At 41.9% G+C, this 113941-nt stretch overlaps 3 protein-coding genes across 6 annotated transcripts; 2 read left to right on the top strand and 1 right to left on the bottom strand.

Moving 5' to 3' along the window:
• The first annotated feature begins 975 nt into the window (after positions 1–975).
• Positions 976–4238, top strand: fam8a1a (family with sequence similarity 8 member A1a). Its single transcript, XM_046418460.1, has 5 exons — positions 976–1698; positions 2056–2176; positions 2446–2569; positions 3373–3512; positions 3840–4238. The coding sequence occupies exons 1-5, from the start codon at positions 1278–1280 to the stop codon at positions 3982–3984; spliced, it is 951 nt and encodes a 316-aa protein (XP_046274416.1). The 5' UTR covers positions 976–1277; the 3' UTR covers positions 3985–4238.
• Positions 4239–9880: 5642 nt separating this feature from the next.
• atxn1a (ataxin 1a) lies at positions 9881–98013 on the top strand. Of its 4 annotated transcripts, XM_046418347.1 has the most exons (6): positions 9881–10050; positions 20082–20210; positions 43297–43484; positions 73632–73751; positions 92569–94923; positions 97324–98013. In XM_046418347.1, the coding sequence occupies exons 5-6, from the start codon at positions 93067–93069 to the stop codon at positions 97927–97929; spliced, it is 2463 nt and encodes an 820-aa protein (XP_046274303.1). In that variant the 5' UTR covers positions 9881–10050; positions 20082–20210; positions 43297–43484; positions 73632–73751; positions 92569–93066; the 3' UTR covers positions 97930–98013. The 4 variants fall into 4 exon arrangements, with proteins under 4 accessions (XP_046274303.1, XP_046274304.1, XP_046274305.1 ...); XM_046418348.1 differs by lacking the exon at positions 73632–73751; XM_046418349.1 differs by lacking the exons at positions 9881–10050; positions 20082–20210 and adding an exon at positions 43135–43195.
• Positions 98014–106334: 8321 nt separating this feature from the next.
• gmpr (guanosine monophosphate reductase) lies at positions 106335–113532 on the bottom strand. The gene is made up of 9 exons (XM_046418351.1): positions 113205–113532; positions 110357–110476; positions 109872–109955; positions 109577–109750; positions 109418–109499; positions 108720–108826; positions 108140–108182; positions 107853–108012; positions 106335–107238 (listed from the first exon to the last, which is right to left on the bottom strand). Exons 1-9 carry the CDS (start codon positions 113289–113291, stop codon positions 107058–107060), a joined length of 1038 nt encoding a protein of 345 aa, XP_046274307.1. The 5' UTR covers positions 113292–113532; the 3' UTR covers positions 106335–107057.
• Between the last annotated feature and the right edge of the window lie 409 nt (positions 113533–113941).

Genomic DNA, 113941 nt, shown 5'->3' with positions numbered 1-113941 from the left:
CAGTCAGCAAATACAACCCCCTAACCCCCTCTAACCCCTTTAGTAATCAGAGAGGTGGGGGGACTAAAATGAGAGAAAGACTTAGATGAAGAAAGAAACAGAGAAGTAAAAGAATAGGTGGGATGGAGGAGAGAGTGGGAGACGTGAGTGAGCAACTCCTGCATGATTGGTGTCCTAAGCAGAGAGGGACATGACGAAAAAGAGTCAGACAATGTGTGTGCAAAACATAATAGTTCATCAGCTGACTGGTCAGCCGCTTCCACAGCAGCTTTAACATATTTTGAGTTTTTGAACCCGACGGCCTTTGTGACAGCCTGCTAGTTTGTCACTGAACTCAGATGTTAAGCATCCTGAAATGTGGCTGAAGGCCAAAACTCACACGTCTCACCACTTTATGGTTAAAACTGCATGTGGATGTGTATAAAAATATATTATGCATGTTGCCTAAAGCAAACAAGATACAATATGAAATACAACTAGAATGTTTTTTGTTTTGTTTTTTTTTTGCATGCATGAGATTAATATTATAATACTTTCTATGGTACGATATGCATCAACTGGCCTCTGCTGCTCTCTTGTGGTGCAGCTGTAAGATTGTGTTCTTTGAGAAGGGACAAAGATGGACATTTCTCTCCGTGCTGTGGTATAGTCATGTGTCCACATTGGTTTGTCATATATATTTGAGACTGAGCACAGAGTTATTCGCTTCAACTTTTAAAAGGAAAATGCTTGGTGCCTAATACTTAAATCCTTAGTTATTGAACTTATAAGCTTCATTTTAAAAGAAAGATATAAAGTTATTTAATTGATTCATTTATTTTAACTAATAATGCAGTAAATGGTTTTTGCTATTACGTGCTACACTGAGAAAGTTAATTTTTCTGCCTGATTACGGAGATGTTGAATAGCAGAAAAAAAATACAGGAAGCTCCTTTAAATAGCTCATACCATTAATGACAGCGGGGGTGACCGGTATTAACTAGTTCCACAACACGGTGGAATTTTGCTGGTATCCGCGACGCATATGAGGTAGACATTGTTTTTCTGGAGGACACTTTATTATTTAATTTGAATTACGGATGTAACACAACGACACCAATCTGGAGAGTAACGCCTAACGTCGAGGGGTCCCGGAAATCCCTGTATTTACAAACCCACTGAGCTTAGCTGGCGCTGCTGTAACCCACGGAGAGCTAATGAACGGAGCAAAGGAAATATTAAAGACGTTTGAAAAGATTATCACGTCAAATTAGGCAAGACTGGGGACCGGGTCAGACATGTTTCCGACGACGACGGCGAGTGATAACGGTCGTGACGGCCCTGGGAGTGACGCAAAACCGCCTCATACCACCGCAACAGCGGAATATTGCATAAAGTTGCAGCAGTGGATGTGGCAGTATTACTGGGGGTATGCCAGCTGGCAGAGCTGGTTGGCACTGTCAGCCTTCCCGCCACCATGCAGCTTCCCTCCGCCGGGGTCCAGCGTTCAGACACCGGGTACACCCGTCTCGACCTCCGGTGGAGGGCAGCAGGCTTTTGACACGGCAAACTGGTACAGCTACCCCTATCCCCTCACTTTCCCAGCATCCTCCCCTCATCCGGGTGGTGCCCAGACCGAGCAGAGCTCAGCCGCCACCACGACCCCAGCTACCGATGCCCGGCCTGCCCGGCAGCTGAATGGGAATCCACCTCAGGCAGGTACGGCTCAGTTTGACAGTGGGCTTTTGTTATGATAGCAGTTCATGGCCTGCCTCATCCTTAACCAAAATGCCCTCCAAAGTAACGTGTGGGCTTTGCTTTGTATAAGCTCAGTCATGTGTCTTCTGGTGGGAAGCAGGCTTAAGTAAACGGCCCATTGGAAACAAGCTTATAAGCTTAGAGGTCTCTCTCAGTGCTGTTTACCTCTGGCAGGTCTCAGCAGACCTACAGCAGCTAATCAGTGACCCAGTGTGACATGTTTTACATTCAACACACAATGCAGGAATGCGTGATATAATATACACATAAATTTGTTTGTAGTCTCGGCACATCTGTGTTTTCGTCTGCCTCACACAGGGCGGGAGTACACCATCCCCTCTCCTCTGCAGAGGTTCCTGGCTGAGACCGTAGACTTCTTCATTCTGTTCTGTGTGAAGGCTACCATCGTGCTGTGGATCATGCATCTGAGTGGCATGAAGTGAGTGACGCCGTTGGGATCTTTTGTACTGAACAGATCATAAAACAAGAAAGCGTATAAACAAAGCCTAAACTGAGCGTTAAGATTTTTGAAATGAACCATTTGAAAAGCACTCTGTTTCCAGTACAGCCTGACCAGGCTGTGGTGTGGCTGATGGTCAGTTATGCAAAAATACATTTGCATGATTTTGCGTCATTGCTTCAATGCCAAGCTATTTCACCATTCCCCAGATCCGTCCTCACACCGGCATACTCTTTTCCTCTTTAAAGGGACATTGCCAAATTTATCACCCACTTCATTGTGGAGGAGATCGATGAGAATACATCCATGGAGGACCTACAGAAGATGATGGCTGTAGCTCTGGTCTACAGGGTGCTTGTGTGCGTCTATGAGGTGAGTCATATTTTTAGTGATATGGATGTAATATGCTGTGGGGTTTTTTTAATTGAAAATTGCTTCATTGACACATTTAGTTCCATCCTTTAAGTCCACAGTCAGGAAGTATGAAAACATCATAACTCTTTATTGCCATTTTTAATTGAGTATTAGACATATTACACTTCATCATATTTTATAGTGACTGTTTTGGTAATTAAAGCTACCAGCAGATTTTCCCCAGCTGAACAGAAAGGCCCAACTCAAATGACTTTAACATGAAATTTGTATTCATTGTTAAAGGAAAATACTACTAGTTAAAATATTCAAAGCATTCCCCAATTTGTCCTTTCCCACTCTATACCTGATGTGCCACGTAGCCTTATTTAATGAGAAGCTCTTCTACAACACGACACTCATTTCCCACAGAGGACAGTGATGCAACATTACATTCATAGTTGCCTGAGATTAAGTCATGTATCATGGCTCCTGTTCGACGTATGCGTCGGTGGTATGTTCTCCCAGGTGGGAAGCAGCACTGGGACATTCAGACTCCTCTGCTCACACTAATGCCATCTGCCGTGTTTCCTTCCCTATGGGCTTTTGACCTTGTTTGTCTGACTTGAAAATTAATTTCTTTCCTCTTTACTCCAGTAAACAGTGTGGTATCATTTGCAATCTCTTCCCTTACCTGTTGTGCAGTAGATGTTATTAGCATGAATGGCCGGGAGCCCACAGGGGTTTTAAAAAAATGTGCGTCTCACATTAGGAAACAAATCATTTGCATAAAGTGATTCACTTCATGCATTTTGTCCAATCAGACGATCTGTATCTGGGGTGCTGGTGGTGCCACACCGGGAAAGTTCTTGCTTGGCCTGCGGGTGGTGACGTGTGACACATCCACTCTGGTCCGACCCAACCGGGTCCTTGTAGTCCCAGCATCCAATGTTTCCCTCTCTGCGTAAGTGATCACATACTACGTGAATGACTTTTTGATTGGGAAGAAGTAACATAGCATCAGTTTTAACGAGCTCATAGGCTGTTTTCAGATGAGTGTGCTGTGAGTGTAACATTTAGCAGGATGCACTTTCCTTGATGATATTGTAAAATATCTTGCTTGGTCTAGCTCTTTAAAATGATCATTTGATCATCCAAGTTGGGCTCTACTGTGGTGTCTGTATGACAAACCGATGCCTCGAACAGTCTCTAGTACCTGCAGAGAATCTGTGTGGGATTTCTCAGTCTAACATCATGTTTTGTTTAATCTCTTTTGTCTTAAATTTCACAGCTCTACGGTTCGGGCTCTCAATAAGAACTTCTCCATCGCCTTCCTCTTTCCCGTCTTCATCACCCTCCTCTTCTTCCAGCACAACAGGACTGTGTATGACATTGTGGCAGGGACCATTGTTGTCCAGCGCAGAGGGGCCAGGTAGCCTCTCCTCCAGCAGAAGACTCTCGTATACTTGGCAGGATCATGTGCGTCCTGAAGATTCGAATCAGTCACAGATGAACTAACGCTGAAACAAGCATTTACCATCTCCTCATTGGATCAAACAAGGACTCAAACTGCACTTTAAAAATTGGATGCTTTCAGGATTATGTATGGTACGTTTGAATTAAAAGTTCACATCTTTTGATTTTATTTTTTTTTTAACCACTGGATTAAATAAGCTGTCTGAAGACCTTCTGAAGTATTGTGATTTTTGATAATCGCAAAATATGTTGGGTTCTGTTTCTTGGGATGTGACAAGACTTTTCGCTCATATGATGTGAATCTCAATTTGTGTGCTTTGTCATAATATATTGTTTATTTATTTTTACAAATCTAAAGCCTCTTTGTGAAGGATTGGAAAACTTCTAACGTTGGCGACCCCCTGTGGCCAGAATAGACCCTAAGATGCCTTCTAGTTTTGTCATAATCACATAACGTTTCTAAACATGGAGCTGTTATAGCAGGGTTATTTGTTCATTGTTCTCTTCTTCACCAATAATGATGGATGACATGTTTGGTTTGCTAATGATTTACTTTGTAACACTGCAGTTCTTTCTTAGCAGTTAGACTGAAAAAACAAAAATAACGCCAGGTTTATTTGTGTCCATTCTGTGCCCCTAAGAAATATTGTTTTGCTATCTTTCTGTCACAGTGGAACGTGACACTCACTTTTCTTTCCTGTGTATGAGGTTCAAACACCAGACATCATGTTTGTCACTGTTTGTATTTTCTGTCTTCAGATTTGTAATTCATTTGAATCAGGGCAACTGCATCGAAGAACTACTGATTGTCTAAACTGCTTTACTGAATGCCACTGCTCATGTCAGATTTCCAATTAAGCACACTGTAAAACTTTTCCGGTATTAAAGATTACAATTGATTTATTTACATAATGTAAATGCATGTTTAGCAGTCCATATTAACCCTTTAAATACTTATTGCTAAAAAATATGGTCAAATATTTCAATAACAGTTTAAGGCAAATCATCAGAATTGTTGGAGAGGAACATGCTGCCTATTTGACAAATTTAAGGCAGTTTTAGAGTTTGGATAGCAAAAAGGGTTGATTTAGGTTGATACCAATGCATTTCAGAATACATTAAGAAAACAATTTTCTTTGTCTCATGGCTCTGAAGATAGAGCTACTGTGCCATATAAATACAGGATTATAGGGATTAGTTTTTGCCTAAAGACCCGTAAAGGACATTACACGCACTGGTACAACAGGCACGTGATGTGCACCTTAATGTGAGTACATGACTACCTTTAAACTTGAGTTCAGACCAACTTTCAACTTTAAAGATTGACAAGTCATCCAAACTCCTCCATCAGGATGTCATTAAATCTCCAGTAGAAATAATGCGTGCTGTTCATGTTGACTTCATGGTTTGTACATCTTTCATATACAATCCAAGATTACAGTTTTGCCTTTTTTTCATGTTGAAAAGAGAATTTCATATTGATAAATACAAAGGACTTTTGGGAAGGCACTTTTTTTAGCATGAGTTGCCATAATATTTGTTGCCACATGGGGGCAACAGAGATCAGCACATACTGTGGCCCAGATACACAAAATAGAAACAGACTGTAGTTATTGGATGCTCACATTATTTTCAAAGATGTCTCTTTGTGGAGTGGTAAAATGGACAGTCTGTGTTTTCATAACTGATAAATGATCATCAACAACATGCTGACTTGCAAAAACATACTTCTGCAGTACCTGCCTTCCTGTCCTTTGCTGCCTCACAGTTCCTGCCCTTTAGTGTCTTGTCAGGTATAATGTGAACACACTGTACCCACACACAGCTGACTGATTTCTCTTTCTCTCTTTTATTCATAATCAAATCAAGTTTATTCTCGCATATATAGTACAGTATAAAGTATAGTGAGATGAAATCTCATAAAAAGTAGTAGAAGTGGGCAGCCACTGTGTATTTTGGGGCTGGGACAGTTCACTGCTATATTCAACACAGTACATAGTACATATATACATATGTATATATATATGTAGTAAGTTTCTGGATCTTTCTCAACCCAGGATCCTCTTGCTGCGAGGCTACATTGCTAATCACTGAGCACAAGCTGCTACAGCGTCAAAGGACTTTTTGTACCGTGGGCCTTATTGATCACTACAGTGACGGTACAGTCATCTGGGTGGGCCTGGGGACAATACCCCGGGCCCCACTAGTCAGTCATAACTCAGCAAGCAGAGACAGTTCCTTTAGGTAACACAAGCTAACTTCAATCCAACTACGTTTTTGATTTCCAGTGCCAAAGTGCTGTGGAGCTGAATTTTTATGAGCTGTGTTCATGTAAGATTAGCCAGGGGCATATTTTGTCTTACAGTCCCAGTAGGAAGACACAACGTTCATTCAGCTCTCCTCAGAATGGTAGGTTTTTAAATAGCAACCATTAATCCTTATGAATTAGTAATTATCACCAGTCTCTTGCCAACTTTCTCACTCCGGCAAGAACATACATGAAGCAAAAGACACAAATCAAAGCCACCAATCAAGTATTTCTTTAGTCATTTAATTTAGTTCTCTTGAATTGTTGCTGCTGTCACGGCAGCTGTTGTTTATCTTGTTGCCTTCATCATCACATTTCCGTTGCGTTTCTCATTTTTCTAATTCCTTCCAAACTCTGCTCTCAGGGGATCAGTAGATCATCTTGGCACCCGCACCCACATGTGTGGTCTGATGGCAACAAGGAGTGGCAGAACATTATGTAAATGCAGTGTCTGAATTATAAATGTTTAACAGCTTCCACAAATTTTGAGCTTGTAGAACTTAGATATGACTTAAAAAAAAATAGAAATAAAGTCCTTAAATGGCTTTGAGGCAGTGAGAAAATTAGCCCTCTGTTGTATAATCTCTGCGCGCAGAAAAAAAAAAAAAATCATCCAAACATTTTGTCAGCCATTGTGCATGATTTCAAAAGTTCATCGCAGCATTTTGTCCTTCAGTAGCAAGTTTTTATGCTGAGAGTCATGAGTTGTTCTCAGTGCCAGGGAACTGAGAGAGGCTTAGCAATAATTACGCCTCGAGTGGCTCTAATACAAATTTCACAGGGAGACAGAGGGGAGAGAGAAACCAACAGAAAGTGTGAGACACAGAAAGGGATTAACAGAGAGAGACAAAAGCCCAAGAGGAAGGAAAAGATTGGAAAAAGGGGAGCCCAAAATGGCAAGAGAAGTGCAGGAAAAGGGAGAAAGAGAGAAAGAATAAGCGGGAGTAAGTATGAGAGGCTGAGGGACACCATGCTAGAAAATTCTTTCTGATCTTTGAGCTGTGGGACCAGAGGCGATGGAATACCCCGCAGAACTCTATTAAAATTCATCCAGCCTCGCTAAAGCTCTCAGTTATTATACAAGAGATGCCTTGCACAGCTCAGCTTTCTCTGTTTGCTCTCTGTTGGCATACACACAGTACATGGACACGCACACTAAAGACAAACAGACGCACACACACACACACACACCCATCCAAACACGCTGGCAGACACAAAGAGAAACTTGAGTACAATGCTTTTGAACTTACAGCAGTATGCATACTGTAACATGTGACTTTAGCAACAACAGTTTCATGGGAATTGGAGCACTGAACGTATGTTAGCTTGGGTAAGTTTTCCAGTGGATACCAGTCAGTCTAATTTGATGTCTTTTTTATATAAAAGTTAAAGCTGCACTAACTGATTTGAAGATAAGATAATATAAGATCATTTTTATTGTCATCGCAAAGTTCGCAAAAAAGACAAATTTGATATGACACCACATTCTTAAACATGCTACAAACCCAAACGACATGAGCATAATGCACCCAGTCAAAGAGCGGCTGCGTCCTTGCCTGCCGCCATCTTTAGTTTCTGGCCACTTGAGGGCAGCAGAGAGAGACTGTAAACGCAACACTGACATATTATCATCTTATGAAGCTGATACAGCTGATGATTGCTTCTTTACACGTTCAGCAGTCACAGAGAAACGTTATCATTCACCTGGAGTTACATCTCTAGCCTTCAAAGCAGCTAAAGTCCAACATTCCAGTTTCCAGTCAAACAAACACACAGAAACACGTCTGTGACTCACCTTTTACAACCCTGTCACACTGGACTTTCCGTCTGACTCAGTAGATTGATATTTCATGAGTTTTTTATTTTTTTTTTTATGGAGAGAAGCTCCACCTCAGATATCTCACAGAAACTCCCTCACGGCCTTTGGATGCTCTCTCAGACCACGCAGGGTTAAAAAGCCTGCTGTGGAGCAGCAACAATGCGACTCTGTGCTCGAGCCAGTGGGTTTTGTGGTTTTTTTGTGTCTTGAGCTGTTGCACATTACTTGTGTGTCGCTGATGAAACTTAGTGTGTAAATTTATGAGGCGGATCCTTATTTACTCGGTTTTCTTATGTCTACTCAAGCGTCAGAGCGGCAGGCTGGTCTGAGCCACACTCTGACTTGCAGATAAAACTGGACAGTGAGAGAGAGTGTGTAAATGAGGAATGCATGTGGGGGAAGGAGAGGAGAGGAAGATGGACTTGGGAAGGTAAAAGGAGAGGAGAGGAAATATAACAGAGCTAATAGTAATAGGAGGGGATGATTTATAAGTCCAGTCCCAAGATAGAAGGAGATGAGTTATATACAAATCTTGTTCCATGCACATGCAGTCCAGCTTGTTGAGTGATTATGCAGAAAGTTTGAAGTTAATAACTTTTGTGGTATTTCTATTTTGGGTAATTGAAAATTGAAAGTCAGCACTGTCTGAGTAAATGGACAAGATTCAGCCTCCACTGCAGTCAGTCATCTCGGTGTCAAGGGAGACCAGTCTCAGCTCGGAGAAGGTGGCACCCTCAGACTACTGCCACCCACCCAAGATGGAGGAGGGACTCAGGGGTTGCCATTTTGATGATGTGATGATGAGATCGGCGCCTTTTGTGTAACCTCTGTCTGGAGGTCCAAGATGCCAACCAAGTGACCTAGTGTGTAAGTAAAAGAGGGGACTTTCTTAAAAAATAAATGCACTGGGTTTTCTAAAATTGATTCCTTCTACCTTAGGCCATGAACGCATTAATCACTGGTATGAGCAAATAGGACACAACTGTAACCTCCTCTGGGATGTGAATATTGTATTACACTCCATTATCAGACAGTCCAAACTCAGCCGTTCTCTGTATTACCCAGCAGAGGGAGTTCCCTTTGAATTCGCTCTCTGTCTCCTCGCTCCCCAGAGCAGGCTGTTCATTGGTTCTCAATAGCCTCAGTGTCGGAGGCAGCCCAGCCAATCGGCAAGCTCCTGGGTCACAAACATCTGAAGTAGTAATAATGTGGAATGTGCTGGCTCGGCATGAGCTGTCAACTAGAGCATGTAGTACTATACTATATGGGGATAGAGGGAGGAGACGAGTAGAGCGAAGCAGGAAGTGGTAAGCACTCAATGACAGAGCAGTAGTCTTGTTGTGCAGTGTGTGTGTGTGTGTGTGTGTGTGTGTGCGTACGTGTGTACAAAGTATTACTGTCAGCTGTTCTGTGTTGCCTAACATCCATGATGTGCCCCACCCTCTGTGCCTGTCCCTCCTGTGAATTTACACACATTACTGTATCTTCTTTATTCTTTCTTTTTAACGTCTGCCCCTACACACTTGTGAACAGCATATTATACTAAACATTTGTCCTTATATACCTGTATGTATATATGTACTGCCTGAGAACATACTGTACGTTTTCATCCAAAGTAGGAAGTAAAGTTCAAATAAGGCGTTACAGTGTGTGTGTGTGTGTGTGTGTGTTTGAGACGGAGTACATACTGAACATACAGTACTGGGTTGTGCTCACACACCAGACTGACTGTGAAGGGCGTTTGTGTTCTCTGTGTGGCTGTGTTGATGCACGGCAGCAGGTTACATGCTTCACACAGAAGTTTCAGGCTCCAGGCACCGACAGCCAGCAGTGACACAGGATTAGTGCCTCCTCAGTGGAGGCCTTGGCAGATCCACCACCTGGTTCCCCCTGGTGGAGGTATGTACTGTATGCCAGTGAGTCTCACAGGCTCACAGATCTAAAATAATCTTCGAGAAGCTGCTGGTGTAGGTGCTTTATGCCCATATGTGTAGATGTGTGTGTGCCTGTGGTGGGGTTGGATAACGATATGATACATACTTTGCAGAAATGATTTTCATGCAAAAATATTTCAAAAGCGTTCAAACTAATCAACTGCACTGAACTTCACTGCATTACTACCTGGTTTTGGGTTATGTGATCATAGAATAAGTGCATAGAAGCGAATCCAAACAGAAAGTGAAAAGAATGAACGGTGAATTGTGGCTGACTTGTTATTTTATCCAGCTGCAACCAGTAACCATCTAATGTCACTGCAACATGGTGTGAAAAACAACATTTTGGTTTGATTCTGTCATAAAGTGTATACACATGTGTTGAAATAACCACAAATGGCCCACTTCATGTACAGTAATATACAGTACAAGTTTGTGTGTGTGTTTGTGTGTAACAATGTGATGGGCCATAATCTGGTCTGCTGACTGACAGCGTATGTTATTGCACAGTAAGCTATTGGAGGTCTGGTATTAATAGAATGGAGAGCAAATACACTCTTGACTACTCAGTTGTGTGCTAAATCGTATTTATCTTATCATCTTGTTCAACAGGTAACATGATTAAAATCTGACAAAGGAAGGTGAAGGATAGCAGCTGGCGATAAAACCAGCTACCAAAAAGCTGCTAATAGTGATTGTGAAACATAAAAGTTTTTAGGTTTTTTGGGTTGTCCTTGATGAAAGAGTTGTTTCAGTGTGTGTCTGAACATTTCTAAATGACCTCTACTCTTTAGCAATGATAGCTGCTTTTACCAGCCAATTTCTACCAGACACTTCTTTCTTAGCTCCCAGTGCTTAACAAATGTTCTGTTATATTTTGCAATTTCCTTTTTGCCCTTTGCACAGCAGTCTATCCTTTCCTGCATGCTATAGTAACTCCTCTTAACGACCGGCTTCCCGTCCTCTCTCAGAGTTTAGGCTTTTGTTGTTCCTTTATTTCTTGTCACACGTCATTCAGGACACAGAAAGTAGACTTCTCAATCCATAGCCATAACCAGCTGTTGCACAAGAAGGATGTTGACTATGCGGCCAAATGTGACTTTGTCCCAGTTGCGTACATGTGATAATTTAGTCATAAGAACTTAACATGGACACTCACTGCCAAAGATATTTGGCAGTATTTGGAAACCCCTCTGTTTCTACTACAAGTGAGTCATGTAGCATGCCTCAGCACACTCAAACACACACGCACACACGCACGCACACACGCACGCGCACACACACACACAGAGAAAAGGTAATCATCAGCTGCAATACATGACTCAAATGTTCACGCTATGTAGAAAGCCAGTGAGTGCTAGTTTCCGTGAAACGATGGCAGCATTTACAGGACAAAGTAAGGCCTGTATTTTGTACTTTCAGCTTTAATCAAATAAAGCTTGAAACCACTAACTGAAACCAGATAATGACCCCGAGATGTGTTAGACAATTCCAGCTAGTATACTTTTAAGAGTCTGAGTAGTGAAAAAAGCTGAGAACGAAGCAGATGAACTGATCTATAAATAAAGATTAACGTTACTTTGAAGAGAAAAAGAGAGCAGAACAACACTGCCAAAGTGGCTAATAATTCAATTTTCTGAATCAGTTTATTCTTATATGTCTTTGAAACCTTTGCATATATCAATATTAATCTACAAATGTCATGTGAGTTTAATAATTGACTCAGTATCTTTGTTAGAGAACATAATTTATACTTTATTTATTCGTTCCTCCAGGGACAAATCAACAATCAAGCAAACAAATTAACTGTGGGAAAATGTAAATGTTTCTATTAGATGTAAGATGAGCCTCTGGTTAATTGTTATGTTAGAGTAGCTTTAGCCACTAATGAGTGCAGGTTTTACCTTACAGATCTCAATTTGTAGCAGAGCCTGACACAAAGATTTATGTTGCGTGCAAATAATTACCACCCCGTAAATGTAGCTACTTGTGTCCATTTTTCATTCAAATTAACCAGTAAGTGCACACATTTACAACCTTGGGAAACGATTACCACACCAAAAGTAAGTTGAAACACTTTCCCACATTTACTGTAAAACACTCCCCCATGCACAGATAGCACATAAGCACACATAATCTCACGCAAACATGGAGGTTCACTGTCATCAAGCATAAACAAACACTCAGAACACGCACAGCAGCTTCATACAGAGACTCTCCCTCACTGAGAGAGCTCCACTTATGACAACGACTTCGCACGAGGAGAGACACTGTGATAAAGATTAGTTAGTGATGTTGCTGAGTTTGTACTCACAAAATGTTATCGGCCCTCTTGTGGCCCGGCGTCTGAGGAAGCAGCGTGTGTTGATGAGACAGCAACTTTATTGATTGGAGTTTTTAAAAAGGCCTTTGAAACTGAGCGTCTAGACGATCCGGCCTGGCAGATGCACTTGAAGAACACAGCAGTCAGATAACTTTTATGGTAGACTGAAAGGGTGCGGGAGATTACATTGGAGATAAAATAGCAGCTTTCAACAAGTTTACATTGCAGTCAGATACTTCACTAGCAAAGCACATTGTCAAGTCTTAGTAGTGAATTGGACCACCATTACAAGGTACAAAGTGAATGTAGCTATACTGATACAGCTGCCTTGTTGCCTCAACTCAGATATCTTCACTTTCTTAAAAGCAACACAGCAATAATAACATAAGTACAGGACTTGACTGGATTCTCTATATGAATTATACTCTGTCCTTTAGATTGACAGATGTGTGTGATGCTACATTATGTCTCTCATAACATTAAATAAACTAAGCTAAGCCAAAGTTCTGATCCTCAGATTGATCTTATCAGAAACAGTGAAAGCCTATTTGTTCTCCAAGTATCACTCTGGGGAAAAGTCCAGCCCTCAAGCGTACCAACGTATATCTCTGAAAGAGGTGTGAAGAGGCAAAATTAACCTCAACATGCAGGGGAATGAAGAAGTGATGTGAGAAGAAAGACAACAACAGAGAGAGAGGAAGGTGGCAGGAGGGCTTTGGAGGGTGAGAGGCAGCGGAAGGTGCTAATGATGGCGGTCAGAGAGTGAAGCCACAGAAGCAGTATCGATCGATGTCTACGACGCATTGTAATCAATGCTTGTGGTAAGACAGGACATATGCACCAGTCTGCTGTCCCCCAACTCCACTTGTCCTCTAACAACATGTGCAATAATGTGGGCTCTAACCTTTGTTTTCATTATCGCTGAATCTACTGAGTATTTGTCTTTGAATTAGATTTTGTGAGGAAGCTGACTCTCGACGAGAGGCAGGGCACACTCTGGACCGGTCGCCAGTCAATCACAGGACTGACACACGAAAACAGACAATCACACACACTCACACCTAGGGACAATTTAGAGTAGCCGGTTAACCTAACGTGCATGTTTTTGGCACTGTGGGAGGAAGCCGGGGGAACCTGGAGAAAACCCACGCAGGCACAGAGAGAACAAGCAAACTTTGAACAGAAGGGCCCAGATCAGGACTTGAACCTGGAACCCTCTTGCTTTGAGGCAACAGTACTAACCACAGCGCCACCATGCTGTCCACATGCTTATTATATTTGGAAGAAATGGGACAAACCCTGTTTAATGCTGGACTACAATAAAGGGGATTTTTGCAATGCACACTCATGCACACTTTCAAAGAGGTCAAAAGGACATCATGCTCTACCTTCCTTTCTTTCCTCCTTTACTTCTGTCTCTGTCACTCTCCCTCTCCCTTGGACTGCATAAAATGTCCCCTCAAACTTGCACTCTATTCCTCTAACACAGAAAGGAAAATCAGGTGTCCGGACAGACAGGCATGCTTGTAAGGCGAGGTCTACAGTTTTGTTGGCTGCCTTTTTCAAGCTCATCCATTATCCAGCTGACTCCTCTCTGACCTCTGCATTGGTGGCTGTGTACTATAAAAGCCTGTCCTGATATCACTCACCACTGTTCGTGTGTTTGGTGTGTATATGCTAGGGTGTTTGTGTGTGTACAGAAGTGTGTTAGAGAGCCTCCCCTTCCTGGTCAATAATTAAAGTTGCTGGTTTGTAGGAGTATAGTGGTTTGGTCATAACAGACATTTTTTCTGCCCTTATTATGCCAGAAAAGATGGCTGAGGAACCATCCTCATTTATGATACATGAGAGGCTGGTATTTTTGCTTTTTTGGGAGGGTGAATGTTGGCACACAGGCATCACATTTAATGAAAAGCTGACACCTTATGCAGCAAAAACTACAATAGGGGTAAAAAGCAGAGTTAAACATTACAACCAAAATGACTTGCAGTTTAAACAGGGAGGGCAAAAGGTAAAACAACAGTTCAGACTAATAAGTAGGAAAACATTCAGTGTCTGCTGCAATATCTCAGTCTCATCTACAAAGGCAGCAGTCTAATAATAAGTTTTTGGTCCAGAACTAAGAGCCAATTATTTTTTCATACAGAGGGAACTTGGCTGTTGGCGCATACACACACACACACACACACACACACACACACACAAACACACACAGCCTTCTTTGCTCTGTGCCTGTGTTTCCACCTCTTTCTTTATGTTTTTGTCAAAAGCAAAAATTAACATTCAGATGTCAGATTGCTCTGTGTGCAAGACCAGAAATACTGGGTGTCTGCCGATGTGTGTGTTTTAACCAAGAAAAGAGACAGAGAGTGTGAGGTTGTGTTGGACTGACACACAGTTCTTTATGTCTGAGTATATACACCTTTATACCATGCACATCTTTGTCTGAGAAATCTAAGTATGTGTTTCCTAATTCCAATTAGTTCTGGACTTTTACCACAGATCACATTAAGGCACTCCAGATTACTTTCCAAAATCTGCCTGCCCAAGACAGCCTGATTCAATTGGCTGCTGTTAATACACAGATTAGAGAACTCTCTTTGCATCCTAATCCTCCTCGCTTCGTTCTCCCTTGTCGTGGAATAGGGAAGGTGTGTGAGAACAGGTTAGTCGACAGCAGGCATTCATTGTAGGATTACACAAGGGCAACTTTAAGCCTGTGTAATTTGGTTGTCAGAGAGGTGGTATGAAAATGATGGTATATAGGTGAACCTGTGATTGTTACATGCTGATCCCCGCGGGTCAATAAAGCATTTCTGATTCTGATTCTAATTCTGCTTAAAATGCCGTGGAAGCTGGATTTGACTTTTTTCATGTTTACAATTCAGTTAAGTTATCATATGTGGCTGGTAATATTATTACTACAGCATGTAATATGGAAAAAAGGGAAGAAAGAAATTGGAAGTGACTGAGTGTAAGAATGAGGTCCAATTTGGTGGTTCTTCTATCTTTATTATGAAGTGGAAGCACAGACAAAAAAAGAATTTAGTTTTGAACTAAATTACACACGCACACAGAATTAGATTACAGTGCATACAGAAATGTTTTTGTTTGTTGGCAGGCAGAATATAGGCTATACAGTATAATCTAGCAATTCCCAACTAAGTGTAGCCTACTTGCCCAAGGGGATCTGTGGTACTGAGTCAGCTAACAGTTGGAAATGTGCAAAAATCAGCAAACTTAACATTTAAAATAACAGTATAAACTAATAGTAAGGGGTTAACTGTTGAATAAATAGCTAAAAGTAGTGGCCAAGTAGATAACTAGTTAGATAACTAGCTAGCTGGGCATTGATGGATAAATGGTTAAAATAGATAACTAACTGGTGGTGATGATAAATGATTAAATAATGAATGGAAAAACAGACCTAGTTAGTTGAAGTAAAGTATAAAGAGTAAATGGCTAAAAGTATTTAATAATGCTTAAAATAGCTGAGATTAATGGAAAAATAACATTGAAGTAGAAGAAGAGTTGAAATCACCAACTCTATAGGTGGGTGTTAGTTGGGATATAGTTAGCTAGTAGTTAGCTTATAGTTAGAAGGTCTAATGCGTAAATAGTTGAACTAGATGGCCAAAAATCATGGATGAAAACGTTTGCTAAAGCTAATGGATAAATGGATACTTTATTAATTACAAAATTTTAGTATTTCAGAGGTAATCATCTTGATTGTTTAAAAGTAGAGCAGTAGATACATGTTTGTTAAGTGGATATAAAAGAAAAATATGCCCATTATGAAACACCTAATTTAGTGTTTGATTTGGTGCTGTCTGGTCTCTGGCCCTGAAACTGGTAAACAATACCACATCTGAGCAAAAGGGGGAGCAGTAAGTGGCTGTAAAACACACCACCCCCCCTGTGCACAGACAGAACCTCAGCAGACATTGTAGCCTTGAAATCTGAAGTGACAGCTTCTTTCAAAGCACACAGGATGAGCGTTCAACTTCCACTGAAAAAGTCTTTATTGGATTTTGTGAAGAGTTGACAGGCCTATTCCGTGGCCTGCTCTTTCTCCTGCTTATGTTTTCATACCGACTGAACAGGTAAAAGGTAAAATTCACACATAATTGCCCTAAGAGTTGGGGTGCTTAGTGTGCACTGTGTTATGAGGTGGGCACTTCAGACACCAGCCTGCTCTGTTACTCTGCTGTGCAACAAAGCAGAGATGCCCATAACCATTAAAATCGTTGAAAATCCCTTAAGAGATGCTTCCAAAGACTAGTGATGATTAATAATTCATCTGCCTTAGTGTGTGTTTTAGGTTCAGCGTGTTACTTATTCATATCCCAGGTGAAGTGTCAAATCCCTTGTTTGTGTATACTTATCAGTTAAGTGGATGCATCTTAGTTGAATGTCCTTGGCTGAATAGAGTTCTCTCTTGGTTTCTCCAGGCAGGTTAAAACTGATAAAAACTTACTAAAACTTTTGTATTAGCTTTTGTCTTTTTGACAGTGATATATTTCATAATAGGTTGGACAGCAATATATTTTGCCATATCCTGTTTCCAACATTTAACTTGGCACTCTTTCTTCAAAAGAGAGCTTTTTGATAGCTGAGTTTGAAAAAAAAAAAAAAGAATTGGCATTTAAGATATGAGTCACTTAATCTCATAAAAATAGCCATACAGGTATGCAGGTTTGAACAGCCTCTTTTTCTCAGGGCTCTTACCGTACAGGCCACACCTGGTACACGCTATTATGCCTGAGTGTATACTGTTCACACCTCCGACAAAGAACACAGATACATCTCTAGGGAGTAACTCAAGCCCCGAAGAATTTACTCCTCTGGGAGTAGTTCTTTATTATTCCTCAAGCACGCCATGGCTCTGCACCACATATGCAAATAGTATATGTTCTCATTGTACTGTAAATGGTGCATATCATGCAACTTGGAAAATGCAACTGCCTATCTGACTTCTCCTGCGTATGTTGGCCCTTTTCCGTTCCTTTCCATAAGCAGAGACATTACTGTAATCACCCCACTGTAATAATGAGTAGGTGTATACCTGTAAGTACACGCAGAGACAACAGAGAGAGTAAAAACTGGAACGAGTGCATGCTTGTGTGTATGCCAGTGAGTGTATGCATGCACTTCATGAGCTGGCAAGGCACAACCCTATTATTAAAGTGAAAAGTTTGAATTGAGCGTGACACTACAGGAGCCACAACAGGGAGTTTGCATTTGAGGCAGCACTGTATGTAGTCTGCACAATAAATGGCTGCGAATTCAAACTCTTCATTCCTGTCTCTATTCAAATATCACAGTCCGTTCACCACCAGACGCCGGCTCTTCATTTCTATGCATCCAGGCCGTGAATGTAATGCTAGCCTCCTGGCATACAGGGCAGCCTACCGCGCTGTCTCTTTGTTTGGTATACATGTGACAAGGGCACAATAGAGTGCCGGACAATAGGCCACTTATTGAGTGACTGGCAGGGAGTGGGATACATCCCAGATCGTCTGTCACCCTGTCTTGTGCACCCTCAGTCTCTCAGTCAGTGTCAGGTTGCACTCTCCTGTGACGAAGACGCAAAGGCGCTTGCTGCCATATTGGGAATCTGGGAGAGGTCACAGAGGTCAAAATGATAAAAAAAACAAATACATTGAAAATAGAAGGGAGAGTTTAACTGAATATTTACATACCTTTTTTTAAAATGCTAACTTAATCAGCTGACTTTCATACTTTCAATTCATGTATCTTGGTTGATTTCATCTTTGGCTGATTTTGTAGTTTTCCTGAAACTTGATTCATACAGCAATAACTCACCAGGTCAAGGAAAAAGTTCAACCTCCCAAGTTTTTTTAAAAAAAATTATCAGATGTGTGACTGAGTCATAGACAGCCAATTGAATTAAGCAGCCTAAAGTGAATTAGCAAAAACTGAATCATCTCATGAGTAAATAAACGTCATCGTGTTTTCTAGCATTACTCCATTACTGTGCATATGTTACGTGTGAGTGTTTGTGTGTGTGTGTGTTTCTGTATGTGAAAACAGTTGCTATGTAGCTAAGATTTTTCACCTTGTCACTGTCAGCTGGCTATCAGTCATTGCCTTCAGCTGAGCTGATTCTTGCTGAGATCTCGAGCTCTCTACAGCAAATGCCTACCACGACCTTCTGGCCCGCTGACAGCAGCTCTCTAGGAAAAGTTATTTACAATCAAATGTAAACATGGTTTGGTATGCACACCATGTGATATCAGACATAGGACTGAACTCGTGGAATAAACAAGAGCCACCAATGTTGCAAACAATATGTTGTCAAGTACATCTCGATTACTCATTGTGTTAATTCTGATGTCATAGAGGCAGCTTTGATTTTCAAAAATTGCGACATAATTGTGATATTGCAGAATCTCTACACATTTTGTGATGCGTTTTTATGTGCAATGTTTTAGCTCAAGGCCTGATTGACCCTTATGATAGAATTCTAATTATTATGTTTATAGTATTGAGTTTAAATGGATGTTCTGAGTACACCATTGCCACTGCAACCCAATCTCGATTAATCAGAATAAAATGGATGCTTTAGGAAGAAGTAGGCCATTCAGATAATCCTTGAATATAAAAAGTATTAATTGCAAGTAAAAGTGCTGTATTGAAAAATGTACTTAAGCTTAATAAAAAAATAATACAAAAGTATAATAAGCATACTGCTGGGGGGCGTGGATGGTTCTCTGTTATTTCTACTTTATGCATCCCTGTTGGATGTTTTGATGAATAGCAATGAATCACATTGTATAAAGGGATCTCGTGTTTTGTGTGCAAAATAATTTTATATGTGCAAATTAACAACGACAGCTGTCATCAGTGGTGGACTGAAAACTGACCTCTGAAATGTACTGGAAAAAGCAGCAGAAAATAGAAATGCTGTAGTAAGTAAACTGTTTGAGCTTATGTTAGGTAGCTGAAATGTTCATGAACACTGGAGGAAAAGTTCTGCTGACTAATGCGACTTGCTTTTTTTTTCTGCATAAGGCTCAGTTAAGAAAAGCTGTAAGTAATATTGGATTCAAACCACTCTGTCTCTCTCTCTCTCACACACACACACACACCTCTGGAACTTCCTTTGCTATGAATTCATAGAGATAGAAACAGAAATAGAAACAGAAAGGCTTTACTGTCATTGTACTGTGCAAAATACAACCCCTCCGCCCATTCACACACACACACACACACACACACACCCACCCACACACTAACATCTCACGGATCTTCACACACGCTTCCAATCACTGGACTTCAGCAATAAGTAGGTGTATGAATAAATAGATTTTAAGAAAGTGCCTCTAGAGATAAACTCCAGTAAGTATTGCACAGAGTGAAATGGCATAATACAAACACCGTTGGACCAATTCGGGCCAGTGTATTGTGCATCCTCACGCCCTGGTGCTGTCAGTGAACTTCCCTTGTAATTCTGTCGCTGTGTGCTCTGACTGCGCCTCTCATGTTTTTGCATGAGTAACTTACAAAATGCTCCATTTTTGAACTTCTCCCTCTCTCTCCCTCTCTCTCTCTCTCTGTGTCTCTGTCTCGCTCCCCCTGTCTGCCTGCCTGCCTGTCTCTCTCTCTCTCTCTCTCTCTCTCTCTCTCTCTCTCTCTGACGGTGGGGGCAGAGAGCTATTAGCTGTGCGCTGCGAACATCATTAGGAGGGGAGACGCTTTCCACCGTTAGCGCCGGAGCAGAGCAGGGGAGCCCTGGCGACAAGGAGAGACACAAACTCAGCAGCCCGTTACACCCAACAGTAAGTCACACGAAACTGTTCATTCAGTACTCGTTTCACCAACCTGTCAATGCTTTCACCGTGCCACTTTTCTCCTCTGGAGCTGTGGAGAGAAAATGGCTGGAAGAACTGGGCAGGGTGGCGCTGACGCTCTTGGTTTACTTCAAAGCCTTAGAAAATGTTTACCTCGCCCTCTGACCTATTTTTTAAGTGAGCAAACAGCACGGGGTCGTGCCGGGTTTGGGTGTGTGTACTTGTCATTTCGGGACGCAAATGCAAAGTTGTGTTTAAGTGGGGCGAAAGAGAGCGGAGGTTTGGCTGAATTGTGACCGAGCGAGGAGCGCGTCCGCCGGGCGAGCTGGTGTCGGACAGGCGCTGCACTTCCAATAACTGCGCCACTCGACCTCGGCACAAACATTTGCTCTTTGCAGATAATTTCTTAGCTCTTAACACTGAGATACGCAGTTTATTTTCATGGCTTCCAGTCGTATGTGTCATCTTCTGAACTCTTTTCTTACTGACAAGGACTGTCAAAGGCAAGCGTTACATTTTAATCTACGTTTTATCATCGCGGAAGTGTTTTCTCTCCACGAAAAGAGACGGAGAACAACTAAGCACAGTGCACATAATTTGTCCAGTGTTTGCGAAGACGTCATTACGCTTATTTTGCATGTTCTGACCGTTTATTTAAAATTGTTGCCTATGTGTTATATGTTACTACTCTGTTTTACATCGCCAGCTGGTTGTAAAGGACACAGGGTTTGTGATTGCTGGACTACCCGTGATGTCATTCATCCTAGCTTGGACCATTATATAACGGGACTGTAGGGAAGCCTGTGATAGCAGGGCTATTTTTACTCTGTTTACACCTCGGAGTCGCACTCAGGCTAGGCTATGCGTCCCAGGTGGTAGCCTATGGTTTCACTCGCATTATGCATTTAATACGGCATCCAAATGAGAACAAGTGGATGGACAAAACTGATCTGATAAAGATAAAGAAGCTGCAGTCTCCACCAGCTTTCTTATGGTGTTTGTGTAGTTATTTTCAATTTGGCCAGATTTACTTGTTGATTATGTGTCTTCTCACGTGTGTCTTCTGTGTCTGTTTGTCCGTAACCTATTGTGTTGCCTTCCCTTTGAATGAGGGCTACTACTGTACAAACAGCTCATCAAAAGCTATACTCACAATTATGACGGCACGTGATAGCGATATAAATGAATATATTAACATCATTAGCTCACTATTGCGTACAACAAACAGTGCACATGGAAATGATTCAGACTTGGCAGTTGCTGCATACATATTTCTTTTTCTCACTGATTGCTGATAGATGCTATCTGTTTAGATATCAAATGAAACTTCAAGTTGCTGTTTATTTGTTGTTTTTTGAGTCACTTGCCCTCATCCTGTTAAAAAAAATGCTTTGATCAGCTTCAATATTGCTTTTATGTTTAGGTTTTGAAAATCGTTCTGATGCATACCTTTGCTTTATTCTGTAAGCAGAATACAAGGCTGTATAAGTATAAGTACTACAATATCACATAAGATATTTTTATTTATCCTAGATCTGTTTACCAGAAGTTAGATTTAGTTCACACTTCCTACTGAAATTGAGGATCTGAGTTGTAGTAGTCAAAGAAGTCTGTGATCTTTTGTAATATTTGGTGGTCATAGATTTGGCTGAAATACCCACATTGACTTATATAGCCTCCTTAATGGTTAAATTGATATACTGCAAGAGCTGAGCAAAAATATAAATTTCATTTAGAGCACAGCAATGAATGATCTTTCATGTTTAATGGTACACAGTAGCTCAGATCACAGAACCATTTAAGTCTAATGATATGAATTGCCTTTTCACAAATTCATAACTACAAAAAAATCACATACGATACTTGCTTTCTACTTTCATCCTCACTATTTGCATTGTCTGATCTAATTATAGTTTATACTTTGTATGGTATAGTGTAGACTTTGTTGTGTACTATTACATTCTGCAGTGCTGTAACAGGGATTCATGGAGTCTTGTTAATGCTGTAGCACAGTTTGAAGGTGACAAAAAGAAATGATGGCTGAACCCTGGTCTCCTATGCAAATTTCCTGTATTTGATCTCATCACTTACTTACTTGTACTAACATAGTTAGGCACGTAACTGTTGTAAAACCTAACCGTGTAGTTTTGGTGCCTAAACCAAACCAAACTGTGACCGTTTCCCAAAGTTAACTGTGCAATATACCTAACATCACCTACATGAGCTCCATTCTTACTGTGCTGTCAGGTATCGTGTTGACGGCAACAGACGTACCTTCTTCATCTTCTTCTCTGTGTTGTAGAGGCAGCCGGTTGGAGAATGGAGAGAGACAGTAACCAACTGGTTAAATGGAAATTTATAGCTGAGCATCAACTCTGTAACAGGGGTTGACTTTGGAAAGACAGAAAAAGCGAAGGGGGCCCAATATTAATCCCTGTGGAACCCCATGTGGTGATCAGCCTTAATTTAGACAAACTGTTCTGTTTAAGAGAACAACTGAAAGTGTACAGCACTGGTTGATTTTATCAGACACCATATTAAAAGCTGCATTTAGGCAGAGAAGAGCTGGGATGGAGCGTGGGTTGGCTGCATGGTGAATTTGAACGGGGCAAGTTCTGGTGCTGTGATAGTTATTGCCTTACAAATGCGAATTAAGCTGGGTGGAAAGAGCAAGATTTTAAAAAAAAAGTTAAACTCAGTCATTCCAGCACTAAGTCTGTCAGGGTGGAAGTTGACAGCTAAAGCCTGCAAGTCTTAAGGGTGGTTAATGCATGACCAGTGCAGAGGTGTAAATACAAAAGGTGGAGAGTGAAGATAGACATGCTTCTACACGATAGGTGAACCGAGGGTATAGTAGGAGGGAGGTAAGGATTAACCAGGTGCTGTTGAGCTTGTCCAAAATTGACATGAGGAAATTCTGAAATGTGTTTTTAGGTATTTAGAGAACAGTAGAGGGAGTACTTGTAGTGGTCACCATGTGGTGTTCAAGGATTTTCAGACTGGAGCGGAAAAGGTTTTAATTCATCCTGTAGGAGAAGTAGGTTCAGTATTCTTCAGGCTTGCTAAAGCCAAGGCATTGCCTCAGTTACAATGGTGAATGTGCAGGCAACTATAGTGCACTGTTGTGTGGATGCCACTGTAATTCAGGCGTGCTGTTCCACCCATGTGACACACACACACACACACACACACACACATACATACTTACCACTGCCACCATAGCCTTTGATTCCAGCTGCCACTCACTTTCAAATGGTAATGAGAGGCAATTAGGAGCCAATGTGTCCTAATCACAAGCCATTTAACTGAGCTTGGCTCATTTGTCAGAGTCATATGTGCACACTGACCCCACACACAAATACACACATCTACTACATCATGCGTTTCGAGTCTTGTATTGTCTCTGGAATTTGCTGCCTGGATAAGAGAAAAGAGGAAATTCGTGTGTCAGTGCGTGTGTGTGGTTGAGAGAGGCAGCAAGAGATTTCCAGGTAATGATTGGGCGGAGGTTTCACAGCTGAATGAGTAAGTGACAGAAATGGCTCTATACTCTAACCTGCTGCAGGCAGAGTGAATGATGTGTGGGTTGGACAGATGAATCGACCAATGGCTGCAATAGGTACTAGTGTGTGTGTGTGTGTGTGTGTAATTACTGAGAAATTAGTTGGAAAAACAATACTTACTACCAACATTTGTTTACGGAATAACTTTGACAGGTTATATACTGCGGGCAGAGCTGTAGTGAAAGGTAAAACAAAAAGTAAAAACCTGAAATGGTATTTACCTGTATCCCGTGATATCCTGCTGTTTTGACATGCATTGTCCTGTGCCAGCTCTCTGCACTGACCTCTGCAAAAGCTTGAGGTGGTGCTGGAGCAAACCTGTTAAACAGTGCTGACCAGACAGATCATGTTGCATCAAATAATCATCTGTTGAATACAGCCCCACTTCACTAAGAAGCTATCAGCTCTTATGCACAACCAAAGTTTTATTCATGTACCCTTTTAATTTGTCACTGGCTGCAAACACTCATGTACAGATAGTGCAAGTGTGCTGCAAGGAGCTATAACAAACATTGTTATAAGAATGAAAACATACATAGAAAATATTTACCTGCTCTGTATTCATATACACTGAAAAGAGACAAAGCAATGCACACAAATTGCAGGGCAAGACATGATATTCAGCATGTCGATTACATGTTGTTCTCATATTGTTCTTTCCTTCCTCCCTTCTCTCCTTTATGTCACTGCTTTATCCCACTTTCACACACAAAAACATTATGCCTGATGCAGGATGATGAAAATGATGTCAACCCCTATTTGTTGCAGTCACTCCAGATTGCTGTCACAGGTTAATCCCTGGTCGTCTCCTTTCAGACAAGAAGCTGCATGAGCTATACAGGGAAGAATAACAGCAATGTTGGTAGTAAAGGATTGAAGAGGGAGGAAAAAGCCACTGTGAGAAAAAGAAAGATTTTTAAAAAAATAAAGAGTGGTGGGTGTGGGTGGGGGCAGATCAAGAGATTGAGCTGTCTGGTTGAACCATGCAGTGCGCTCAGACCTTTTCAGCTTTTCCTTTCATCCTCCTCTATTCACAAGCACACCGGGTACATGTGCATGCACACAAGAGAAAGGCCACACACACTCACAGAATGCTGCTTTTTAAGGGGATCAATGAGAGTTTTTTTTGTATTTTTGCGTGAAAAAACATTCCCCTGTATGTGACAGTGTGTGGCTTTATTGCTTTGTGCGCAGTCTTGCGTTTCTCAGAAGGCTCTCTGTGTGGGACAGCAGTAGCAATTCAACTGAGATGCCATGGAAAGCACTTAAATCTGCAGTTCATCTACAAAGAGTGAAAAGATGCCACTGGCAAAATCAGGGTCATTGAAACCACTTGTTGGAGTCCATTTAACCTTTTTTAAATGTGTAATTATATCAAAATTTTTATGATAACATTGAAAAGGAGGTTTTAGATCTTCACCGTACCTGTGGATCTATACTTTGTGTCTTGAACATCAGAATGCATACAGTTTTGCAGTCTTTGTGACCTTATTTCTGTGCTTACAGCCCTTATTTTGAAGTAGCTGACTCATCAATACCAATCTTCTGAATCGCCAATGTAATCTCTGTGTTTGACTGAGAAAAAGAGAGCAAGAGCAAAATCTAGAGGGAGAGTGGACTGAAGCCATCCTACAAAGTTGTGTTATGCTGTTGGGTCGATAAGCCACTGCATGGCTCAATAACCATGTGAAAAAGGGAAGCTGGCTTTGGGACTTAGTTTAGCCATGTGTTGGCTTTGGCTCTGTTATGGCTGACATGATATACAGTTGCCTATATGCCAGGCAAGTTACTTTAAAATGGCTAAACTGGACTGGACTTGTCATTAACACTACTGGACTGTACTTTAAGACTACATTTTGAGTTTGTGCATCAATTTATCTTTCAAGCAACTCATCAAAATTGCCTGAAATCCTCAGAGCTGTTTCCTAAACGCTATGTAGAAAGATCATTCCTGTGCCTGAGCTATACATCAAATGGGTTGCTTCACGTAAGTCATCATGCAGTCGTTGTTTCTGTTCAATTCTGCTCCTTTGATCTCTCTGCCTTGATTCATATTTGATCATACTTCAGGCAAAGCCCCGGTGAGAGGAAACGGCTTTAAGTACTGACCAAGATAAATGAGGGAGAACTGATAATAGCTCACCCTCTACAGGACATCCAGATGTGGTTTGAGTTATTTTCCCTATGTTTACTGTTATTATACGGTGCATCATAAAGCAGCGACTGTAATCTCTTTCAACTGTGGCTCACTAAATGACAGAGCCCTTCTTTAAATAATACTTCTACTCGTCTTCTCACTCAAAAACTTTTTGTTGTCTCATGTAAGAACAGCCTATGTTGTTCTCTCCTGTCTTTCATGTCTCCTTCTCTTCTCTTCTCTTCTCTTCTCTTCTCTTCTCTTCTCTTCTCTTCTCTTCTCTTCTCTTCTCTTCTCTTCTCTTCTCCTGCTAGCCTAGTCTTCCCTGTCTTATCCTTATCAGAGGCAGTAGAGGATTACGGTGGGGAGCTGACACTGACTGGCAGTCAGACAGCTCCTGCAGACTCTTCTCTTCCCCATAGAGCTCCAGGCCTGGGACAGGGATAAGCTGACAACCTGGGACACAGCCAGATAGATAGTGATGAAGAAGAGAGATGAAAGAAGAATGCTAGGAATTGGGGTCACGAACATATATTAGAGCACAAATGTAATGATTGCTATTATCCGAACATTAGCGTCACATTTACAGCTATTGTGTGTGGAAAGATTATAATAATCATAGCAATTTTTATGCTGATTCAGAACATAATTTGAGTGGGGGTACTGTATATATTTTACATAAAAAATCCACTGATTGTATTTAGTGACCTTAAGCAGAACAGAGAACAAAAAAAGATACAGCAAAAACAGGAGAAGACGGTGAAAACTGCCCGTTGCCATCCAGATTTGTACCTTCAAAAGTGCAATTGTGTACATATGTAATCCCTTACTGGCCTCCAACATACAAACATGGGCAACTGCACATACTGTGGCTAAAGTGGAAGTGATGCTGTTTGCACCAGAGTCTTTTTGTAATTTTGCTTTTGGAACAGGGTCAACTGATATGAACCTGCTCATTAAATTAAATTAGACAAACTTTAGCTTTATGTAGAATCACAATGTTTGCATTAGGGCTGAAGAGAGCCCATTATATGCCTTCTACATGATGTAAAAAGATGCACATTGTTCTGTTTTGTTGGTGTTTCCACCTCATTTGTTGAGAGTGACACTTCCAGACCTTCAGCTGCAAGGTGGGTATTTGGGTATCAACAGTGACTTAAGTCTGAGCCAAAGGATATGCATTTTGAGAGAGGAATTCAATAACAGGAAAATGGCCAGTGATAGAAACAATCCCTGGAATACCAAAACCCACCCTTCACCAAAGTTGTTCTTGGCACAAGCTTTATTTCCACTACTAGTGTTTACTCCTTAGGATGCTGATGCCAAGTACAGTGCATTCTCAATATTCTCATGTTCCATTTCATTGATGGCTCATGATGTGGCATGTGCAGTGAAGTCCTAAATTCCAGTCTGTCCACGGTCGGTTGTTATCACTGTCCTCCTCTGTATGAAAACATTGGACTCAGGTCACCGTGTGGTCAGGGGTGCACATGGGTGGGCGCTGGAGGACAGGTTGAGGCAAGCCATTGCAACCAAACCACAAGCAATATTTAAAACAGTGTCTGTAAGCCCCAAACTATTTCCTCTCCAACAGAGCTGTGGTGTGGTTTGAATAGAGCAAGTTGCTGTATCACTGGCTTCCTCTCTCTGTCTGTCTGTATGTCAGGCTGACTGGCTTGCTGGCTGGTAGTTGTGGCTTGGCCAGTTCATCTTTTCACTGGATCGGAATAGGGCTGGATGGCCATGGATCGGCCTCATCTGGCTGGACATTTGACTGGATGCTTGGCTGTAGACTAGCTCGCTGACAAACTTTCTGGATACCCGTCTGATTGACTGACTCGCTGGCTGCCTGACTGACTGGCCATTATTTCTGGCCCTTCCTTTAGCTATGTAGTAAGCTCATGAACAGGGACATTTGGTCATGTCAGTTAGGAAGGTGTGGTAAAACACTGGTGACACAGATAAGACACAGTGAGCCAGGATGTTCCCTGTCTGCCCAAAAGCTGCACTAGTCCATCACCAATTACAGCATCAGGACCTCTTTAGACAGTGTCTCTTTCTCCTTTTATTTCACCCTCCTAGACTAAAATCTTTGATAATGTTAGACATTCAAAAGTTTTTCTAGTGCCCTGCTGCTACTGCTTGATGAGCACCAGCATGTCCCTTGAAGGTAACAGGATTGTGTACATTGTTGGCTGAGGAGAAGCAATTTAATTGGAGCTATAAATTACACAGACATCTTATAAGATGGTGGCTTTACTCCTGCTTTGAGTGTAGTCACAAAGCCACAGTGCAAGACAAATATGTCAGTACATTCCTAATGGAATTCATTTTTGTAGACTTGTGCGTGGTACAGTGCTGATAAAATAAAGAGACATTCAATATCTTCCTGCTCTTATACTTTTAAAAGTTGAACAGAAAAAACATAGGATGCTCTTTCGTGCATTTAATTGACTGTGTAAGATTATTGTTTAGAGAACTGGTGTTTAAGAACGTGCATGTTGTCTGGGTGTTTTTACTAGCGCGTTTTCCAGAGAGTGAGTGTGTAGCAGGGTCAGGTGATGAGCTGTGACACTGATAAATGAGGTTAATGTGAGGTTTCACGGCGGCACAACAGGTCTGCTTTCCTGACGCTGTCATCTACTATCAGATGCCACAGTGGGAAAGGTAACTTGGCTGCAAAGTGACTCATTGTCATGAATGCATTGGGAGAGCCACATTTTCACACACAGATGGACAACAAAGAAGAGCATCCGTGCAGAATCTCACATTTCACATCTCACACAGGCTCACACACAGCTTACAGACATTCATAGCAGATATTTGCATGGATGTACAACTCATAAACACATACACACAGTGATCATCTGTCTGTTTTCATGTTCAGGATTATTGACTTCTGTTGCTACAAACATACACACACACTTAGTGCAGCTGTGCTTATGTTAGTGTACACACCCATTGCAGGGGCTTGCCCAGGGAAAATACCTGTGGTAGGAGAAAAAAGTTGACCTAATGGGAAATTACTAGGCATCCTCACCAGACCAAAATAAGTTGTACATTCCATAACCCTTAAAAGCTCTTACGGGAACTTTAAAACATCAAATCTCAGGAAGCCACAGCCTGAGTATCGGGTGGATTTGGAATCATCATCATCATCACAGAACTAATAGCTATACTTTAAACTTATATCTCACCTCAGGTGAAACTGGAGGTTTTATTTGCACACCCACACAGAAAGGAAATGTATGAATGCTACTGTCAGCCAAAAACATAACAACTTTGTGCATTATGTCTGACTGGTGGTCTTGCAGTCTACTAAAGTAACCATGTTGGCTTTGATGTGGATATGCATGTTTGATCCAAGTGTAAACCCACTGTGATCACCACTGTTCATCACTGTTTGTGGACGACCGATTTGAAGCCTTGAGTTTGGCATTGGCATTGAGACCATCTCTCCAAACTCATCAGGAAACTGTTTGCTGAGGTAATAAATCAAGAGAGCATATTACAGTCATTTTTTTCATCAGCAGTCATACTTCTTTTTGCAATCAGTAGAGTTGCCCCCTGCTGGCTGTGAGAGAGGATGCAGATTCAAAGCACTTGTGCGTTGGCTCCACTGTTTTATACTGTTTATAGCTTGACCTTTTAAGGTTTCCATTTTCTTAATAGTATGGGTATTGTGAAGTGCTTTAAGAGCTTACAAATAAGTTGACTGGACTTAACTTTTATTGTCAGTTGTTGACATCGCTTCTTTGCTCTCCACTATTTTCCGGTGATAGCCTGCCCCATAAATGTCGCAGCAGTGCAACGCAGTTTCCATGCCACCTTTGCTCCATTGTGTGATCGGTAATGTGTTCTGAAAGTGTTAGTGCAATATTTCCCACAGCACTTGAAGACATCCCGCATCAAGGCAGAGTCTGAAAGGGCTCCTACTATGTCTGTCTGTCAGAGGTGTAGTGTTAACCAAAAACCTCTCACTACCAATTAGCCTCAAAATCCAACAATAAACAGTCTTTTTGAGTGAGGAGATACCCCTCCCCTACCTCTTTCAGCCCTGTGCTGTTGTTTTTGAGGTGAGCGCCCAGTCGGCTTGGTTTAATTCTACGTAACGTGCCATTAGCTCTGCTAGCGATTTGCCCCCACACTACCTCTAGCGTGGCTGCCTGAGATGAATAGCTGAGTGCACTTGCAACCTGACAGGACGCTGTAGACTACTGCTGAAAGGGTGGGGGTGATGGTACAGAGGTAGCATAACCCTTTTAGGAAGCACTTCATGGATACCATTTACACTTACTTAAAGCAAAAGGACCGTTGTGTGAAGGAAGGGGAAGTGAAATTGTGGGTGTGCATGTGGGTCAAGGGTCGGGGACATTATGAATAAGAGCATCCAAAATTCATGTTGTTTTAAGAACATCAGACTGCAGCAAAATACACCTGTCATAACAACTGCCCTCAGCAATATGGCACAGATCTGCTCTACACTAGGAATTTTGGAGAATGTATTTTCTGGAATTCTACTGTACTGAGATAACAGGAAAAACTACATCATTCAGATATAGAGGAACCCAGCAGTAAGTTGATTGTGTGATTGTAGCTCAACTCTCAAGTTTCAGATTTAAAAGCAAAAGACCTGATATTACTAGATATGCCGTTAACAATATAATATTATTAACTTTATTATTAACTTTCATATCTTTATAAGCTCAGTTCAGTACCAACCCTGTAGATACTATTGTGTACATTGCCTCATTTAAGATCCAAAATATTTCTCCAGTGTCCATTCACCTTGACAAATTCTACATAAGGTTAAAGAAACACCCGCACACACATGCACACACACACACAGAGGTTTGAGGTTTGGTGAAACTGACCTCGACTCCATGACATTTGCCTGAGAGCTACACTGACCCAGAACCATGTGAGGGATACTATGATTCACTGTGGCACTGAACATCAGCTAACATCTGCTAAAACCCTGCTGGTGCATTAACAGTGACATGAATTGCGGACTGGATTGAACCTAGTTTGAAGTTGGTTTGAGCTGCTTATCATTTAGTTACTGATGAGACATTCAAGAACTATATTGCCAACAAGGACCTGATGTTCAGAACCAGATCCTTTCCATGATTCAGGCCTAATAGGTTCACTCCTCTTGTTTGTATCACACATATTTTGTAGTGTTTGGTGGCTGCTATAAATACATCCCGCTTTATATAGCAAGACATGGCGGATGTGTTGACTTGTTAGTAACTGTGTGAGAGAAACTGTCATGTGCCTTTGAAAACTTAGAGTGCATAGTAGATACTGTCATTGCACATGAGCTCAAGGCAGGTGCTTGTTTTGGAGTTGGGTTATGAATTTGAGTTTTGATGAGGCATCACTCGCCAGTATGAGCTCGCTGAAACTGTCTACAGCATCGTTATTAGTGCTGACAGCTTGTGTTTGTAGTTAGATGTCTACAGATGGCTAAGATGGATACCTAAGAAAAAGGCACATGAATACTAAAATGTGTGCAAGCAGGATGATGGTTCATCTCCAATCTGCTGACTTGCAACAAGTCTAAGCTTTATCAACATGACCCACTTTATTTCATAAAAGTTTCTCTTGGAAGTGATCATTTGTGGTGTTGCACCTGCCTTTTCTGTTTATCTGGTGATGTTGAAACAGAAGAACCCATTTTCAGCTGAATGATCAATGAAAAATTGGACAAATCCACAAGTTCAAAGATTCACATTGCAAAAGTGTTCTTTCAATCTCCAAATCACAACAGAGAAACTCAAGTCCCCTCTCCCACAAACACCCTATGATCTGATTCTCAGAAACCTTGCACAAGGCTGCTAAGAAGCTGCTGGATTTGCAGGTTTCTATTTGAACTTTTTGCAAAGGTTTTTCTTCGTTCTAAGTGTGTTTGCCAAGCGCAACACATGATTAGAGTCCACCAATAGTATTACTGCTCAATTCCCTCTGGTTCAGCTTTGGAGAAGAGATTTGTAGGGTTTATATTGTTGTTGTTTATTTCTAATCTTTTAAAACTGAGGCACAGTTTCATAATGCCTCGTAAAACTCGTAAGCTCGTGTCCCGTAGTCATTTATACAATTTTTCTGTTTGTAAGCCCTGTGAGTCGTGAAAAGAAAGTTTTTTGAACAGATGTGGCTCTGCTCAGGCTAGTTTTATCTTTAGCTGTGCACACAGTGAAAGACTTGTAACATACACCAGTGTCACTCCTTCATCTCCAACTCCTTCAGCTCCTACAAAGTGTAACTCATAGCACTTGCTTTTCACCGAACAGCATATGTTAAAGGTGTCATTTTCTTTGGTAAACTGCCAAATCTGATGAAGCTGTGAGCCAGTTTTCTCCACAGTTTTGACTTCTGATATTGTGCATGTGCAGTTTAAATTCAGTGTAAAGATCTTGTCTTAGACACCTCTTCTGAACTGAATATAACTGTATTCATTTCAGCCATGTCTCCGAGATCAAGGTGCTGTGAGTCATGGAGAGATTCTCGACATTAGTGTATGACTCAGCTAAAATATGTTTTGTTTTGTCTCACCGTCTTTTAAGAGGGGAATCTGAACTTTGTTTTGGACACATGCACAGATAAATGATCAAGTTAATTCGAATGCTTTATTCCAAACTGTGTATCTATTTAGTTATTGATATTTGAAGTTGATGAGTTTCTGTCATTAAAAATTTTGTGGCACCGAACTTTAAAGCAAAATGTGTTTACTTTGCCCTGTCAAGTGTGGAAGTAGAAACTGTTGACTGTTAGATATCTAAATAAAAAAAATTGATTTGCTTGGCCAGATAATATGTTTGTGGTTCAGAGTACTGTGAAAGCAAACTGCTGTCTGAATTCTGTGAGAGCTATTTTTGGCATGCTTGTTGTTATCTGTGAAAAGATCAGAGGTTTCAGGAGTTCAGAGATAAAATCTGTTCATGCAAAGAATATCACAATGATACTTGTGCTTCTGCAGTTTTGTGAATAATGTTCAACCATGCTAAGAGCGAGACAAGCATCATGACCACTGATTTGACTTTAATGAGGCCCTTCAATTCCTTGGGATATTTTTTTTAGTCTTTTGAATTGATCCTTTGATTTCCGCTCATCTGAGGAGCTTTGTGTAAGCTTCTTTTGAAATATGCAATACTATGCAGTGAAACCAGATTATATTTGCAGCTTACGTCTACAAATTTAAGGCTGCAGTTCACAAAGATTTCATAGAGCCCATTTGCTTATTTTGTGAAACGTGAGGGTTTGTTGACCCAGTCCATGGTGATGAGCATATTGGCTAATATTGGTGGTGTGAGGAAAGAGAATAAAATTTCTGATAAAGTAATAATGTCCACCATCCTGTCAAGCTCAGTGGGTACATGAATGAGAGCGAGGGACTGATATTTAAAACATGTTATTTTCTCTTGTCTGGCCTGCACCAATAACTTGTTGTCTTCCACTCACTGCTACCGCTTCATTGGAGGAGCCACTCAATTATTGAACCAATGCTATGTGGGTTGTGTGAGTGTATGTGTATTTGTGAGTGTGTGTGTGTGTGTGTGTGTGTGTGTGTGTGTGTGTGTGTGAGGTGGGCTGAAAGGAGCTGCAGTAATTTCACTAGAGCTAGAACTGTGCGCCTGCCCCACTTTCAGTCTTTTAATCATGTATAGACACTCGGGGCACTCCTGTGTGTGTGTGAGTGTGTGTGTGTGTGTGTGCGCGTGCGCGCTCACACGTGTGTACTGTATCTGTGTTAATCCATGAGTGTGAGAGAGAGGGTTTTGGTACAGTATGTGTCAGTGATTGCACTTAGAACTCTCTGACCGCAGATCCTTGGGGGCGTGTGTGTGTGTGTGTGTGTGTGTGTGTGTGTGTGTACTTTCTCATGCATAGGTCTTTTTTCTTCATAGAAAGGCCGAATTGGTCTCCGAACTGTCCTCATTTAAACTTTTGGCCTGCAACCCGCTTTTTTGGCAGTGATTCACCAGATCGATTTTTTTAAGCTGACATTTATTTTCTGAGATTTCGATGCAAAGGCTGGCAGAAAGAGCTAAAGATGATATTTGTATGAATTATGACAATGTGTGTCTGTGTTTGTGTGATCCCACATTGTATTTGTTGGACCCTCCAAACTCCTTATGACCTTGCAGCAGTTTTTATCCCCATGGTGCCTATTCCCTGTGACTAACACCTTGTCTAACAAGCTGCTTCGAGCTGTATATCTGGGCAGCATGCATCAGCATGCCTTCCCTCTTGTATGTTGTATGTAGTGATATATAGATATGTAGCAAAAGTGTGTAACATACTTTGAATTTTTATTTAAGAGTGATACAATCTGTGTAATTACCATTGTTGCCTAAAGGTAACGATCATCATGCACAGTAGACTTTCTTCTAATGCAGGCTTGTGTGGTAGCAGGGAATGTATGAAAAAATAATGTCTAGACTAAAGGTTATTGGCACACTGTTTGGGAGATTTTCAGTCCATAAAGGGGCAAGACAAGGAGTCTATTCACAATGTGCAGCGAGGACCTTGCCAAAACTATAAGGAAAAACAACAACTGAAAGGTGTGAGTTTAAACAAGAACAAAAACAATTGGCACACTGACAATGTGATTGTTTCCCTGACATGTCCAGATCAATCTTAACCAAACTTACTGGAAACAAACACTTTGTTTTCATCATTCTCTCATTTCATTTGTTTAAGTTTGGCAGAATGAATGAAATGAAAAAAAAATGCAGGTATTGATCATCTTTTAAAAATTGAGAAATGTTCAGTCCAAGGTGCAGTTTGTTTGTAAGTTTCTTTCTCCTAAAATTTTACTGGATCGATTTAATCTGTTAAATACTACATGTGAATATTTCCTAAAATGTGCCTGGGTCTTTGTGTGTAACTGCAAGGAGAAGAGAGGTCACATTAGACACGTTGTAGCCTGCCCCTGGAGGCAGAACAGCAGTGCTGTACATCACCAGGCTGTCAAGTATTGACAGTGTAGCTCACTACAGAATGCAAACAGCATTCAGGGTGTGGCCATGCTGTGTTAGCTGCTCTGACCCTGTGACCTCGCTTATATAACTTTATATAATAGACTGTCAGTCTTATGCCTCCTTGTGCCAGCAGCAGTCGTGGCCAGAGGCATTATGTTTTTGGGTTACCTGTAGGTTTTGGTAGGTTTCTGTTTTTGCTGGTCCAGAGATGAGACTTGTGTGCCCAGTGCCACTACAATAGTCTGGTCGACACTCAAGAGAGAACTTAAAGCAGTAAGTACACTGTATAGACAAAAGTATCGGGATACCTGAACGTTACGCTACACTCCTCTAAATATACGTTAATATGGAGTTGGTCCCCCCTTTGCAGCTATAACAGTTTTCACTCTTCTAGGAAGGCTTTCCACAAGATTTTGGAGTGTTTCTGTGGGAATCTTTGCCCATTCATGCAGTAGAGCATTTATGAGGTCAGGCACTGATGTTGGAGGAAAAGGCCTGGCTCACATTCTCCATTCTGGTTCATCCCAAAGGTGTGGGATGGGGTTGAGGTCAGGAATAGAAAAGGGTCTTCCCCAAACTGTTGCCACAGAATTGGAAGCATAGCATTTTCCAAAATGTCTTGGTGTGCTGAAACATTAAGATTCCCTTCACCGGATGTATGGGTATGCTTTTGTCTATATAGTGTATTTTGTACAGGTCATTACTCTGTCATACAAAGTCAGCATTCCCTGTATCCAAATTACCCAAATTATTTCAAATTAAAAGCTTGCCACTGTTTCAGTGAAGGCTTTCATTGTAATTTGCAGGGACATATTGTGGAGCACCCTTTGCTTTTCAAGGTTTGCATATGCACTTGAAATATAGCAGTTGCCATCTCTTCTCAAGCTGCATTCAGCTGTCTGAATGGATGTCTGTCTGTCCAACATCAACATCCATATTTGAAGCACCGTAAGCCGTCACAGTCTCATTGGTTTTGCTGACATTGAGCCTCAGATGATCGTTGTTGCACCATGTGACGGAGCTCTCTATGAGTCCTCCAATCCTCTGTCAAAGTAGTCTCCAAGTGAAGACAGCATGTGTCTTAATGGAAATGATTCACTGGAATGATACTGTTCACTTCCAATTCGCTGGAAAACATGTACGAGTCTGGGCAGACAGATATAAATTGGAACTGGACCGGCTCGCGGAGGTGCCAACTGTAGTTGTGGGAGTGAGAAACGTTTCCTGATGTGTCATACGGCTCACGTGACTTGACATGACGTAACCTGAAGTCACAACTATGCTGACCTGAAGTGCAACTTTTCTCTCGTAAGCTGTTTGAGTTTCAGATTACTGGAGGTGCGACTATTTTCATGGTGTTATTTGACAACTTTGCTTATTCAAACTTTCACCCTTGTTGCATTCATACTTTGTCAAAGGCCACCACGGGCATGACCCACAAACACACACATATGCACATGAATACACACAGACGCACACAGACACACAGCACTAGCAGTCAAGGTTAAACAATGATAACTGGACTTATTTGGGGTAAGGGCAGTGCAGCATGTTGGAAGAGAGCCTGACACACACACACACACACACACCTGTCAGTGCTGGAGTCTGCTCAGTCCACTTTCTTGTGGTCTCTCTGTTCCCTCGTCCTCTCTGTTTTGGTCATCAGACCTTGTAGCAGGATCTCGAGGGACAGCTGGTGAAGCGGTGTGAGCACCTGCACTTTGTGCGTGTGTGTGCATCTTTATGCGTGTGGTTATGTACATCAGTGGGGTTGGGAGAGAGTACCTGCAGTTCTCTGGCCAAGTGGCTGTGTATATGTGTGTATGTGTGTTTAGTGTGTTAAGTGTGTGCATGTGAGCACCTGTGCTGCCAGCAGGAAGCTGCCACAGCCGTGGTGCTTCATGACGTATGTTGGTGACTTCCTAAGGTCGTGCTGTGAATCCCATAATAACTGTTATCTTCTAAAGTCAACTCACTGTAGTGTCCAGAGAAGGATGATGAAGTATTTGGTGCATTAGGGATACATGATTGATACAAATATGTTTCCAAATGTGCAAATCTTTTTACTTGACAGTGTCAGGTAGGCTTTTTCGTGAAAGCAAATGAAGTGGTGTTAATCCAGTCACAAAGAGCTGTCCCAAATACTATCACTGACTTCTTCAAGAGCAACATATGCTCCGTCAGCTTGAACAATAATTGTGAAGGAAAAGCTAGCAATAGTAAAAGATTCACAGTGCTGTATTATATAGAGCTGTATAGTCATCTGATACTCCCTGCCACACCCTGTTTGTATGTGTGTATTACATTAGATTTGCCTTCAAATGAACCAGGATTTTAAAAAATTTTGTCTTTGAGTTTTATTAGTAAAGACAGTTTTGAGATTTGTACATTACAGAAATACATTTGTGTGGTTGTCCTGTGGTTTTATTCATTGGTTTCACTTTTCTGGAACGTGCCACATCACGAAGTTTGCCAGAACAATTTCTGTCTGTAATATCTTGAACTTTTCCATAAGCATTCAAGCCATCAAATAGAAACAGCTCTCTCACCACATTTGAAGCGTGACAGATAAGAAAAGGAATGGAGGTTGACTTGCCAGTCAATGACAAGAATAAAATTGTGAGGACAAGTGAGATTAAACGTTTGTGTTAAGGAGTAGAGTAGGTCTCATAAACCTGCTCTCACAGCAGCAGCTTGTATTCCCTCCCTGTAATGCGGCGGTCGAAATTCCGTAATCCGACCGTTATACCTGCCGTCTGCTTCGCCGTCAGATTACTGTTGGAGAGCAGGCCTTTTGCATCAGCGCTGTTCAATATCCATGTACAAATTTAAAACATTTCAGTACCTATTTGTAGTTGATGGGTTTTACTTCCTGTTGTCTTTGCGACAGGAGATTGGTGTACATGATGTTCATGTTGGTTGGCTGGAAAAAAATGCATGAACGTAAGATGAAGAAGTTTGCGTGTGTGCATGTGTGCACCTTTGAAGATTTGATTCTGTGTGAGTGTGTGTTTGCATGTGCATATATATGTACTCCCTGCAGGCCCCCCTCCCAGCATATTCCCCTTATCCCAGTGTTGGGATCTTAGGGGGCCGATCAAAGCCGGGCTCCCTGCGACTCTTCTGCGCTAACGCGGCTCGACTGAGGAATGCTGAGTAATTCCCTCAGGTAGCAGCTTGTGCTGTGATGTTCAGCGCTAGTGCACTCTGCCAGTTTCACTTAGACATGTTAGCTCCTCTCACATCTGTGTGTTCTGATGTCAATACTGTACATGCACACACATACAGAAGAGCAATGGATATTATTATTATTTTCATGTGTTATTTCCTTTTTGTTAAAATCTCTTTCACTTGCAGTTATTTTTGCATTTTTCACACACTTTTCTTCTTGTGTAGAGCGTGTGTGTGTGAGTTCTGCTCTGTGTTTTGTTCTCATCCGTCATGTATAGTGGTGGTGTTGTTATACTATGATGCGTTGCTCTGGAGAATATCAGTTTAAGAGAGGAAAGATGATGAATGGAGAAGAAGGTGAGCAGAGATGGGAGACAAAGAGAGAGGAGAAGAAGAAATCAGAAAAGGCTTTTAGATGGTTGGTTTACTTTAAAATCCTCTGCTTTAAGGGCGTAGCTCAACAGCGCTGAAAAAGTGCAAAACTACTTACAGTGTTTTCTCAGTGCTGAACTTTACTATAAGTTTACGCTTACTCTAAGAATGGAAGCCTTTTATAGCATGACAAACACAGCTTTGATACTTCCTCATTAAGTTGTAAATTCCTGTGTGAAGTAATGCGATAACACTGTGGCATTAAACAGATGTTATTATACCATAAGAAGTTTAATGATATCAAAAGGTGTCTCCATTATCATCCTCACCTGCAAAGGCCCGTAGAGGGGAGAGTAAGCACATGCTTTCAACCTAAGCATCTGCAACATTTTTGCTAGACAGCAGGTTTCTAACGATGTCCCAATACTGCGTTTTTAGCTTCATTTATCTCTGTACATTAGTTCGCTTTATCTAAGTCGTATACAGAGCGTCTATTGCCTGTTGTAACTGTGCCACTATCTGTGCTATCTAGGTTGCCGGGCCTGCTGTTGCATTGTGCATGTAAGCATAATGTATGAATGGTAGTGGAGATGTGTCTGTGTTTATCAGCAGGAGAAAGCGTGATCACCAGGTACACAGCAGCACATTTAGGCAGCTTTTAAGAGAGCTGAACTTTGACCTGCAGTGATAGTGCTGAGGGTTAGCGAGGGAGCGCGTTGCACAACCGGGAGGTGGTTCATGTTTCTCTTTGTGTCTCATTGTACTCCTTTCTCTCTTTTTCTGTAACCACTCACTGCTTTACTCAGTTTCAATTTATTGAGCTTTACTGACATAAGAGTTCACAAACAGTACTGCCAACAGTGAGGCCAGGTTTATGTTTAAGCATGTGTCTGCAACAAAACTGAAGAAAAAATATTATTAATAATTATTGCAAATAGTTTATGTGCCATGAGTTATATTTTGTAATATTTAAACTTGCGATACATTGTTCACTGACAGTCATTTTGAATGTGGGATATATCTTGTTCCTTCACTGTTGATATCATCACTGGTTTACTTCTTTAGAAAGAGCTGCTTCAGTTGCTCGTGCATGACTTTCGTAGATCTCTGATTATTTCGGTGGTAATTACACCCCTTTGCGTTACACCGAGGGATGTAGGCTGCAGACTGGGTTGTGTTCAACAAAACAGCCCATTACTGGCCAGTTAGTTGCTTGTTTTGTTGTAAGCAAGCAGTGAACTGAGAGCCTGCAGTGCAATCCAAGAACTTTGCAATGCTTCACTTTCCTCAGTCCTTCAGCATCTCAGCTTGTTTGTTGCAGTGAATCTTTTTTCAGAATAGCCAAGTAATAGTCAGTTTCAGTCCAATTCCCCTCTGAGGATAGTTGCCTTCTGGTGCATTTGATCCATTCCTTTTATTGGAGTGTTTATCATTATTATTATTATTATTATTATTATAGTTTCAAGAAAGAAATAAAGAACAAAGGCAGCAGAAGGAAGGTCATGCTTATGGCGCCAAACAAGCCCAGGAGCATGAAAACCATGTGTGAAAACAGAAGCTGTGACAGAGATGTAAAGGTAAAATCTAAAAGAAAAATGAAGAACATAATATGCTCAAAATAGCTAGTGGGGTTTCTGGTGTTCCTCTTTGTGTAGAGATGTAGATGTTGTGGACAGTAACAGACGCATTAGCCAGACAAGCCAGACAAGCTAGGTCAGGGTGTAATCCTGCAAGAGATACTGCTCTGGTCCTCATCAAACACACATACACATCTGCACACGCACACGCCCACCTATAGCTCTGTGCTCTTTGTTGACCGCTGTGCTTGCCGTGTATGCGTGTGAGTGTGTGCATGCGTGTCTGACCCTGTGTGTGACAGAGAGACAGCATGCAGAGGACCAATAGAAAAGCAGACTTTTGAGGGGCAGGGCATGGTTTTGATACACACACTTACACACACATACAGTGTGCTGCATGACAGACAGGGAACCGAATCCTAGCCTGCTGAGTGGAAGGAAAAACTTGCAGTTGTGTGTGTGTGTGTTTGTGTATCTCCAAACCTGTGTGTGTGTGTACACTGTTCACAATATCCTGACTGCCCTTTTCCATGAAACAGAAAAGGTGAATTCAGGTGAAGGCTCTGTCTCCATATTCAATCAAAGATATTGATTCAGGGGCAGATTTTAACTCACTGATACAACTGAATTATGCAACTGAAAAGGAGGATGAGAAGTCATGATTTTATTGGTGGTTGTAATTTTTTTTTAAAGCAGCTAATGACTTCCTGAGTGGATCTTTTCCGAGAAGCACGTAGTCAGTGTGCTACGTGTATCTCCATGTTCGGTGTTATCAGCATTTCTGTTATAAAATCTCTGAGTTGTGTGTTTTCTCTGCATTTTTCCCGTCGACATAACGCTCTTGTGGTAGTCTTTTGGCTCAGCAGTCAGGGCCTGCACATCAGCTCTCAGAATCACACACAAAGTCCACAGCCTGCGTTTTCATGATCCCCACTGCAAACCTTTCGCAACTTTTTTTCAGTATGTAGTTTCAGTTGGAAAATACAGTTTCAGAGACACGGTGGTTAAGAGTCAGGTATGTTTACTATGCTGATTAAGCTGTTAATCTACACTAATACTGCAGATATACAGTCAGTGTAGTCAGAGACTTTTAAGCCGTAGTGTAAATAGAACCTTAAGGCTTTTTTGGGGGGGGTTGGCTGAAATGTGTCTGCTACACAACGCATAGACTGTCAAGGGCAGAAAGTGGGCATTGAATGTCTGCTCATATCTGTAATCTTGTTTACTTCTTCATCTTCTGCATTTTTATTAAGATAGTTCTTGAGTTGAATCAAAATTTGGACATTTTTAGAATATTTTACTCAGCACGGCCGAAGTGCAGATGATGTGTGGCAGACAACAATCCAGTTTCTGAAAGACGATCAGCTTATAACTTTTGGTAGCAACAACAGAATATTAGGATGTTATCCTTTCTCATGCTGTGTTGTAAATGTTTTCAGCTTGGGCTTTTCCTGCTTGTGTTTCTACTTGTACAAATGTCTCTAGTGTTTCGGTTTTGTAGGTGTGTGTACGTGACTCTGAATACAGTCTGTTTTTATTTATACACCAGGTGTTTTACAGGTTTCACATGCCTGCATGCTCCCCTGTTTGTATGTCTGCTGAGTTTGTGTCAGCACAGTACAAACAAGTAACGCTGTGCTTAGTATCGGTTTCTGTCCACAGGGCCTGGTTGCCACATGATCAGCTGACCTGATTTTGTGTTGCAAAGGCGATGCCTTGTTTCAGGGTTCAACTCAATGCTCAGCTCCACCCCATGACCTTGGAACATGTCTTTGTCGCTATAGTAACAGCCTCCGGGGTTACTGTAAATGAGAAGAGTGTGTTGGATGAGTGCACGAGACATTTTTGTTTGTGCTTGTGCATAAAATTGGGCACTTCACTACATTTACCAACCAGGGGAAGATCCTTTTCAGGAAAACTCTGCAAGATTTACATCTGGCTGATACATGATACAATAGTTTTCCTCTGTAGGCTACTGTGCGTGGCCACTGAAGTAGTTTGAGATTAAATACTTTAGAGTAGTTGCAAACAAAAGTTTGGTCTGTGCCAGATCTGCAAGTGTTTGATTTATGGGACTTCAAATTAACATTTATTTCCTTGAGTGATTTATGTGCAGAGTAGAAAAGGAGAGGTCTGACACTCTTAGACTTTGTAGTGTTGCAGGCATTGCAGACAAGTATGTTGTACTAATATATTTATATTGTTACACATCAGTTTCTGTGATAGAGCTTTATGAAACTGCACTGAATGGGTGTCTATTTAGTCACATAACCATTTGTAGCACTGAATCATTTCAACAAAAACTCTCTGAGGCTCTGACCCAGACAACAAGAAAATCAACAAACAAGCAAAATTCGGTTTCCACAGAAGTGAAGTCTTATTTCCAGCTCTCCATTTCGGCAGAACGGCTCTCGATTTACCGGAGGCATTTGGTCAAAGTGAAACATTGTCCACTCTAAAGTGAGCCAGACTCATGAAAGAGACTCAAATGCCTCCAAATAACTATGTTTTTATTCAAACAAAAAGAGAGAGAGAAAAAAAAGGGAAGACACACGCCTCAAACCAGTGTCTCATGCGGGTAAACAAAGCGTGGTTGCCATGCCAATGGGGCGTGTGTGTATAAATAGCACGGGTGTTTGTTCTGAAGCGAGAGAGGGAGAGGGAGAGAATAGCACGAGACAGTGATAGCCAGTGTGTAACATCACAAGCTCAGACATTTACGGATGCACATGGTTTGCAGTTGTACACACTTAGGACGCACAAATTAGCACAAGTTACGACGTTGTGAAGGAAGAGCTACTAAGCAGGTACATGAGTCCATCTTCTGTGGGACAAAGTCAACGCTTTGTCCTTATAAATATATACACATATTTATTACCAGTGTGTTGGTGTGTAGCAGCAAAATACTGCAAATTACGCCACATTAGTGTTGCTTTTATACTTCTTTTTATGTTGGGATACTTTTGATGTTTTTTTTCTTCAGAGTCAAAGTCAATGCAGAAAGATTTGTTAACAATCTTGCTGACTTTGGAGAAACAAGATCAGCCAGCTCTGGATGTGAGCAGCCGCAGCGTCTGCTGCTGTTTTGCACAACCGCCATTAAAACTGAGAGCGTTCTGTGCAAAATAGCACTGGAGCTTAAGCTCATGATTTGGTCATCAATACAGTGGTAACTAATCTCGAACAAGCAGTGATCACATATGCTGATGTATAGCATCAGAGTAAGGAACTCTTTAAAATGGCATTCACGCGTTCTCTGTTTCTTTGCAGGGAATGGTGACAGCACCTGCAGACAGACAGACGTGGACAGACAGCGCCGGCACCCTGAACGCTTCCCTCCCGTCGGTGGAGAGATCCAGACTTCACACCAATAACTGCAGCTCCAGTCGGTCGTCAGTTCTCAACTGAGCAGCAGGCTTTATCTACGCCGCCCAAGTAGCCCTGCCTCCTCCGCTCAGGTAGGGTGGAAGTCAAACAGGACTGCACCCAGGTGGAACAACCGTGGGGTTTTGTGATAGTGGATATGTGATTTTAGCATGAATTCAAAAGCTGCTATTTAATCCATCTGCTTTTGGTGAACTGCTGAATTGATTAAGCCTGAGTAAGAGACATATGTATTTGTGCAGGATCAATTTGGTAACCATGGCCACATACATATCTGGCAGCTGGAAATTTACCTTATCAATAAGAAAATGAAAAGGAGTTAAAACGCAGTTTGTTTACAGATGATCTTGACCAATAATACTTTATTTTCGTGAGAATTTAGTGTGACAGCCGGACACCGGAGAGGTTTACACACTCAAAATTTTACTCACCCGCTTGAGTCCGTGTAACAGTGATGACGCAGGAAGACCAAAACTATCCAGAGAAGTACATGTCAGTCTGCATAACTTCAAGCTTAAACATCTTGGCTCATTACTTAAAAGGCGGTGTGAACTAAAAACGGAGCAGAACTAAAGGGCAATGATTCGTCCTCTTTTGTTCGGACCAAACAAGTCAAACTACAGCTGTTGAAGTGACTTTATAGAGAAGCCGACTTTTTTTTCTTGATAATGATAACAGTAAAGTGCCACTGTGACATTGTTAGTGAAGCTGCCATAGCTGAGTGGCTTGTGAGCCCTTATAACTCACTGGGAATGTGAGTTGTGGCCAGTTTAAGTGATTACCAGTTTTTTCTTCTCATCATTTTTTGGGACATTTTTGCCTTTGATAGCATGTACTAAACAGGCAACAGGGAATGAGGGGAGACCTGACATGCAGCAAAGGTCCGTGACTGGAATCATTTGAGTATTTTGTCAGTGTTATTGCTATAATGTAGCAGAGTCAAAGTACTGATGTGCTCATGTGTGTTTGGGTTTATGCACGATTCTGTGACCCAGCCTGTCTGAGCTCCTATCCTCCATGCTCCTTCTCCTCTCTTTTTCCCTCCATGTGGTTTGTCTTTTGACTGTATTCTCTTGCTTTCTTTTTCTTTACTGATGTCTCTCAGCTCTGTTTTGCCGTCTCCTCTCCCTCCCTCCTTTTTTTCTCCTCTTTTCCGTATCCTCGCCCTCCGTCGTATCTATTGAAGCTCCTCCGCCAGTCCTTTATCTCCGTCTCAGCAGCTGTGTGTTGAAGCTCCATTCTCTCCTATGAGGGAGAGCAGAATGAATAGAAGGGCTTACAGTGAGAACAGTGAGAAAGCCAATCCCTGTCTTTGGTCTCATTGAACACAGCTCTTACTCCTCTCCTCTCCCGCTGCACTGAGATTCTGCTGTGACCAATCCCGTCCCCTCTGCCTCCTGCTGCTCTATGTTCCCAGTGTCTCTGATGGGCTGTTATGTTTATGGAAGATGTGTTTCAAGATAGAAAGAGAGGGAAAAAGAACAAGCACCATTGTCAATGAAACTACACACATTCAGAAGTTTTAGTTAAAAAAAAAGAAAAAGTAAAAATAGAAAAATCACAACAACCTTTCCTCCGAGTCTCACCCCAGTTGGAGCTTATCGACTGACTTTTGACTCTGCAGTTTTTCTGTTTATTGCCCTTAAGTAATTATGCCTGACTCACCAACAACATCATTAGATTTTGCTGTGAGGTACTATGGTGTGCTTGGGGACTTTCTTCATAACTATACAAATGTGTTTTGAAGTATAGACTAATTAGTTTATTAATTTAACTTTGTAGCAATTCAGAGAGGATGACTGAGAAGGGGTGTAAAGTAGAGCTTGTGAGAGGGAAAATAAGGTAGGCCTTAGATGACACAGATGAAAGAAATGCACATCAGTAAATAAAAAATGCTAAATATAAAGCAAGTTGATTTTCTGTTTCTTCCTCCCTCATAAAGATTCGGCCTCTCCCTGCCCCTCTTTCCCAGACTTTTCCTCCCCGTCTCCTCCTTTCTTCACCCATCAGTCTTGCTGAATGGAAATTACACATTTCGCTCCCTGCTTCTCTCTGCTTTCCCTCGCTTTTGTAAATTCGCTCTTGACAGTTGCCTTTCTCTGAGCAGGAAGCCTCAGAAATGAGCAGATGGAGGGCTGACAGTCTAGAAGCTCAAACAATGATGCTGGGCGGCAAGTCGTGGTGATCAACACATGTCAGAAAATAGCTGTTAATGGAGGGACCATATACAAACCGCCAGTCATGCATAGAGGGGATGGATCCATCTTAGTCTGGCTGCCTGAGGAGGACGTGTAGTCAGAATCCGCTCATCCAGGATTTGACAAGAGTGTTAAGATGTTTGACTTGTGCCTTGCGTTACAGAGAGTTCAACAGCAGAATAGACTTATGTCACGACACAGCTGACATTGCAAGTAGTGAACAATACAATTCTTTTCAATGTGAGTTATGAAGACGGTGCTCAAGTGTGCTAAAAATTAGTCACTCTTAAATAAGTACATGTTAAATCTGCTTTAACTCAAGGCATCACATTGATCCATTCATTACATTACTTACATTGCTGGTCGGCTGTAACTTTAAATTCAGATAATACCTGGAGCACGTTTTCAAAATCTGCTTGGCTTTAAATTCATTAGTGCATGGCCAGGCTGCGATATTTTACGTGCCAAGAGGAAGAGGAAACTTTTTTCAGGGGGAATCTGACAGCTTTATGTTAACTTAATATTTTCAAACATTGATTTTTCTTTTTCATTTGAGACTGAAATGACTTCCACCCACTCTCTCATGCTCAGACTCAATGCAGCCTGCAGTAACAGCTCACAGTAATCATAAGAGATGTCAGATTACCAATTAACCCAGCAATGCTCGCTATTATAAAGCTCCAGTGGAGCCTTAAGATGTCCAGTGATGCCAGGGGCTATCAGTCCAAATGCTCAATACAAAGTAAACTGAACATGTTCCTGTTGTTTGACTTTAGACGGCATTTTCTTTGCACGCTAACAACAAAAATAAAGTGCATATGGATACAGCAAGAAGGTCAGAAGGGTATACATTGTTTAAATCATCCTGCTAAAGGTTAGCATCCACCACATTTCGATGCCAGATTTACAAGACACTCATTTCAAACTTTGCATAAGTTTCCTGCTGTGAGAAACACTTTACATTTGGTGCAGACCTATTCCTCGAGAGGGTTAAACAACCTTGAGTAAATGGAGGTGCCCCCACCACCACCACCTTCTCGCTACCTGCGTGTGAGCGTGGATTTCCCTTTCTCTGTTTTCCTGTAATAGCTGTGCTTTGCTTTATTTGATCTGGGCCCCTGTTCTCATAGTAGGGATTCAATTGGGAGGGAGACACATCGACACACACACACACACACACACACACACACACACCTGAGACTGCCGACTGCTAGATCAGTTGCACCAGAATGAAGAAGGGAGAAGAGAGTAGGGAGGGGGAGAAGACAGTGGGAAAGTAGTAAGAGGGTAGGGGATATGTGCTAAGAGAGAGGGTGGATTATTGGAAAGAGAATTTGTATCTTAAAATGAGAGTTTTCTCCTCTTATGTGATGATGGCCACAGACGAGGAGGCATAATTAGTTAAATCAAGACAAGTTTAATCTGTATCTCCCTCTTTTTCTTCTCCGTCTTCTCTCTGCCTTGTCTCCTCTCTGTCACCGCCCGCCTCCCGAGTCTCTCAATCAGTCTCGCTTTTGTCTCGCCGTCTTTACTTGTCACGCCACACGTCTCCACGTGCACGCTGTCCGACACACACATGTGCTGTGTCTGTCTCTGCTCACTAAGCAATTAGTTACCTTTCCCAGTGTCACTGAGTTCATCCAGACTGCTGTTTCTTTTTTTTTCAGAGTTTTCTGAATTGAGGGGCAGCAATGAGAGGAGGGAAATGAAAGAAAAGACAGACATTCCCAATTGGAAGAGCTGAACTGATGCTGCCTATTGTGCAGCTGTTGGGAACTCTTAACAATAGAAGAGAAAAGAACACATTAATGGATTTGAATGCTTCAACCAAAGCCGTTCTGTCTCCAAAAGATCTGTAATGATATTGCCTTAGCAGTCTGCTTCTACTTGAAAACACCCAACCAGAATTGAGTGTGACTTAATGCAACTAACATGATATCATTAAGAGTTCCTACTACCTAATATTTGTCTGGAAATTATTAAAAAATACTTTAACACATTAACATATTCATCTTTGAGATCTCTTAGGATCCAGTTTCCAAGTCACTTCATGGCTCAGACTTGAGAAACTGTAGCATAAACCTTTTTGCAGTGCTGTAATGCTCACAGCACATCTTGAGTCTTTCTTTGCCAAATGACACCTGACGAAGCAGTTATGTCACAGTATTGATGAAAACAAGATTTTGTTTTTTTTTTTCAGTTTGTGCAATACTTCAGGGGGAAAAACACTGTTCTGAGAATCACAGAATAAAAATGTAATTTAAATAGAACAACTGTAACAATGAACTTCTGCTGCAGCTCCTTATGTTCCATTCAGCCGCCGTCTGTTTACAGAAGAGAGATATTGAAGTCAGGCTTAATAACCATACAGGGGGTGCAAGGGCTTCCCCCACAGGAGCTAATCAGCATGCATATGTCTGCTTGGCTCAACCACTGTGTTCCATTACTCTGTCCTGATAAACATCACTGTGTGGGTCCTTCTGCAAGTGTGTATTTGTGCTACAGCATGTTTGTTAATCAGACCCATAGCTTCATCTATACGTTTCTGCGTGCGTGTGTGTGTGTGTGTGTGCGTGCGAGGACACTGTACTGCGTACTTAGAGACTCAGCCTCCAGTAATTTGTGCTTGTGGACCACAACATGGTGAAATGCATATGTAAGTGAAATGCGAAATGTCATGTGTAGCTGTGGGGTATCGACTGGAATTCAGCCATCAGCATGGAAAAACATGTTGCTGTAGGTCGCTGCTAATGAGCCATACATGTGCTGGAACATTGTGTGTGTCTCTGACTGTGTGTGTGTGTGAAGTAATGGGGGTGGGTGTTTCTGTCTGCATTTTTGTGGTGTGTACTGTATCTTTGGGACTTAGTCATTCTAGGCATTTACTCTTACATTTATATTTAAGAGGTAAGATGTGTGAGTTTTTTTTGGGGTTTTTTTGCAGAGCTTAAAAGTTAGCATGTTAAAAGTTTGCGTGTGTGTAGTTTTCTCTCTCTCTGGTTGCCATTATTCACAGAAGAGTGCTTGCCTGCCTTCAGTGTGATTAATCCACTGTTCTTCCTAACTGCTCCTGGGTTTTTTTTTTTTTTTTTTTTGCTTTTCTTCTTTGTTTGCTCTTGGTTCCTTTCTGCTTTATAAAATTAAGCAATAAGTAATGATGACTGACATCATCTGTGGCGAGGCTGTAGTGCCAACTAATTGGCCAGAGCGATCTGATTGCATTAGATGTTATTCCTTCAGGGTATTCCCTGTCCTCCGCCCCCACTTTGAAGGATATCCACTCATTGTTTGCATGGAGCAACATATTGCTTTTGTGCTGCCTTTGCTTTGGCTTTATTGTATTAATAGAAATTTGCTGGTTGGTTTGTAAACAGGTTGAGTGATTAGCGCTTTTGATTTATGGTTTATGCATTTTAACCTGAATAGAGAATAATGTTAAAAGCTGTGATTGCTGTCAAGCTTTGACTGGTCTTGTTAATTGCTATCATTGAAAATGCATGTCTCAGGATACCGCAAGGATATTACAAACGCGCCACGGGGAAAATAATATACCACTGGAATGTCTTTGGTTATTGTGTGGGAGCTCTGGGTGCTCATGTGAGAAAGCAATAAAGGTTGAAAAATGAAGTTGCGCTTTAGATTTACTAACAGCCGTGAGAGGCTTTTTCCTCCACTCGTCTCTCATCCTCTCTCTCTCTCTTGTCTTCACCTTCTTCTTTCTTTCACAGCAGCCACTCTAAGAGCCACCTTTTCAAGTGAGGTAAAATGATTATAGTAATGGATGCCCCCCCCCCGCTCCAACTTTCCTCTTGCTCTCCTTCACCGCCACTACTCTGTACTTTGTGTTCTGTGCATTAGTGCGGCCTCGGCACTGCCCTCTCTCTCTCGGCAGCTTAATGCAATCACACCTCCAGTATAAGTGCACTGAGAAAGAGAGAGAGAGACAATTGAGAAGAGTGATGAGAAAGTATGGGGAGATGCAGATGGGGATTGGTGGGTGGCAACTGGCAGGAGTGATCACATCAAAAGATGATAATTACCCGGAGACAGGACGGAGAAGTCATGCAAATTAGATAATTTACAGGTTCTCCTGTCAGTCGAGGCACCTGTGTAGTTTCCTGGCACAAATGTCATCTCGGAGCTACTAATTTGTTTATGATAGCTTTCGGGGCTGCTATGCACGAAGTATTTGTCGTGACACACCCTAACTGATAAGCTGAAAAGGTGACATGAATTGCCCTGGTGAATTGTTTCATTTTGAATTTTGTTTGGTTTCTAAATTCATTGTATGTATAAAAGGTCATATTTCTGAAAAAAAAATGGCCTGCATGAGATTAATGAACATTGAGTTGAATGTTTCTGTTGAGCTCTAAATGCAACTTTGGTTTATTTTTGCATGTAACGTGATGAAACAAATAAAACAGATGGTCTCCTCACCTCAAAAGCCAGAAATGAAAGTGTTTCTTGGACATTTTTTTATGGACAGTGTGCATGGATGTTCTGAAATAGTCCAGAGTTCATGATGACAAATGCTTTTCCACAGGAGGCGTTGAGCTCAGTTCAGCAACTTCAGCTTTTAGTAAGATGAATGGGGACGGCCTTTGTGGTGCCTGGGAAGTCCTTATGCTGAGACCTATGGAGGGCTTATTGCTTTTACTACTAGGCCTCATGATAAAGTGCCATCTCTCTGACCACCCACTCTCTCCCACATACCAATTGCTCTCCATATATCCCTGCCTCTCTTTGTGTCACTCCATCTCTGTGCCTTGTTGCTCCTGTTGCTTCTTGTTCTCTTTTAGTCAACTTTGCCTTCATTTTCCCCTTTGATCGTGTTGTGTCTCCTTGTTTCTCAGTCAGTCTCCATGGCTCTCTCTAAATTCCTGCCACTGACTTGGCCACATTCTTCCCTCTTTAGTAGTTAGCAGCCATTGTTTTTTTTTTTGTTTTTTTAAATGGTATTTACTGCTTTTTAAATGTAATTTCCTTTTTATCAAGTGGTTGGCGTGGCTGAGCAGACACTGAGTGGTGTCTCTAATTGGCAAATTGGTACATGCTCGAGATGTGATGATATGATACCTGAGCTGTTAGCTCCAATCACTGCCTCCCACCCTCTGTGATAATTACCTTGAGAAAACCAGTTGAGTTGCCTTGACAGGAGCCATGGAGACAAATAAACTTCCTATTAAGACCGTGATTGTACCAGCTAGTGATAATGGAGACACAAATCAGAATGAATTCTTTAAAAATATGTTCCATGTCTGTGGTACTAGTTCTTTTGTAGAGCTAAATTATCACTTTTCTGTAAAAAAAAACAAAACAAAACATTTTTTGTGGTATTCTGGTTGGCTGTGTCAAAAAAAAAAAAAAAACAAAAACCAAAAACCCACACCATTATTCATGTATTGTTTAGTGGTGTATATATCAAGCCTTCCTGCCATCACAGAATTGTTGGCGCAGTCTGTACGGCAGTGTTGATGGATGGCCACTTACCAGTATCCCTATATACTATCCACTTATGCTCCTCTACTCAATCCTTTTACGTGCAGAGAGGTGTGGGCTAATAGCCCATTGAGCTAAACTAGTTTTCCTTCGCTTGGGGGAACAAAGCGAACTCGGGGCTAATGTAGAGGCTGGTGGTTTCCTGAATGGTATAACAATGGCAAATAGGGTTCAGCTGAGGGATTTTAATGGTCAGAGTGATAGCCAGCAGATATTATTCAACTCAGATGCCTGAGAGGTTGCCATATAGTTTATGTTTGTGCAAAATAAGAACTACTTCAGTAAAAGTGCTGCATAAATCTGTGTTTTTCTGACGGTCATTATTCTGATAAAATTCCTATTTAAGAAAGTCAGAAAAATACTTAGCACTGTTTCCTCAGCTCAAAATGACACCTTCAAATGGCTTGCAAATGTTTGGGATTTTTTTTTCTTGAAAAGGGACAAAGTGGTCATTTGATTACCAGAATGGTTGCCCATTATTATTGTCATGATCGACTAATCAATTAGTAGACAAATTTCTTTAGCTTTAGCTCCAGTCCCTCTTTATATCTGCCCATGTGAAAATGTACAGCATCTCAACTTTTTAGTGGTTTATTTGCTAAAATAAATGATTCAACCTCTACATATAACTATAGTATATGAATTATATAAATCGTTCCCAAGTGCATCAAGTAAATCAGTAAAATGTTTTTGTTGGACTGAGTTCCCCAGACCGTTCATGAATGCATTTGTTCAGCACAGCCTCTCTCAAAGCAGTAATTCATTGCGGTGGTGCTACACTCTGATGGGACCTCATACAACACTGTGATGGCTTTAGATGGGGAACGTGCTGTGCACATCACACGGCAGCACCATGTTGCGAGCCTGCCGCTGTATATAACTGTAGGCTGTGTTCAGTGTTGTGTTGGAGGTTACATAAACACACACAGCGGGGAAGAAAAAATTGTTATAATGTCACGTTCAGAAATATGTTCAAAAAATGTAATAATATGTGAAATAAGTGAGTTTGGGACAAGAAAACGAATGAATCAAAAGCATTTCCAGGGTTTCCAGAGCCATGAATATAAAGGCGGACTGTCGCTATTAGGATTTGACTTGAAATGATTTCTAAAAACAGTCTAGATGATGTGAGCATTAATTACAATAGTTAGTTATTTACCTGCTGCAGGAGGGACAACTTGATTGTGCTGAGATAACACGCAAGGTTTTCTCACTGTGACTTGAGAATAACCTCTGAGCTGTTTGAAGGCGCTAGTAGGTGTGTGTGCGTACACTACGTGTGTGTGTGTGCATGTGCGGAGGCGTGTGAATGTGTTTGACAGCAAGGATTACATAACAGAGATGCCTGCTGCTGCAGGTCACCGGGAATGACAGGAGCAGACACACACACACACACACACACACATACACATACATATACAAACACACAGGCACTCATGTAAATCATTACAAATTCAAACCTGTGTCATAGCTGCACACACACACACACACACACACACACGTCCTCATGCCTTTAATGCTCTTGCTCTCTCGCCATCTGCTCTGTTTGAGCTGCAGTCTGATTAGCTGAAAGGTTTTTCTTTCGTACATATGATGAAATCTTTACCCACAAAACAGTAAGATTCTTCTGCTTGTTATCCTCAGCTTGTTGATATTTCGAGTAATGGCTTCCGGGGAACAGCGTGTGTTTTCCCTCATTGTTCATTATTCCATTTTATAGTGAAACTAGACAATTCCTGGAAAGTGTGAAGCATGGGACAGTGCATGCAGATCACCCCATGAACAAACATGCAAACGTGGTTCTCAGCTGCAGCAGTGAGTCGAACAAACAGGCATGCAAAGAGACATGCACAGTCCACAAACACACACACACACACACACACACACACAGGACTCATGGAGTTTCCAGTTTTGGAGGAACAGGTTTTTTAGACAGTGTTGGTTGTAGTACTGTGGCTGTTTTTATTGTGTGTTCTAGAGCACTCAGGTGCTGAACATACTGGACCCCGTAAATGGAAAAAGAGTTCTTACGTAAAGATGTAATGCAGTATGTTTCTCAGCCCTCTCCCCTCTCCTCCCACTGCACCAGCAGTACTAATGAATCTACATTACTCCTTTAATAGAAATCCATGTCTGCTAGTTGGCAGAGCTGCCCTCATCCTTTTGCAGGCTCTTGCACAAATGCACATGCACAGAGAAGGCACAGAGTTTATGAGAGTGAGCCAGCCGCTGTGGATGACGTGCCATGTGTGGAGGATACACGGGTCCAGTTCGGCCACAGATTCTATTCTAAATGAAGCAGGAGATGTGAATAATTGAAACGCCTGTCCTCTTTCTCCGCTCGCTCTCCATCTCTTACTCTCTTCTCTCCCTCTTTAGATCTCGTTTTTCTCTCTCTCTCTCTCACACACACACACACACACACACACACACACACACACACACACACACTCCTATCTTCTTCTATCCTATCTTCCCTGGCTCTTTCCCTCTTTTTTTTTCTCTGCTAGCTTTATTTGTGAAGCTGTAGTTTAGTGCGTGTGTGTGTGTGCACTTGTGTTATTTGAGTGATGTTGGTTAATCCAGTGTTGTCCCTGGGGACAGATTTGGCCCATATTACAGCCTGCTATTACTGCCTATAAAATCTCATGTGCATTGAGACAGTCATTATTTACTGTCTTGCGTCGCCCCAACTCCCACAGTAGCAGTTTTTTTCGTAAGACTCCACCCTGCTCTACGACAGCAAACACAGACAGAAAGTTAAGATTTAGAATAATACTCTTACACTCAGTTAGAAGAACACTGATGTAATGCCCACTCCTCTCATCATTATTTGAAAAGAAAATGGCATCTTCAACACACCAAATCTTATTGATATCGTTTGTTTGACAGCTTTTGCAACACTCAAATTACCCAATTTGCCTGCTGAAAAAGCTGCAACTAGAGATGGTAATTTAGGAACTGGAGACATGATGTGTCCCACCTTCGACGCAGCACAGGTCACCTGGATAAGAAGATAACCATGTATCTTCTTATCCATCTGTCAATCTCGTCCATCTGTCTATCTGCATAGTTCTTGTGAACATGATATCTCAGGGATGCCTTCAGGGAGTTTCTTTAAATTTGGCACAAATGTCTGTATGGTCTCAAATATGAACAGTTAGTCAACATCGCTTATCGTCTCTTAAACAAAAATGCTAACATTTTAAATATGAAGATTTGCTGCTCTGACCCCGAGATTTACTTGCGACTAGTCCAGGGTGTACCCCGCCTTTCGCCTGTTGTTGGCTGGGATAGGCTCCAGGCCCTACCCGCGACCCTGATTGATAAGTGGTATAGAAAATGATGGATGGATGGATTTGCTGCTTCTATACAAGTAAACTAAAAGCAGATGTTAAGTAATTTGGAAAAATCAACTTTGGCTCTGGAAAAATTTTAATGGACATTTTTCAGTATGTCTGGAAATACAACATCAAAATGGAAATAATCAGTAAATGGAGTCCTACTGTGATGTAGAACAATGCTAAAAGTATATGTAAATATTAGAGTAAAGTAAACCAAAATCAACAGTGTCAACAGTAATCCCGAATGACTTTGGATTTCTGCTATGGGTTTTTCTCATCTCCCTCCATGTCTCTCTGCCTCTCATGCCACTGCTCTTTCTGTTCTCTTTGCGCTTCAGTATTGATACGAGCTGTCATTGGTCCACTTATTTATGAGGCCCCTCCCTGGTATTTTTCCATTGGCTCAAGCTCTGCAGTTAAATTCTTCTCTAGTCAAATCTAATCCAGAGCGGCCTGATTTTCAGTTGTACAGCAGCCTGACAGGAGTCAAAAACGAATGTGCCTTTCAACAGATATAAAAACAAATGCCATGTTTTCAGCTCATGTACATGTATGAATGTTTTATACCCTGCTTGCTCTAAACAGGCTGTTGCTTTTTGTTGTTTTCTTCTCTTGCTCTTTTACTCACTCACTCCCAGAATTGCAGCCAAAGACTTGTTCCCATAACCTTTTCAGACCTGTGTGTGTATGCCTGTGTGTGTTTCTGTACAGAAGTCTTAAACAAGAGACAGATCGAAGCACATGCGAGCCTTGTACGCACATCCACTTGTATACACATATACAGTGCAGGCCTCATTACGCTCGCCCTAGGGATTTATGTCGGAACTATTTCCTGTTTGGACCCAGGGAGAAAGGGGAAGTAGTGAGGATGAAATATGACGTAATAACAGCAGTGGTCTTCCTGTGTGCTCTGCTAGGACCTGGGTGTTATCCAGAGTTTAGTTTTCCATGGCCATTAATTTTTATCATGTGTACAGCAGCGTTTAGCCCAGCGAATTCATTAACCCTCGGGCCTTTTCCATATCAATTATTGGCACTTTTTACACGCAGCGTGCTACAGAACTCATGAAAGCTCAAGTGTGCTCTTTTTTTAATTGGTGACACAAATCGGTATGAGTATAATGCAAATTGCAGCTTTCATGTTGCACATGTTGTGAAACAGACTCCAGGCGCGTGTCTAGGCACTTGGCCTACCTGAAAAGGCTGAGAGGCCTTGTTGTCCTCGGCTCAAGACACGAACGCACTTCCTGTCATTTTATTTATTTAAAAATAAATAAGTTTATGTTAGATGTGTGATCAGATGCTTAGTTTTGTTTATTTGTTGTTTGATGGAATGTTTAATCTGTATGGGAAAACAAACAAATGTTGCTTTTGGAACATTTCTTGAACAGCTGCTTTTGCACAACCAACATGAAATACAGATTTATGCAGAAGGTTGATCTATTTTGTTTAATTAAGAATGGTTGTTTTTATTCCTCAAAATAAGGGAAAACATCAACAGTTTTCAATTTGTCTCAATATAACAAAGATGATGCTTAACCCTACTGGACCGCACAAGAGATTGATAAAAGTGTTTATATCCAATTTCAGAATTGCCTTTTTTTGCACTGTTGTCTGAGCTTCTCCAAGGTTTGCATTCCTGTGTGTGCGTCCGTGCATATGTATGCGTGTAAATTCAAGGAAGATGTTTTTTTTTCTGTCCTTCAGCAGGTGAGGACACAACAAAGGTAGTGAGGAGACACATTTCCTCTTCGCAGACCACATAACTTCACACTGAGAGCAGTTATTTTTATTCATTTATAATTTCTCCTTATTTCGCACATTTCCTTCTTTTCAACACCATGGATGGGTCCTACCTGTCAAGCAGGAGGACTAAAATTAGCCTCTCTAACACCTGAACCTTGGGAGTCATTATCCATTCGATCTTTTTTGGACTTTCAAGAAAGCAACAGAACTTTTCTAATTTATCTTATTTACATTCAAATGAACTGTTTTTCAGTTCCTCTTAACACAGTCTTAACCACACCGGCACCCGCTGAAGGTTTAGTTATGAAACAGCTGCAAAAACTGTACCAAATAGTTTTGTAGATATCTGAAACTTCAGTGAACAAACTGAATGTCATTACTTTAGTTCACTACATATATCTACCATATATACATACAAACCACAGGAACACAGCCAGTCATGAGAGTGTCAAATCAACACACATTCAGGAAATAATTATCAGCAATGAGTTAGGTGATGGTTGCAAAAGAAAATCTGGGATTCACTATCAGCAGGATGTGAGCTCCAGTGACTTCCTCTTGAGGTGTGAAGTCGTCTGCTAAAAACAGAGGCAATGTAACACCTCGCTCGCTGTGATCTTACACATTCACCTTGAGACAAAAAAGAATACTGGAACATGCATAAACTTGTGTACATGCACATATAAACCAGCTTCATACAAACAGCCTTTGATATAGAGGGCGGTACCTGTTCCCTAACCTTCAGAATAGAAAGTGTTGATTGTCAGTTGTGCACCTTATAGATCATAATTTAGTTCATCATCTGGCAAGCTTGATTTGCAGTGAGATATCTTCATTCCTTTTTAGTATACTGATTGGGTGCAGATCAGTGGCAGCAGGGAGGGCACATAATGAAGCCTGGTAATTAAAAAGCATCTGACAGTTGCTATACAGTGTTGTGGCAATGCTTTCTGTCACAGTTTGTTTGACTCTGATATATGCAGTGAAAAAAATTAAGTAACACTGGTTACCTTAAAATAGACTGGAAAGCCATGCTTTTCCTCCCCATAGCAACAGTTCTCTGTTGAGCACTAACTTGGAGTTGATGGAGTGGATTTTCTCAGCACCTTGTTTACCCAGTGTATGTGTTAGTGTGTGTGTGTGTGTGTGTGTGTGTGTGTGTGTGCGCACGATGTATGTCTTCCTGAGAGCGTGTCTTTGTTTATTTGTGGACGAAGAGCTCCAAGACGTTGTTTGTTTGCTCGAGTCCATCTCTGTGGAAACCCAAAATGAGCAGAGAAACAGCATTGGCAGACTTTGTCTCCTGCTAAGCCAGATAATGAAGTCTTCAGTTTCTGTTCTCTGCTGTCAAAACCCTAGAGGACCTTACCATATAGGTATGATGAAGAATCCCTGTTTGTGCATACAGTTGTCAATACATACGTTTTTGCAATAATACATTTGTGGCTTTCATGAGGATGAACAGTCGTAATACGCAAAAAAAAAAAAAAAACAAACAAAAAAAAAACAGCACTCGGTTACCTTCCTTTAATTCGTCGTGTACATGAACCCAGGAGCCGACCTACTGTACATGATGCTTTATCTATTTGTAGCTGCAGGGTAGACACACACACACACACACACACAAAAGCACATGAACACATACACACAGTGTGTAGTGTCAGGCACAGCAGGGGCTGCATCTCTCCAGATGGCGGGAGCCGCCCACACACTGCCAGTTGTTATACAATAAGTATTGTATAACAGCAGAGAGCAACAGGCCCCCTCCCGGTGCATGGAGGAGCAACACACATAACCAGTCATTCACTTACACATACAGACAGTAAACACATAGCTGCAGCTTCTCTCCATGCAAACACACATACTCTGAAACACAGCGTCCTCTATAAAGACCCTCTTTACCCAACCAGGCAGTCAGTAGGCTAGTCCCTGTGCTGTTAAGTCAGTCAGCCAACTTGATCAGTCAGCAAGACAGCTGTTGAGTAAGCAGGCAGCCAGCCAGCGAGATGGATAATCAATTTGTCTGTTTGCCAGTCTTACAGCTGTGCAGTGAGTCAGACAGCTGTTAAGGTAACCATGCCATCAGCCATTCAAACAGCTGCGCAGTCAGTCAGCCAGTCAGACTCATACTCACTCATTTAGTATCATGTGTAACACTGGTCTGCAGTGTTAGAGTTAAAGTGCACTTCTGACATTTATTAGCAAGCATTAGGCCTTTATTGCCTCTGTTTTGGACCGGTTATTGACAGCAGAATGAAAGCAAACGTGAAAAGAGAAAATTTAAAAGTACAGTCACTCTTAAATGGTAACTCACAACATGGAGTCACAGTGCGGCAGTGTAGACTTTATATATGCATACAGTTCGATAGTGTTGTGTGCTTCTGACAGGAGGATAGAAAAATGTAGGAGAACCGCGATGTGAGCTGAGCTTCTGTCGCTCTCTCACCGCTTGTGTCTGTATTTCTGCCTGCTTTTGACTCGGCTTCACACACTTGCTCCTGTTTTATCTCAGCTCCACTTTGTTTACTTTCTGTCAGTCTGTGTCTCTTGTGCCTTTGAGTCTCTACACATTTCTGTCTTTCTTTAGTCATTAAATAGGACCATTCTGCACTGTTTTACGGCCTTGATGCAGGTTTTAGTTTAGTCTCTCCTTCTTCAGACCAACGAGCATGTTGCGTCTTTTTTGTTTCACCCCACTTTCACCTCACTTCCCTTTCACTTTCCTCATTCTTTCTCCTCTCTAGTTCTCTTTTCCCCCTTCCTCTGCCCCCTCCTCTCTTTACAAGCGCTAAATCAGTCATATTGAAAAGGTGTCATGAAAGCTCTTTGAGAGTCGACCAGGGATGCCCCTGCAATCACATGATTTCACTGTAGTATATCCACACTGACACAGAGATGCACACAGCAATGCTTAACAACTCTGTCTGTATTTGTGCCTGTGTGTCTGGTGCGTGTGTGTATGTGTACTGTGTGAGTGTATGCTTTTTGTGTTTGCGATCCCAGAACACCACGTGATGATGTAATGAGAGAGTGAGCACACAGACACGCACACACAGACACACAAAATTAACCACCACCTAACCATAACAGTAAACATTACTTGCCTGATCCTAACCCTAACCTTAATCTCACTCTAACCTTAGCCTAACCTTAAAGCAACTCTTCACCCTAATATTTAATCATTTACATTGTGGAGTTTTGTCCCCATAAGTAAGGCGGGTCCCCACGATGTGACTATGTAAATGGATTTTTGTCCCTGCAACTACAGGAATACGCATCCACAAACACACACAAGCACAAATGTATACTGATGTTGTTATACTAAGAGTGAAAGGAATGAAAGTCCCTCCAGTCGAACACTTTTGGCTGCAGAGTTTTCCCTGCATTGGATTTACTGCAATAAATTGTTAGTAGTGGCTCCCCTCTGTGGTCTTGCTTTCAACGCCCTGGCTCCCACCCCCACCTCCCTTTGCTTCATCTCAGGGTGTGCTTCTCCCCAGCACTATAGGTCTGAATGACAACGGTGTCAGTTTTATGATCACACTGTTTATGCTCAAACAATGTGTCTATGTGTGTGTGTGTGTGTGTGTGGGGAGACTTTATGACTTTAAGTGGGTATTACCTCACCTAACTTCTGAACGACTGATAGTGAAGGAAGTCAGGGCTGGATGGAAGGTGTGCGGCGCAGATACAGGGAGGTGAAGGACAGTGAGCAGATGGGGAGAAGGGGAGGGAGGGAGGAAAGCGGGAAGAGGGACAAGTGAATGGAGAGAGAGAGAGAGAGGGGGGAGAACAGGGGAGGGACAGGCAGTGAGATATTTATGCTGAGAGAAGAAATTTAGGATGGAACTCAGTGAAGGTTAAAAAGAGGGAGTAAAAGAGAAAGAGATGAGAAGATGACTGTGTTATCTCTCTGTCTGACATGAATGTTTTTTTACTTGGTATATTAGGAATTATTATCATTAGTAAAAATAACATAATGTTTCATTTACTGATCGTGCTAGCGATGATTAAAGAGGATGACGTTTTGGATTTATTTCTTTGTATGCAATGTGACATGTGTAGAGATAGCAAACGTGGATGAAATGAGAGAGGGATGAATGTCATGTCAGTTGCAAGTAAACAAGAAAGGTGCGGAAGAGGATGGTGGAAGACAGGGGGAGAGGATGGAAGGAGATAGAAAAAGAAAATTTTATAGGGCCGTCATGATGTGTTGACTTTCATGCAGAGAAAGAGCGGCTATGTGGGTGTACATTATTTTTATGAACTCAATAAAATGTCACTACTATTCCTGGGAAGAGGAGAGAAAACACACACACACACACACAGATCTAAGAGCTCATGGCAGCAGGCCAAAATGACCTTCCACCAACCAGCGCCCAGTCATAGTAATGATGTCATTACCCCCCCCACCACACACACACACAAACCAGTGCATTACACATATTAGCCCTTTAGCACAGTCTTTCACAGCACTCCTCAGCACAGCCATGCAATGTCTTCAGATTAAAAAGGGGTTAACATCATGCGAGCATCTTCACTGAAAGGTTTCACAAGGTCATTGTTCTAAATGAATTCACTCACTAAATGTGGCATCATATTGGGATAGAAATAGCTGCTAAGAATACATATGTATACAATTGTGCATTCATGCACACTGTGATTATATCCTTTTCACAGCAGACATTTTGTTGTGTGAGAGTAGGAAAAGCACTATGACTTCATTCTAAGCTGCTGCTGTATACTGCACAAGCTGATAAATTGATGAAAATAGCAACAATGTGTTTTGTTGCAATTTGTGAAAGACTGGTTCGGCCTTTGATCAGACATAGAAACACAACACACCTGACCACTTACATGAATCCTCATAGACCATTTTAACATTTTGACTTACCACACTGGGAAAAGCAGGTGCAAATAATAACATTAATGATGGCTGAATTCCATTGCCTGCTCCAGTTTCAGGTTGCTGTTATTGTTCATGCTGGCTCACTGTCACGCTGTCATGGCTTACTGTGACACTTAAATGGAATAGAGTCACCGTTAATGTTATTAGGAGCACCAGTGCTTTTCCTGCTATGACAAGTCAGAATGTCTGCTGTGAAAAAGGCCTATTATGTATGATTACTCACTAGCATGGCTTAATAAGGCTCTTAAATGCAATGAAACCATGATTAATTTGATTAATTAGACATGTGCTTTACCTGCTATGACAACTCAAGGTGTACGCTAAAAGGAATCTAAGGTGTATTACTCTTTTTCTCAGTGATGCACACACACACACACCTCTGAACTTAACAATGTGTGACTGAACTCTTCTCTAATGTCGAGTAGCACCATTCATTTACTTGTGCGCAGACAACCACTTGCAGCAGTGGAAGCATGCTCGGTATCCACCAGCTCGTATGCAAATCTGTGTGTGTGAGAATGCATATGTGTTGGCGTCTCTGATGGCGTGTGCGTGCTCAGTTGCCGTGTAAATGTAGCAGCAGAGACCTCAAAAACAGTAGTGTTACAAAAATAGATGTGGCTCAGTGTGTGACTGCTGAAAAGAATCCACACTCTTAAAGGAATATGGCGCCCATTAACATGCCTCTGTGTGTTCTTCTGTGTTTGACGTTAGGTGCAATATGTGACTAGAGTCAGGCGTTTGCTCTGTGAGGTTTGAGTAAATTGAAGAAACCAACTTTGTAAATGCTGGCTTGTTCTCACATCAGTCCCTCTTTGCCTTTCTTTCTAGCTCCATCTCCCTTTTTTCTCTTATGAATTTTACCTCCTTTACCCAAGTTACCTGAGACTGTAAACAGGTTTATTTTCCTGTTGTTAGTACTTGTTTGGTTTGCATATTGTCAGGTATCATAAATCTTGTAAAAACCTAGTTAAAAACTGTTACCAGAAAATGAAGCATCCTTACAATACAATACAATAACCTGAGGATGTTATGGTGCTTGTGCAGTAACTCAAGCAAGTTTTCATCAAAACGCTCTGTCAGTTAACAAATTGAGCGTGGAATTGAGCTGTGTGTAAAACATCCTTCGAGTGCTCATTTGACAAGTGTAGGCTTATTCTGCATGCAGTAGGCCGCAAGAGTACACTGACTCAGTGGGGCCACAGAACTGTTCAACCTGCAAGTGTGGGGAATGGAGGTTGGAGGGATAAAGGAGAGATGACGGGTGAAGGTCAAGATGAGATAGAGCAAAAGATATTCACAGCCTGCAGCCACAGCAAGAGGCAGAGTTTGAAAAACAAGAGTGAAAAAGCCAGCGAGGGAGACAAGAGAATTTGGCTGTTTGTGAGGGGAAAGACAGAGACAAAGTGAAAATGCGGGCGGGTGAAAGTACTGAGGAGAAACAGAATTAACAAGGCATGAAAGAATATTATTTCTCCACACCAAGCACCCTCTGTAACAACCACAGCAAATAACGAGTCCAACTTTATCAGCCGTGCAGATTTGTGATAAAGCCCCGGCCAGCACACATTTTCACACTGCCGAGTAAGACTCATCTTCTAAGCTGTGAGAGGAAATGCAGTGATGTTATGTTAGGTTGTGAATTTTCTCCCAGGGCAAAGACGCAGGGAAAAAAGCAACCTTGGACAGCTGTCTGGAGACGGAGGAATAACAGAAATGATTTTGATTAGAGAAATGAAATGTCAGTATAGCTGTCATTGGCACGATCTTGTGGTTACCATCGTACAAACACGTACGTGCATACACACCTGCGTTCTGCAGGCAAAAGGTGATTTTTGCTGTGTTTACTAGAGACTGACTAAACTGATTCCAGGTATTAGATATTGCTGTCTTGATGCAGAATCTTCTGGCTGACGTATGTCAATATAAAAACATATACAGTGAAATATATAAGCCTGACAATTTTTTTTTACCACTTGGACGCAGCATAACAAGCTGTAAACATATTTTTATCGTAAACATTTTTTATGTTGAACATGTTAGCTATCAGTTGCTGTTTCACTCATCCAGCAGACACAGATCCTTCATCCGGAGTCACGTGATGGATCTGAGTCTGATATTCTCTCTCGTTATTGCTCTGCTTTGGTCTCCTCAACCCCTGATGGAGAAAATCAGCTTCTTAGGCTGCTGACTGTTCTACTGTGATCACTCGTCAGTTTCTGAGTCTGTCTGCCCGACTGCCTGCTGGTGCTGGGCAGGTGGTGTACACTGGGTTTATCTGAGATGTTTGCTCTGAAAACAACAGCCGTAATTATTATCTTGACGATATGGTAATTAGGTTAGATTTCAGCGTACAGGTAGCTGGAGTTTTGGGCTTTTGTCTGGTTCGATTTTGCTGAATGCACATATGTCAGTACTGTATATTAATTTTGTGAACATGTCTGGCCAGTATTACCCCTGCGGCTGTTTTCCCAACATGTCTTTTACACAATTTGTATAATTTCTTCCTCTTTCCCTTTTTTCGTCATCTGTTATTTTCTCTCACTCAGACGCTTTTTCTCCCTTCGTCTGTCTGTCTGAGTTTCTCGTGTATCATTACTTTGGTTCAGAGGAGGGTAGTGCAGAGTTTGTCTCCAAGCAGGGCGCACTAGTGTGTGTGTGAGTGTGTGTGTGGGTATCAGCGTCTCAGGAGTGTTGCATTAGTCTTTGAACATTTTAGAATGAAAGAGTGAAAGAGAGAGGGAGAGAGACACACACAATTCCTTTTTTTGTTATTATACTCTGTCTCAGCTTGGTTTCTTCATTTCTTCTTTTGTGTTTCGTCTGTTTCTTTTATTCATTCTCTCTTTTATCACCCCAAGCTCATCTGCCAACGCATTTTTTTTTTCATTTTTGTCTCTTTCCTCTGGATCTCTCTTGGGTTCAAACATACACTGCTTTCATTCTCCAGTGGTGTGGGGTGTTTGAGGCTGGGTTTAGCTACTTTTGATATTCTTCCTTCTTGTACAGACAGAAAGTGAGTAAGGTCACCGTCCACATTATTAAATACTCATTGAGAAAATGCGACCCAACACACAACCAGTAACCCTAACTCACATTTTATCTGACACACCAGAAGGAAAAGAAAAAGAGAGTGACTCGCCTCAATTGGGCGTTGCTCTTTCACTAAAGGACGCGTTAACCTGTGACCTTCCCCTATGAGACGGTCAGTGAAACCATGAGGTTGCACCCCTGCCCCATTTGTAAACTGGGCCACACTCAGCTGAGCTCAGATTTAATAGTATCACCTGTTAGATTTGTCATCCTGTAATTGTGACCCCAGTGGAAATAAAAACCCCTAACCTTGGCAGTGATATGTTTTTGTTCATTGAGCTGTACAATGTCTACCTGCTGCATATCGCTTCAGACGTACTTGTCATTTTTCTCAGCAGTCGTACACAATCACAGATTTTATGTCAGCCGCGTGTAGCTAACCGTCAGATCATTGTCATCGTCCTCAAAACGCCTTTCTTGTTTTCCTTGTTCTTTAAAAACACAAGTAAGGTGGAGGACAGCATTTCTGTTGTAATCTGTTTGGAAAGCCAGCAAAATCAATGTGTGTTTACAGTAATGTTAATAGAGCTCTCATTATATCTGGGCTCCAAATCTTTCCCATAGAGGCTAGAATAATGAGTTTCCTTTTCAGCTTACAAGACTATAGGCATGAAGAACTGATGGCAGAATTTTGGATACAATGAGAGCCGTTGTTGGTTCTTTTTAAGAACCTGATTAAATTTCTGCTGCTCGGGTGACGTAAGAACAGCCGAACTGTGTCCTCGCTTTCCTTCTCAATGAGTAGTCATCTGAGAAGTGTGTCGGTGTGCATGTGTGTGTGATTGGTAAACTGATAGGGCACATGTGAGTGGTTGAATCTCTTTGCAAGTCAGTCAGATTCACCACTGGAGCACAAGAGATCTTCTTTCTCCTTCGTTTCACCCGAGACAATCTCAGAGTCTTCAGAAAACATAATATGCAGAAAAGAATTAGTAAGGGAACAGGTTGTATTGCAAACAGCAAGATGCAAATGTTGTCCTGAGATGATCCAGACTCCTACCAGTAAAGTTTTCATATGGAGTAACAGAACCCAGAGAAGGACGCTCCAACAGCTGGCACAAACACCAATGAAACCCCTTTTCACCACCAGTCCTAAAACCCAAAGAAATGGCCATAAAGAATAAACTGTTTTATGAGAAAACTGACCACATGCACTAACCAGGAAACTTTTATACTTTTGCTAAAAACATCTGATGTAATTATAGAAATATGTACATTCCATAATGTGGTCTGGGCCCTGCTGGTTGAAAATACAGGCACAGATATCTGCACGTTACAGCCTGACCTCCCATCAGTTCAGAGAGAAAACAGCTCCATATCAAATGACAGTTTGCATGTGGGTGCACTTAGTATATCTATATCAGTGTACATCCTTCTGTTTGTACATTTCTGTTTGACCTATAACTGTTGCCTACTTATTTATCCTTATATAACTAACTAATGTTTTGAGCTGTGCATTGATTATTTACATTGATTTTGCAATATTAGCTCATGTCCATTCATATGAATGAAGCCAAATTGAATGTGGGAGAGATCAGAGTGAAAATGGGGAAATGATCATCTACAAATGCTCAAACAAATGTACTGAATGAAGCCATTCTGTTCATTAATGGTGATCTGTACGTCTGTAGATAATCTTTGTTCTAATGGCAAACGTTTAAGACTAGTCAACCACTGTACAGCATTGGAAGCAGTAATTACACAGCAGTATCTGCTACTTAGTAGTCAAGATGAGAACCAGACTGTCTAGTTACTGTTGTGTGTGTGTGTGTGTGTGTGTGAAAATCAATCTGCCCATCTGTGTGATTATCTGGAAAGCAGCACAGTTTGGGAATATCCATGTGTGCTGCAGTATGTGTGCACGTATGTGTGCGTGAGACATCTGTATCTCTGTGTTGGGTGTTGTGTATGTGTGTGAGACAGGCTGACCCGTCCATCCTGTGAGCTACAGGACTGAAATCACACACATAGGGTCACACACACGCACGCACACACACACACAATGGCAAGGACCAATTGTCTGGTTGCCGGGCAATGAGCTCACGGCAGTCGACCATAACAACCCGTCTCTTCATCAATCAGCTATCGAGTGCTGCTCTGCTCTAGTAATGATGTCATCACACACCCACGCACTAACACACATGCATATACACACACACTTACCTCATCCTCTTTGTTTTGACCTTGGGTCGCTCATAGCTCTGTGTGTGTGTGTGTGAGTGTACAGAGTAGAGAGGATGCAGTCTGCTTATATCATACACCTTATGCACAGACGAGACGTTCCTCAGAAAGTCCACTGCAGGTTTCTTGAAACTATTATTTTTTTCCACAGTTGTAATATTTATGTCTCCCGTTTGACCAAGATGCTCCACAGCTTGCTCATGTAGGTGTTGTTTTGACCTTGGTTTAAGCCTCAGTATCAACAACACAGTACCAGTGCACAACACTTGAAATGTTCTGTAAAATGTGAAGACTTGAGAGTCTGATTTTGAGCTTCACTGGGAAACTGAACCTCCTTCAGGTACACACAAACATAAGCAAGCATGAGGTGTATTTGGTTGGAGCGACATCGTCCTGTACTCTGCCCACACAGATGCACACACATGCACAGACACACTCACTCTTGCGAAAGTAATTACATCAGGATCACACACACACACACACACACACACACATTCTCCAGGTCCAGCTGTGTCTCTGCCAGGCTCGAGGGCAGGGGGCCAGCACAGTGAGGTGAAGAGAGTGGCAAGAACACTAACTGGCAAATGAGTGGCCAATTAAAAACACTCAGCACTCTGTATATGTTGTGTGTTTGTTGTGTGTGTGTGTGTGTGTTTGTGAGTGTGTGAGTGTCCTTGTTTGACTGCCAAGGAGAGGGTTGGCACAGAAAGCATGCTTCCTATTCTCTCAGCATGCCCTCTTAATGCCGAAGCTTACGCACACACACACTCACACACACACACACACAGAGCCTTGGATTTGTCTTACCCCATTGTCTTCATGTGGGACAAATAAATGCACGTACATTCTTTGTGCTTGTGTGTGTGTGTGTGTGTGTGTGTGTGCGCATGCATTTGTGTACATGCCTGCGTGAGCTCCACCCAAATGCAACCTTGTGTAACCTCAGACAGGCCACTTTACCCTGCCTACGTCATTATACAACTGCGGGAGGCATTGTGATGAAGGGTGTGCTCATGGGTGTTTACAGAGTCCGTCAATGTGTACAACAAGTGAAAACAGAGTAGTGAAAGAAACATTAAAAGCAACAGGTCCCTCCTTCAGCTTATTAGTCAGCAGGAAAATTATTTGTTGATTAATTGCTTTCCTTGTCATCTTTTTATTGATAATGACTGACGAGGAGATTACTGCCTGCTCACTAACTGGGTAGTTTTGTGAACTAGTAAAAACTCGGAAAGTGTCTCTGAAAGTTATTCTGCCAATGTGACATGATGTAATTAAATTACAGTGAAGCAAATGCACAGTGTGATCGACCATTCACTGTCATGTGCCAAACTGCATTTTGTCCCTGTTACCACAGGATGGTGCAAACAATCGGCCGAATGCTGAGCATGAACTGAAAGAACATCAGCTTTTTTTAGAGATAAAAACAAACCTGTTTCAGCTTCTGTGACTATTCAGATAAACCAATGTGTTTTTAATCAATTTATTGTGCTTAATAAGTTATTGCAGATATTTTGAACCCATAAAGGAACATTTAAACAAAGTAGTCACCAAATTTGGTCATATGGTTTTCACTGGACATTTACTGAAATTTCAGTTGGATTGTTGAAAGCAGAAAAGTGCAGTGCATTCCCAGGATTTTTTGGTTTATGATCTAACATCACCTGACCTTACGGTGGAGCACTGAATGACGTCAATCACTCAGTCAACATTAGAGTGCGCGCATTAACAGTTCAGGCAATGTGAGCTCACAGTCAAGAAAATAAGGATATTATTTTCCTGTCCAGGGATCAATATATAGTGGTGAGATGTAACCTTTGTGAGAACTTGACATCAAATTACAGTAATTCTAAACTTCTGAAGCATGCAGTAAAACAACACGCTTCTACAAAGCTAATCGCAAAAAGACCCCAGTGGTAGCTCCGCAGACCATGAAGGAGCCAAGGCTGCTGTGTTTTATTGTTCCACCACTTACTTTTCATCATAGTGATAATGGGTGCAATGATAGGTGAAATATAATATAATATAACAATTGTATTGTTCCACACTGTGCCCCAGCAACACTAAAGTACTATGCATTAACCAAAGCAGGTATTTAAAGTTATGGAGTAACAAGGGAAAAGTTACTTTACCTTGTAACCAGTTACCTTCATATGCAGTAACTGGCAATGTAAATCAATTACTCTCGAGCAATATCACTATTAACTAACTAACTACAAATTTTCAGTAACTTGAACAAGGCTGCTAGATAGCCATGCAACACTCTTTTCCCCCTCTGATCTTTATTTCCTGTTCCTCTTAACTAACCGATTCTCAGAAATTGTTTTACCATTAGTTGACTGTGAACGTTGAAGGACAACTCTGGCTCTCCCTCACTTGCTTTTCACGTTAGCATTCAATCCGGTTTATTCTGCGAGTGTTCTGACTTTTATATATATAGCAGTGAGTCTATGCGCTCTTAATGCACTCACTGTGAAAATGCTTTGTTTATTGTCACTCACTGTGACAGTAAATGAAGCATTCAATCAAGTCAGCTCTCATTTCAGAGAGTGGGTGAGAAGTATGACTTCTATCAGTATTTGAAGTGCAGTGGGCTGAAGCTCACTCCCAGCCAGCTTATAGTAGCAGCATTACTTGTTAGATTGTGGTTTGATTGCAATTATACCTGATTGTCACTTGCATGAGCTTTTAGACTGGAGGGTCATGAAGGGAATGGCTATAAATGGCGTTTGATTTTAAAGGAGAAACAGAGAGAGAGAGAGAGAGTACTGTAGACCTGGAAACGCTTACCTTTCTTTTATGTTTGTCTTTGCTGAATGATTGGTATTTGCTTCCTGGCTTGTGAGCTCTCGTTCTCCTTCCCTTCCCTCTAACAACCTTCCTTATAAAACTGGATATTAAAAATAGCTCAGGTCAGTGAGAGGAATTTCTGTGATGGCAGTGGACCTTACACAGCCGCCACGTACTCACACGAATCACAGCGAGAGAGTATGGAACAGCTAGATAAAAGATGGCGATAAATGAAAGACACCGGTCTTTCCAGACATGTGCACACCCAAGATAAGATTCCTCCCTTCTTTGAGCACCTTGAACTTTCAAAGAGCTGATTCCTCACTTGTGGTATGGCAGACATGTTAGAGTCTAGGAAAATGGGGTTGTGGTTGAAGAAGGCATTTCCCTTACATTACAGTGATGGTCAGTCACTCGGTCTACACACACACACACACACACTCACACGCACACACACATACGCATAAAAAGACTCGGTGCATTCTTCTGCCTCAACCAACCAAACAGCTGTCAGACACTACGTCAGCTACAAAAGTATTTTGTCTGTATATGTGGGTGTGTGGGTGTGTGTGTGTGTTCCTGTGAGTGTCATTGTCCTATCTATGTGTAATTATGAGTTTTAAGCTTTAACATGTTCCTGCACTTCTCTGTGTAAAGGCTCAGTTAGAAAGCAAAAAATATGAATAAATATACAAATCTTCTGATCTCCCAATCAAGTCAAGTTTTAATTTGAAAGTCATTCATTCGTTGTGCCGTTTCTATATTGTTACTTTTAATCTTAGATATATCCAGCAAGAATTTGGCTTTCATTTCTGTATTTAATGCAACCTTCAGAGGGAAACAAAAAAAAAACCCTGTGCAGCGGGGAAAGGATTTGGCGACAGCTGTTGCGGTTGTGGCTGAACACATTTTTTTATTTTTTTGACTACACTTGGCTGAAGAGAGAATGGGAAGAATGCAAGCCCTCGAAACAGATGAAGTGATGGAGAGTGAGTGAGTGAGTGGACAAAAGTATTCGTGGTGTAATCACTCCAGCACGTAGTGAAGTACGGAGAAACACTCGCACAGAGAACACTTGTCAGACATGTTGAGTATTGTCGCCTTTTGATCTGGAACGCCGCACGCACGCTCACACGAAATGACCGAAAATTGCGACCTCATTCAGTCACTGTGACGGAGCACAACAGCAGGACGTGCAAACAAAAGACTGCGCTTTTGTCCTTTTTCAGATATGTGAAGCACTGAGTCACTTGAACGCTCCAACATTACAGCCGCACTGGCAAAACACCCCGAGCAAGACACCAAACCCTTCACCTGTTAGCTCGCTGTAAGTTTCTCTTGATGACATTGTCAGGTAGCTGCACAACACGCCTCTTTGAGCCCTGTGTTTCACTGAGAGAGATAAACATACACACTCTCTCTCTCTCACACACACACACACACGTTGTGTGGCATCAGCATGCTCTTAGTGGCTTGTTTGGAGGTTGAATGCACTTGTTAAATCACTTGGGACAAAAGCGTCTGCTAAATGAGTGTAATGCAATGTCGTTTTGGTACAATACAGACAAGACCTCAAAGAACACACACACACACACACACACACACACATAGAGTTCACTGCAGGTTCTGGCTGCTCCACTGTGCTTTGCAATTCAATCAGCCGTTCACTTAATGTGGTTTGCGCTGAACCATTCCTGACTAATTTAGCCTGCCTGATTTCTGGATTGGACATGATGGATTAAGACATAGTGTCTTTGCGTGTGTGTGTGTGTGTGTGTGTGTGTGGGTGTATGTGTGTATGTGTTTGTGAGTGTGAGGGTGTGTTTGTGACCAAAAATGTGCATTGAAAGGAGGTGTGTGTTTGATGTAAGAGAAGGTTTCTAATCAGACTAAAAAGGATTTACAGCCGAGGTGAGCATTTAAGGTCATGTTTGCATTCCTGTCATAAACAATCAATTTGCTTGACAAAACAAGTTCTAGGACTCTTTGTACTTATTAAACGTGAGCATCTATTTCAACGTCTTTACAACACTTTGTCTTGCCCGAGGCCGGGTTATATAAGAACAGCTCCATCCTGGTAGTCTGGCGGGGCACCACCTTGTGTTAAGTTCGTTTTAATATTTTTTCTGCATAGTTTTATATTATTATTATCTTAGTTATCCTGGCGGTGTGGTTCCATGTCACTCTCATTTGTTTGAATAAACATTTACATCACTTTTGTTAAACTAAATTACCCTCTTTCTTATGATTAATTGTCTTCATGTTCCCAGGTGACATATTTAAGCTTGAAATCTTTAAAGACTAGCAGGTTATCGCAGTATTTTGCCTAAAAGTTGGTAGAGTTTTGGAATGAAACCCCCACTTTCTGTCCTGCTCTGCACTCCCTTCTCACTATCCTCCTCCTCCCTTTTCCACTGACATTTTTCAGCTTTTCATACTCCCTGCTGTGTCTCGCTGGCTGTGCCAGTGTTGTCCTCCCAGCGAGTTTCTATCTGCCTCTTCTCTGCTGCCATCTGTTTCTCTCTTTCCCTCTCTCTCTCTCTCTCTGCCATGCTATCACCTCTCCCTCTTTCTCTTTCTCTCTGTCTGTTTCACCTTGTTGTCCTCTCTATTCTCTCCATCTGTCTTCTTTCCTGTTGCCTCTGGATCTCTCCTGCTTTTTCTGTCTTTCTTTAAACTTTTGCTATTTCTTACTCCTCTTCCTGTCTTCTCTTACCTCCATGCCTCTTTCTTCCCTGCCTTTTTAATACCATATGATGGATTCCTTGGCCAGTTGGTGTCTGCTAATCCATGGCATGGTATACATCTATTTTTCCTTCCTCTGTTTCTGCCTTACATACACACATTACAAACGTCCTCAGTGTACACAAACTCCACTGCTTTCTGTGTGCAGCTGGTTTAACATGCATGTGCTCACATGCTTAACTTAATCCTGACACTATAGCAAATCCCACTCTGGAAGCATATTGATTTTCTCATGTCTGCCATACCAGACATTCCTCTGTTTCCTTCTCTATTTATGTATCAGACTCACTGTCCTATTATTGTACCTCATCTCCTCTGTACCTCTCAGTTCCCTGCAGATTAGACTCATCATGCAGAACATGGAAGATGCTCATGGAGTGATATATTTCAGCATGACAATTGTAACACATAAACACAACCACACACATGCTGTCATTCCCCCGTCTGTCTTCCTCGGGCTGCAATAAAACCTTTTCCACAACTAGACAGCAACATACACACACACTCCCACGTACCTCTTTTCTTGTAAATAAGAAGTGGGTCAGTAGGATGTTTGACATCCCACACACCTTCATGCACACAATCTCACACACACACACACACTGCAGCTGACTAACAGCAGAGAACATGTCTCTTGTATCCCCGTAACATCCCCATCATTCCACCACAACCTGCCTAATTAGTCCCACAGAGTGTGAGCACGCTGTCGACAATCAGCCAGTCTGTCTCTTATGTCAGTGTGTGGGTGTCTACTTAAGTCAGCTTGTTGCGCTTTAGATGTCTTTCAAGATGCACTGGAGGTTTTTTTTCTTGTTGTTGTTTTTTTGTTTTGTTTTGGGTTTTTTTGCCATGAATACGCAGTGTCTTGTCTCTAATGATGATCTGTATGTGCATTGCAGTTTCTAAAACAATAAAATGCTTTGCAGATGCTAGCAAATGAGAGCCACACAATGAAAATGTCAAACAAGAGCAAAGTCTCAAGGGCTGAAATGAGAACTTTCAACAGGAATGGACAGAAACCTTCAAAAGCCTGTATATACACTGGGTTTTCATTAGTCATTCGTCAAAATGTGTGTACCTACGCTTTGACTCCTTTCATTTTACAGTCTTGTCTCTGTATATGCACAGTGATCTTTCATTTGTTTCAAAGAATCTTTACAAATTGTTTTAGTTATGCAGTAAGGTCTAGTCTGTTTTTCTTTTAATGTCACTGTCTCAGATGCACCATCATCATCAGTAACTATCACTATAGGGCTTTTGTTCTGCTGTGAGGCATGTAAAAGGGAATTTTTTTTTCCATGTTGCTTGTTGCTGCTGCAGCTGCATTTGAATCAAGATGTGAGACTTGCAGGTCACTTTGTTCAGTAGTTATTCTAGTTATTCTAATGCACCCATAAACTGTATAGTACATGGAGCCATTGGTTGTGGGCTATGATTTTGAAACCTTGAGTTTGGCATTTTGGCCATCATAATCATGGACATGCTGTGGTATTAGAAGCTCTATTAGTCTTCACCCTGACTTGCACATCTAAATGTGTTTTACCCTGTGTAGTTCCTGTTGATGCTTACAAAACAGCGCATAAAACGTGATTCTGTGTCCTACCGCATTTTGATGTTGATATGATGTTCAGGATTGCAGGGAAGATTAAAAAAAAAAACAAAAACACAAAAAACCTTTTCCTACTTTCATCATCTTTTGTTGTTTACATCCACCAGGGAGTGCTGAGTCCCTGAGTCAACACACTGCATTCTGGGATTGCCTGGAACCCTCTCCATGGGCTGTACCACCTGCTGACAAACTGGGGGGGGGGGTCTGGAGGAGCTGTGTTGAATGAGGTGAGATTGTCCCTGCTGTTACCGTGTGCCATGCATGCATCATCACACTCAAATAATTTCACCTGTCTCTGCTATGTGTAAAGTTTTGTTTTCGGAATATAAGGAGATCCATATCTTCTAATTGGGCTTGTTTTTAATAGGTTAGAAGACACTGGTTCACTGCGTCCAGCCTAAAAGTTTCTAGTCTGAACATTATGTTTGATTTGATGGTATTAGTTCTGACATCAAGGACTTTCCAACCCTGTGTTTTCTCCATAACCAAGAGCCTTGTCTTGCTGATAAACCCGTCGCCCTCGTCACAGCACTGAAACATGTTTTGTAAAGTGCATTTGATTTTAATGTGAGTAAAGTGGCAGCTCGCAATGAAAGAACCATTTTTTCTGTTGCTTTGAGCCATAGCACATTGTAAACATACAGCTTGTTTCAAATTTATGGCTTGCTCTCCTAATCCTCCACCTCAGTCATGAAATTAATGAGTTTACCAAGCCCATATGGTAGATGATTTGTGTGTCTAAAGGTTAAATAGCAGTCAGAAATAATAGAAGGCATTTTTAAGTTGCTGAAATGAAACGCTGGGACTCGGCTAGCTTAAGTTTGTTTCATGCCTAAGATGTGATTGGAAGAGAAGCATTTTTAGGTTAAGGGAAAGCTAATCTGCCTAGTGATGTTGTGATGTTGTATTGTGTTTGTTTATGTGCTCTCTGTTGGAGCAGCCATGTATTTTCTTGCATAACACCTTCAGGAACCAGTTAGTGAGGGATCTTCCTGCGAGAATGAAGGCTTTATTGGCAGTGCTGAGAGTGTGGAAGGACACCCTATAAATAATATCTCTATGAGGCCTGAGGAGAGGGGGGGTGTATTGTCTCTATTTGTTTGTATTTATTACCTATGTGTCTGTTTGGGTATCTAATTGTTCATTGATGAATCTCTACATAAACAAATCTGCCACTGTTGGAATTACTCGCCAACCACAAGCTACGACTGCTTTGGTTGTTTTTTCCTCTGAACCAATTGCAGCACAAATGTGAGCTTTTGTTGCGGTAGTATTGATCCCCACAGGAGAAATTCTCTTTTCACTTTGTCCTCTTCCACTGGGAAGTAAGACCGCAGGGTCAGCTGCAGAGTAGCACCTGGAGCTGCTGGTGATTATGTGGCTCGGAGACATTTGAGCTGAACAAATCCTTGAGGTCAAGGATTTTCACTCAGGCCTTCTGGTTGATGGATCTACTTACTTTTTTCCCCTTTTTTTTCCAGTAAGCCAAAGAAAATCCTATGTGCAAACAAATTTTCTCTTCCAGATGAGTTTTACTTTCCACTTGCCTCTTTCTCCTGAGGGATACTCTGCATATCTGTTTACTGCTGTCGTGGGCAGTAAACAGTGGACGTGTGGCTTTAATCACAAGCTCTAACCCGCCCACACCAGGAATCTGTGCTCGGAGTGGGAAGATTAATGTTTGAATTTACCCGAGTGTCAGGATGCTAATTGGCAGGTTAAGTCTCAAGGCAGCACTGACCTGTCGAGCAACAAACTAATAATATGCATCACAAACTAATTAGAACATTTCATTATTGCACAGTACGGGTATCAACAGTGCAGACATTAAAAAGTAATACTGGACAGCCTTGATTGTTCTGAGCAGCAACTTTTGAGAGAGGCTGACAGTCCACAAGGTCACAGCTAAGAAATGACTTGCCTCATAAGTTCTTTGCTTCATTTCTCGGTTGAAGTCCTTTTAGATGCAGATTTTGAAGAAATAGATAAGCCACTCATATTTTAACACTGTCGGTTTTTAAGAATGTATAACTGACTCTGTCTTTGTGAATGGAGTTTGAGTTTCTCTTGTTCAGCATTTCTGTGCTGTTCTGTTGCCTTAACATTTGGTGCCTCGCATTGGGAGTAAGGAGAGCACTCTAGTTTTAAACAGACTTGCTTGTTTAAGTTTACACGAACACACACGCACACACACACACACACACACACACACACACACACAGAGCAAGCTCTCTCATTTACCCCACAGGGAGCAAACAGTTTGGAGAGAGCTGCAGTTTGCTCTCTCTCGCTCTCTCTCTCTCTCTCTCCCTCTCTCTCTCTGTTTTCTCTCTCAAGCGCCTTCTCTTTCCCCCTCCTTTTGTCTGCCTCTGAGTTCAATTCAGTTCAATTCAGTGGAGCCGTATTGCCGTGACACTTCGATCAAAGCTCATAACTGACCGGGAAGTGAGACTTCAGTGTTTCGGTGTCAGCTCAGATTCAAATGTGCTTCACTGGCCTGACCATACGTACAGTGTTGCCAAAGCATGTTGTACAAGGTTAACAATTTAACTATAATGATTCAGAAAATGTGCCTCTTTCTCCTTTTTCCGTTTCTGTCTCTTTCACTGTGCTGATTGAAGTGTGTGAGGCTGTGCTTCCCTCCTTCACACTGTCGCACTCTTCTGCCGTTGAAAAAGAGTAAAAAGTGTGAGCGCTTCTGTGTGATGTGTGTGCGTGTGTGTGTGTGGGTGGGTGATAGAGGGAGAGAGGGAGAGTGTCGGTGCTATTCTTGGCTGGTTGGGGAAGTCTTGGCTCTCTGGTGTATGGGAAAAGTGCTCTTGGCAAGTCTTGAACCGAGGCATTCCTTTATGCTGTCCTCTTGAAACACACACAGAAACACAGACACAAACTTGTTGTTGTCACTCATGAGGATTGCATTGCATTGACTTGTGTTCACCCTCTGGACACTTAACCACAACCTCTGCATACCTAACCCTTACATTAACCAAACAGCAAGACTTTACCCTCAAATTATGGCCAGGACTCATAGAAGGACACACACACACAGACACACACACACAGACACACACACACAGACACACACTGAAGAGGCTAAAGCTCACATTTACATGCTCTTTTAGTTACAAATAGCCAAATAGGTTGTTTTTTTCCATTCTCTCTCTGCTTATTTCTCACACACACACACACACTCACACACACAAATGTCTGCATGCATGCTCTGTCACACACGCCCACTGACAGGAGAAAGACTAAGTGCGGTCTCAAAAGAGAGATTTCTAGTAGTACTACGTTATGCCCTGAGGCCTAAAACCAGAGTTTCACTGTCACTCATTCTCTCTCTCTCTCTCTCTCTCTCACACACACACACACACACACACACAAACACACACACACACACCCACACCACACATGCACAATATCCTTGAATTGATTGCCTAAGGAGTGGGAGGTTGTCTGCATGACTTCTATCAGCTAATAGATCTCTTACATCTTTCTCCATGTCCCTTCGCTCTGTCTCTCTCTTTCTTTGTTCCTCTCGCTGCAGTGCCACTACAAGGTGACATCACTGTCTGTATCCTTTTCCTGCTCCTCTGTCATTTTCTTGTTAATTTCTCCTGCTCTACCCCTCCTCCTCCTCTTCTTCCTCCTCTCGAACGTCTCTTCCCTGCTCTCCTCTTTTCATCTGCCCCTCCCTCTTTTGTTCCTCACACTTTTCTGCCTTCCTCTGCGAATCCTTACATAACTACTGTCAAACTATAAACACGCGCCGTGTCAGTGGTCTTTCAGGCGAAAATTGAGTTTGGTTTTGAAACAGTGTCAGGGTCAAAGGGTTTTGTGTTTTGTAAGGATACATATAACCAGCCTCAAGGGAACTGAGTGTGTCTGTGACTGTCTCTGTGTGCCCTAGCTTCTGAAACATGTTATTTTCAGTCCAGTCCATAAGAAAACTGAATGCATGCGAAAGAATTTTGCAGACAAAAAAGTTCTTATGCTAACATAATGCTTGCGCTTGCACACACACACACACACACACACATACATGCACACTCATAAAGCACTCGCTGGTCTTTCCTTAGTTTGAAAAGGCCCACCCAGAAAATGTCACTGAGATGGAATTTCCTTTCATCTGTGTTTGTGTGTACAACATGCGTGTGTGCGTGAGTGTGTGTGCGCAGAAAAACTACTAAAAATAATTATGTTGAAAGAAAGTGAAAGACTAGCTGGAAAAGTGAGACGAGCCATGAGAAGCCTGTGCAGTTAGTCGGTCTGTCTCTCTGCAAACTCTGTGTGAAGCTGATCTTCCTGATCTCTCGCGTAGACAGACAGCGTGTGTGCGTTGTGTAATATTTTAACCACAGCCTAAATGGACTTGCATTTATATCGAGCTTTTCCAGTCCACCGACTCCTCAAAGTGTTTTTCAGTATGTTCAACATTCGCCTAATCACACACTCATACATTGATGAGCTGACCTGCTCATCAGGAGCGATTCAGCCCTTACTGTCTAAAGCGTCCGATCATATTTCTTTGCTCGGCACATTCATACAAACATGCAGACTAATCGAACAGCCATTGTTATTTGGTTCATTGCCCAAGTCATGCAGTCGGTACCGGGTATCGAACCGCCAACCTTCCACTCTGCCTCCAGGCAGAGGAGATTTGGTTTGTTAAACATAAACTGGCTCATGTTAGTTACATAATTGTGTAGCTAAAGGTTAAATATACAACATTTACTGCCATCACATCAAATCACATGTCAGCATGAGCGATGACAGTTATGCAAAAAGAAATTACAAATACGTAAGTTGCAGCTTTTTATGTAAATTTGACATTTCTCTACTTTAGTGTAGTACATTTTTGTTTTATGCGTTTTCATTCATAATCATTAATCCATTATTCAGAGTGATTTTCAATTTCAGCGATATTTACATATTTACTGTTTAGAGTTTACTGTTTATTGTTCTGCTGTAAAGTATATTTACTTAGACAAAATACCTGCCTGTATTATGTGTTTATAAAAGCCATTAGATTGAGCAATATATTGTTACTAGAGCTGGGACTGCGCTAACGCAGTAATGCATTAGGGTACGGCAAGTCAACGCGTTAATTATCACGTTAACGCGATAATTAGTTAAGGCCTGCAATTACTATTTTTTATTTTATCGCGCATTAAGGTTTTTTAGTGAGCAGTAGTTAGCTAGTGAGCAACGGACTAAAAATATTTGTTATAATAACAACAACTACGTTAATTAGTTATCGAGTTAACGCATACATGATATTAACGCATTAACACAGCCCCAGCCCTAAGTGTTACATTTTAATTCAAATTCAGTATCTGTCAATCCCTAAAAGTTAAGATATTGAAAATATTGAGTCTGCTTGGCTTGAATATATTAACCCCCAGAAAGTAGAGTATTTCATTACTGAAGAGTCTGAAAGAAAAATCACCCAGTGTGTGTGTGTGTGTGTGTGTGTGTGTGTGTGTGTGTGTGTGTGTGTGTGTGTATTTCCCAGCTTGTTTTTTTGTGTCATAAACATCCCTTTGCTAACAACACACACAATACGTGCCTTACTCTGTAGAAATTGCCCAATTGACTGCAGCCATTTTCCCATCTGGGAGTCTGACAGCAATCATCATGATTATATACATTTTATTGTATAGTGTGAATAGACATGCATATGTGTTTTTGTATTTAATCAAAGTCTATTGTGTTCGCCGCATGGCTTTTGGCCTCAGCAGTAGGCACACTGCTGGGCAGCATGCAGACACCTGTGGAGTGTGAGTGTGTGTGTGTCTGTCCATGTGCGTGTCTGACTGTGGAATTTGTTTGTTTAGATGACAGCCGAGTTCTGTATGGCTCCAGTGTGTACTGTGTGTGTGTGTGTGTGTGTGTGTGCTGTCGAGTTTGTGGAGAGCAGCGGAGTCCTTTGATCATCCCGTGTGAGTCTGCATGCTCAGCCAGTACTGCTGCCTGTCTGACATTTTTGTCCGTCCACCTTTGAAAAGGTGGAACGCATTATAACCCATTATTCACCGACAAGGACACATGCTGATCAGTCGCTCACCTCTCCTTCATCCGCACAATGCCCGCTGCCGTGCCCATTCATGCCAATTAGTGCCAGTCTGCCAGCCTATCCCCATTACAGCAGGGCAGTTCACCTTCAGCACACACAACAGTAGGCTTCTCTGTCCTAGATGTGGGCGCATGCAGGCACCATGGGGCGGGGAGGGGGGTGTTTGTTCCTTTTCTTCCATTCTGACATGTGAGTGTGTTTGTTTGTGTGTGTGTGTGTGTGTGTGTGTGTGTGTGTGTGGATGAGCAAACACAGCAGCATTAGTCGACAGTTGTGTGCGTATTACCATTTGTCTCCACAGGCGTCCTGTTTAGCGCCGTGCTCCCTGCAGCCTCTCAGTCACACATCCCACACCTGTCAGTCTGTCCTCAACCCGACTTCAGCTAAGAAATGATCACACTCCCGTCTTCCGAGTCTGATTGGCTGCTTGTATTTCTCACCATGTCCCACTCACATGAAAAGATCAAGGGAGCACAAAGATGAGGTGTGATAAATGGTAAAGAGGATTTGATTTAAATTAGCATTGCTAATTGCTTTCTTTGTGTGAATAGTGAGGAAGAAAAATCCATTTTAAAAAACATTATGCTCTGTCAGTAACTGATACCCTATGAGTGGAGGAGTGTTCATGGCCGTGATGTATAATACTAAAGCATATGTTGTAATATGAAGGTAAACAATTGGAAAATTCCCAAATGTGGTATCAAGAAGACAGTGTGGAAGACAACACATGTGACCTGATGGCCAGGCTAAAGGTGGGACTGAAATGAACTTTAGATAAGTCAGTACTGATCATAATCATTTAAAGCTAGAAGCTCTGTTATTTAATTAGAGTATTGAAAAAGATAAAATAAAAATATGGTTTTAAATATCAAGTTTGAGCTCAAGTTTAACCTTATGACCCAGAAGATAAATTTACTTGATGAACAATATTTGCAACATGTTGAACTTACGTTTGGTTACGTTTGGTTGCTTACGTTTGGTAGAGTTTGTTGTTATTTAAAATGACCTATCTAAAGCCAGATTAAGTCAGTGAAGTAGGAGCTTATTTCCGTGTTGTTAAATGCTACTTGAGCAGTTGTAGTTCAAAAATAAAACCAGGCCTGAGTTCTCCATATTCCCGTTTCCAAAGTGAGCGTTATTCTCTTTTAATATCTGTTAAGTCTTTGTGGTGTAGGACCGGACAAAGGAGTGAAAATTTGTGTGGGTAGAATGAATGAATGGAAGGTATAATGATGAATGGAGTTTGAATTACATTTATCTGTCCCCTTTTCTCTCAGTCCTCCTTTCTGCCTTTTACTTTTCTCTTTTGTCTCTGAAACTGCCTCCCCTCCTACATTTCTCTCTTACTCCCTTTTGTGCAGCAGCACTCAGGATTATATATTGGCTTTGAAATAATATTCGAGTGTTTATGTCTGCATTTGCCCTTGAATGAGTGTTGTTGTTTGTTTGCCGGCATATTTGTGCCTTTGAATGTCTGTGGTGACCGCTGTGTGTGTGTGTGTGTTTGTGCGAGTGTGTGTGTGAGCGACTATGTGCTTCGTACGTGTGTGGAAATCAAAGAATGAGAGAGTGTCAGTTCATGTTTTCGCATGTGCACGTCTGAAGGCATGGGCTTCATATTTACGCTTTTGTGCCTCTGTGTGTGTGTGTGTGTGTGTGTGTGTGTGTGTGTAGTAGGATTATACAGCAATAGAGGAGCTTAGCAGTGATTTGCCCATCCATTCCAGTCCCTCCCTAATCCTGCACGCATGCACACACACACACACACACACACACACACACACACACACACACACACAAAGAAGTAGGCATTTGTGTGTGTGTGTATGAGACTAGCAGGGATCTAATAGTGTGTGTGGATTAGTAGGTTTGTGAATGGGATGTGGGCTTTAGTACTACACTGCACTTTCAGCAAGTTAACACAACACTGGCAGAGGGTTTGTTAGAGAGGCAGAGGGATGAAGGGGTTCAGAATGTGAAAGACATTTGTAGAGTGTGTAAATGGCCCACTGTTCAGAGGACACTGCTGACACGATTATGTAATGATTACAAAAGGTTATGAATAATAGATCGCGCACGGAACACGGCTATGATGTGATAAGACGTGGTAATAAGGGCGTGTCTTCGTAAAGCCGGCCTCGCAGTAATCACTTGTGTGTGTGTTTGCCGTGTGGCCGTTAGATGGCTCTGCACCTGCTGTCTCACAAGCTCCTGCATACACAGACACACACACATACACACAGAGACAGATGGAAAGACGTGGATAAACAAGAGAGCTGAGATGTTCGCCGACAAGGAGGAAAGTGGGGATGGATGGGTGGAGAGAGGGCAGGAAGGCGGTGGGGTTGGTGGGGAGGGGGTCTCTGTTGTGTGAAGTTTGCGGGGGCAGCTGAGAAAGTGAGAGAGTCACTACGTGTGGGAGAGAGAGACAGCAAAGAAGTCTGTGATATGTATATACTGTAGGTGTGTGTATATATAGAAGCTGTTCATCAGTTTCCTTAGTGACTGGCTATGACTGAGATCACATGGCCGAAAGACACGAGAAATGAAAGAAGAAGAGAGAAGAACGATATTAGCTGGGAAATTTTCTGCACTGAAATATTCTTGCGCTGACTCTTTTCGTGAGGTGATCATTGGTTCAGTTAGTTCTTATGAAGAATCCGTTGCTTGTAACGTGATTCAAACTTTCACTTTGGTCAAACCTGACAAGTTCCAGTTGGCACGTCACTCCTGAAAAGTGAGAGAAGAAATTGCATAACTTTATTGTATGTAAGCTTATAAGAAAGACTCTCACTTTTATTCTCTCTTTTATTTTAGTTTAGAGTTTATGGTCTCAGCCACTAGTTTCAAGTCTTTTTTGATACCCCATGATGTTCATTTGATAAATAATGGTCTCACTTGAAATAGAAGTGGGAAATAATAAAGTGGGGTATGCTTTAAGGCATGGCTACTTTGTGATTGACAAGTCACTACCACAGTGTATCCTCAGGTTCTCAGGCTGATCCAATCAAGACAGAGGCATGCCAGCTCTGCCGTCTCATCCTGAATATGATCCCTTCTGGCTCATAGAGAGCCATTATGCTTAACTTGGGTGTGCAGAATCATAGCTCACAACCAGTGCGTGAAGTCACAGTGCCTCTGTGCTCTATGTATGGTACAGTCTCTGTTTTGTGAAAAACACAACAGAGTTGGGATATCTGCATCCAAAAAAAAAATAAATAAATAAAAAATAAAAAACCACACACAACAAGCTCCCCATGTTATTCCCAAGAACCAGCTGTGTGAAATGAAGTGATTTAATGTACTACACATAGAGTGGAGATGTAAATTGTGAGCAGGATTATAGAGAGATTCATAACAATGGACAATAAAATGTGGATTTTGTGACACAAAATATTGTGGGGATATTCTAGATATTGTTATTGTAAGTTGGAAATGGTTAGACTAGGGAGAAAGTGTGAAGAAACTGGATATTTATGTGGCTTTGGAGTACAGTTTTGTAGGTGGAGGGCAGACATGCTTGACAAATGATGAAGACTACTGATTCGTGGCCACCTTAGCCTGGCTGAGCACAGCAACTGACCGGGTAACAAGGACATGACGGAGATGAAACTAAAATCAGAGCTCAAAAAAAAATAACAGAAGAATCTTTTCATGATTTATTCTCTCTTCGCTCAGCTCTTTGTGCTTGTTCTCTACCCTCCAGTTTCTCCATTTTTTGGCGGCAGACTGTAAACAAACCCACACAAATGAATTCTCATTAACTGTTGTGACACTGAGGTTACCTGACAAAACAGAAAAGTCTGGGAAACTGTCGAGTCTATAGTCTGGTTTTCTCTCAGTCTCTGCTGAGTTGGCCTTCTGTCTGTGGCCTTGTGATGTATTTATTGAACCTTTCTATCCGCACCTCTTTCTTCACTCCTGTCCTTGTCATGCCGTCTCTCTACGTCCTGTTCTTTTACTTAAAGCATTATTTTTTTAATTCTGATCATTTCATTTTATAGCACAAGAGTGATATTGGCGACAATGCATGAATGGTTTGTTGGGAAAACGGACACACACTCACAAAAATACACATTTTCAAAATACATGGTTTAATTGCAAAACAGGAAGGAAATTTTGCGAATTTTGTTGTGAACCCTGGGCCAAAACAGGAACTGTATCTTCAACTTGAGCAAAAACAGCTGACAACAGACACAAAATCCACAAAGAGAATCATCAGTATCATACAATGCATTGCTTGATTGATTGACAAAAAAAAAGCCAAAAAGCGAATGTAAAACATCCTGCTCTGAAGTGTTCCTCAGCAAAAATGTCCCTCAAAATAAAATAAGAAAAAAGTGCACAAAGAACTCTCAGATTACCATTTTTCAATCCTCTTAGCCAGCCAAGCCTCTCTGGGCACATTCTGTATGTTCTTTTAGTCCTCTTTACCACATTAAAAACAAACTTTGACACGTCTCCAACCCTGCAATAGTTAAACTCTCCGTAAGTATCCAATGTTGAACACCAGGATTGATATCAAGCTTACAGGAAGACCAACCAACACAAACAGGATGTGTTGTTTGGTGCATGTTTAGACCCACTAAGCCTAGTGGGAATCATTACAGTTCTGTGTGTGTGTGTGTGTGCTCACATCCACCCTGTGCGTGCTACATCTCTTAGCATTGAGAAGCACATTTCATCTATATTTACTTCCAAATGGTCTTTTAACTAGGTCAGCTAACTAACGGAAATAGACTGCTGTTACAGTGTCAGTGAGGTAATCAGTCGTGACACCTAGTGGTGGAAAGTAGGAAGTGCAGCCTTGTTCAATCTGAGCAGAACGCCTACTGTCTATCAGCAGAAAGAGGACTTACAGTAAATAGTGGTTCTGATGTCTGTTGCATGTTTGAGTGTATGAACACATTGGATTGTGTTTGCATATGTGAGAGTGGATGTGTATATCGTTTTTACCTGCCCTTGTGTGGGTGACACGCGTATCGATCCAAAAAACGGTTTGTCACTAAGTCCAGTTCATATTTGTCAAACAAAGATGCCAAACGTTGTCTGGTTCCAGTTTCTCAAATGTGAAGATTTGCTGCATGTTTTCAGTTTTGCGTCATTTTAAATTGAATATCCGGCTTTTAGAGTTGGATCAAAGAAACGGCTTTGAAAAACATCACCTCCGGGTTCTGGAAAAGTGTTATTGACATTTCATTGGTCGCGATTAATCAGTACTTTGAGATATAAATGATAGATTAATCAATGAGTCGTTTTTCAGCCCCAGAGTGCATGCGTATCTGTATGTGTACAACGGCTGTCTGTGTGTCACTCTTTCATGTGCTCTCTCACTCTAATCTCTACTGCTCACTCCCCTCCTTCTCACTGAAACAACCTCTCACCCTCTCCCTCTCGCCCTGTCTCTCTCTCTCTCTATCTCTGTCCCTATCTCTTTCTCTCTGTCTCTCTCTCTCCCTCTCTCTCTCTCTCTCTCTCTCTCTCTCATTCTCTTTTGCTGCTTGTAAGCGGTCTCTGGGCGTGCAGCCAGCTGGCGTGTGTGTGTTTTTTGAATGAATACCTGATGAAGTTGGCCGAGCAAACCGTGGGAGGGGCCCTGTGTGTGTGTGTGTGTGTGTGTGCGTGTTTGTGTGTGTGTGGTGTAGGGCAGACAGTGTGAGAGCTCTGGCTCACATTCAGCCCCTTGCATAATGCACGTTGGAGCTCTGCATGCGGGACTCCCTCCCTGTGGGCGTGTGCAAGTGTGTGCTACCAGTTTTGTGTGTGTGTGTGTGTGTGCGTGTGTGTGACATCACCTACGTGCTGTGTATCAGTGGTAGTGAGGGAGCTTCCTGCCTCGCTGTCAAGATTTAGGAGAGGACTGTTGGCTGTGTGTGAGTGAGTGTGTGTCTGTGTGTGTTTGGGTGTGGAGGGGGTGAGGAAGGCCAAGAGCAGTTTGTAGCACAAGTACGCCGAAGCTGCTTTGGATTTTGGGCTTGAGGGGGAGAGAGAGAGAGAGAGAGAGAGTGAGAGTGAGAAAGAGAGAGAGACTCAGGGTGCTGTGCAAGGGACACGGCAAAAGAGAGGAAGAGAGAAGTTAAGGAAGGAAAGGAATGAGAGGGGGAGAGAGAGAACATGCTGCAGAAGTGGGCTTCTCCTGCTACCCTGGTAAGTACACTGCACACAGTTTGAGCTCACTCTGAATGAAGTGTGTGAGAGTCAGGGAGGGAGACAGTGCATGTGTGTGTGTGTGTGTGTGTGTGTGTCCCAGATGGGTTTGTCTTGTTGTATCATAGTATGTCTTTTGTAAGTGCGTACTGCATCTGGCCTAGTTTTTCCTACAATCATCGTTGCTCGTTTCTCCCATTCGGCCATCGTCCTGAAGTGTTTCCCCTCCCTGCGTCTCTTCTCTCTTTTCTCTTCTCTTCTTGTTGCTTTTGCTCTCTCGGTTCTCTCATTCCTCTCTTGCCATTGGCTCTTTATTTTCTCAGGCTCTCCCTGACTGACTGTCTTTCTGTCTGTCTGCAGCCCCCCTCCTCTGCCTCCACCCAGCCAACCTCAGGGTTGTCGAGGGGTGAGAAAGTGCAAGTCATGCAACGCTGCCAAAGTGTTTGTTTTCTGAAAGCGACTTTCTTTTTCTCACAGTCATTTGTTTCTCTCCATCTCTGTTTGTGTAACTCTGTCCCTCTCCCTCGCTCTTGCTTCTCTTTTTCTCCGTCACCCCCCCTCCTTCCCCTGCTTCTCTAACTCTCTGTCTCCATCTGTCCTCCATTACTCCCTCACTATCTGACCATACTTCTGTGTGTGTGTGTGTCTGTGTGTGTGTGTTTGTTGTTGTTTGTGTGCAATCACTAGTGGAGAGTGGCAGCCTTGTCAGAGTTCCCAGTCTGGCAAGGATCCCTGCCATGTGCACACACATGCACGTACATATGCGAACACACACGCAAACACGCATCCACACTAATGAGAAACCACATAGGCAGAAAGCTACAGAAGGACATAGAGGAAAAAACAGAGAAGTAGAGAGAGAGACAGAGAAGTACAGGCCTGCAGCAACACTGTACTTTCCAGTTGAACTATATTTAGCAGTGCGATAACGCATCACGTTGGACTTATCCCTTTGATCATGATTATGATTATGACTGGGCAATCACGCACACACACACACACACACACAGACTCACATGCAATAGACATAAGTAGCCCTTGCACATCAGTTTTTATGCCTCTGCACCAGTGACAGCCATGGCTGGAGGCATTATGTTTTGGGGTTTTCCATCCGTCCTGCATTGAATTTGGTGGTCAGAGGTCACTGGGACCTCTCAAAACACATTTCACACTAATTATGACAAAATTTCACACAAATGTTGTATAGGATAAAATGGTGAAGTGATGTTTATAACATTTATAAAAAACACTTTTCTGTTTATTATTCAACCCCAGAACAAGAGGAGGAGATTGTGAGCATATTTCATATTCAGATACTGAATTGGTGACACTAATCTTGGGTGTCCATTGAAACTGTGCTGATTGTGAAGACCATCTTCACTGCAGGGCTGAAAATGTGTGTAAAGCATCCATGTTTTAGAATTTGTAGCTTTATTTACCACAGCAGCCATATTTGAAACTCTGTCTCCTGTCATGACTGCAGCTTTGTGTGCTATCAGATTTTGCTTTATTGGCCAAGCATGTGAACACATAAAAGCAGTTTGACTCGAGCTGTTGCTGCTAACAACTAAAACTGATTGCAGCAGTGTTGATACCATCAACCAAAACATAAAGCGGAGCCTGACGTAACGTCGGTGTTGCAAATATTTCACATAGTTTGTGTGTAATTTAGTCAGAACCATGAATATCATGTAATCTCTCATGCTGTTCCTATGAATATGCTGCATGAAGGCCCATGGAGCAGACACTATACGTTTTTTGAAAAGAAACTGAGAACTTTAGGAGACATACACTGAGGTTGCTTAGAGACGCACAGTAGAGCTGTGAAACCCAGTGTTCGTTTGTTTGTGTTGCATGTGGTAAACATTTTGTAATTGTTGCAAATGACCATAGTGATAGTTTTGTTGGCCATATTACAGCAGCACTGGCGCCAGAACCACAAAACACTCCATTACCGCTTGAGTAAACCAGAAGGATTTATAAATTATAGATTGTCATTTAAGTTAAATGCATCAGATAGAAAGTATGTTTTGATGTGTATTACTGTAACATTTTTTATGCATAATTTATGCATGAAAGATCAGTTTAATTCTGTGTCTTCCTGTATGGTTTTGAACTCAAACATGTTTGAGCACATGTGTGTACTGCACCTGATTTTTATGTGTGTGAAAGAAAGTCAGAGGAAAAGTGCACTATATGTGCTGTATATGTGTGGGTTTGAGTAGGAAGAAATAAAGAAAAGGTTACATATACACACCTCCACTGTTTTGACCGTAGGAGGACAATAGTAAAGTGTGCGAGTGAATGATTCAGGTTACTGACTCACGCACGCACACGTACGCGAGCACAAGACTTTGGTAAGGTGGATCATTGTGTTTGTGAATGTGTGTGTGTGTGTGAGAGAGAGAGAGAGAGAGAGAGAGAGACTGAAGCACATGGAGGACAGACAGATTGGGTTACAGGTCATCTGATATCCACACAAACACAGACACGTATACGCTGCAAAGTCAGCAAGATTCGGGTGACATAGCTTTTCAGTGAATGTGTGTTTGAGTGTCAGTTTCAGTGAAGCAATACTCTCTTTTTGCAATGTAGGTCAGTTGAGTTTGCCTCTCTCTCTCTCTCTCTGTGTCTCTTTCTCCCTCCCATGTGTCCCAAGCCTTTCCCCACTCTCATACCCCCGTTCTTCCATCTTCCTCACTTTTCTGCCTCTCTTTATCCCTCCCTCAAATCCCTTTGTCGATCCTCCCTGTGCCCCTTCTTCGTTAATTGTTGCTGTAGTTTTTTTTCCTTCAAAATGCCAGACTTTCCCAGCTTGTGTGCCAGAAGGGTTAATAAGGAGGGAATGTAGCCCTCAGCGAAGTCTCAGCTGAGGAGTTTACAGCAGCACTCTCGCTCTCTCTCAGTCCATTTCTTTTCTTTCTCACTCTTTTACTCTCTCACTTACACTGCAGGACAAAGTATTAGAAAAAGGACCCAAGCTTGAAAGGCTGGATTTTTTTCCCCTTGGATTATTGTATGTACTGCTATACATCTCCCTTTCTGTTCCTCCAGTATTTTAGCTGTTGTTGTAGCCAAGATGTGGATATTAATAATGAATCAAGTGACTGTGTGTAATGCAGTGCCACTGTGCATTACATATAGAGTGAAACTAAGCTGAATGAATATGATTTATATAGGGAGGAAACAAACAAAAGTTTGCTTATGCTGTTGTGCTGACCTTTATTTCACTGATCCCTTTTAATTAAACCCTGTCATTTTTAAAAACAGCATGCTTCAGGGCGGCTTTTTTTTTTTTTTTTTGTTAAAGAGGGCATGCCAGAAAAAGTTAAAAAGATCATTGGTGTAATGTGAAACTTGTTGTTTGTAGAAAGAAAAATCCCACAGAGAATTATAACCCTACTTGTCCATCTGGAGCATTTTTGTATCTCTCACCTTTTTATTATCAGCGTTACTTCACTAGATGGTAGGCATCTGTTTTCAGCAAAAACTTCTAAAATCCCTCTGTAGCTAACTGCCCGGCACCACACAGCACGCAGATGAAGTTAGCAGCTAACTGGTGTATATAGTGAGGCATTTAATTATTACCCCCTGGATTGGTGCAGACCAAAATAGGGCTAAAAGACAAATGAATATTGTTTAAGGTATATACATTCCAACATAAATTCCCATTGTATAGCTCATCAGGCAAGCAACTAATAACCACTTTTCTTGTAGTAGTAGTTGACATCCCTTCTGTTGCTATAGCAATCTTGCTGTGATATGCTGCTTGACTTAGCACACACAGTTATTCCAAACACAGGCAGCTGTGGTACATACCAGGCTTTATGCACGTACTGTGTGTAACATCAGTGCAATATATCCCATTACACAATGCTTATAATATTTTTGCTGGAATTCTCAGAAATCTTTTCCACATGTCGGAGTTAGCAATGACATGCCTCCCTCTGAAGATAAAAGCTCTAAGAGATGGCAGCACGAGCAGATCTGCGGCTGATGCGCAGACACTGTCAGTGTTTGATGTGACAGCTGATATGAAATGTCTCTAATCTAAGGGCTGTCAGACACATAATATTCCTCTTGTCTCAAAGTTTTCACTTGAGTAAGAGCTTGTTGAATATTCGCCTATACCGACACAGTGTGCACATTACAGTGAATGAGGTGTGGTACAGTAGACAGACAAGTAGGGGATTAATGTGAATGGATGCCCTGAGACAAGAAGCCCATACATTATGAGACACAAGATTAAGAACATAAAACCATTAGATGTAAGAATGATAATTGAGAAAGGAGTTATGAAGAAGGAGAGGTGGGCAGGTTGAGGCAGGCGGGGAGTTGAGTGGAGGTAGAGTGAAGGAGCCAGAGGTGGAGAAGATTGTGTCTCAGTGCTTAAACCTCAGCGATCAACACTACCTCTCAGTACACCTCTGACTCATGCCTGCTTGATTGAACAGATGGTGCGTGCTTGCGAACATGTACGTGCGTGTGCTCACTCCCACAACGCTGCATGCATGTATGTCTGTGTGCGGGTGCTCTTCTACTGTATATGCGTGTGAAATTGCATATGTGCTTACTCCTACGCCCGTCTCTGCAGTTGTGTTGTAGTAGCACTGCGATGCTTCTTAAATCACAGGAATCTGCTTGAGATGCAAGATGTCCCTCATCCTACAGAACACGCACACACACACACACACACACACACACAAATGTTATTATGGCTGAAAGATTAAATCTTTTGCGGCTTCCAACAACAGACTTCTGAAAGCTGGAGTCATATCTAACACAACGTTGTGTGTGCTGTGGTCTAATGGACAGTCAGCAGTCTTGTATTCAGTGATGATGCAAAATCAGTTGCGTAAGTGTCCATGCCTGTAGATTCTCAGTGTTTCCAATTATAAGTTTTTAATTATAAGACAATTATAAGTTATTCAATCTTAGCTAATAATGTCAAGCAAGAAGCTTCCACTGTTATGTTAAGTATGAATGCAAGTTTCCCATGTGTGCTTGGTAAAGCACAGTTCCATTTTATTATAAGTCTGATATTGTGTCTTCTCTGTGATATAAAATATCATGACATAAGCTAAGTAGTTTTTCCACATTTTACAACCCGTTTGTGTCTTCTTGATGGTATTTGAATATAGCTGACAATAGAAATTATAAGCTAGATTTTACATGTCATGGTTTTTGTTTATTGTGTGTTTATTAATTTGGCAGGGGAAAGCTCATTGTTGTTTTATTTTGTCAAGCAAATATTTATGTGCTTATTCGTGTATACATTTACAGTAATACTGTGCACTTTCCTACTGGCTTCTTGCTGTCATTTATGTTATTTCATTTATTGTGTTGTTGCAGTACTGCTTGATGAAACACACTCAGCACTTGTCAGAGTAAACTCACTGACTCGGCTGACTGAAGAAATAAATTGACAAACCTTGTATTGCAGTCAACGTGTTGTCGCTGTAGCAGCAATGCTAGCTGTGCATTTCAGTGCATGTTTGAGGTGTGGGCAGCCAATACTCAGCTGATTTTAAAGTGCCCTTAAGTCTTTAGCTTGGATTCGTACTTAGGTCGGTGTATGTGCTGGTAAAAGAGTGTGTGTGTGTGTGTGTTTGTGTGTGAACCTTTGCTGTGTGTCAGGAAAAGAACATGTGTCAGCATAATTGAATATGCCCAGGTGTCAGTGTTTGAGTAAGCAAGTGTGTGTGTGTGTGTGTGTGTGTGTGCGCGCGTGTGTCTGTGTGGTTGTCTGCATGCATGTGTGTCTGTGTGCTTGAAATGCTTGTACATTTTTTATGAGATTCACACCAAGATTTCTATCTTTTGCGGCAGGGGGTTCTCGCTGACAGATGGCACAAACACATGTGGTACTAACTCACACATACTTTACTGAGTACAGCACAGGCTGGTTGGTCCAAATACAGCATGTGATGGAAACTGCTTGGAATTGTGTAGATTATTAGTATTAAAATTGCAAGCGTTTGGAAACCCATAGGAACTGCTCAGATTATTTTTGTTCTGCTTCAGTTCTTTTGCTCACCCACTGTTGAGCAACCAGAAACCACAATTAGCCACCCAGTGGCACTGAAACCACAAGATTTACTATGCGCTTTAAAGGTAGGGGAGAAACTGGGTTGGCTGTCTCATTCATTAGATTCTTCTTCAAAGAGGGTGCTGTAAAACTGCAGGCGCAGAAATTTTCCAAATTTTCATTGTCATCTCAAAATGTAAACAGCATCCCTCCATCATGAATGAGTGTTGGTGTAATAAATTTATTACAAGATCTGCATGCATTTCACTTCAAAGGGGTACTGAGCGTTATTAGTTGACCTTCTGAGTTTCTCATTGTAGGAAATCATTTTCTTAACGCGTGATCTTTGTTTCATCCTTCAGAACTTTTCTGTTCCCTTCGAACACAGTTAGTAATTGTGTGTATTTTTGCTATCTTGAGTTTTTTGTGTTCTTCTTCTTTGTGTTACGGAGCCATTTGTTTGGCACCTGAGTTTGCTGGCTCATGGTCTGTTGGATGACCTTCATGGCAATAAATGTATAGCACAGCAGTTTCTCTTCTTGGTATGTTTTTTGTTTCCCTGAATCCCTGGCAGCATTTTTTCCCCTTGTTCCTTGTTTTCCATTTTCTTCTTCTTCTTTCTATTTGTGAGACATTTTTAAATTTTCATTAGACATCAGACCCTGCTGTCAAGTTGAAAAAAATACTGCACATATAAAAAATATAACATATAAATGGCCTTAAATTTGTACATATTTATCTGTTTAAGATTTGCACCTTTTCCTAACAGTCTGCCTGTCTCTCTTTTCCACAGAATTGTGCTGGGTGTCAGCAGACTTGCTTTTGCAGGGAAATGATTCCACATGAAGTGCGACACACTCGGCCCCCCGTCGTCTTCGGCGGCAGCAGCAGGTGTGACGTCGTGACACTCTCCCATACCACACTGAGTTCACCCTTCAGCCGCTAAAGACCCCTGGACCAAACAGATCGCCCTACCCCTCCCCTCTAACCACCCCTCCATATCTTCATCTCCATCTTTAATCCTTCCTCATCTGCTTTTTAGGGCCTGGATTTTTTTGTTATCAAGAGAAAGACCTGATTCATGGGCCTTGGGTGGACTAGATAGAGAGTAAAAGAGAGAAAGGATTGTGAAGGTTAATTCATAGATAATTGAAGTAACAAGAGACAGATCGTTAGTAGTCAGAATAAGAGACAAGAAAGTGAAATAGAAAGTCAAAGAGAAAGAGAGAGCAACAAAGAAAAGAAGTCCAGTTAAGGAGTGTAGAGTTAAGGGACGTGAGGCAAAGTCAGCATGAAGTCCAACCAGGAACGCAGTAATGAATGTCTGCCCCCAAAGAAGAGGGAGATTCCCTCAAGTACTTTACCATCTGAAAATCGTTCACCCATCATGCCTCCTGCCACTGACAGCCAGCACACAGAGAACATGACCTGGCTCGCCAGTGTGGCTGGTGGGAATGAGAGTGGGGTCAGTGGGCATCGTAGCTCCATTCAGTCTGACGGGCCCCAGTACAAATCCCTCTTGTCCACATCAGACGCTTCACCTTCCTCTTCCTCACTGAGGCTAGTGTCATCTCTTCCTACAGTGTACACGTCCCCCCTGTCACAGTCCACAGTTGGAGGAACTGTCCATTACACCCAATTGCCACCCAACTTGCAGTTTATAGCCTCACCCTACACTGCTCCATACACAGGTTACATCTCCCCTCAACTGCTTCCACCTCCCCCTCCGCCTCCCCCCCTTTCTTCCTCCTCTTTGGCTGCGCAGAGACCTTCACACACAGCGACAGTCTGTGCTCCTTCACAGGCCTCCAAACATGACCAGCAGAGAGCATCCACAGGGCGTACCTCCATGCCTCCACCTCCTACAGACCCCGCCCCTCACCATGTTCAAATGTCAACTTCCACACGGACTGTGCCGTCACCTCATCACCAAGGAGGTGTTCACCTTCCTCCACCTTCACTGCACCACCACCATGCTTTGGGACATGGGCTGTCCCAGGTTGTGGTGCAGTATACAGATGGACTCACCAGGAAAGAGGAAGTTGAGTCTAAAACCAGAGAGCTCCACAATGGAGAGCTGGAAAGGGGTCAGCGGTTTGGAGCATCCCATGAAACCAGCCTGTCAAAGCCAGGGAGTAAATCACGAGATACCGCTTCTTCTTTGTCCTCCTATGAGGCTCGCCAGCTCGTTTTGCCATCAGAGTACTCTACTCATGATCCCTCAGGACTGAGAACCTCTGTTATGGTTATGCCCAATAGCCACGGGGACCACCACCTGGTACCACCCAGAGTCAGCCCTGAGAAGGTGACAACCTCTGCCCCAGCTCATCTGGAGAAAGGCGGCATCATCCTGGGCAAGCCTATGAATCGCACACCCTCCTGCTCCAGCACCTCGTCGTCTTTCACGTTTCCACCCCCATTAAGTGTCAACAGCCTGAAAGCTGCTGTCAGTACACTGCCGCCCCAGACGGTTATCCAGACCACCCACAACGCTACGGAGTCATTGTCAATGGGTCTCCCCTCCACCAGTATCTACCCTCAGCCGCCTATCATTGGTTACATTGCAGGGGGCAATGGGAGCCAGCATACACCAATCAGTTACCACACCAGCCTACAGCAGCACTTACTTATTCCCGGTGCCCAACCGGTCATTATCCCTGTTAGTGGAGGTGGAGTTACCACATTGGAACCTGTAGCCTCTCATGTAACGTCATCTACCCAAGCCGCAACATTTCCCACCACACTCCCACACACATATATTGCGGCCACTGCCCTCAAAGGAGAGACTCTGGAAACCTCCAGTGGCTCGTATCACCAGGCCGCTTCAGGCGCAGTGGTCCAAGCCCAGCTTCATCTGCCCATTGTTCCCGCTCCACCAGGGCTGGTTGCCCCCGCTGCGCCTCCTCCCTCATCCAGTACGGTGGTGCCCTCCTCACTCCCCCCGTATTTCATCAAGGGCTCCATCATCCAGCTGGCCGATGGGGAGCTGAAACGCGTGGAGGACCTGAAGACAGAGGACTTCATCCAGAGTGCTGAGATCAGCAGTGAGCTGAAGATTGACTCGTCCACAGTGGAGCGCATTGAGGGGAGCCACACCTCACCCAACTTTGCTGTGGTTCAGTTTTCTGTCGGTGAACACCGTGCACAGGTGAGAGACAGGGAACAACATTTTTTAATACCTTGACAGTTTGGCAAACACAGTTAGATTGATATTACTCTTATGACTGTGAATTAACAATAGCTCTAATCAGCATTCGCTTAGCACTAGCTTAGCTAGGAATCAACAGTACAACAACATCAACAGTCATAAAAATTGAGAAATAAAGCTAGTGTCTAAAGCTCACCAATTAACACTATGTAATTTTCTTTGTTTAATCTGTACATGAATAGAAATGTAAAAAGAGAAATTGTTTTTGCATTTTGTTTGTGAGCAGGTTAGCAAAACACCATGTTAGTTATTAAGCCTTAGAGCTGCTAGCTACTGGCAGTAGTGGTAGGAGTAGCATATTTAACAAACTTGAAGTCTAGCTGTTCTGTCCTGCTTTTGATCTTTATGCTAAGCTAATGGCTCTCTGTGCTGTCTCCACTGTTAATGCACCGACATGAGTTTGGTATTGTTCTTCTCATTTCGTTCTCTGAAAGAAAGTGAAACTGTTTATTGCTTATTCTTGGTGTGATTTTAGAAAGCATGATTATAGTTTTGTGGTGATCATTTCAGTCAGAAACCATCATTATGACAGATGCTTAAACCTTCAGTTTAAGCAGTTTAAAAAGTAGAACAACAGAAAATTAACCTGTAGTTTTTCATAATCGGTTAATTTTTTAATTCCTATACTGATGTTTATATGTTTACGCTCTTTTTAAAATCCTCTCTAAAAATTTAAGTACAATCTAGCCATAACAGTTTTAATGAGATCTCTGAGAAGGTTTTTATGTATCCTCTTAGCTGGTGTTATTAATAGGAAATAACGTATTGAGCGGCTCCCTTATTAATGACTCTATAATCGTGAATCTCACAGGACTCTGCTGTTTCTCCTGTGATGAGGTTCAGTGTGCTGAAATGACAGCCTTGTAACACACATGTTCTGATCGTGGGCTGTAGAGAAAGTTCAGAGAGTTTACTGCCTGAATCTACTCTATCTATAGATCTTTCAAGTACTCAGTACAGCCAGGAACGTAAGTGCACCAATGCAATACCACGTTTCTACTGCCACATGTAATCTTTGGAGGTACTTTTTCTGATATACAACTTAAATCTTAGTATGTAAAACATCTAAAAATTAGACCCAAGTTCCTTGCTCAATTCCCAGACATTGGCTTGTACTCTGACTCTCACTCTTTTATAACTTCGATCTCTGTAATGTCTTAACATCAAATACTATGCTACAATTCGTCCTTCTATTTTCAGTCTGGTTCTCCCAAAGTGCTTCAGACGCACTTGCACACACTCACATGCACACACATGCACCCTTCTCACTGTCTTTGAGGGTGTGTGTTAAAGCCAGTTAATCTATTTCATCTGTCCACGCTGTGACTCGTCCACCCACATAGCACATCTCTAGCCATCTCTCCTGCCCCCGGCTGCTCTTTGATACTGTGCCCCACAAAAGCTGACAGTCTTTCAAAGACTTATCTTTATCTCAGTGGTTCTTCTTACTTTTTTTTTTTATCCTGAGAGGTGGTAGCAGCTTTGAGTCTACACTCAGAGGATTCGCGCAGAGAAGTCAAAAATTATATAATACAGGAGGGAAAATATTGCCTTGAGAGGTGTTTGATATATCTTACACTTGTTTCGTTCTTAACGTTGTTCTCTTTCACACTTGCTTCCTCACTCGTCTTCTTGCTCAAACAACTCTCCCTTTGTAATCTTGCCTTTTCGTCTCCAGCTCAGTAACTTTCTCCACTCCTGTCTTCTCATCCTCGACACTCTCCACAATTTTTTCAGATATTCCTTCACTTCATCTTCTTTCTCTTCAGGTTTATTTTCTCCCTCGCTCTAACTGTCATATCTCAAAGCCTCCTCTGAAGCATCTCTTCATTCTGCCATACATACAAATGATAATGTAGACTCTGGAATATGGAAGTTAATCCAGAATTCAGACAGAAGAATTTAAATCTCTTTACATAAACATGTTCTACCCTCTTCATTGGTTCTGTGTAATGGATCGCTAAGTTCATTTTTTTGATGTTGTTGTGTTGAAATGTGTTGCATCTTGGGTCACAAAGTTTTTAATTCAGCTAAATTTAGACAAACTAAAGTCCTTGTAGTTTTTGACATACAGCCGTCTCTCTGTCCTTACATGAACACACGCTTTTCTGCCGACGGTAGAACAGTTTTGCATACATGATCTATGTCACCTGACATAGATTTCCTGTTCGTCTCTAACACTCAGTCAAAATGTGATGATGGTCGACTGATTCTTACTGTCAGCCAAATTGGATCAAACCACACCCATGCAGCCTGTTGAAGCAGATTAGTGTTTTTGACTGTTATTTAGAGTATGTTATGTTTATTTGTGTTAATGTGTCTTTTCACCATTCGCTCCAGGTGAGTGTGGAGGTCTTGGTGGAGTACCCTTTTTTTGTCTTTGGCCAAGGCTGGTCTTCGTGTTGCCCTGACCGGACCACCCAGCTTCTGGAGCTGCCTTGCACCAAACTCTCTGTGGGTGATGTTTGTATTTCACTCACCCTCAAGAACCTGAGGAATGGATCTCTGAAGAAGACCCAACCCCTGGAGCTGGCCACCCCTGCCTCTGTCCCAGCTTCCAGCCATGGGCACCTCAAACCCCACAGAGCTGTCTTAGACGCTCCCCAAAGCTGCAGTGGAGGTAGCTCCAGGCACAGCGAGCGGGAGAATGGCATCAGCCAGCGAGGGGATGGTGGAAGAGGAAATGGGAGTGGAAGGGGCACCAACGTGGAAAATGGAGATCTCGTGTTTGGGGAAAGAGGCTCACTTTCTAAAGGTCAGGTTGTCAGCAGCACAGAAGCTGGCTCCAGTAAGCCATTAGGAGGCAGAAAGCGGAGATGGTCTGCCCCTGAATGTCGAAAAGTGGAAAAATCAGAGGAGGAGCCGCCCTTAACCCTGCCCAAACCTTCCTTTATCCCTCATGAGGTGAAAGTCAGCATTGAGGGAAGGTCGAATATTGGCAAGTGAATGCTAGCAGGACTGTTAAATAACCATTGGGATTTGGAAAAAAAACACACAAAAGGATTCTACAAAAAAATACACAAATGCCCACATTAATGTTTCATTTGTCTTGGTTTTAAAGTTTTGTTTTCTGTTTATATTTTTCTATCTTGAATACTGTACTGTAGAGGTAAATGTACCCTACATGGTATCACCATACATTATGTCCATGTAGCTTATAACACTTTTTTTTTTTTTTTTTTTCTTTTTTTTTGATAGATGAATTTAATATCACGCAGGCGATTGGTGCCGTTTTGGTGGTTTTCATGAGATGACTCACGGTGGGGGATTTATAAAGCGTGCTAAACGTTTGTAGGTGGCTGTGTGGCACACAGGAGCGAGGCTTGATGGTTGGCTACGCATTACACATTATGTAAATTTGAAATTGAATTAGCTCACAGTTAGCTTCTTGACAGGGATTTCTTTCCCTGTGTGGGAACTGGTGAGGCTGCCTGGACAAAAACACTTTCCCACCACTATGACAGTGGTTTTACACTGAGCCACAGAAGAGATATAATGTCAGCTGATCCTGAGCATGACGGATTTGTGGCTAAATCATGAAATTTTCTGAATCAGAATTGGACTTGGAAAACCACACTCCTCCATGTCCTTATTATAAACCACTGACATATAGAAAGATGGATGATGCATTTCCACTTCCTCCCACTGTACAAAATTTAAGGCAAAATATCCTGGATATGAGGCTGTCATCTGTGTGTGAGGGGTTGTGGGATGGAGTTCCCTTCCATGCATCCTTCTGTTCCTATCACGAGCAGCATTCAGCTGTCAATCATGACATTTCGCCACTTTTTTATAAGTCAAATTATTTATACCACCTAAAATGACAAAAACCCTCTTTGGGAAAGTTTTTAGTCTGTGCCATTTCTGCTAAAATGGTCCTGATTTCTGACTTGTATTGGAGCCTGCCAACAGGGGGCAGTCGAGATGTTTTGGTTTCACTTTTGGGGAGCTCTCATGTTGTCCGTCTTTATATACAGTCAGTGGTATAAACACACCATCTGTTTATTCACATACACACGACCAGCGATGTCAGTGCCAGTGTGCCACACAATAGAGAGGGAACAACACTTTGTTGAGTTTGATGACGGTGGAGTCTTTACTTTCATCTTGAGCATTTATATTGTCATTTGTTTTTTTCCTTAAACCCCACACCTTCTATCTCAGCAGATAGTTGTTTTCAATGATTGTCAAAAAGCTTAATCAGGGGTCATTTAGTCCTAGATTGAACCTAGGTGGGTCAATGTTAATGTATAAATGTGAGATACCCTAACCTAATTTATACAAGTGCAAACACACTGGGTTGGCGAACTTCACTTAAAGAAAGACTTCATACAATCCTCATCATTTTTGATGAATTTCTTTCTATTTTTTTAATGGAGAAAGGCTGTGTGAGAGGAACCGAGAGAATCTGCATGTCAGTTCTGAGAGGGTCAGGATATTTCAAAGCACTTAACACACCTGTCACACCCACCATACAGCCGACAAACTTTTGTTGTCTCTTTACACAGTACTGTATGTTTTTTAGATTTTTTTTTTTTTAAGTCAAAGATATAGATTAGCAACAGCACTTTGGAGATTTGAAACTTTTGGAAACGTGAAGGGGTTGTTTGGGAACGTGAGAGAGGATGTGCCATGGGATCACAAAGAAAGGGATGAATGTGACAGGTATTGGAGATCATTTCAGTTAGTAGATGGTTCAAGAAAAAAATTAGAGTGACAAAAGAAATTAGGAATAATGTGATTTTTAGCCAGCCAGCCAGCCATGCAAAAGTTAGGGGCGAAAGTATTGGAAAGTGTTTTGAAAGTTTGGGATCTGGCATACGAATTTACATGGTAAAGGCTTTGAAATGTTCCAGTGATGTTCTGTGCTGGACTGAGTGCATTGGTTAGAAGCTCACACCACAGAATTTTGAAGGTTGTCATATATTTGTAACGTATGTGTGTGCATATTATAGAGTGTGCATGAAGCTGGTCTGTGTCTGTCAATACACACACTCACACTTACACAAACGCAAAACAGTACAGACCATCCTTATGACCCATAGTATGTACTGTACTTGTTAATAAGCAGATGAATGATTTTGGTGCATATTGTCCCTCCTGCAAAGACACTGTTTGACTGACATTGGATTATTAGTGCTTACAGTACAGTTGTGCGTAAAGTGCTCTGTGGTGTGTTTGTGTATGTGTGTGAGTTTGTGTATGAGTGTACGTATACTGTGTATAGGAAAAGGATGTACTCATGTAATATATAGACAGTGCTAAATGTCCAATGTTTCTACTTGGAGTCATAATTAAGAGAATCTTGCGATTTGCACATCAGGAGGTGGGAGGAAGGTGGAGACATAATTTTTAGCGGCCCTGTCCTGAAACGAGCCCTAGACCACGTAACACACTGGAGGAGACCAGGGTTTTTTTTGTTCCTCAACAGGCTCATCACCTTGTAGAGGAAACATTTCTACATCAGAGCAGTTACAGTCAAATTGCATTTGAGTTTTTCACAAACATAACCACAGCTGTAAACCAGAATTTAAACATGTGCCTGCCTACTGAATTTACTGACTTTAGTTCAAAATAAACAATTTGTAGTGTATGAGGGAAAATTGAGACTTTTTTTGTCCACTTTTCCTGCTGTTGAAACCAGGGTGTAGGGACTAGGGTTCAGTTTTGAACACGGTCTGTGCTTTTAGCCAGCTGAAACCCTATTTTGCTAAGATGTAGCAGTTACCTCAACAGATGTGCTTGCTTGGTTGTCCCAGCACTTAGAGCTCTGTAAGCAAAGCTTCATGAGTTGAACATCCTCACAGGCTCTTTTCTTGCATATGAAAACCCAAATTTTGTTATATTTATGAGCTTGGATTTTGAGGTGTAATGTGAAGTGTGTACCACCCGATGATTATTTGATTATTTAGTCTGAAGTAGAACTGAAATATGCTGATGTTTTATAGTTCACTTTTATATATTGGAAAACTAAAATGAAATTGGAAATCTTTTAAATCTGTCAGTGATGGACAAGTGTGGTCTGGGATTCGGTATGTTCTGACTGTATGTTGCCATTCAACATGTAGATGTTTGCCTCATGCTGCATGTAACAATACAGTGTGATTGTGCTCAGTAGTTTGATTAGCTTGTGCAGGTTGCTGGCAAAATAGTGTTGTTAAGAAAGTGGAGAAGAGGTGGCTTCCTGCAGGCATATCTGTTGAACTTTCCACTCAGCCTCTGTATTTAGGTGTTCTTCTTATATGACAGAGATATCTTTTAGCTGGCAGCATTGTTGGTTGCCTCTAAGAGGTGGATCAGTTGTGTTTTCATCCCGCCGATGACATAGGTTTAGCTGTGCAGGGCAACGCCATTTCGAGTGGAAGGAGTTTACCAGGGTGATGGCAGGAAGGATGTGTGCTGAGATGGATGAGGAATGGATGGGTAGGTGGCTGAATAAATAGGCAGGTGGGACGCGATGGTGAGTGAATGAGTAGATCCCGTATGAGATTTGGAAATGCTTTATTTTTTATAATAAAACAGGGTTTCTCAGATCAACACCACCACAGCAGTGCATTTTCATTTCTTCCTTTTCCTATTGAAACGTCATGATCATTAGTGATATAAAAGGTGGACTGTGTGAGTGAGTGTTTATGTGTGTGTGCGTGTTTTACAATCTGTGTGTGTCCGTGTGGGTCTGTGTTTTGTATATGTATGTCCATTTTTTTATTGTCCAACCCCTTTTTCCTAACAGATGAAAAAAAAAAAAAATTAGAACCACTACATCTAAACAAATTTATCAGCCACTCAGAGCAAAGAGCAAAGCTTTTACTGTCAGTCAGGTTCAAAACAATTTCAGCCAAAGCCAAGTGATACTTTTGTTGCTTTGGTTATTTTAGAAAGCAATAGTTCAACAATATTCAGGCACTCTGCTCGTTTATGAGCGACACACACGTACACACACACACACACAGAGTCATTCCACTCAAATTCTCTGCAATAAACATTTAATATATTAATAATAATAGTGATGATCTTCTAGCATTACAACCAAAACAACTCCTCCTTTCTTCCCATAAAGAAAAGACAATCCTGTCACTCGAAAAAGTGTTTGTCAGAGCTAATACACCTGAATGCGACCCGCTTCGGTTAACACGATTCCCCTCACCATGAAATACATTTATCATATAAATTGTCGTTGCAACACCAGTTGCTAGTTTTTCAGGGAAGAGTCTCATATATGCAGTAACTGAACATAACCCCCACAACCTCCGCTGTCCCAGATGGTCCGAGTCATAAACTTTGTCACGCTGCAGGTGAGCGTTATGTCACATGTACCTGAAGTAACCAGCAGACATTTTGACTCCGCCCAGGTCTGCCTCGTTGCCACGACTCCCGTAGTGACCTCTTTAACTTTGTTTCAGGTACCCAATCATAGCCAGCCAGCCTCACAAGCACCTCCTCCTCCCGAGGCAAAGCAATCAATTAACCCTCAACAACCGTTAGCTACCTTTCAGTGTGGCCTGGCCTGGATATAGCAGGGCTGGCCCAGACTGCCTGATCCCCTCCTAACATCATATTTTGATATTCGGTCTCCTTTTCACTACTAGCTTATACAGGTCATTGTGTTTGTACCTAAGTGGAAAATGTATGCTGAATAATAGACAATGAAATAAAGCAATCTGAATTGTAGACACATTGTGAATGCAGCAGAAGAAAAGGCACATCATAGCAACATTTTTTGAGGGTTTGATATAGTTTTGATTTTGTCAAGATAATCCCAAGTTTAACTTTTTATCCCCTTGAAATGTACCACAATGTGCAATACTGAAGTCTTGTTCCCCTCCTTTGTTGTGCCAAGTTTATGTAGCATAGTCCTACTCCAGTGTCTCATCCTTGTCAGTAGCTTGTGTATTTTACTGTCTGTCAGTGTGTGTGTGTGTATGTGTGTGTACGTGTGTGTCTCACATCTGGAAAACATGAGTCAGGATGTTTGTGAAGAGCAACAAAACGAACAGAGAGTTTGTCTGTACCTTCTTTCCCTTTTGTCCTTGCGGCCTTCCTAAATTCGAGTGTGTGACAGACTGAGTCATGTCTCCTCTCGGCGGGTGTGTGTGTGTGTGTGTGTGTGTGTGTGTGTGTGCGTGTGTGTGCACACCATATGTCCTGTGTGTAGTATGTGTGCCTATGTACACCTGGCGTTCAAATGTGTGTGAACGTGTTAGGGTTTGAGTGTGTGACACGTGTGTATGTGTTCACACGTGTGTGTGTGTGTGTAACGGAGTGTTTTCTCCTCTAATTGTCTGTGAGTTCGTAAACCCTGACCCTCGACGGTTCACGGTGAGACCCACAGAGAAAAAAAGAAACCTCATTGCTAGTGGGGACCACTTTTTTTTTGTAAAAAAGAGAAAAAAAAAAGAAAAGAAAAAAATCCAACCAACAGAGATGCACATGTAAGTAGATGTAAAAGACTTGATAATGTTTCAGCACTTTCTAATCCTAGGATGGACTTGGTCTAAACCCTCTGTCTCAGACCGATACCTTCCCTAGGGGTAACATTCATTCAAAACAGACAGAGAGAATGAGAATGAAAAAAAGGGGGTGAATACGGATGAAAGAGAGATGGCTCAGTTTAAGTTTTTGCACATCACCTTGCCGTAACCTTGTGTTTATCTGTCTGTGCTCCATCTCGCTTGGCGCCCGGCGCGTTCTTGGGTCCAACGGGCCGAGGTGTTAGGTGGTTCCTTGGTTCTTTTCTACTAGGAAAACCTTTTCTCATGGAATGCATCCCTTCTTTTGTTGTGTTCAGGTTTGTTTCTTTTCCACCGCACACCAACCAGGCTGTGCTGTTAATTAGGCTTGTTTTGTTCACATCGTTAGTTCTGGTTTGGAGGATGTGTGTGTAAGGAGTTTGGCACAGCTTGGTTTGGTCGCGTGGTGTGAAAACAGTGCGTACAGACCATTGCTTTGTTTGCATTATCTTTGGTGCAGGAGCTTTTATTGTGTTTTTGGTCTCCTTGTAGCACTCAGTATAATGTCAGGGGACTTAAAACTATGTAGAGAATGTGTCATTATTGAGTTTTTATGACAAGCTTCCTCACTTGAGGAACACTGCTAATGTCGTCTTTTTTTTTTTTTTTAAAAGAAAAAAAGAAAAAATTGGCTTCTTGCACAATTTTACAAATAAAATGAATGTTGGTGTGTGAGCTTTGACTTTTCGATCAGAAAAATAAGGCATGTGTGCTCTTTGTTTCTTCGATGTTTGTACTTTCATTTTGCGAAAAGGATGCGTTTTTTTTTGGCACTGTGTTGTGTTTTAAAAGTGAACAGAATTCGATCAGGATTCCTTTTGTTTTTTCATTCTTTCTTTCTTTCTTTCTTTTTTTTTCTTTTTTGTATGACGTCGTCAATGTCCATAGCGCTGGATAACCAACTCAGGCTGAAAGAAAAAAAAAAAAAAAAACCTTGTAGAGGCCCACATAACAGTTTAGTTTCACCCCAATCAATTTACATAGTGGGCTGTTTCATATTGGTTATAAGATATGTAAATTTATTACATATAATTTGATATGATTAACAAATGTCATTATTGACAATTAACTATGAATTATTATTATGATGTTATGTGTACTATGCTGAAGATTGGCTTGGATTACACTTCGGTGTACTGAACGTCTTTGTTCTGCCTCTGTGTGCAAGGCGACAAACGCGTCAGCAGGGGGCAGGCTGTACGCTTCCTGACCTCTGACCCTGCCCACTGCCACGGATGGGGTGGAGCTTATCTGTCAGCTGTGGCTCATTTGATTCCTCCCCCTGTTCTGAACACTCAGCCCTGAGGCTATAGCAAACAGTCTGTCTAGATGTTTCTCTGCTAACCCGTGACATCAAGTACTGAACTGAAACTTTTTGGCCCATGAGACGGTGGCAGAGAACCCGGACATCAGCACAGACCTGCATGGACAGTCTGGCCTGCAGGGGGCTGCAGCAGTTCCCAGCCAACTTGTTTGTACTATATTGTACTCACCAAGTCCCTGTGTCTCACCATCCCTTTCCTCTATAGCAATGGAGAAACCCTATTGGTGTATGTATTTGACATCTGTACAAATGCACCTCTTTGAAAAAGAAAATGAAACCTTGACATATCTGGAATAAATGGCCATGTTGTGTCTTTATTTCACTGCCAGCACTAACCAACGCATGCACTGTATTTAAAAGTCTATTAGCCAGAACATTTTTTCCACATTGATTGGGCTTAGTGCTGAAATTGAAATCTGGTCAATTAACTCACTCACAGGAATTCTTTGTTGGACTTCAAGTCATTTTCATGTTCCAAGTGACAGTTTTGATCTAAAATTCTGATGACCTGGCAGATACTCTAAACAAGGAATTGTAGTCTTAAATGACACAGCATATAGCCAACAAAATAAATCTCCTGGCCTGGTTGATGGCTACAGCAGTCACAGCTATGCTTTTTGACTCCCGAAAGACCCCCAGAAGATGTAGATTTTGTCATTTTCTACAATGATGTGGATACGGACAACGAAGGCTTTCTTCAAATTAAAAAAAAAAAAAATCTCAGGCTGATTTCATCTCCAAAGGCAAAACATGTTTCTTTTGTTGGGAATGAACACAACAGACATTAAAATGCCCAGTGGTTTATGCATTTGACAGGACATTGTTTCATTAGGTAAAAACTGTAAAACATATTGTCTATTGTGTCTTTTATGTTTGATCTGTTCTCAATATGTCAATGTCATGGCTTGTGGTAAAACACCTCTCACTGAAAGGCAGTACAGGCAAAAATGTGGGTGTTGTCCCAAAAATCCTATAAATAAATTTTAATGGAAAATGTCTAACCAAACAAATACACAGTTTCTTATCCAGAAAGAGAACAAAATAATCAATCACAGATCATTTGGGTTTATTAACACAATTTACTTTGCAATAGTAACGAAACTGTAAGTGCTCCCCTTTCAGTATTAGTTTTAGAATTTGAATTTTCATTTAGTAATGTTTGTGTTTTAATTGTGTCGTTGCTTTACATAACTTTCCCCTGATGTTCAACAGAGCAACTCTTCAGTGCAGTAGAGGCTTCAAATCTTCTCCCTTGATCTAAAATATCAGACACAGTGGAGTCAACGAAGAAGACTTAGATGTGACTGTTTTGCATGCACAGCAGAGTAAATCAAGTGTATCTCAAATATGTCAAATGTTTGGAACACGTGAATCCAGAGGTTTTTCATGTTCATCTGACTCAGTGTAGTCTTCCTCCCACGCTCAGAGTACAAGCACAAAGCCACTAAGGAGACAGAAAATATTTTGTTGTCTTACACATGCACCTCGGAGGAAATTAACAGAAAGAGCAACACCACTGAGGAAATTAGCAGCAGGTCCTGCATGCAATTTATTGCGACATGATTTCTCAAGTGACAGTTAAAGGGTGACATCTGTGAATCTTGCATATTGATTTGCACATTCATTCCAACATACAATTCAGCACTTTCCCCATAAGATTTAAGCACAAGGATCAGCCTCATCCTGCTGAGTGTGTTCACATGTGATGTTCATTCTTGACATGATGATAATCTAGATCTATCTGGACTGCTGTTAAATATAGAGGTTGAAAGAGTATTTTTTGATCAGATCTGAAGTATTTGCCTCATTTGCAGTTTGGCTCTCTTATTCCCCCAAAATCTATTAATGCTGTTGTAATTACAACATTTGCGTGAGCCTGTTAAAAAAAAAAAAAAAAAAGAAAACTGGTCCATTCAGTAGCATATTATGGTGTCTGTAAGCATGTAAACGCACTTGGTGCAGGATTAAGTTGATTAGAGCGCTGTGGTTCCTCTGGGATGTTCTTTCAAGTCAAACTTTGAGTTTATTTTAATCACAGCCTGCAACAGATTTCTGACAGCAGATATCCTGAGAGAAACAGGCTGGGCGATCACATAGAGGTGTCAGTGTGGGTGTGTGTCTTTCTCCTGCGTGTGTTACACCACTGTCCTCCTATTGCACATTTCATCTCTGAATAACACACGTACAATGCACATCATGCACCCTGCGTGTATGTGTGTGTGTATGTGCCGAAGCCCCTGCTAAGTGAACATTTGGCTGGACTGTTGTGTGACGCGGATGAAGGTGGTTCTCCTGCTCAGCTCCTTGAGCTTGGCGGCGCCCACGTAGGTGCACGTGGAACGTAGGCCCCCCAGCACGTCACGGATGGTGTTCTCCGCATCTCCTCTATAGGGAACCTCCACTGTCCTCCCCTCAGATGCCCTGAGGCCAGAGGAGAGATTCAGAGATTTTGTAATTAAACAAAGATCAGTTTCACTTTAGCCATCAGTGCCTTAAACAGTGTGAAGCAAATTGATTAATAAGCCATCATTTATCAGTGAGGATTGTGTTTTTGGTGTCCTACAGTCTGTGGGATTATTATGGGACCTCTGCTGGTCACTGAGTGTAATTCTTCATGCCCAGGTTTCCACATACACTATGTAGACAAAAGTAGTGACATTGCATTCTAAATACAGAGACAGCTTTGCAGCTGCAGCTAAAACAGCTTCCATTGTTTTGGGAAGGCTTTCCACAAGACTTTGGGGTGTTTTCTGTCGCTACAAAGCTGGAAGCATAGCATTGTCCAAAATGTCTTGGTATGTTGAAGCATTAAGATTTCCCTTCACTGCCCAGCCCCTGAAAAACAACCCCATAAAGAGGTGTGTCTGGATACTTCCGTCTATATGGCGTACCTACATATGTGGCACAATACAAAACACTCATAGATATCTTCTATCTAATTTATATCAAGGAGAACTGTAATCCTGAGAAGCATATGATTGCTAACTTCATGAGCTCCATAATTGCTTTTGCTCCACCTGATGTCAGTCTCTCACCTATACTCAGCAACTCCACCCACATATTTCTTCATTGCTGTGTCAGAACTCATGCCGTAGAAGAGTTTATACTTCTTCCCGTTCTTCTCAATGACCTCCCCAGAACACTGGTCATGGCCTGCGAGCATCCCTCCCATCATTACGAAGTCAGCCCCCGCACCTGAAAGGCAAAGGCAGAGAAGTCATGGTGGTTAGATTTCTAGAGTAGTACAGCACAGTCAAATACGACCCCAATGTGTGACTTGTTTAAATATGGAAAGATCAAATACTGTGGGCTGAATGCCTACCAAAAGCCTTAGCTACATCTCCTGGGCAACTGCAGCCACCGTCCTGGATGAAGAAACACAGTCAGTCATGCAGCTTCTCACTGAATCACAGGTCTAAGTGTTTTTCTTCATTCTAGTTGAAAGTCTGAGGCTGCCCTCTACTGGCTGCAGCTCAGTATTATAATCAACGCGAGGACCTTTATGCAATAAGATATTCTGGGCTCATGTTAAATTCAGAAGCAAAAAGGCCTTAAAGTAAGCAAATAAACCTCACCTCAACCTCAATTATCACTCAGGCTATCGAGTCGATCCACACTGTGTGTCATGTATGTGTCCTTTGCTAGGATCCGGTGGACAGAAAATCAAGTAGCTTTCCTTGAAAAACCAGATTCTCCCTTTGAAGTGCAAAATAACTGATGCAAACTCCACCGTTGTGCTTTTATTTGGAAATTTTTCTAACCATTTTTGCTGGACTGGTGCCCACTAACCGAGACAGAAACTCCTCTCCACCAGCAGAGTAACACAGCTACACACATACATAATATTAATAATAACTCTGGTTGTCCTTTGTTATTTCTCTGTGCCTTGATGTGGGACTTACAGAGATAATGTGTCCTTTGAGACCATGGGCTGAGTCTGCACACTCTATTACAGCACTGAGCTGTGGGTAGCCCACCCCCGTCTTGATCCTGGTCGTGCACACGGACCCTGCAACACACAGTTACACACATTACAGAAGTCCATCTTCATTTAAGTGCTCCTGTCTGTGTTTAATTGCTGCAGCTGTAGCTACGGAAACCAGTTGTCTTCCAGATCTGGTGCTGTTAGTTCAGATCGCTATTCAAAAGGCCATAGACAGACAACTGCACCAGATGATAATGCCAAGCCTGGAGGAGGTTAGGCAAACAATAACTTAAGTAACACTGGAGGCCTTTCTTTTTGTTACAGTTGGCATTTTATTATGATTCCACTGCACTTATAAAGGTTAATATACTGGTAATAAAATGCATTTACTCAATTTATGATAACTAAAGAGTTGTAACTGAAATCCCACAAGTGGGCCGTGCAACACTAGCTCTATACATGCAGTATGACACATACAGTATGTAAAGTAGGACGCACTCTCTAAAGTAAAAACAACTGCAAAACCTTGTTGTTCCGGGTAATCAAAACTATGTTTCTGTTCCTGTTTCAGCTGTTTGTGTTTGTATATGAGGCCTGTGCAGTTATGTGTTTACTAAGAGAGAGAATACTCCTCAGACTCTTAGCAAACGCACTCAGGCAGTTGTACCCACCCACCTGGCCCGATGCCCACTTTGATGATGTCAGCACCAGAGAGGATAAGCTCCTCCACCATCTCCCCTGTTACCACGTTACCAGCCTGCAAGGCAGACAACATCAGCCCAAAGACTCAGTCTTACAGCACATCCAGCCAAAGTGGTGAATCATCTCTCTTACCATGATGGTATGTTTGGGAAACTTTCCTCTGACTGTCTTGACAAACTCTACAAAGTACTCAGAGTAGCCGTTGGCCACATCCAGACAGATGTACTTGAGGGCGGGGACAGCTTCCAGGATGGCACAAAGCTTCTCCAGATCTGCATTGCCGCTGCCTGAGCTTGCAGCTACGTGCTTTGGAGAAAAGCCACAGTTGCTTTTTAGGAGGAGACGCGTATAAATAAAAATGGGTGTAATTAGATTCATGTTGCTAATGAGGAACAACCTACTTAAAAAGAGGCATTGGTGATCTTACCTCTAAGCAGTCTGGATGATTAGCAGCAAAGTTCTTCCAGTCTTCTACAGAGTAGTGCTTATGAATAGCTGTGAAGAGGGTGTGCTAAATAGAAACAAAGAAACAAAGGAAAACAGTGGATGCAGAAATTTTAACAATCAATCATAAAAAATCCAAATTACAATGTTTGCCTATTCTTTTATGACATGTCTTTCTATTAATTGTTATTAATTCCTGAGTCAGTAAATACTACAAAAAAGCAAGCAACATCCCAGAAGCTAGCAGATGTCTTACTGCTTCAAGGACAAGACTGATAAATCATGTATTTGCCAGGCTTCCCATGGCAAATGGGACGCCTTGCTGGTTTTTATTTTTATTTTTATTTACTTGCAAACAAATCTCAATGGAGGGACACATAAAGCTCTTGGCAGGCCCACACAGAGACAGACACACAAACACAAAGATGCCATTCTTTGTTTTTCATGTATTCTGTTCTGCTAGCTCACTTTGCTCAGGACTTGCGCCATCTCAAACGTTCCTGTGGTGTCCATGTTGGCAGCAATGATGGGGATGCCAGTGTAGGTCTGTTTGGAGTTGCGGAATGTGAAGGTCCTCTGAAGGTCCACCTGAGGGTGACAAGACATTAATCATAGCCTGCTAGTAACATGTTTTATGTGACTGATGAATTGTTTTTGTCTAAAGTTGAACATTCTTGAACATGGGAGCAGCTGATGTGGGCCGTGTTCTAAGTCTAAGTCTGAGTGGTCCTAATGTGGATGCACTGAATGTGGATGCACTGAATCATTTAGCTTCAATGGTTCGTTTAGCATTTCAGGGTGCTGCTGTAATGTAATAAGTTACATCAAGCACTTGGGCTCATTGTGAGACACAAGCTCCCTTTACAGAAGATATTTATCTGCACCAATGATGCAAGTCAAGGCCATAATTCCTTTCAAAAAGATCTGAAAATGAATCTTATTCCAGTGAGTTAATATGACTTAACCACTGGACTGTTAGCTGCTCAGTATGGCTCAGTATGAGTGGAGTTTACAATGACACCGTTCTTCTGAAAGTAAAAACTCATAAGCAATAAAGGAGTTCAGTTCAGTATGTTCAGGGATTTTTACTGCTACATCCATACTTGGTCTGGGATGACCACTAGCTTGTTGTGGCTAATGATAGCTATTTTAAAGCAGCAATTTGGAGATTATGGCTAGAATTTGAAGCTAGGTCCAAAAATGTAGTGCCGCATATTACCAGAGTGACTTCTAGCTACCGCTCACTACACTCTTTTCTGTAGTTATTTTGAGCTGTACTTTCTTTTACTGTGACTACCTCTACTCTTAGCTTAGTTATCTCACATAGCTCTACAGCTGCCTGGATTGTGCCTGGACCATGCTTTTGCTGAGTAGACCCATGTACATTTATTATGCAAAATTATTGCAGTGGTGGGAGTGGGCTAACTGTGCAAAGTGTGCCTTAACCTTCATGGCAGAAGGAGGCAGTGTAACTCATAAAGGGTGGAGACAAAGAAAAGTGGAGAAAGAAGTATGGCTGGGGAAGAAGGGGTATCAAATAGTGTGTGTTGTCTTGCTGCAAACCAATAGGATTCATCTCAGTCAGCACACTGACTCACGATTTTCCATTTGATTCACCAGTTATAAAGCATTTTTCACATTTTGAACATCAAAAGATAAGACAAAAGATAAACAAATGGCATTCCTTGGTGTCAGTTTGTGTTTGCTCTGGATGTATTAGATATTTACTGTATAAAAATCTATTAGCATTAAATCACAAATGATTATGTGATTGAAGTTAATAATTTGTGAAATGAATTTTCTTTTATAGAGAGGGGATTCAGGTTTATATTCTAAAAACATACGGATGGACATAAATGCAGTAGGCTACATTTACTGCCTTTAGTAGTGCATTGGTGTTTGATTATCATGTGGCCTCTTGTTATTGATGCAGTTTATCTGCTATGATGTTCATATACCTCACCTCCTCTAAACAGCTTTGTGGATTTCTGGCAAGCTTAGCTTTTGCAGGGGGATTTCTGCTCCTGCTAAAAGCAGCAATAATTCAAACTATGTGTGCAGTCAGAATGTCAACAGATGGATGCTTTCAGAGTGCACGGGCCATTAGATTTGGCTGCAGTATACTGGCTGCAGTATACGCTGCACTGAAGTCATGTTGCGCAGAATTCTGATGTCTGAAGTTGTTTTCTTTATTATTTGGTTACAGAATAAGGAAATAGAATTTGATGGAATGTCAAAAATGAGGATAGGTATTCAACAGATGTGACAGAGTATAGAATTTCACTGCACTTAATACACATCAGTGCATGCTCAAGTGCTGGATATTTTCTGTGCTGTTATCTGCCACTGTGTATTATAGCTAATGTTATCCTGATAGCTCTGTGGCATAAGGAATGTGCCCTGGTTGAAAGTAACACACAGTACTATTTTTAAACAGGTTTTCTGAGAAGTCTCCTGTGTCTCATGTTGCTTGCCACCTGTCAGAGGCCAACCACCACCCACTACTACCTTCCACCCCAGGTCTGTTGCCACGAATCATGGTCTTGGTTCAGTACCAGTCCCTGATCTAGTGACACATAGCTAAGTTAAATTGCGAGGATAAAACAACAAGGAGAGGATTGTGTTGGCCCAGTGAGACAAATTAGTGTGTAAGATAAAGTGTCGCCTGTTTTACCTGCTAACAGTGACAAATAATGACTAAATCAAGTCCATTCTGATCAGCATCCATATTTTTTATTTGATAAATCTCGTATTGTCGTATTCTCTCTTGTTGCTTGTAGTTATTGTCTAATAATCCCTGTCTGGCACAGGCTAGCTTTGTTTTCTGTCACCTCTAAGAAGGTCAGTCCGCTGTTACATGCTGCTTCAGGGTAGCTTTTTATTTCACTGAAATACAAAGGCAGCACACACCTGCTGGCTTACACAAAACAAAAAGTGAAAATATAGAATTACATTGACCATGCGCTTTTCAGCTTTAGTAAGAGTCCTTTCAAGATTGTGGTTAATTAAGTAATTGTTGCTGCTGCTGCTGCACTGTAAATCAATATGCCCAGTCGTCATGATGAAAATTAAACAAAATAGGGTTAGTACTGTAGGCCTAATAATCAGTACCGCTTCACCGTTCACCCCCATGTATAAATAGTTAACATGTCTCTATTGCGTCACCCACCATAGAGGCGTAAGCATGAAGCACTTCCTGAATGCAACAGTAAACAGATTTCACTCCTCCTGAGAAGTATCCTTGTCTGATGAAGCTGAGGTGTAGCTGTAACGCTTTGATTACATTATCAGAGTACAAGTAATTAACAGCACTGACCTCTGAGCGACTCTTCAGGCTGCTCCTCTTGGGTCTGAAGAGGACATCCTTAAAGTCCAGCTTGAGGTCTACATCGACACGAGGCATCTTGGATGCCCTGAAGACTAATGACCAGGATGAAAATGATGAGTAAGTGGAGGAGAATCCCCTGAGGAAGGCTCCTGCTGCAGTGGCGGTTGCTGGTCCCAAGGCCCAACCGCCAAACCCGAAACTCCAGACGGCCAGCGTATTTATAGCAAAAGGGGACCCAGCCCAGCCCCGGCCCCCATGGCTTTATTTGGGCCTGGACTCTCACTCTCTCTGTCTCTCTATCCCCCTTTCTCTCTTTCTCCCTCCGCTCCTCCAGCGTTCTCTCTCTCCCCCCTCTCCTTCAGCAGAGTGGCAGCAGTGACCAAGCAGGCAGACGCGCCTGCCTGACGCATATGTACACACACACACACACACTCACACACACAGACATGGTAGCACTGCAGTGGGATGTGTGCTGCAGTGCGAAAGAGCACACCTGCTGTCCAGTTGGGGCATTGCTCTGTACGCTGCAGGCCCACAGCACAGAGAGAGGAGGAGGCACGCAGAGGGAGAATGACAGCAGAGAAAGAAAGGAGTGAGAGGGAGAAATGTGCAGACGGAAAGGAAGACACACTAAGGTACACTGACAAGCACACTAAGCTGAAAAAGTCATTTTTATTAGTCATGGTCCATAGTGTGCAATAGGGAGCGCAGTACTTTGTTTCTTT

Source organism: Scatophagus argus, chromosome 17 (assembly GCF_020382885.2).
Source record: "Scatophagus argus isolate fScaArg1 chromosome 17, fScaArg1.pri, whole genome shotgun sequence".
Taxonomy (NCBI): Eukaryota; Metazoa; Chordata; class Actinopteri; family Scatophagidae; genus Scatophagus; species Scatophagus argus.
The sequence above is the reverse complement of the archived record's forward strand: the minus strand, read 5'-3'. Positions and strand labels throughout refer to the sequence as shown.

What these genes read in the sequence shown, in the direction of transcription:
- fam8a1a (XM_046418460.1), top strand. Translation starts at nt 1,278, where the DNA reads ATGTTTCCGACGACGACGGCGAGTGATAACGGTCGTGACGGCCCTGGG. An exon ending in ATGCATCTGAGTGGCATGAA is followed by an intron (nt 2,177 to 2,445) that starts GTGAGTGACGCC and finishes TCCTCTTTAAAG; the next exon opens with GGACATTGCCAAATTTATCA. An exon ending in TCCAATGTTTCCCTCTCTGC is followed by an intron (nt 3,513 to 3,839) that starts GTAAGTGATCAC and finishes TAAATTTCACAG; the next exon opens with CTCTACGGTTCGGGCTCTCA.
- gmpr (XM_046418351.1), bottom strand. Translation starts at nt 113,291, where the DNA reads ATGCCTCGTGTCGATGTAGACCTCAAGCTGGACTTTAAGGATGTCCTC. An exon ending in GCCTGAAGAGTCGCTCAGAG is followed by an intron (nt 110,477 to 113,204) that starts GTCAGTGCTGTT and finishes TGTCACCCTCAG; the next exon opens with GTGGACCTTCAGAGGACCTT. An exon ending in TGGCGCAAGTCCTGAGCAAA is followed by an intron (nt 109,956 to 110,356) that starts GTGAGCTAGCAG and finishes GTTTCTATTTAG; the next exon opens with CACACCCTCTTCACAGCTAT.
- atxn1a (XM_046418348.1), top strand. Translation starts at nt 93,067, where the DNA reads ATGAAGTCCAACCAGGAACGCAGTAATGAATGTCTGCCCCCAAAGAAG. An exon ending in TCGGTGAACACCGTGCACAG is followed by an intron (nt 94,924 to 97,323) that starts GTGAGAGACAGG and finishes CATTCGCTCCAG; the next exon opens with GTGAGTGTGGAGGTCTTGGT.